This window comes from Etheostoma spectabile, chromosome 8 (genome assembly GCF_008692095.1).
Source record: "Etheostoma spectabile isolate EspeVRDwgs_2016 chromosome 8, UIUC_Espe_1.0, whole genome shotgun sequence".
Taxonomy (NCBI): Eukaryota; Metazoa; Chordata; class Actinopteri; order Perciformes; family Percidae; genus Etheostoma; species Etheostoma spectabile.
In genome coordinates this window covers 11,276,213-11,388,284 of record NC_045740.1, presented here as the reverse complement: position 1 = coordinate 11,388,284, position 112,072 = coordinate 11,276,213, and the positions used below count along the sequence as shown (strand labels likewise).

The window sequence follows — 112,072 nt, the reverse complement described above, 5'->3', positions numbered from 1 at the left end:
TGTGGTGCTGCTGCTAAAAATGGATTGTAATGGCACATTTAAAGTAGCAGAACAGAGTGACCTGTACAGACCTCTATGGAAGGTTGTATAGGTTCCTTTCGCACATTTTTATGTGTGACAGATACGCCTCTCAGAGAAATAACAAATAAAGAAGTTGAATAAACTGTATAAATATTGTGTTACCAAAGACCAGCATTCATGCCATATTCCATCATCAAATTTCCCCATTATTTTTCTCCTTCTCCTCCTTTTCTCCTATGACCCCAATGCACCACAATCATCCAAAGGTTTTGCATTTTAAAAAATTCTCTGACCTTTAAGCCCCATTTTATCCCTGCTTATAACATTTGCACTTAGAGGGTAGTAATGACATCAATTTACCTAAGTGACTCTTGATATAAGCCAAAGCCTCCACAGGAGACGGACAGAGAGGTTCACATTTTTCTCAGCATTTATGACTACGACAGAAAGGTAAATTGCCAGAAATCCAGAGAGAAAGTGTGGTGAGAAAGACATACATACAATCCATATCCTCCATCAGTAATTGGTTTCTACCTCTGCGGGTACCTGGCAAAGGTCAGACTGTCCAGTCAGGCCAGATGAAAAGAGAAGTAAGGCTCTATTTACAGTCAAGAACTGCAAGCAATAGACAACCAGGGACAAGGCATTTCCCAGGAAAATGAATGGAGAACTGTCACCTGAAAACAAAATGAGAAGCTGAAATATTCCATATTGGTGCACTGATGATGCTGACTCTATAAAAGTCAAATGTGTTTTTGATCTTAATGCAGAATAGGCTGGCGTGTTAAAAACAACTTAAACGCACAAGGTTCTAAGAACATAGTGCATATAGTTGTGTTCAAAATAACAGCAGTCCAACATCACTAACCTCACATATCATATTTTTTGGTAGGAGTGATATTTCTACATGGCAAATAATTTACTAGTAAGTGTTGTAGCGTCATAGAAAACCAACAGACATGACATGCATGTTGCTCATTCTGTGTAACTGAATTTGTAATTGAAAGGGGCATGTTAAAAATAATAGCAGTGTTGTGTTCAATTAGTGAAGTGATAGATTCTGTGAAGAAACAGGTTCTGGCCCATATTTAAGGAAGGAAGGAAGCAAATGTTGTCCATCCATCCATCCATCTTCATCCGCTAATCCGGTGTCAGGTCGGGGGGGCAGCAGCTCCAGCAGTGAACCACAAACTTTCCTTTCCCAAGCCACATCAACCAGCTCCAACTAGGGAATCCCATGGCATTCCCAGGCCAGATTGGAGATTGAATCTCTCCACCTAATCCTGGGTCTTCCCCGAGGCCTCTACCCAGCTGAACACAGTCGATTGAGAGCTTTGCCTTCTGGCTCAGGTCTCTTTTTGTCACAACGGTGCGATAAACTGAATATAATACTGTATTCCCCGCTTCCCCCTCCTGAGGTGGCGAACAGTTTTCCAGAAGCACCTTGGTGCCAACCAAAAGTCCTTCTCCATGTCTTCTCCAAACTTCTCCCACACCCGCTGCTTTGCCTCTGTTAAGGGAGAGGCTGCAGCCCTTCGGGCCCATCAGTCCCTTGCATCTGCCTTCGGAGTCCTCTGGGTTAACATATCCCGGAAAGACCCCTTCTTCAGTCGGACGGCTTCCCTGACCACCGGTGTTCACCAGGGTGTTTGTGGGTTACCACACCTTGAGGCACTTAAGACCGTAAGACCACAGCTCCACGTCGCAGCTTCAGAAATGGAAACTTTGAACATTGTCCACTCAGGTTCAATGCCCCCAGCCTCCACAGGGATGCACAAAAAGCTCAGACGGAGGTGTGATTTGAAAGTCCGTGGGACAGGGGCCTCCTCCAGACGTTCCCAATTTACCCGCACTACCCGTTTGGGCTTACCAGGTCTGTCTAGAGTCCTCCCCCATCCCCTGATCCAACTCAACACCAGATGGTGATCAGTTGACAGCTACGCCCCTCTCTTCACCCGAGTGTCCAAAACATACAGCCTCAGATCAGATAAAACAATTAAAAAATTGATCATTGATCTTTGGCCTAGGGTTCTCTGGTACCACGTACACCTATGAGCATCCCTATGTTCGAACATGGTGTTTGTTATGGACAATCCATGACTAGCACATAAGTCCAACAACAGACAACCACTCTGGTTTAGATCAGAGAGGCTGTTCCTCCCAATCACGCCTCTTCAAGTATCTCCCTCATTGCCCACATGTGAGTTGAAGTCCCCGAGCAGAACTATGGAGTCCCCTACTGGAGCCCCATACAGGACTCCATTCAAGGTCTTCAAGAAGGCCGAATACTCCAAACTCTTGTTTGGTGCATATGCACAAACAACAGTCAGAGTTTTCCCCCATCACCCGCAGGCGTAGGGAGGCAACCCTCTTGTCCACCGGGGTAAACTCCAATGCAGCGGCGCTCAGCCGGGGGCTTGTGAGTATAGCTAGCTAGAAGCTCCCGCAAAGTCCCATTCCTGAAAAAAAGACAATAGGTTGAAATTTGCCAAAGGACACATTGACTGACCAAAGGAGAAATGGTGCAACGACCACTATGCACTGAATTCAAGCCACAGTACACTGTGAAGACAGTAAAGCATGGTGGTGCAAAAATCATTTTATGAGAGTGTTTCTCATATTGTGGTGTTGGGCCTATTTATCGCATACCAGGGATCTGGAATCAGTTTCAATACATCAAAATACATGCTGAAGAAGAAATGCCTTTGAAATGGGTCTTTCAACAAGACAATGACCCAAAACACACCAGAAAGCGAGCAAAGTCTTGGTTCCAGATGAACAGGATTGATGTTATGGAGTGGCCAGCCCAATCCGCGGACCTCAATCCCATGGAACACTTGTGGGGGAGGGCATCAAAAATGCTCTTTCTGAGGCAAAACCCAGTAATGCAGAGGAATTGTGGAATGTTGCTCAATCAAGCCAGAAGTTGGTCAACTCCATGCAACACAGATGTGAAGCGGTCCTCAGAAATAATGGTTATGCAACTAAATATTAGTGCAGGTATTTAAAGTAAAGCAGTTTATACAGTAAATGTTTGAGTTTGTAACAAAAATGCAAAAACTAATATTACAGCCTAATATTTCCTCTTTTTCACTTTTTGTAAAGGTACTGAATAACACAAAGTTGATACATTTTGGTCTTGTTTTGATTTGAAATTTAATCTGCAGTGTTTCCAATGCATTGCTATTATGGAATAAAAGCTTTTCTAAGGATTTTGAGCGTCACTTTTTTAATCATACTGCTATTATTCTAAATACAACTGTACATGTTTATGGGTAGATTATTTACATAAATTGAAATTCATTGGAGAGTCTCTCACCTACCTCACCAGTTCTTCCTTACATGACGTTCCATAAAATAATACACTAGAAAACAATCAAGCAACACTCTTGCTTTGATTTTCATCGGCATGCTAATATATGCAGTTACACAGAGGCGACAGAGATAATCCTTAAACGAAGCCTGAGGATTTGAATGTGTTAATGACACTGAGTGGATCCCTCACACGTCCTCTGACACGCCTGAACAAAAGGTGCACGGAGAGCAGGTTTTTAATCAGCTTTTCCACATCATACAGCCAGTAATAGGGCCATACATAGATCTGAGGCCATTTCTATCAGGAGAGACTTTGTTGCAGATATGCAAAGATTTATTGTACATCTGCATATTATAAAATGTACAGAGTCTTCGGAGATTAGACTCCATTATTGTAAATTAATTTTAAAGGGGTGGAGCATAGACACTGATTATGGTGGAAAAGGACCGAACAAAGTAGTGGACTACCGGAAGGGAACCCAGAATAACGTGGTTGATGACGACCAGAGGTGGAAGGGGAGGAAGAGGGTTGCACGATTGCCTGAAAAAAGACAGCTGATGGCAATGAAGAAAAAGTATAAAGAAGGATGTCAAGCTGTGATTGGATCATACATTTTGTGGCCAAAATCTGGTTGGGTTACAGAAAAGTAAACACCTCTAAACAGCTGAATAGTTTTAGGAAGAGAAACGGTGATTCAAGTTAATACAAGGCTTCCTGAAGGAATATAAGTTGCACTGCATTTGTGAAAGAAAAAAATAATTTGGCCCCCACATACAAACCCTCACTGTTGTCAGGGAGTTCAGACCGTATTAAATCAGCATATTAACATATAGGGTCAGCGTCAAGGGAATAGGATGAGGCATCTATTTGTTTACAGTCACTACATCTTTGAATAATGTGGACAAGTTGAAGTGAAATGAAGATGACAATTAATGGACTTACATGAATCCGATCACCATGTTTTTTAGATAAATTTTGTTTTGTTGCAAAATGCATCACTTTGGGCGAGAACATATAGTTAATTATACTGTAACTGCAAACTTGTCACGGCCATAGACATCCAAAAACTGCAGCATATCCAAACTGCAATGCCTTTCAGGTCCTGTTTCCTTCTGTATTCCGTTGCTAATCTTATACAGCTTTTCCTGCACAATTCCCACCCCACTGTGCTTGTTCTAAGACAGGCATGTCTTCTTTACTGTCAACTGCATCAGTTTGTATTTTGGACTGATCAGACCAACATCTGCCATAATGAGTTTCTCATGACCTGTCTCACTAAACTTGTAACCTTGATCTCAAAGTAGATTTAATTTAGTTCCTTTTTAAAGCAATAGTGCGTAGTTTCAGTCTCCCCCAAAGAGAACACTGTTGACGCATCCACAATTCAAGCCTTGTGATCATGCACGCACCCCCACCCCTCCTTCAGTTGCTAGTAGCCAAGAAGAATTAAAAATACATGATGGTCTCTTCTAAAGAGGTAATCATCTTCACTCGAGTTTCAGCGCCAAAGTCGCCAGACGCCACAATCTTCAGAACATAGCCAATCTGTGAAATACAGAGAGAGTTGTGGCAGCCGTTGGCCTAATTAGCTTCGTTGCGACTCATTTTGCAATGGCTTGGGTGTAACTGACATTCATTAATATCTAAAAGTTACGCCATAAAACTTTAATCTTTAAAGTAAAATTAAGAGTTTCCTTTCTGGTGGCATAGCACTGGTGTGGGATCTGACAGAACTCACACAAACTGACTGTTACAACATGCAGAGGTTTCTGGTTAATTTACAATGAGCTGAAAATACTTTCCACTGGACCATCTTTTCAAGGCCTTGGCTAAGCAAACAGTGCAGCTGACAGTGATACAGCACATCTGCCTGGACAAAAGCCAAAATATTTAGCTTAGTTTATCTCGAGGACAGGCAGATAGGTGGAAAAACATTATGCTTTCTGACCGGGTCATTTCAGTCTTAAATTAGAATGTTTCTGCACTGTAACTGTTGAAAGAAACAATTCTTCTTCTCTTTTGCTGTGGGTTAGATGTTGGTGCGGAAATTGGGAAATTTCAGAGGAAAACAGCATTAATTCACAGTATTTGCACTGCCAACTGTCAAGCCGTCCAGCTGAGTCTCAAGTTGTGACGCAAGCAGAGCTGATAGACTAAGGCGGTGACATGGTTACAGGCAGCCGAGCACACACTATGACCACAAGGAACAGATCAGATCACCATGGTTACTCAGTCCATTAAGGTCAGCGTGTGACGTTGGATGTTACCATCTTAGCAAACTAGTGGAAGGTTTCCATCAGCAGTCAGTTGTTGCAAATCTGCGCTTTTGGTTTATTTTGCTGTCCAGAAGAGCACACCCATTCCTTAATTCCTTTTCTTAATCTGACATTCATTAAGTTCATTCTTAATGAATCAATCAATCCAAAATTTTACTGAAGCATGCCGTGGCACATTTACAGAGAGCCTTTTATTTGGAACTGTTTCCCAGCAGACACATTGTTTAATGACCCCCCCAAAAAAAACATGGTGACTAAAAATAGTCCCATTCAGCAGACCGGCTGCATAAGACAAGAAAGCATATCTCGACAATAACAGAACTAAATATATCTTAAAGAAAAAAAATTAAGTTTTCACACTCCATACAAACTAAAAATCCTGGCAGCTGTTATAACAAAGCAACACTTTATTTTCTTACTGAGATAGTACGGGGACATATTTATTGGTTTAATTATTTGCTAAAACTCAAACATGCACATAGAACTGGATCTTCTTTGATTGTAGCACATCAATAAGGAGTTAATAACTGTCATGTCTCAGGTGTAATAGAACTTACATTACTGGATCTTCCTAGGCAAATGACACTTTACTTCCCACATAATGAATATATATCTTTGAAATACTTGTGAAAGCCAATATTAACAGAACAAGAGCAGTAAAAAAAGAAGAAAAAAGTTAAACCCTTTTTCCTGTATCAATGGGTTGGAACTCCTCAGAGCCTCCATGAACATGTTCTTAAACAGGACTGAAGTCAAGGGACTAATATTGGCGTGACAGGTGTATCAGTTTTCCCAGTAGTTCTCAAAGACAAGTCTAACAGGATTCAAAGGTTGTTGAGTGTTCTCCACCTAAATTTAAATTATTTAATTTCCCCTTATAGCACAATTCTGACTGTATACAAAAGGTATGACTCACCCAAATTCTGTTTAAAAGATGTTTTTCTCAAACAGTTACCCCGACAAACTACAGACGTACTTGAAGGCCCCTGATGTACGTGACTTTGACAGCCAGTGATGCCAGAACTGAGCTGCTGTGAAAAAAATCCCATTTTGGATTGTGATACAGCTGACCTGACAGTTTTAGCCTAAATTAAGCTGAAGTCACAAGTTAAAGAGCGTTGTACTCCACACACTTTGATGGCACAGTTGTGAAGTGTTTCTGACAGATAGTCATTAGCCTCTTCAGTCCCTGTAGAACAAAAAATAAAAAACACAAGGCAATTTAGTTGGGAGGTCAACTACATCTCACCCGGTGAATTTGTTTCTCAAATAGCCTAGCAGCATATTTAGCTGTTGGTGATGATGATTAGTGACATATTGATATAAAGTGATGATTTTAAATAACTATTGTATATGACCAGTCAATAACCTCAACTTTGAGCTCCTCTATAAAAGCTCAGCAGTCTGTTTAATTGACATTATTAGAGTATTAAAGTATTTACTGTGTTAGCAAGTTTCAGCATTGGAAGTGTCCCTTATGAACCTCATTCATCCCATTTATGTTACTGTATGTCTATATGAAGAGTCAATGTGCCTCTTTCTGATTTTAGAAATAGAACAGTTCCATGGAAAGCACAAAAATGTTAAGACTAAAAAATAACAGTGAAATTGTACTTAAGTTAGGTCTGCACAATATTGGAAAATCTGACATTGCGATATTTTTCCCCCAGTAATTTTTAAAAGATGACAAAATAGCTCTATTTGGAAATAATAAATCATTCTTGACAACTGCGGTGATTTTGTAGGGGAGTGCGTCTACATAGAATTTTATATAGAAAAATTAAAAAGGATCTTTTCTAATGTGAACCATTCTTTGTTGAACTTTAACACCAAAGCAAGTAAGCGCTGGGACTAACATTACTCTTCTGAAGTGGTTTTGGAGAAGGAAATTAGGTAGAAATACGCTGATTGACTAGCATGACACCATTGTATTCATATAATAATCAATCCAGGCTAACGTGTATGACAGTGACGGCATGTTCCTTCCTCTAAATTTCAGGTTGTGGTCGACTAGGGGGCCAGTTCGTTAGTTTGATAAATTGATCAGACCTGCATGTCACGCGCACTAGCAACTAACTCTGTGTATCCAAGAACAATTAAATCTGTGGAAATGACGTTAGATCAGACACAGACTTCTGTAGTAGATTAGTGTAACTGTAACATGACTGTGTCAGCGGCAGCTGCTGTCTACGGTACTTTTCTACACACGGAGAGCCTCACTTCCCATAACAAACCCCGTCGGACTAACGTCACATACACACGTTGCCTACATGGCTACCTGTCTTAAAGGGGAAGGGTCGGACAGTAATAATCATGTAAAAGGAGAACGGTGAAAGTTTACTGTTCTATCAAGCAGCAAAAAAGGATTAGCGTTAACATCGCAACGTCCTGCGATGTGACTATCGCGCATGCGCACATCGCGATGTTGATGCTAAAACACAATATTGTTTAGCCCTAACTTAAGTAATCAAAGTAACAAGGGGAATAAAAAATATTCTGAATTGTATGGTAATTAAGTCTCAATATGGCATTGCATTTAACCGTTTTTTACCTTAGATCTTGAGGGTCACTGTACTAGAAACAAATCCCAACCTAAGAGAGAGTAGGGGATAACCTCAGGGTCTCACCTGGATGTATTTTCTCTGTGTCTCATCGTTGAGAACATGGGCCACATGCTTGGAGAAGATCTTTTCTCGCCCAGTACGAGCATGGATACCCACCATGGTCACACCGATAGGCCAGGGAGCATTACCAATGGCCATCTGCAGGTAGGCATCATTTGCCTGGACAAAAAGTTGGATAAAGTTGATACATTTGAAAATGAATAACAGGGGCTAACATCAAAAGACTGTTAATCAGTTGATGATATACCTTGACATATTCTCTCTCCAACATGAATTTAATTATGTCCGTGATTGACTCTTTGATGTCAGCTGGTAAACTCTGAAAGAGATAGAGAAATTTCTTTTATAATTATAACTATAACTATTAGAAAAAATATAAATTATACAAAGCTGGTTTTACTCTCTCCAGAAATGTTACCTTCTTCCTGAGCTTCCTGAAGAGCGGTTTAAGGTAAGACTCGGTCTGTGAGTGAGTTGCGCTGGCCAGCTTGCCCTGAACGCTTCGCTTCACGTGGTCCTCTCGGCTGTTCAGATCTTTGGCCCAAACACCAAGAAGAAACTATACAACAGGAAGGAAATGAGGCAATTGACAAATATTAACAAGAATGGAAATGGTGAGAGAAAGATTAGGATTATTTGTTCTTAAATGGTAGCGGTAAAACACATCACAAAAACCTTTACATCATGAAAATAACTTGTAACATCTCTTCATCCATTTAACAAAAATGCAAATCAACACTCTAAATTAATAATAATTAAAATATATATATATATATTGCATAACTTTTTTTATCCAACAGCTCCCTCTAGCTCAAAAGGCAGAGCATGATTTTTTTTTGCCTTACCCTCAAAAACTTGTCAATAAGCTCCTGGTCTCCATCATCATCTCCTGTGCCAAGTGTTTTACCAAGAACCTGAAGGAGAGTTTCAGTATCAGACACAAACTGAATCATGGGCTCAAGTCACTGAAGAAAACATTGGAAAATGTTAAAATATTACATAAAGAAAATATTGCAAATCTCAGCTTGCGACATCAAAATTAGTAAATAGTTATTGATAAATTGCCTATTATTTGATCCAACAGGGTGAAAAAACGTGACACTGTTAACTACGCAATGTTAACTATGTAATATACCTCCAACTCTTCTATAGTGGTGTTTTCTTCGTGCACTTTCAGGTCGTGCTGTGTGTCCACTTCTCCTGGCTCTGTTCCTCCAACAATCTCATTTAGGTACTGCTGGTCAATCTTGTCCATGGCTGCTTTTAGGTCATTCCTCAAGCCCTAGACACAGAGGCAGTGTTAAACTGTGTCAGTCAGGATACTGTGCTTTAAACTTAGGACAATAACACTAATAAAAGAATCACATTAAAAAAAAAAAGTTCACAGAACTTGTCTGGAGCTTAGTTGAGAGCAACACAATCAAATCTGCTTCCAGGGACGGTTTGAAGACAAGTGTATTTTGAATGTCCAGACGTTGAAATAGTTATGCCATGCAATTTTTCAATGTAGAGGTTACGGTGGGATTTGATTTCCTAGATAGGTAGGACTTGAAACAGCATATCTTTACTGCATGATGTGTCTCACTCCAAGACACACTCAGTCCTACCTTGTTTACTTCCGGGGTCAGAATCTCAATCTTCCTTAGTCTCTGGAAGGCATCATAATCGGACTCTCCAAACAGTCGAACTGGTTCCCCTCGTTCCCTAAGCCGGCGAATTACCTATATAAACCCAGCCACGCAAAAGACAAATTAACTAATAATATGGAAAGAAATAATACTTTAAGGGGAGTGTTAATATTTTATATTGACTCACTTCCTGTCGCGACAGTGTCATTGGCAGCTTCTCTTCTGTTAGCTCCAGTTCTAACACTGGATTAGCTGATGTGGATGGCTCATTATCTTCTTTCTTATCCATCTTCCGGACAACATGAGAGGAACAGAAAAAAACTCAGTATTAAAGGGATTATTGAAGGTATAGATTTGATAACATCAAAAGATTGCTCTCTCCGGGCCAATGCAAATGAAACAAATACAACTGGGATTTGTGAAAAGTATTGGATATGTCATGAGATGAGACCTCAGGAATGAAGAGAATGGGTTTTTACTATGAGGCATTGGATTGCCAACACTCACATCCCTATCTTACCTGCAGCTCTTCATTAAAGACAAGTCACTTACCAACAAAAGGAAGCATTTTGAATTAGGGCTGGGCGATATGGAGAAAAATCAAATATCACGATATTTTTGACCAAATACCTCAATACCACAACAATATTGTAGTGTTGACTATTGGTGCTTTCACAAAATATTTACACAATGATATGTTTGATAAATAATAATGTAGATATAATAACTATGTGGGTAAAGGCAAACAACTGAACAGCTAGAACAGTCTGGTACGTTCAGAAAATGACATCACTTTACTGTAATGCAGCCTTTAAAACCAGGACACAACTTATGTCATATCACAATATTACAATATCCAAAATCTAAGACGATATTTAGTCTCATATCACGATATTGATATAATATCGATATATTGCCCAGCTCTAGTTTGAATTTTACATTATTCTCATTTCAGTTTGTGTTATTTGAATGCTAACTGTGCCACCTAAAGCCCAATCAAAGGCAAAAATAAATGTCAGTAATTTTTCTCCAAAAAAGGAAACAGTATGCTACCAGATCATGCTTTAATTGGCACATGCATCCCAGCACTCTTAGATTGTGGTAAAAGGAGCACAATCTAAAAGAACAGAAATTAAAAACAAAAAGCCTTCAAACAAACAATGGCCCTTGCTCAAATAAACACTGTACACTGCAAAAGCATATATGTTTGACATTTTAAGCTTTACACAAAGTAGAACACGAATGCAGTTTTCAACAGAGCAACTGGAAATGCAAAACTTTACATAAATGTATTCATAAAACGTATAGCATCGTTTGTCTATGTATTAAAGATGCTGTCACAGATTATGTGCAAAATAAGAAGTGCAGCTTTGCAACAGAATTATCTTTTATTTCATTTCACTATCCCATGCTGAAATTCACACCATGTCTGTGTCCCACACATTGACTTTGTGGATTCCTTTCCTTGTTCCCTTGCTTTCTGACAAGTTATTATTGCCAAGTTTGTAAATAGTTTGTAACACATAACTGGTCCAGCAAAAAGCCTAGTTGTCATAGTGGTTGCTGCATATGAAATAAATAGTTTAAAGCATAAATATTGACAAAAGGTGGTGTATTGGAAGCGTGAGGTAGTCCAGCAAATTCATATAATGTAGGTGAATTTAAATAAATTTGTATTTTCAAATTAATTTCTGTTATTGGCTATTTGTTCATGAAATTACTTGTTTGTACTATGTAATAAAAGAGAATTATTTTATGTTCACAGATTGATTTGTTTGATGTTGAATCAATTATTTTGCACCAAACCCCCTCATGGGGTTATTTCTAACAACCCGCACTGGAAAATAAATATATCTCCACCATGTTATTTCTGTTTTTATCCTCACTGGCTTTAGCGATTAGACTTTCAGAAAGGGTGTCAAGGAAGCGGAAGCCATTGGGACACAGTGTGATTTATCCTTTCGTCATGCATCCTGTCAGCTACTGTCACTGTGCAAATCCCATACCTGGCTGTCAGGAGTCTCTCTCTGTACCTACAGATGCAGGCAGCAGAGGCGGGTTGGGGAAAAACAGCAAACACAAACACTAATATAGACCATAGCATCAAAGCCTGACCTTATTTAGTTTCCTGGCAAAAACTTCAACTACAGTATTAAGTGTATCATACTAAACATGAGATCAAACCTGAAGAAAAGCAGTGATAAGGTTTTTCTGTGTGTGTATGTGAAAGAGTAATAGAAAGAGAGTGATCTTGACAGCAACCTTGTATCCACATCTTATGAAGTATTCTTCTTGTTCCATGCGTGCAAGATCAGACCTTTTGAAGAATTTTTTGGAGCCCTGAAAGCAGAAAGATAGTTGACTTGTTACAGGTCTAATCCAACTTAATGTACAACACAATGAACATATTATATATGTATTATTCATTATACTTGTGGCAAAGTCTAAAGTAGCATAACAGTAATCGTTGTACAACAAAGATGCCATATACTAACCTTTTCCTTCTCTTTTGCTGTGATACTGCAGTGTGTAAATCTTTAACACAAAATAGCTAAGAAACTATTCTTTTTTCCTCTGTGTTGGAATGAATGTGACAGCATACTCTACAGCATTTTAAATAAAAAAACGTATTATTTTCAACAAAGTAGTTTTTTTAAATTTAAATCTGATTGAATGTGAGAGCAAGAGGTGTCACAGATTAAACAAAACATGCCATGACATTATGTCTTACTGGTAACAGTCAAATTTAAGGAATAACATAAGTAAAAGAGAAAACAAGAGACATTGACATTTCATCTGTATTAAAAAAAGAACAATAAAACACGCTGTCAAATGAGGCAATAAACATTCCTGTTGTACTGACATGCCCTTACCTAGCTAACGTTACCCTAATCCTTCCATCACACGGAATAAATTATAAACTTGTGTGTGGAGTATAAAGTTAGTTTTTGGATTTAATCGCAGTGTTCCTTCATAAGTGGGCAAGCAAGGCTAACGTAAAATGTAGGGTTAACAGTAAAACAGTTAATGATCCATTTTGTCTTTAGTTTAAGCAGAATATTAAAGAATCTCAAGCAGTTAACGTTACGTATTTGTTACGTTAGCTAGCTAGCTATGTGTTTACCTCACCCCAACATAAACCTAGCTAACTGTTACTATCCGTCTCAATGTTTAACATTAACGTGAGCTATATACTGTGCGTTACTGTACGTGGAGTTCACTACTGTATTACTAACGGTACGTCTATCAATAACGTAACTTGTAAAACATCTGTGATTTTGGAAAGGCAGCGTTGACCGAAATGAGTTAGCGTTAACGCTAGTTAACCTTTTAGCAAAAGGGCTAACTAAGCTAACAAAAACAAGCAACTTCATTAGCTAGCTAGCTAACGTTACTCACGTCAACAAGCTGTTTGTCTTCGATGAGTTTTCTTTTCCTTAAGATCTCAGCTTTTAGTGTATCCATTTTCAATCGTGGTCGTTATTCGTTTATTTCTACAAATAACCACACACGACTTTCGCCACAATGCTACGCTAGCAACTAGTGATGGCCAATGAAGCTTTGGTGAAGCACTGAACCACTTTGTTGTTTTGAAAATGGTTCATTACTCGAAGCTTCAGAAACAGCGACCTCGCCTGGTAAAGTGCCAAGGTTGCATCTAGATAGTGGACAGGAGGCTACAGGAGACTAGTGACACACGTATACTAACGATGGGATTTCACTTTTTAAAATAAAGATTGATGAATTTGTGTATTGGTATTGGGGAAAATAAGAAAATAGGGCACAAGTTGGGTGTGCTTGTGTAACTATGGCTAGGGAGTAAGGGGGATAAAGGAACATTTTTATCAAGTAACATTATTGTTTCAACATTTTTTAGACTGAGCCTGTTTCTTTTTTGCTCACAACCTCTCCACTTTTATGTTTAGCCAGTATAAAAAGGTGAGGGTACACATTTTCGTGATTTATCCAGTATCCAGTGGGTCGTCAGATCTTTCCAGCGGTGGAGCCGTTATGTACCTCCACTGTAGCTTTTATATTAAGGAAAATAAATCGATACGAACAAACTAATGACTGTCACTGTAGAGGTTGCTACAAACCAAACGCAACTTTTTTATGCTTTGAGCGCGCAACAATTCAGACTCGAAACGAGGCGGTGCGAGTTGCAGTTTCCCGCCACACGGAGACTGTGGCGCTGCGAACCACTCAGCTGATTCATTCAGAGAATGAAGCAGTTGCTGCTTCGGACGTCAAACGTCACAGGACTTTCTCCGTACCAAAGCAACCTTCGGAGCAGTGGTTCAAATTAAATTGTAGTTAATGGTTTGAAGCACGTATCGAAGCTTCAGTGTCAGACTGCCATCACTACTAGCTACCAACCATTATTAACGGTCTATGCCATCAACACTTGACTCTTCCACTTTCTTCTTTTCTTCTTCTTCCTTTATTTGATATTCTACTTTTGTATTATACCGCCACCAGCTGTACATGAGTATGTAATACCATGAACTTCATAGAGTCTAGGCCTGAATTAAGTCAAAACAAACAAACAAACAAACTAAAAAAAACAATATTATTTTCATTAAAGCAGAACTATTAAGAAAAACAAATCTTCAAGTCTCTCTCTTGGCATGCCCTTGTATTAAAGTATCACATGTATTTCATCCATTTCCTGCTAGTGCATGCTACTGTCAATATATTTCTCACACACAAAAAGTTGTTTGTTGTTTGTTTTACATCTTCTTTGTCTTGGCAATTTATGCATAAGACATTACCATGCCCTACTACTTGCAAGATAACATTTAATCCTGTGTGACCTAATCTAAGTCTGGTATAGACCACTTCTTCCCTTTGGTTTAAACTCAGCGAAGTAACCCTTTTACCGGTCCCATTCTTCTGTATTTTACGGTAGTTTCTAGTATTAGACTCTGCCTCCCAAGTTAACTTAAACCGACCACAACTGGGTTTTGTTGTAAAAGCCCCAAATGAGTGACTTTGTTTTGATGATTATGTTTCAAAATATAAATTTAAAAATTTAATGTAACTTGGGTTCACTGACTATTTAAGTCAGTGTCTTAGTATTTAGTCTTTTTAGAGAGTTCAGTATAGATACCACGATCAAAGCTTATTATTTCAAGACTATATCACTCTGAGCATAGCCTGAAACAACACAATTACTAATGTATGGGTTGTGTTGTTATGTTAGGCTCCAGTAAATAAAATTATTATTTTGGTTCTCAGATATGTTTATAATTCAATATAATGGAGTGATGGCAACTAATAGGCAACTGAAAAACACTTTTTTCTCAGCTGAAGCCTACACACCTCGTGTATGGTTTTTGAAATACAAGTCCATGGTAATAATGATCTTTTTTTAAGTGGTTAAATTATTGAAACACAATTAACGTGTTTTACTAAACAGACATATAGTATGTTTTTATTAGGCTACATATTTTTTTACATTTGAACATGAACATATAAAATAATTTTAAACAAATAGTCTGCATAGTCTTATTGAAATCAATAGACGTTGGCATGCCCTTATTCAGATACGGTTATGCCAACGCAGTGTTTGAATTAGGTTATATTCTCAGAACATGTTTAAGTTTGTCTAAACTGAACTTGTCGCTATATTTTGGTGCATATTCTAAAATATAAAGGAAATCAAATTACAGGGTTCTGATGCTCCACTTCTTTCAATGCAAAAATAGGGTAGCCTATTTGCAAGCTGATACAAAATGGTACAAAACAGGCTGTGTGAGTACGGGGATTGAAAATGAATAGACCTTTTTGAAATCGTTATAGGTTGAAAATAGAGAACTGAGGAAGTGATGGAAAAAGTAACGTCAACTTTACTGGCAATTGCACTTGTCACTATACCTCCTACTTGTGACACGGAATTTATATCGTGGCCTGAAACGAGATCATGACTAGAAGAAGGGAAAATCATACATTGATGCACACTATAAATACCAATCTGAACCCGGGTCTGTCATAAGAGATATCATGTCTAATAAATGTAACATTAATTGAACAACCAACTCCCCAAAGAGTTTCAGTCTGCCGTTCGCTCCAGTCTAACAGAGGTGGTCATAAAATTATGTGCAGGCCTATGCTACTTTTATGTAGAAATGACTCACTAATACATTAATAAAAGACTTATAACAATATGCTATTCAATGTAATCAATAATTTGAGAATGGGGTGAAAGTTTATGTTTGCAGTCTGGTCTCACAGCTGATTTTGTTCAGTCCATTGTACACCACAGTGGCAAATGTGTGCCTCGACCTTTTTAGATGAGAACATACCATCAGGTGGCGCAAAGGGATATGTGACGAATTTTTAATATTAAAGTCATTAATTTATTTACATGACGAAAGGGAAGTAACAGCATCCTTGTTGGGAACGGGAATCAAATCCTATAATAGCATTTACCAGGTCCATTTAAGCTCAACACGGCGAAAATGTCCTGATGACAGGATGTGTAGCGCTGCCTGGGGGAAAATGTAACTGATTAATAAGGCAGACGGAGAGTGATTCCGCTGAGTGTATCTGATTTTGTCTTTTTGAAGAGCGATTCTCGACTGCACGGCTTACTGTAGACTATACTCCTCCTGAAGATGGAGTTTGGGGAAAGGAAGAGGAGAAGGAAGTCACAGAGCTTTAAACTGGTCACGGATGAAGGTAGGCTGCTAAATGAATGTAAAGACCGCGCAAGACGCGCGTCTGTCTGTCTGTCTGTCTGTCTGTCTGGCGCTGTGTGCCAGCACAGACGACTCTGTAAACAAAAGCGATGGCCACGACAATGCCCGTAGTCTAAATGTCTCGGTTATAACAGCTTACTCCAATGATTTAAGTCTTACATGTAAAAACCTTCATGGACACCAGTCTGAACATAGATTCAAGAATAGCCTATAGCCTACAGTTTATAGTAGGCTATACTAGTCCAAAATATGAAAACATGTTGCGCATTCTGAACATATAGCTTAAATTGTTCACTTCCTGCTGAAGCTATACGCTCCAGGCCACCTCTCTTGGCAACACTTCTTCATACCACCTACAGGTGGTGGTTTGTGCATGGGATGGGAGGGGGTGCTGTGCTTTGGTTGACATCACAGTTCCGTATCAGCCTGCACAAGCTAATCATTGCAATGAGAAAGGTCCACATCCTTTTATCACAAAGGACTATTGTAAAAGTAATACATTCATTTTAATTTTATTACAGCAATACGGCAACTATTTCACAACAAAACCTTGCTGTTTCTCGTGTAGATTTTGCGCCTTCATACATGATGAACTCCAACTGCAAAGGTCTCAATGGAGAGCCTGTGGATGCTTCTGTGCCTGAGGGTATGTGACAATGTATGGATTCATTTCTATGATACATCATGGCAGATCACACTAATTAGATGTCTTCTTTCTCTATCTCTATATGTAGTTTGGTTAGGGGATGCAGGCGTGGAGATCAAGAGGCAAATCACAGGAATGATGAGGCTTCTGAGTGATAAGACCAGCAGGGTATATCAACGTGTGGCAACAGAGCAGGACAACTCAACAAAGGAGTCCCAGGAAAGGCAACTGACCTGGGTACATCAACCTGCGCCTTCACGTCTTGTATCAGAGGACCACCAAAGCATCAGCTGGAACTCTGCGGGGGATCCAGGACCTTCACTTTCATCCATATCCAGCCCCATTGTCAACGGTCCAGGCTGTGGACAGTACAGCACCCGCTCCAAAGCCCAGAGGATCCTCAACAATACCAAGGATATGATCAAAGTGAACAAAGCTAACGGTATGGTATCAAAGCAGGTTTGAAGAAGTGAAAACCAACAGACATTTAATTTCCTAAAGAAAAAGGATGCTGATAGAATGCTGAACACCAGACAAGCTTTATAATGTACAGTTATGCACAGGTATTTGTGTGTAAGTACAGCAGACACTTTTATCCGTATAGCCAGTCAATCCCTCATGCACATATACACACTTGCACGTTTGTTTGCATGTTTAAGTAGACAAGCCCTAACCAACATGCTACTGACTTTCCAGCAGATGCAGCCCCTCCTACTGCGCCAGAAGCCCCCTGCTGTATGTGTAACTGTAAGGGCACCTTGTACGCTATTTTGCAGGAACTGCGTGCCATGAGGAGGCTGATGCAAACTCAAAAAGGTCAGTGGATAACACAAATACTCACACACTGTGAGAATGTGAGCTTTTTCAATTAATAAAATGACATGCTACTGTTTTTACTAGCATCTCTGGAAAGACAAGAACAGGCAGCATCACCATGCCAACCTCGTCTTGGTCCAGGCCCCGCTCCTCGCTGTAGGCCACGCAAGAGGAGGCCGATCTATAAAGTACCACCACTGACTGTGTCAAGTACTAGAAGAGCTGCTCATGCCCCTCTAGGGGCATCAACAATAACAGCTGCACCTGCAGAATCGGGACAGAGTGAGGAATGTGAGAAAGAACATGGCTTATCTACACCCCAAAGTCACCCTGTTTGCTCTGAGGTTTCTGTGCTGCCAAGTCAGAAAAATCCAGTAACTGTCAACAACAGACACAATCCTGTTCTGAACCAGCTGAGGGGACCTCATTCGTTAGAGGTAATCTGCACGTTAGTGTACATGAATGTACATAAATGGCCATGTGTGTTTTTCTGTGCTTAATTGGTAGCTCTAAGTTGTGTATTGTATTTACACAGAGAAAAAAAAGTGATATTGTTTTCTATCTTAACCTACCACACATTTGAACAAGTCATAGAATTGGCAGGCGGAAATAGATGTGTTGAATTTATCCAACTACACAATGCTGCCTTCATTTTCATTCAGATTTTTTTTAATATAAAATACAGAATTAAAAAGGTTGTTTGTATTACTCTTTCTTTAGCATCTTTGTCTCCATTTAAGACATTTAAAATGTATTAACTCCATGTGCATGTATTAAAAGCCTTGGTTTTTTGGCTAAGGGGGACCTTTTTGTCAGACCACTTTGGATCTCAAAATCATAATTTTGGGAAGGTTTTTAGGTATGAGATATAGTTTTGCACAATCATCCTAGTGCTTTATTTTACAATGACACCCACAACGTCATGCCAATAACTTCTATTGAAAAAAAATGTGTGTTCTCTCTTTTTCCTTCTTAAAAAACTAAATTTGTCTTGTTGTGCTTTTATTTACCATTTCCCATAATAATTCAAAGTATGGGTTATTTGATTCTTTTTCAGTCTGAGGTGCGTCTTGCAGAGGATCATGACGTGTATATCTCAAAGGCTCAGCTAGACTCCATTCTGGTCAACTATACACGCTCTGGTAGCCTGCTGTTTCGGAAACTGGTGCGCATCAATGTTTTTAAGACCAAGTTGTTTAGCCCTTTGATTGTGGTTAACTTTGCAGTCATGTGGCATCCGTTGTTACTTACATTTCATTAAAAGCAACACACTAATAACTAACATTCATAATAAGCTATACAAATTCAGAATAGGCTCAACAATGTTTCAACATGAAGCTACTGTTTGTTTAGGTTTGTGCGTTCTTTGACGATGCTACGCTGGCTAACTCATTGCCAAATGGTAAAAGGAAGAGAGGGCTCAATGATAACCGTAAAGGCTTGGACCAGAACATTGTGGGTGCCATTAAAGGTAAGCTATAAAAGACTTAATCAGTTTTTTGTACCAGAGTGCAACAATAATGACATTAATGGAACACTAATTTTATTGTGTGTACTGTGTCAAGTGTTTACAGAGAAATACTGCACTGAAAACCGAATAGAGAAGTTGCCCGGGCCACGAGACTGGGTCCAGATCCTTCAAGATCAGATCAAACTTGCCAGAAGGAGGCTGAAAAGAGGTGCTGCTATAGAACATGTTTTCCCCCTATTTATTACTGAAGTGGCGTATACAGTATACTTTTTTTTGTAGTATCCTGTTTTATTATGTGAGCATGGTCAAAGGAAGTTAACTTATCATTAAGGCGTTACCAGTCAAAAGGAGGCCTTTTGTGAATGTGTCAGTAAAACTTGTTCTTTCCTTGACTCCTTAGATGCTGCAGAAGCAGAAGTCTTAAATGGACCTTCCACAAGTATGAAAATTATATTAAAATGTTCACGCATACGGCAACACACACACACACACACACACAAAATAATCCTACACATGTTTTCAGTTCATTGTCTTATATCAGTACTCAATCTCACAACAGCTCTCCATCAGCCCCCCCCCCCCCCCCCCCACCCCCCACCTCTGAGCCAACCATATCTTTACCTCTCACACACCCACAATTTGCTGTGGCTGGCTCACTTATTGGTTCATAAGCCTTTGTCATGCTGTTGCTGTGACATTTGACATTCTCTCACAGCTTCCCAAAATGTCAGCTAATTATCCTCACACCATGCACCTCATCTCCTCTTTCACCTCTCTTATTTCCCTCGCTGCCAAAATAACAATTCAGTGTTTTTTTCCTAATGAAGAATATGAGACCCATACACAATTCTCCAATGCAGTTGTCTTCACACACAAATGCACTGAGGCTGTTATGGTAGTGATATTTTAGATTTTAACACTATTTTCTCACTTCCTTTGCAGGCTGTGACTATAACAGGCCTGTCCAAGTGGAGGGGACGGTGGTGAACATGACTGGTTGATTCAAGGGTTGCCACAATGGCCTTACAGTATATTTGTTGATTGTCTTCTTTACTCTAATTTGATGCATTTTGCCACTTTAGACATTTCTTTTGCTGCTGTAATCTGCTCTGTGTTATGGATGTAAAGAGAAACAAACAATAGAACCAAATGAAGAAGAAGCCTGCTTCACCTACCAGATGCTTCATCTTGTGTGGTTCTTGAGACCTTTTATTGGACTGATACTTGGATTTGCGATTGAATGCCAGTAGTCATTTAACTATACAGTGGTTAAAAAACGTCAGATCATTTTCAGGTTTAGAAGTGACTTACTGTTTACATTTTAAGCTACAGCTTTAACTTGCCTAGTTCTCATTATACTAGAAGGAGTCACAAGTCTAAAATTGGAGGTTTTCCATTGTGGATTGTGCCTTTTAAATGACAGTACTTCAATGAGTGTAATGTGCAGTGCAGCATCAACCTTATTGTAATTACAAACATTACATCTAAATGTAAATATCTTATGTATTTTTCTGCCAACTTTGCAAATTAAAAATGTGTGGATAGGCTTCAACTGGCTGAAAATATAAACTACAATATTCTATGAATAGTTTTTTTCTGTTTATTATTAGAATCTCTTGGCAATGCATTTCTGTGTTATTGTTGTTAATATTGTGGTAGAATTAGTTTCCTTAGTTTTTGCTCACTGTGCAAATGAAATGAATAATTTACAACATTAAATATCGTTTCCTGGCCATTTTGACTGTGTTGTTTTTCATGCTCGATAAGTTAAATTTACAACAAAATAAATTCGAAAAAGACAATGTATTGCTTGAGCTCTTCCATAAACATGAACATGTTGTTCTAATGTAAAAACAAAACAAACAAAAAACGTACTTGTTGCAAAACATTTGTTGCAACATAAACGTAATATGAAAGATATGCACGTTTATAAGCCTCAGCCATTGTTAAGTACCTATACTACTCACAGCCATGCAATGTTATGCTGTAGGTGCAATTGGAGGGAAAACAGTAAATTAAAGGTACACTCCATTGAAGAGATTTTGTTGCCAGACTCTACAGCTCATTAAAGGGGATGTTAAAGCCGCCACCGTACAGGCAGAGGACCCTTTGAGATCTCGTGAGTTTCCTCTTTGTATTGCAAACCATATATTATTTGATGAAGAAAAATTGGGGTCGGATTCCTATATTCATTAAAATACATTGAATTATACGAGATAGCGCATTTTTTTTGTCAACTAGTTCTGAGTTAGAAGACAAATATGTGTCACTTTTCGTCAGGCATTCTCGGAGGACGCTCGATTCTAGCCCCAATGCATTCTGGTGCTGTCCCCGCTCTTCTGTTGGGATTCACCGCTAACGTGAAGCTGGTAAGAATAAACTGGACATAGCAATTAAAGGGGAAATGTTGCAAGAATATAACTCCGCTTTGGTCCTAAAATCGTATTTAGGGCAATTGTAAACACTTATGTTGCACCATATCATTACAAACTTTGCACAAGTAGCATGTTTAGTGCTGTTTTATTGATACGAACTCTGATGTTGCACACATCGCATGGCGAAAGACAGGAAAGGGTTAATTTTTTCCGCCGCCGACATTTTTATTCGGCGCTCTACCGCAACTTTTTGACTTAGATGTGCAACGAGCTGGCGCTATGTTTCCACAACTGTGCATCACATGTGGGCTGTAGCCTGTACATGTGTGTTTTGAAATGTACTGCAGCTGGCCCACTGAGTTCTTTGTTGCACAGAGCGGCTTCACCCCATGCATTGATCAGCGTTTGCAAGCGAGAGCTAGCATGAAAACTGAAACTGCATTTCCAGCAAAACAAACAAACAAACGGGAAAAAGATGTAGATGTCCCTACCCGCTTATGTGTCTTACAGTTGAGCGCCCAGCAGTTTATAATGTGGTGTACATTACAGCGAGTAGTTTACCTCTGGGCAGCACTGATATTGTTAGCCGATACCTCGGGGTTGAATGAACTTCGCAGCATTTTGTCTCTTGAACACTCCCACTCTGAACTAACCGAGGCCCCTTTAGCAGTTTAAACAACAAACCGGTTCAATAAGTAACCAACAACTCGTCTGGCTTCAGACATCAGCTGGCCAAGCGTTTCCCCATTTTCACGTTATCGCGGGTCATTTATGTGTTATTCTGAACATGTGAGAGTCGGTAAAATGATAACGTTACCAGCTCATTGTAAAGTTGTGTGTTGCCATGGGTGTGTGGCACAGAGAGAGGTTATTTATTAGAGTCTTGGATGCCTTTTAATTTGTAACCGTTCGTTATTGTGCACGTCAGACTCTAGTAACCCCCACCAACATTCATTTTCTTATTAAACTGGCAGAATTTAGTACATCTTGTGGCTGGATATGAAATTGCACTTTTTTCTTAATTTGTACATTAACAATATAGTTTTGCCCCAAACATGCATATATGAGGATAATTGAATGCAGTCCAGTACCATAGACCTCCAAAAATACTACACATGAATTGATCATATAATGTTGAGAGAGGTGCTGATTTAATTCTGGTCGTGTTCGTAGCTATAACATCTGGCGTTGGGTTGCTTTGGTTAGGTGTACCTAATATTTCTAAAACAAAACATTGTTACTTACCTATATTAAACGTTGGTTCAGCTCTGTCACTGGGACAAAAGATGACAACAGCTGATACGATTAGTAAATTAATCGATTGTGAGGATTTGCTGCTAGGTTTTGGACTGTTGATCAGACAACTCAAGAAAACATTTAAAGGTGTTCTGGTGGGCTTGGTGTTTTTTTTTATAGCCTGGATACCAACCAAATTTGGCCCCACCTACAACATTTGAGGTCTCGAAGTTCGGTCTGGACTTAATCCGTTGTGGAGCAACTTTGTTCGAACCAGAACTGTTCGGACCAATCAAATTGTCAGAATGAGGTTGAATTTGTTAAAAACCAAGATGGCTGCCGCTGAAGAATTGAGATGTGTAGATTCCGCCATCACGTCTGTTATAGAAGATATCGACAGCTTATTCATTTTAAAAGAGGAACTGAGAACCAAGGCTTTTGTTAATTGGAAAGATTTTTTTTGCCGTTTTTTCTACAGGATTCAGCAAAAGTTCAACATACATCACATACTGCATTGCTCTGATTGGTTGTAGGTCTATCCGAGTGAGTGCAGAGGCATTTTCTTTCCCGGTTTGGTTGAAATGCGCCCCATAATCACAGCCCAATGGAGCAGTATCAGACTCATATTCTGACTAGAATCTCAGTATGATGACGTCAGGCTAGCTATTTGTTCTGAATTTTATAAAGTAAACAATTATTGACTAATCAAGATTTAATTGACAATTTAAATACTTGTTAGTTGCAACCCTAAAGACAACAGAGTTACATCAGCAGCTCTCTGACACCGTCTTAAATAATACTATGATAAAGTACACAAAGGCGGGATTCATTGCAGTATTGTTGCTTCACATTGTATAGAAGCTCATTTGCATTTTGTCATGATTCACTTGAAATGATGCACAAAGGAGCACATTTGTGGATTATCTGAAATGGCATTGCAGTGCTGTGAATGAACTGAGGTTTCTTTTATTATTTAAAGTATATGCAATTAACAACCTTTTCTTCTAGCTCCTTGGGACATCCAAGCAGTTTTTCCAATCACCAATGTTGTTGTTCTGTCCTTGTCATTGATGTGGTCCTAGTGGTGAAGACCCAGAGTTTCTTCAGACATGTCCGTGAGGGAATCCTTTAACCCCGAAAGCTATGAGCTGGACAAGAACTTCAGACTCACACGCTTTGCTGAGCTCAAGGGCACAGGCTGCAAGGTCGGCTCTCCTTATCAAACTCTGCCTTGGATGCATTATTGTTTTTGTATAACTATACAAATTAATACGTATTCTGCCAGATAAGAAATAAGACGTAAAAATGATAATGGTGGTTATTGTCTTTGGTTACAGGTGCCCCAAGATGTGTTACAGAAGCTGCTAGAAACCCTTCAGGAGAACCACTATCAAGAGGATGAACAGTTCTGGGGGCTGTTATGCCCCGATTAGGTATTTATGGTCTTCATATATACAGCACTATAACAACAAATATGTTACAAAGTGCTTAACAATGATATGGCGTAAGCTGATTCACGATCTTGGAGGGAATGACCTTTTTTGTATAATTATTCTCATTTTCATTGAAATATATTAAAATGATTACAGTGTGATTTCTGCGAGAATCTGTACCAATCTGTTTTCTTTAGTCTGTAGGATGGGATTTGTAGGCCAGGACGTCTCCGCAGCGCCACAATACTTAATTCAGTATGGGTCTGAAGATATCTGGAGATCTGCTCTATAGTTAATTCTATAGTAGGCAATATGTTGGCAAACATTCAATAACAATATTTCAGCATATTGTAATTCAAGTGCTCTGAGAGAAAACTATACTTCTGCATCTTCCCTTGACTCTATTTTCAGGCTTTACAAAATCTAGCCCGTGACTGGAGACTTTGTCCAATGACAGGTCATTTCAGAGTTCCTGTTGGCTGTTTTGCGCATGCATACATGCAACATAGAGCTGCAGGAAGAGGTGTCACTCTACTTCACATCGTGGCGTATTTTAGCTTTCTACCCACTGCAGCTTTAAGAATTTGTACAGTACCAGAGCATGAACTTCTTCAAAATATAACAGACAGTGCTCTTTTATTTTGAAGGCATAGGAATGGACACATGTGTGATCCCTCTCAGACACGGAGGCCTTTCTCTGGTCCAGACAACAGATTATATCTACCCCATTGTGGATGACCCCTACATGATGGTATGGATCTCCTCTTTTATGGCTATTACTTTTGTCCCATCGTTGTCCTATTAATTATACATTCAGTACATGTGACAGAGGTTTACTTTACACACCAACCCACACCAATTTTCAGTATTTCTTTTTTCTAGGGAAGAATTGCTTGTGCCAATGTTTTAAGTGACCTGTACGCCATGGGAGTAACAGAGTGTGACAACATGTTGATGCTTCTGGGAGTCAGCAACAAAATGTCAGAGAAGGTAAGAGGCATGTCAGTTGGTGCTTGTGCTTTTGGATCTTGTTTGCAAACAAGACAAATTAAAAACATGTTACTCAACAGTCATTAAAGAGAAAAGTTTTGTAATAATTCATTATTATTTTATTTTTTTTGTTGCTCTCCACACTGCTCTGGGTATTTTTTATTTTATTTTTCAACTTTATGCTTGCTCTGCTATAGTTTTTAATTCTCCTATATTGTATATTGTAGTACATTCACGTGGGTTTTGTATTTAGTATCCTTTCTTTAATTGTCCACATTATTCATGTGGATTTGTTATTTTATCATCCCGTTTATGATGTATGCGTATGTTGTGTGTGATGTCTTTAAGCTAGTGGGATCTTGAATTTTCTCTTGGGGATCAATAAAGTATCTATCCCTCTATCCCTCTATCCATCCATCCATCCATCCATCCCTGGGTCTTCACAGGAGAGGGACAAAGTCATGCCACTAATCATCCAGGGATTCAAGGATGCATCAGAAGAGGCAGGCACATCTGTAACGGGCGGACAGACAGTGCTCAATCCCTGGGTGGTGATGGGAGGAGTTGCTACAACAGTCTGCCAACCCAACGAGTTTATCATGTAAGAATGAGTTCCATACTGCATATTTACGTACTTGTGTTTAATTGTGTTTTTATATTGTGCTATAACTCAAAAAATCATGACGATGCCATGTTTGCCATTTCTCAGGCCAGACAATGCAGTGCCAGGAGACGTGTTGGTGTTGACCAAGCCACTTGGAACACAAGTGGCCGTTGCAGTACACCAGTGGCTAGATATTGTAAGACCACCTGCTCACTCATGTATCATTTTTTTTTTGGACACTTCTGTTTTTAGAATACACACCAATGCCGTTGACTGTAAATGTTTTTTTTATTGCTCAGCCTGAGAAGTGGAACAAGATTAAGCTGGTGGTAACCCAGGAGGATGTAGAGCTGGCCTACCATGAAGCCATGATGAACATGGCTCGGCTCAACAGGACAGGTAAAACCTCTATGAATGTGTGCACATACTTGATTTTCAGTCTTAACAGAATTTTTTCTTCTTTTTTTGTTGTTAATCAGTGTGTTTAGCTGGGCATAACTACATCAGCAGCCTCTGCAGCAGCTTAGCTGTATTGCACCCTCTGTGGCTACGTAGCTTCTGCTTATAATGTAAAACATATGCAAAATAAATTCTGGGAAAACTTTAAAATACTAAAAGATAACGTTCCATGTGAGACATGCATAGTACAGCTTCATGCTTGCATTACACACAAAATATACTTAAAGAATAATGTTTTTTGATGCACACATTTGGCCCAATGAGCGACCGCCTCTGTGAATATTTGCACAAACTGAATAGTAAATATTTGTTCATACCACAGATTAAACAGAGTGCACATCCCTTATCAACGAATCATCCAAATTCCCTTAAGTGTCTCTCTCTCACTCCGTTTGTCTTTGCTTGTAGCGGCTGGTCTCATGCACACCTTCAATGCTCATGCAGCCACCGACATCACAGGGTTCGGCATCCTTGGCCATGCTCAGACGTTGGCACGGCAACAACGAAGTGAGGTGTCATTTGTCATCCACAACCTCCCAGTGCTCGCCAAGATGGCCGCCGTTTCCAAGGCCTGTGGCAACATGTTTGGACTCATGCACGGCACCTGCCCTGAAACATCAGGTGTGTGTGTGTGTGTATACATGGCTCTGTTGTTTTCTTTCTTCCTTAACCATTGTATATTTTGAATGTATAGGTTACAGTATATGGCACATTTGTAGAGTGAGACAAAATGCTTTGCAGGTCAATAAAAACAAATAACAAAATGCCAGACTGATGCATTGTCCTGAGGGACCACAACAACAAAGATTCATTCACCCTAGCTGTAGAGATGCCACAGTGAGAACATTTCCCACCGGTTAATAAACTCGTAACAACACCGGTGTTGCCAATTACCCTGGACATTTCACAAGAAAATATATTTGTCCTCAACGGTCAATATCTGTAACATGCAGTGCAGCTGTCCCTGGCTCTGCAGCGGCCACCCAAGTTTACAATTTACTGATTGCCTCAATAACATGATCAGGTTCCCTAATAGTATTTGTTTTAAATCTGAAATATTGCCAATTTGGGGCTTTTGCTTTTCTCTTTGACACCGTATCCACTGCCATCGTCTTGTTGGTAAACTCTCCTGTCTAAGGGACTCCTGCCACTCTGTGCTGCTTTAAGGAGCAGACACTTTCAGTTTATAACTGTAGCGTTTGGAGCTGAGTTTAGAGTCGGATACATTGAATGTTTTGCATTCACAACCGACCTGTGGTCCAGCTGCACTACGGAGCAGTACATAAATCTCACTGTGCACTATATAGTTATGAATCAATGAATATTGTTACGATGCATTTTCCCGTGACTTTTTTAATTTTACATGTTTAAAAATATCAAAATTAATATTACATCAAAATGTGATATTGCAATATCACCTTTTGTCAATATCGTGCACCCCTAATCCACGCACACACCAACACACAAGTATAAACTTCAGGCCACTTAAGTAGGCTGGGAAGAAACTCTGCATAGAGCCTCCGCAGAACCATACATTATGCATAGGTATTGATAACACACATAGTACTCTTCAACTTAAGAGTTTTTAGTTGGTGAACCTGGGCACTGATATGCAAAAATTAGCTAAATGGGTTTTATTTCTATAAAAACAAAACAACACTGGGGGCGGTGGGCAAGTAATCTAACTGGTGTTACCCGACCACTGTGTAACACCAGAACCACTGACTACAGTGCACTGCAGTTTTTACAGTCATAATTTGTTCAGTCAGAGTTTGTCTAATTGGAACGAGATTTGTTTTTCTCAACATAGAGAGAGGCCATTATAGAAAGCAAAAATGTCACAGTAATGTACTCTAAGAATATGACTTAGAATAGATTAAAGTTTGACTGCAGGTAATTTGTACCTTTTTGAAGCTTTGGTTATCCAATTCTTTAAACCCAATTTGTATAATTGTTTTGGTTTGAAATAAAATGATATGTCCAAGTTGAAACAAGTAAAGGAAAAATAAGCCTGGACTTAGAATTGAGCCCTGAGGGACACAAAGAGGAACTCTAATGGTGTTTTCCCACTACATGGTACCTGCTCGACTGGCCTCAACTCTACTCACCTTTTTTGGTTTTCCATTACAAAAAAAGTACTTTTTTTTTTTTAGTACCACCTCAGTCGAGGTTCCCAAAGGTGATGTGAAAACCTGCAGACTACTGATTGGACGGAGAGAATCGTTACTAATCACTGCATCATCATTGCTAGCAACAGACAGGGGTGTCCCGCCATGTTTATGTAGTTTATTCCGCAGTGTTTTTTTCTTCTTCTTTTGAAACAAAATTTGTCTTTTGGCTACGGCAACAGCTACATGCCGAGAATCACACCTGCGACGTTCCGTGTGTGTGTCGCGTTGGGTCACTGCAGTTTCTTGCTATGACGACCAGCCAAGCTCACCTGAGGCATTAGGCTACCAATCTGCAATGGAAAAAAGGGGGACTGGGCACTGCGGTCGAGCAGAGTCGAGCCGGGTCGAGCATGTACCATGAAATGGAAAAACGCCAAAAAAGACCATCAGTCAGAAAGATAGGAAACCCACTGCACTACAGCACCATTTAATGCCTCCAGGGCCTGTATCTCAGGACAACAATAATGTGATCACCATCAGTAAGCAATTAACAGCATCAATACACATTAAAACATTATTTGAGACCCTTGTGACTGACTTCTTTTACTTTATAGGAGGCCTGCTTATCTGTCTGCCTCGGGAGCAGGCTGCCCGCTTCTGTGCCGAGATCAAATCCCCGAAATACGGCGAGGGCCACCAAGCGTGGATCATCGGGATTGTAGAGAAAGGAAACCGCACTGCTCGCATCATAGACAAACCACGGATCATAGAGGTGGCACCACAAGCAGCCACGCAGAATGTCAACCCAACTCCCGGTGCAACTTCTTAATCCTCCTTTGTTGCATCATAGACCGGAAGCCCAATGCTCTGCTGAGTGTTTTTAGACACATAAACTACAAAACCATCCTAGAGTCTTGAAAAATATACACAACATAGTATGTACACAGAAAAGACTGGGTTGGCGTGTATCTACATGAAAAACAGCCCCACACAGTGGCCCAAGGGGCATGTCATCACCTAGTGGACTCAACCTGCAGTATCCCCATGATAAAAATTGGTAAGAATTAGATCATACATAAAGTCCATTTGCCTTTCATGTCTGTTGTATTCTGTTATGTTAAATGTGTGTGATTGGCAGCCAGCTTCTGATAAGAGAGTGATGATGATGATGATGATTATGATGATGATGAAGACAATAATGTAATAACTGTTGATTCGTTTTGAATCTAAAGAAGTCTGGTGTCTGTTGCCTCTTAGGGTCTTTTAAAATTGCGCTCATCAAGCAAGCTGACGGCGTGATGGTGTTTTTTGTTTGTCCATTCACTTTGTACAGTTATAAAGCCTAGTTTTAGTTCATTGCTGTAACTGATGCCTTGAAAGAAACAGAGTGCAACCAGAATGGTTTGTTTTTTATTACTTTGACTTTTTGTATTTTCCCCACCTCAACTAATAAATATTCAAATAGAAGAAAGTTTGGTTTTGCTCACTCTTTGGGAGCTGCATTCTTGTTAATGGAATGAATCCGATCTGAAATGATCTATTGCATCATAAAACTACAGATTGTTTTTACATTAACAATTCATGTTGCCTCATTTTGCATTAACCTGAAGTCAGAGAAAAACTGTTTTAAAGTCATAAAGACAAAGAAATCGGCATACCCCTCAGGAGATAAACCTTTAACCATCTGCATTCCCTATATGTCGTCATATTTAAGGTAATATGGTATAGCATTTGCGTAAATGTAAAAAGCAGTCTGGGTTAACATCAAGTACTCTAATCAGTGAGTTTGTTGCCTTTGTTCAGGATCTGGTGCATTTGGTTTTGCTCTTAATGTTGCTGCGAGCAGTCTGACTTACTGTTACGAAGCTTCTGGCTGAATAAAGTGCAGATCGTTTCTGTTTATCCTAAGGGATGAATCTGGAAGGCCTATGTAAATATTCAAATGGATATCAGGAACATGATATGACCTCCACCCCACCTCTTAAAATAAACATCTCTTATAATATATGGATTTTTTGTGCCTATTTTAATTCATATTATATTTGTTTATTTTTAATATACGGTTGTTGAAATGTAAAGAATAGAAAAATCGTGTGATTAATTAATTTCTAGTGATTTGTAGGACTACATTTTAAATTTGGCAAAAGTCACAGATGGTAAGCTTTATGTAATTGATGTATAATGACAACTTAAATTGAACAGCAATTCATAAATACTTGCATATAACAAAGATTAGTTTCAAACTACTGAGTTCTTTAAGCAGACATTTCAGATTACATTAGCTTTATTTACAGTATATGGCATACACTGACAAAAAGGAGGAAGAAACAAACATTGAAAGATTGAGTCTTTCCCTCAGCACCAAATCAACAGCTCTGGAAGGTACAATATAAAATAGAAATAAATTAGAGAAGTAACACTTTGCCTTTAGTCTGGCTGGGTGGCCAGCTCATATGATGTGACCCACTGAAAAGGAAAAAGATTCTAAGTGCAACCTGTCACCATAAAATTTTTTCTTTTTATGGTTGAAGCATGACAATGAGACTGGTTTTATGTGAGCCAAATCCAGCATACCACTCATCACAGTGTCTGTCATATGTGCTTTTTCCCATTTTCCAGCTGTACATGCTCAGTGTGCTCTACCGTCTTCTTATCATTTTCAGGCTTGAAAAGTGCTTGAATATCCAACATGGCCCTCCCAATGTGCTGACCAAACCGGAATGAGTCCTGCAGGTCACACAAATAGTTAATGACAGAGAGAGAAATACTGTTGCGTTTTGAAAGATAGCGTAAACGGTATACACATGAAGTTATACATTGCTCTTTGTGCTCTTACTGTGTCAGGACTGGAGAACTTGCTGGAGATGTGGAATGTGATGAGGTTTTCCCCAACAATTATATAAGACACACCATAACCATCATCAGCTACCTAGTTGTAGACAAAATATGCTATTATATTACTGCACAAAACACTTCCAGATCACTGTGTAACTTGTGCTCATTTCTGAAAAATAAAACAATTTAACTCACTGGGCCAAATCCACCACCAGCACCGACATATTTAGGGAACTTGTTGATGTCAACCAAATTAAGCTGCTGCTGCGGAGTTTGGCTGGTAGACAACTTCCAGGGCTCTGAAAGCACCTGGAAGCAAATATATTATGGCAGATAAGTAAGTAGAAGGTTGTGATTGGTAAGTTAAGAGAAAAAAAACATTGAAATGATTGAGAGATGACGAAGGATAATGGTTCTAACCTTTTTAAGGAATGGTGAGTCGACACCAAGGTATTTGGACACAATGTAGAGACAGAAGAGGTGACGGTCGATACCAGAACCAGTCATGGCCAGACGATACATGTTTTGATGCTTATCTGCTGCCTTCCGAAACAGGGCAAGTCTCTGGGCATTCTGATCACAAAAACAACCGGTACAAAAGATTGGCACTCAGGCTCCTACATTAACACATATTAAAATTACCTCATCTTTGTCAATGCAACTTTCAATTCAACCCTGCCAGAACATCAGAGAGTTCCAACTCCAGGGTGCTGATGAACGTGTAGTCAGGCAGCTAGTGTTTTTTCATGTTTTTACTGTTTGTAGTTTGAGTGTGGCGTTTTGCTTTTGCTTGTTGTGTTTTCTTTGCTTGCCTGGCATGGACACTGAGGAATCCTTCAAACACAACTAAGGCGCATCTCCTAATCACGGGAGAGATTAGCATGTGGACGCTCTCCAAACAAACCGGGCAGCATGTCCTAATGAGGAGTAAGTTAGGTGCGAGATTGAAGAACTTGGTGTTTAGCTGGGGAAGAGCAGGCAATGTGAGCTGTGGAAATGACCTGGGATGGTGTGGGGCTAGACGGTGGTGGAGAACTAGGCTTATACAGAAACACGTAAACACAATTTACGTGTTGTTTACGTGTGAGAAATCACGTTTATTTGAACTGTTTGGCTTTCCATACTGAACAATCCGTGTGCCACCAGCCCACTTCCCCGCCTCCGTCAGCATAAAGACTTTAGTCCCTTTTTTAGACTGCATGTCCACTGGTGTACATTTTAAGGGAGGAACTTTGAGTTCAACCTTGGGGTGTAATTATGTATATATATATAAATATATATATATAATTTTTATACAATTGTTTTCCTGGCTCTGAATGAGGCTTTTTGGGGAAACCCATGAAAGTGGGGGTTTGGATATTTTAAGCTTCAAACCCATTTTCTGCATTCTGATCTTTTTTATCTCTTTCTTTATGGATAGCATCAGGTGCAAAAACAACTGTACCAAAACACTCCAGCTGCAGCATAAAACAGAAATCCATATAAAAGACCATTTAAAAAAACTAAAACCATCTGGGTATGTGTATCACACCTGGGGATCTAAAGGAGCTAAATTTCTACTTTGTGACACGGACGTGAGGAGACACATTGCCTCTAGGTCCTGGTGACCAAGTCCTAAGTCAAACAAATGTGACCTCTCACCCTATTAATGTGTGCCCTTTTGTACTTTCAACAGTAAGTGTGCAGATGCACACCATGTCACACATTATGAATTTGTAAGCCTGATAATTTAACACTACATAGTCCAAAGTCAAATTACTCTGCACAAAAAAATTTTTTTTTTATGTCGGGTTTTGTTCTGCTTACTGTTGCACCTGCATCCTCCATGGCTCTGACAAATGCAACAGCCTCAGAAGTGCAGGAGCGTACCGTCTCTGTCCGACCGTCTCTGAACATGCGAGTCATTGATGACTCGTACGTCAGACAAAACACTCCCTGATCCTGAAAAGCAGATGGATTTAAGTAATTTAGTGATGGTGGATGATATATACAAACTTCCAACAGACAACAGTAAGCAATAATGGGTAACATTTTATAATAACCATCAATAATAATGGTATATTGATAGTTAAAGTGACTATGTGTAATTTTTAAATGTTTCTGAAACTGTGTAATGTTCGATCTGATGATCATGAATGACCCGTAACAGCAAACAAGACTAACAGTAAAAAGAATGCCCGGTTAGATTTTTCCCACAAAGTCACAACATGATTTAGGCTACAGCAGGTTGACAACGCTACAGAGCACACATACTGATGGGTCACAGATTTCAGCTAAACACCGGAAAAACCTGTGTTAGTGAGTATGCAGGTAAAAGGTAGCAGGAGATGTCTTTATGTAGGCCTAATTGTATTTTCATTTTTTATTTGTAAGTCTGTTGTAGTTATGGCAGATACTGGGGCAGGGCCATCACAGGAAAGAAGGAAATTAAACAAAGAACAACAAAAAGCTAAGCTAAAAGGGAAGTGAAAGACAACGGGCAAAACCTAGTCAATTTCGGTCGGGCTTTAAACAGATGGAGACAATTACAGGGTTAAAAATGTTTCAAAACCGACACCAAATTAGCCCTCAGATATGTAATAGGACATACCCTGAACTGTGCCAGCTGCAGGGCCAGCTGAATGAAGGCATCAGGACTGGTTCTGCACTTCTTGATCAGTCCTTTCCCAAACTCAGTGAACAGATAGCCATGGAAGTCCACGTCATCAGCTATCTGTTTGGCTGACAGATATGAAGACTCAATGACGTCTTGGCACTAAGAGAGGGGAAAACAGAAGGATATCCTGATTGATTTTTTTATGTACATGTATATACAAAGCTAATACAGCAAATACCTATAAATGCAAATCAAATTTGTCAATGGCAATACATGATTTAAGTCTCTGCTGTACCTCCTTTGAAATCTGCCACTGTAGTCGAGTGGGATGAGGCAGGCCTTTGTTCACATCCCCTTTACAGTGTCCCTCCTCTGTGTAGCCGAGCTGGAAACAGTCTGTTGCAAGGACATACTACACAAACAGAAAATGCTGGCTGAAGATATTCACAAACTTTGAATCATTGTTTTAAAAAATACAATATTTGCACACATTTAATACCTCCCACATATGTCCTACAATTGGTGCATCAGCCCAAGAATGTTCAACATTTACACCCATTTTTCCATTTGTATAAGAAATCAAGTTGAAAGACTTGTCAAACCACCTGTGAAATAAAGAACACTGTCAACAAATTCTTATCAGGGAAATAGATCACTTAAAATCCAAGCAGTGCTGCAGCCTATAGCTACAACCGCACGTTAGGGCCACCTTGAGGGAAAAAAAAGGAAATTACAAGAATAAGGTTGTAATGTTACGAGAAAAAGTCATATGGGAACATGATGAGATTAAATTTAAAATTGTACAATAATAAAGTCAAAGTATTTTGAGAATAAAGTCACATGTGTTAAAATGAGAGATGTGGAGCACTTTGTGAAGTTGTACTTTTGTATAGGTTTCTCTAATAGGCTTACGGACATATCTAATCTTGTGGCGCATCAGGCCATGCACATTATCATAAGTAGCCTATATGAACCTAAAAAAGAATATGCAAGAAACTGCATCTGTTCAGAAGAAAGAACCCCACGGACTTGGAGGAAATTGTCTTATTTGTGGAGAAGGAAATGGACGGTAGGGGTTGGCTGCAAGGCGTTGTTTACATCAGCGGGCTATTTTACTCAAGCCTGAAGCATGTCCTTGAAAAAAAAAAACACCATTTTAATTTTAATGAAATATATGGCTTTTATAAAAAAAATCTGATTTTTTTTATTTTTTTATTCTTGTAATATTACTTTGTTCATGTAAAGTTCTGACTTTAATCTCGTAATGTTATTATATGACTTTATTCTCTTTTATTTTTTGCCTCCGGTGGCCCTGATACTCTGTCGTAGACTTCTCTGCCTACCTGTCGTAACACTTTCCATGAAGCAGGGACTTGGCATAACTGTCAAGTGATTTGGGGTTGGCAGGGTCATAACCCTGCGGCTCGTCATCTAGTGTCAGGAAGAAGGCAGCTGACTCAATGGCATCCAGGGACACTTTGTTTCTTCCCTGGCTGAAATATTTAACCCGAGCTCGAGCCCATGGAACTCTAGAAGGGGATGTCAGAGTAAGGCAATTTTCCATCTTGTTTTGTGTGTTAGTGTATATGTGTCCTGTGCATGTGTGTGATTGTAGACCTGTTTCCTGCAGTCAAGGCAGCTAATTTTAGTTCAGCTAGTTGGGGTTCTGATGTATCATTGAGGATTCTTTGAAACTGTGTCTCAAGTTCACTGGGTAAGAGGTGGCGCCCTCCAGTGTACAGCCACACTTGGAAGAAACGGCCCTTGTGGTAGACAACCAGGTGCTTACGGTCAGTCAGGTGCTGAACAGTATCTGCAGGCAAGGGCCAACAAGAAAAGGAAGTGTGGACAGAGGACAAAATAAGAGGCCTAACACTTTAGTACAAACAGATTGACAAATGCTCCCTTTATCCCACATTCCTAATCCTGAGCACCCGCAGTACTACTGTTGGAGCGTAGATCAACACTGAAACATTAAAGCCAGTTGCACTTCTGTTCATACCTCAATCAGTGATGTCAAAGCAGGTATTCCACTTTCAACAGCTCGTGGAAATTACATCATGTTTTCACCCCCCAGCTCTTCGTTATGCATTTGGTTGTTGATTTTCTGTACAGACCTGAGCAGCTTTTTACCTGTTTCAATCCCGGGAATGCGGGTGGTGTTAAATATTCTTTCCATCTGAGTGGAACACATAGGAACGGTTCCCAAAGCCCTCAGCTGAGAAGAAAAGAGAAGATGAAATCACTGAGAATGCATGATTGTTAGGGTTGTGCATTTGTTTCAGTTTCCAGTTTAATTGTGTAGTCTGTTTTTCTCCCTTGTCTTGTCTTGTTTTACTTCCTGCCTTGTTTTTTTCCCCGCTGTTGTAATTGTCTGCCCCACCCTGATGTGTTTTACCTGTTCCTGAGCCCTTGTGTCACCTGTCCCTTGTTCACCTTGTTACCTCTTCTATTTAGTCTCTGTTGTCTTTGTCTAGTGTCAGATCAAGTTGTTTGATTTGTTGTGTGTGTGTGTTTGTGTGGTGTGTGTGTGTGTGTGTGTGTGTGTGTGTGTGTGTCTGTGTGTCTGTGTGTCTGTGTGTGTGTGTGTGTGTGGTCTACCATTTTGTCTCTGTGTTCCTGTTACCTGTGATGTCTGTTTTTGACTTCCACTACATTGTGGACTACTTTGCCTGCTGTATTTAGGACTCCTTTTGTTTTCCTTGGTTTGTATGGATTTTAGGGTATTAAATCCTAAAAGCTCATCGCTGCCTGCTGTGTCTGCATTTGGGTCTCTGGTCTCTTTCTCTGATTCCTCTAACAATAATTTTAAATAGGTTAGAGAAGAGTGGTAGTAAAGTTGTGGCAAGTCTTATACCGGTGCAAGTTCACCACGTTCCAGTTTGCGCCTGTACCGCAGCATGGCATGAACCACGTTCCCTGCCCGTGCAGCCTGTCGGTGTGTTGGGGTCAAGTACAAGAGGTCCTAACACATTCACCACAAAGACGAAGCAGACACATCCAGTCAACACATACAGACACAGGCAGAAAGAAGAGAACAAATGCAAATCACAAAAAGTGACGTTTATTCCAAACATTATTTAATAATAATAATAGTTATTATTAATTATTTTAGTTACTGGCATTTTGCTAGGTGAAGTTTCAAGAATAAAATGTAGTTTTTAGTTTTTCTCATAAAATAATTATATACATCATTCTTAGATTTCTTACATTTTACTGTATAATTTCTGTATTTATATAATACAAAAATAAACTCCACTGGTAAACCCTAGTGACCGAGTGACAGTCTATCTTACCATTATATAGAAGTTACTGTTCACCATGATAGGACTCCTGCCCCTGAGGTAGATGTACTCCTCCCACCAGTCACTTACCTAGAGAAGATAACACATTACTATCGTATAACATTAGGATTCAATTGAATTTGAGTTCCAATGTTGTATCACTGGTAAACTCTACTCACATAGTTTGTCCCCCACCAGGATTTTAAGATTAGATATCTCTGCAGCTGAGCTGCTTTGGAATTTTTAAAGTCAATTGCCAAATTCTCCATTTGGTTGTACTGTTCACTGTCCAGCAGAGGACGGACTGACTCCAGGTACTGCGGGGAAAACATGGTGTGTGTTGTCAAGACAAAGGATCAGTGTTATGTAGAAAACACAGCTGAAATAGAGAAGCTGGTAAACGCACACAAAAAACCTGGAAGACATCCACCACATGTGCAGCTAAGGGGACATGACAGAGTTGTATCTACTACTGCAGCTTTTACAAGGTGCAGGAAGGGAGCTAGAACAGTAGATGGTGGCACGACCGAACTACATTCATCAAATGGTTGGAAAAGGCTTCTTGTCTAGGTTTAGATAATGCGTTTGATAGGTTTAAATATAGTTGTAAAAGGTAGTTAGTTGTTAAATTTATTCAGAGATAAAATGACAAATGGTGATGTTTAGACATCATATAATAACATGCTTGCATTTAGTGTGTTTCTGTGTTATTCATCGCAAAAACCAGCATTCACAAGGACAGCACACACCCTGGCCTCTTCCTGTTTAAACCACTGCCCTCTGGCAGAAGGTTTAGGAAAATCAAGACAAGAACTAATAGAATGTAGAAAGGTTTTAATCCCAGAGCTGAGGCGTCTATCATTCCAAGTCCACAGTTTTTGTGAAATCATCAAATAATATGCATTGTATGCAGTTTAATTTTTCTGCTCTTGTCTTGTCCTGTCTTTTATCATTACAGATTATTTCTTCTATATTTCCCACCCTGTGAATTGTATCATCCACACTGGGCACAGGGAGCCTGGGTAAGGAGGCCTGGAAACTGTAGAGCAGCGGTCTGCGCCCAGAGAAGATCTTCACCAGACTCTGGTTAAAAAAAAAAAAAATACACCCAGAACATCAAACACTATATTATAGTATGCTAGATGATTCTTAATAACAAACGAGAATTGACCATACCTTCTGAATTGAGTGAGTGATGCAAAGATTTAATAGAGCGTGTAGCCAGACTGTATAATGGCACACATATGATTAAAGATTCAGACAGAGTGAGAGAACGATCGGAGGACAAACGTACCAGCCACACTTTGGTAGATGTGCTCATTTTTCCATGGGATTCAAAAATCCATCCATGGTAGGAGAGTAGAGCTTTGAGAGTGTATCTCAAGAGGTAGATGAGGAATAGCCACAGCCCAGTGGCAAACAGGATGGCACTCAGCACCGCTTGGGTCTGCACTGATATATAGTCTCTGCTCAGAAAAGGAACAACACCTTTGTCAGTATTAGGATATGAAATCAAACTGAAATGCAGAATAACTTTTTTTTTCAAATATCTGACTTCACAGTAGTACACCTAAAGGTCCAGTAGAATACGTTAAAACTAAACCACAACAAGGGAAGGCATAATACTGCTGCAGGAGATTTCTGACCTGTGTGGTAGGTTGTCTTTGATTGTGTCAATCATTCCTAGAGAGGGGTCTACGTGGATATACAAGGAACTCATCATGGCGATCACAACAATCAGCCAGCTGGACGGACTGGCAGGATAGACTCCGGTCAATATACCATTCTGCGAATTAAAAAAAACCAGCAGATTTGATATCAACACAAGATAAATGTTGTGCAATGAATAATGAGTTAATGGATATGCACAGGTGTTGGAAACTCCTTTATAGTTCTAAAATGCTACAGTTGAAAGCGTTTTTTATAACTTATTGAGCGATTCCACATTTTTAATGCTTAAACCTAAAGCTAGATCTGCTGTTGTACCTTGAATTGAATGGCTCGCTTCTCCCATGCTGTCACTCCAGAGAGGTAAATGTTTTTGATGACCTCTTGACTCAGTTTAACGTCCACACCATCTGGGCGCACAGTGAACTGGAAGCCCACCGCCTGATGCGCCTCCGCCATGTCTGGATAGTACTTACATGGAAATCAAAAGGAAGTTTTTTTTAAGTCATCAGCTTTCTGACTGGAAATAGTGACTATGACAACAATATTGAAAATGAATAAAATGTGAAAGATGTGAAAAAGTGGAAGATGTGGGTCCTGATAGAAATAGTACTCTTTTATTGTAAAGTTTGTATCATCAATACATATTTTAAAAATTCTGATTCTTAATTTTAAAATAAAGGAGTCTTTTTTTAAAGGTCCAGCAACTCTTAAGCTAATTTTCAGGTTTTCTATGCTTAATGTCATGTAAGTTCTGGATGATCAGCTCTGGATGCTAGCTCCCAATGCCTGCAGAAAATTCTGGTTCAGGCAACCATCGAGCCATGCATCAGTTTTAGAATCCTTCGGTATTTCATTCTCTGTTAACGTACCAATATGTAAGAGTGACCTGAGGTCTTTTTCTTTTTTTTCTTTTTACCAATTATAACCATGTTGAGTAACAAAAAACTGACATTCACAGACAGGACTCTCAGTGGAAGTTGGAAGGAAAGTTGTACAATCTGTAGTGTTTGCTCATAATGTGAGAGGTAAGGCCACTGATATAGGATTCACAGCTATGAGCACACACATGTATATTGTAAAGTTCGAAGGGTTCATTTGTTGTGTTTTAAATGCAATGCCCTTGTTGAATTCTGAACTGAAATATTGGAGTTCATTAACCGCTTCATGTTATGGCCAGGATGACGGGTCTAGGATTTCTTTTTCCATGGCATATGACTGAGCAGTCGGCAAGTGGGACAAAGTTCAATGGCCAGATATAGCAGTACACCAGATGGGCATGACAATATAAACACAGAGTGCAACCAACAGATACATGCAAAACATGTAGGCATTAACACTGAGAATCTATTTGACAATGTGAAGGTCAGTATTTATGAACTATGAGTGAAAATCTATTGTTTACACCTTAACTGTGTCATTAAACTTGCTCATCAGGATTTCCCCATGACTTTGTTTGACATGCAAGGCTTATTAACGCAACAAAAAACAAACCCTGAAAAATGTTTTTACCTGTTATACTCTTATGTAATTAAAACATGGAGTTTACACTACACGTTTCAAGCAGACAAACCTCTTCAGCTATCACAACTACATGCAGAAATGAATAAGACTTCCAAATAAAAACACACAAAATGTACCTGTCAGAACAGAATCAGTATAATCCACCCAGGCAGAGGAAAGCCGTGACTTTGGTTTGTCAGTGAGGCAGTGAAATTCTTCTGTTCTCAGGCTGTGTGCTCTGTGTGACTCCAGTGCCCTTGGTGTGGCTTTCCACAGGTAGTGAAATCAGAGCAGTCCTCCCCTGTGCTTTCCACCCCTCCCTCTCTCCCCCACTCCCCAACACCATTTTCTCTCTCCCTGTGACATGCTTCTTTTTTTGTAACAAGACACCAAAAACACGCAGAACCTAACCTCATGTGCCTTAAGGTCTCTGCTGTGTAACCGAATCTGCTGCAGTGCTATGTTAGGATATAAATGAGAGCAATGTGACGTTGTCTTTTCAGTGAAGGAGAGTTCAAGAAGTATTTCACTGTGATAATAAAATATAACAATGTGATAAGAATAATGGCAATTTAAAAAAATTAACTCTGATTTTTATTCAGATTATTATTAGCAAGCGTTGTCACTATGCCTAATTAGGGGTTACAAACTGACCTTACCCAACGAGTTTAGGACATACATTGGAGGAGTTGCCTAGTAACAGGAACGCTGGCGAGATTGACCCCGCTCCGTCTGGCTAGTTTATTTTCAGTAATTTTACTTTTCTCACGAAAACGTCGATAATTTTAGTTGATGTTCATACTTAGTTCACGTTCAATAGTTGTATATAGAGACGCATTTTATCATCTCTCCACCGTATTGATGCACGATGACTGGAAGATGCCATGGTGACCGGAGGAATCGGATGCAAGTTAAGTTTACCGCGGTAGCCTAAGCCCACAGCCCAGGCCTGTAGGACTGCTTACCCACAATGACTTGGGAGGATGAGGAACAACTTAATAAGTTCTTCTCCTCCTTCTTCTCCTTCTGCGGAGCTTCTGTGTCCCCAGGTAACAATTTTTGGTTTCCAGAACGTTCTGGGAACGCTTGTTTTTGGTTGCGGGAACGTTCCGCGAAGGTTCGGTTTGGTTGTCTGTTGGTTAATCGGAAAGTTTTTGGTTACAGAGAACATCTCGACGCGACATTCTCCGACGCCCATAGTAGCCTATGCCCAAAAAAAATCTACATGGCTGGCAAGGATGGCAAAATATTCCCCCATCTCTGGACTGACCAAACTGTAGGCTACTGCTTGCCTGTCTGCCCAAATCGGATATGCACGGTCAGTGAAACCGACTGAAAGCTGGATTGGTCAACATAAGATCTTCTCTCGTCGGCGACTTCGCTGTGGACCATGGACTGGGCTTTCTGTGTCTCGCTTAGGTGTGACAGCGGAACGATGATTTTTTTTCCACCTGAACCAAGCAGTCCCGCATGTTGGATTCGTTTCCATCTGTGAACAACACTGACCTAGGAGGAGAGGGGGTCTCGCACTGCTCTATCGTGAGAACTGGAGGTCATAGTGTGAACCTCAGCACCTTTATGAGATGACTATAACTTTAATGTCCTTTTTTTGTTTGTGAAGTGACCTTGGGTGTCATGAAAGGCGCTAAAATGTATTATTATTATTATTATTATTATTGTCACTATTTCCAAATCGAACAAGATTTTGGATCTCCCATATGAGGGAGAATGCAGAGACTATTAAGACACATAATATACAGAACATACAGGTACACACACATTACCAAATACAAAATAAATTGCATTACATGTCAATTTATACACAGGTGGAACAACATGTCAAAAATCAACAGTAAATTCTATTTATATAGAAGCATTTTGCAGCCTGCACATACAACGGATTTGAATTATCAATTATAAATATTAATATAAATATTGCCTCACTCGAATAAACCAGACAATTAAACAAAAATGACGGCATTTAAAAATACAAAAAATTAAAGTACAAGCACACAAAATAGGACTTTGTTACAATAACAAGAGTAAATTTATTTTGTTATTTCCACCCCTGACATTCAGGTACAAAGTTATCACAAAATATAGCAGTATAGCAAAACTATATTATTAAAAGTAAAGATAAAAGACTGATTCATATTGGGTGGAGATGGGAAGAGGAGGAAGAACTCTGAGGGAAAGAGTTTGGAGATCCATCCTTGCAACAGTGTTGTGATCTGTACTTGGCATCAGGATCTGGTCACCTACAACCACCCCTTGTCCTGCTAAGGCCACTTTCTCAGCGGTGTGCACCTAAAAAGAAAAGGATAAAACCCACTTTTGTAACAAATACGTGTAGATTTCTTTGTGCTTCAGATACAAATCAGCTATATTTAAATGTGAGGAAGTAGTGATACTTGTTTTGTTTGATTAACACAATCTCGGTGTCTATCAAACCTGTCCCCATCTCTGTGATTGCACACAGAATGATGTCACCACATTCCCTGAGTTGTTCCCACCAATCACAACCAGTCTGTCAGTGGCACCCAGGAAGTAAAGAGTAGGGAGGTCTGCATCTGCTCTGGTGAGGGTGGGAAGTAGTTCAGACCAGGAGTCTAAGTGACAAAGAGAATACAGAAGTGTCATTTGTTTTTATAACTCCAGATTAGTGTTAGAAAATGATCTAAACTGTGTATAGCTTTCTGGCCTTTACAACAACAATATATTCTTCATGCCAAACAGAGTTATTCTGGTCTGTCTTACCATGCCTTGTGTTGTACTGCAGCAGCAGTTTCTCTCCAGTTCTCTGGATGTTCCCCAACACATAGAGACAGTGTCCAAGGCTAGTGGCAAGGGGCACGTCATGTGACAAGGACACGGTGAACTGGAAGTCAGTGAGCGGCAGTGAGGAGACAAACCTGAGGAAAAGGTTATATTCAGTCACTTCTACACCAACTAATAACTGAAGGATGCCTTTCTAGAGGGGAAAGATATTAATGAGAAGTAGGAGAGGTATTTCAGTGTCATCCCAAAAAAACAGCTGAACTTCACTATTAAAAAAGACACAAACCTCCATGTGTCCCCCCACGGATCATAGCGTTCTACAGCTGTATAAAGAGCTGTGCTGGAGTCTGGGGTCACCAGTGAGTCCAAGTACCAGCCTCCCACAGCGTAAATACAGCCTTCACAGGCCACTGCACTGAAATGCCGTCTGTGCTGTGGATACAACAGATGGGGACCGTTTTCTTTGGAAGTTTCATTTTGACAGACTGGTCATCAGCTTGATTTACAAGCCAGAATAATGTCTCACCTTAATCAGAGGAGCTGTGGTAGCCCATGCGTGAGTAAAGGGATTATACCTTAAGGAAGCCAACTTGAACTCCCAGCCTCTCTTCACACGCTGCCGGTAGCCTCCTATTATGTACAGGTAGTTATTCAGGACCACTGTAGTGAAACACCACTTGTCAGCCCTGAAAGGAAGCTCTGTAACGGGATACCAATTTCCGTTGTCCTCTGACCCTTTCAGGGTGAAGATATGTCGGGAACGTTCTGTTTCTGGGTCGTTCCAAGAAGTCAGGTTTTCCTTCCTAAGGCTGCAGAGATGTCTGTCTCCTTGTATCCTCAGGTGGACTACTTCGTCCTTCTCTGCATCATTCAGACGCCTGAATCAGTTTTTAAAGACAAGAAAGAAACATAGTCAACCACACGTGGCTGGGTTAGCTTAGTTGGTAGAACAGGTGCACATATATAGAAGTTTACTCCTCAACGCAGCAGCAGCGGGTTCAGAAGAGTTTCTAGTATGTGTCATTTCTGAGTTTGTAGTATGAGGAGGAGGGGGGGGGGGGGGGGGGGGGGGGGGTGGGTGGAGTGACGGCACGTTGGTGTTGGGAAAGCATGGGGAAAGGGGAAGGTAACACTGCCCTTGGACCTCATAAGGAGGCAGATTGCAGATCCTGGTGCCATCTGAGCTTTCATTTTCTCAAAGGCAGAGTAGGTTATCTAGGGCTCAGTTTACACCTATCGCCATTTCTAGCAACTGGGGGACCATAGGCAGGCTGGGGAAACGCATATGAATGTTAAAAAACCTCATGAAGTGAAATGTTCATGCCATGGGACCTTTAACACCCATTCCCCATCAGACACAGATAACTGCTTTAACACACCAAAAATAGCCCTATTGATTTTAATCAATGAATTTATTATCAAACACAATCTTGACTTTATACTTTTAACTGAAACCTGGTTAAACCAGAATAACAGTGGTGCTGTTCTTATCAAGTCAGCTCCCCCCAACTTCAGTTTTATGAGCGAGAATAGAGTGAATAAGAAAGAAGGTGGAATCACCATTTTGTTCAAAGGCTCATTCTAATGTACAGAATTATCCTATGGAAATTTTGCCTCTTTTGAATATGTGGCTCTTCAGCCAAGGTCCTCCCCTTGAGCTACATTTCTAAATATCTAAAGGCGACCTAGATACTGTGCAGCTTTATTTGATGACTTCACTGAACTGCTGTCTATGATCTGTATTGACTTTGACTGTGTAATTATGGCTGGGGATTTCAACATTCATGTTGACAACCCCGCGGATAGAGGACCAAGGAACTCTGTTGTGTTTTTGATAACTATGGACTGACTCAGCATGTGAAGAGCCCACACACAATAAGTGAAACATCTGGACTTGATTATATTTAAAGGTCTGAATATTTCCAAAGTTGCGGTGACAGATGTTGCTCTCTCTGATCATCTCTGTATATCTGTTCACAAAAGTGTTCAACAAAGGTAATCAGAAATGATATATCACTGAAAACACCAGTGAATCATTCATTCAGCTTTTGTCCTTATACAACCACCGTTTCTGGGGCCTCAGTCACTGAGCTTGTAGATAATTTTAATTGTAAAATTACAAATGGTATCGATTCCATTGCTCCCACTAGGCTTAAAGTTGTCTCTAGTAAAAAAAAAAGAAATGTCACACTTGTAAGATCCAATCTCCAGGTCCATTATGACGCATGGGCACCGGCGACCCTCCAATTCCCAACCCAACTCCCTACAGACTGAGCTACTCCCCACCCTTTCTGGCATGCTACTAAAGTGGTTGGAATCCTATTTAAAAAACAGGAACTACTATGTGTCCATAGGTAATTATGCATCTGAGCACACAAATATGACATGTGGTGTTCCTAAGGCTCAGTCCTGGGACCTCTTGTCTTTAATATCCACATGCTTCCACTGGCTCAGATTATGGAAAACAACATCATAAATTATTATAGTTATACGGATGACACACCAATTTACATAACATTGTTGCCTGGACAAAAACTGGTTGGGTGCATCAAACAAACTAACAACTGGATGTGCCAGAACTTTCTTAAATTAAATGAAGCAATATACTTCTGCTGGTTTATAAATAACTAAATGGATTAGGGCCCAAATAGATATCTGTTCTGCTTGTAAACTAGGAACCATCCAGGCCTCTTAGATAATTTGGGACAGGTCTGCTTTCCTTCCCAGAATCAGAACCAAAAAGGGGAAAGCAGCGTTCAGTTCAGTTTTTATGATCCACATATCTGGAACCAACTTCTAGAAAACTGTAGGACCGCATCAACTCTCAGCTCTTTTATATCAAGGCTGAAGGCCCAATGTATCTTTTTGACATTGCCTTTTTAATTTTGTATAAATTTCTAACTGCTTTTTAATGTTTTATGTAACGCACTTTGAATTGCACTGTTGCGGAGATGTGCTATATAAATAAAATTGCCTTGCCTTTGCTGCATGTCATGCCCCCTTCTTGTCTTCATCTGTCCTATGAAATTAAAGGCCTAAAATGCCCCCAAAAAATCTTTTAAACAAAAGGGCCAATCATGTAATGCAATTATACATAGCATACTTGATGAGGTGAGGCAGCTCCAGAAGGTTTCTACTCAGGTAGGTGAACACTGTCAGCTTTAGCTCCACACAGCAGATCTCCTGAGCCAGCCTCAGGTAAGACAAACAGTTGCCTGGGTTGAGGTCATTTGCGAGTACTGACAGGCACTTTGAGAGGAAGGCCTCAGCCAGGAGATAGCTGCTGACCTTCAGTGTCAGAAAGGGAGAAAACAAGAGATAGTAGGTTGGTTTTGGGTTGAAGAACAGCACTGAAGAAAACACAAGATGTCCATTAGCAATAAGTAGGCATGGAGATATTAAGTACCTGTATGTGTGTGCCTAACTCCTCCTGTGGCACTTTAAACTTATTATGGAAGGAAAACTCAAGGAGATTGTGGAATACAGAGGAGGACACATGGTCCAGGTGGATGAGGCTCTCTGAGGTCTCTCTCATTCTGGACCTGGACAAGGCTCGGAAGTATTCGCTGCACTCAGAAAGTCTCCCAAGGTCCACCTTCAACATTAATGATTGAATCAAAATGTATGCGGCCTAAAGGTTAGTTTGAGAATTGCGTTTTAGATTTTTTTACTTACATGGAATGCACACGAGCTAGTTTGGACTGTAACCATTGTTTCATCTCCATCTCCAGGGTGATAAGTGCAAAGTGCCACATTGGTTTTCCACTCCTCTGAGTTTGCTTTGCCTGATCCTGTAGCTGTAATAACTTTGGATACCATCTGACTTTTGACTGCTGGAAAAGCTCCCCAAAGTCTTGTAAAAACACATTTTAGCCATAAGCTTATCCACTCTAATAGTGTCACAACATGTTGCCTGAGAGGATTCATCTCACTCACATAGCGTTGTTTGGATTAAAGTTTAGCCCATTACAACAATTTTAAAACTGCCTGTGCCATATGTCATTTGGTAAAACTCCAAAGTCTAAAAATACAATGCACTTCTCACAGAGTGACATTGTTAATGCTCCAAAAAACGGGAAGCCGAGCCCCCTGAAGAATTCCAAGCAGCCACTGCAATGGAGAAGTAGAGGACAGAACAGTTTAGTCCATGTAACACCGGCTCGTCTCCTTTTCCCTGCTGCAGCTCTCACGGTCACATGCTCTTTGACAGCATGAATAGCAAAAAAAACAACAGATTTAAGATCACATGCAAACAGAAACAGCTTGTTAAAGATAATAGTGCAGTGCACTGGAAGGCTACGTCCTCTGGAATACCAGTTGGTTTTGCAGCCGTTTCGGCCGATTCAGGAGTGTTCCTCAATGAGCAGTGGAGTTTTTTCTGACAAGTCTATTCTTGGCACATGGAGGTGGGACAGTCAACCCTCTGGGAAAAAAACTCTGCTCTCGACACGATCATATGGCAATCAAGTTACTTAGTAGTAACTTAGTAACTTGTGCTTTACTAAATGCATCAATACATTTGATACATTTCTTTAAGGAGTGATACATATTAACATACAAGAAAAACAGGTGTTCTGACACAGGTTCTAAGCACAAATGTTTATTTTTAAATTAGATTTTCAGTAGTGCAAAGAGGACCAACATAATAGTGAGCACTTTTAACAGAATGAAACTGTACAGGAAATATGTTGCTTTTACAAAAAAGCAGTTATTGACAGACTGGTAAGCTTCTAGTTTCTTTTCATGAGTAAACAAGAGTATTATGGCGGCAGTACATTCTATCAAATACAGGTGACAGTGAAATGAATAAGAGACACAAAAAAGCTTCCACAAAATGCCAAAACCCCCCTGACATCCAAAGAAGCCAAAGGGATGTGACTCTATATAATAGTTTGTAATTATTGTTAAATCTAATTTAAGCAAGTCAGGTTGCTGTGGTTGCATACATGTGAACAAATGGACATTTTAGTTACCTAATACAATAGGTAAAAATGACAAATGTTTACATTTTCCAAGTCATGATTCTTTACTTTTACTATTCTAACTGTTAAATTAAAATTATTGTTGACAACAGTGATGCTGTGTTAAATAGCCCTTGTGGAAAAACGTTAAACCTTATTGGACCTTGAAAGAATATTGCTAACGCAGAATGAACATTGGAAGAAATTAGTGAGGTAGAATGACTACAAACACTCAAGCAATGAGATATACAGTTAAAAAACAACAACAAAAACTTGCTGTACTAAAAACTACTTGTTTAGTTCACCAAAATGATTACAGTAAGATTTAATGTCCAAAATGAATTCCCTGGCAGCCAGCAGTGTCCGTTGTAATAACCAACCATCAGATTGACCTTGGCCTTTAAATGATTAACAATAAAAACATTACCAACATTCAAAGCTGTAGAGCTGTACCTGCTCTAGCAGAATGTCACACTATAGGGAAAGTCCTTTAATAAAAAGGATTGCCTGCATTGTGTTCCAATGTAAACGTTTATCTTACAACCTGCACTGCTTGTCATGAGCAGAGCTGCATAGGATTGAAGTTTCAAGAACACATAGTGGAAAAAAAAGAGACATTACATTCTGATTAAAACGGTCAAAATCAGGAGAAGAGCTTTTTTTGCTTGAAGTAGGCATCAAACCGACTCTGGGCATAGTCCTGCAAAACAGTAGGTTTTACTATTAGGCAAGGTTTACTCAACTATAACATTAAATATGTAAGAGACAAACACTATTGTGTGTTTTCATGCTGTAAAATAAATTAAATTCTTCTCACCATGTATCCAAACTCAATCTTGGATATCTTTGCTTGAATGATGGACCACAACCCCCAGAGGAAATGGGATGCTAATGCATACCTACAATTATCAAAAACAATGATGTCATAACAACACCAGGGCTTAGGTGATTGTGCTATGACCTTTAGTCATAGATAGCGCTGCTGTAAATCGTTAAAAACACCATGTGTTACCTGTTAGCTTCAATAATCATGTCCTCTTCCATCTGTGTCTGGTCCAAGGTTATGCCAGAGTGTCTTCTCTGTTCTGCCAAATAACGTCTGATAAAATGAAGCTGAAATAAAAAGCAAAGTGATTTGTGACACGGTGATTAATGTAGTAAGGTTATTTATGTGTTACTGGTTTATTACATATATGTTTACACCATTTGCTTTCCCCTACACAGTAGTTAATATTGAAAAATAACTCCCAAAATTAGTTTTAGTTTCTGTTCTAGGACATATAATATTTTCGTGATTTTTATGTTGGGTTATCTTTAGTAGGTATTGATTTTATTTTTAGCAATAGGTTAAAAAAAAAAATACTCTAGTGTTCCAGTGTCTAATGTTCAAATCAATTACTTTAGTGCAAGAGGATTTATTACGTAAACAATGGACCCAGCAAGCAGACAATGAATGTTTTGTGTGATAGTGTGTAGTAAAAGATCTGCAGACAAGGTCCTCCAAAAAGGGAAAAACTACATTAACATTTTGATTAATTGGATTTTCAACATGTGCTATGTGCTACAGTGTTTGATATAACCTTCTTTTTAACACAATATTGCATTAACAAGTGTTACCACTAGATGACACTGTGTGAACAGAGCACTTGTCTATTCTCTCAGGAGGTTACTTAAACATCAGTACTGTAGTGTCTGACCATCACAGGGAAAAGTGATACGAAAATCATAATGCTACATCCAATCAGTAATTATCAGAGTGATACTAAGATTGGGAATATTTGTATGCCGTTTTAAATCGTTAAAACGGTTGATACTGCATGAACGTAAATTTTGAGGAAAACCCCCAACACCCCCAATCTCATGCATTTGAATGCCTTTAATTAATTATAATATAATAATATATAATCAAAATACTAACCTACACTTACACCATTTTACATGTTTTCTAATCTTTCTCATACACTAAGAATGAACTAAATTAGGTTTTACTTTAATGCTAAATTTGTACTTTTCAAATATTTCCATGTATGTATTTCATTTGAGGTTTGTATTTTAACTTTGACACGGACTATGTTTTACCATTAAAGTGCAGTGGGGCAAGACTATTCCAAGCACGAGTAAATAATAGGTTATTTAAGCCATTCTGTTTAAATTTGTCCCCGGTGAGCCTCTATTAAGAGCAAGAATGTGGCCAAAGAAAGGTAGATAGTCTTTTTGTTTTAACTTAAAAGGGGCTTAGACTGACCTGTTGCTCTCTGGTGGGATAGTTCTCGGGTGTGGCTTTGTAGAAGGGCCACTGGTTATAGGTGTAGTCATATACCCACTCACAGAAATGGTTCCCAAAGTCAAAACCTCTACACAAAAGAAAATATAAAATGTATATTAATACACAATTGGAGCCCACCAACACTCATTCCTAAACAAAAAGGTACAAATACTGTTGATGTACTGTATAATTTCATTTGATTTGCTAAAAAACTAATAAGAGTTTACACTTCACCTGTAATTGTAACTGCTGTACTCAAAGTCAATCAGCATGAGTCTATCTGTTAGGTTGTGGTCCTTGTCTTCCAGCATCAAAATGTTACCTGCAGCAGCCAAACAAGGGGGGAGAAAAATCATCATACACACTCTCTAATTACGTTAGCTAATCTCAGATTCAGACTAGAAAATAGTTTAGATTACCTAAACAAACAAAAAAAAGCATTCTGTTGTAATGACATGTAAACTATTCAGACTGGTCACTAGTTTGGTGTGTGTGTGTGTGTGTGTGTGTGTGTGTTGTGTTTTATGTGGACAACAGTTGTGCCATTTCATTCTGACAATAATTTCCATTGAATATTAAAGTTCATAAATAAGTTGGCATGGCTGGCCAAGTGGCACTGTATCCATGTTATTGAAAGGGGGTTTCTTTCTTGCATGTTTTGTTTGGTTGTGCCTGATCAAAAAACATCCCCCCCCTCTGCGTCCCCCCCCCCCCCCCCCCCCCCCCCAAACAGCACCCTGGGTATAATGTTCAGGTGTCCACATACTTCCTAGTATGCAAGTTCAGCTGAGGCGCTCATCTGTTCTGTGACATTCCCCCTCATTAGAAACCCAAATCTCTGCCTGCCACCTCATCTACTTCAAGGCTTATTTTTAATCACAGAATGGTGCATATGCACGTGAGCCATTCTCATTAGAATCTACACCCAGGCCTTCCTTTGACTTGTGTAATATACTGCTCTCTGAGGCAATGGGACAGTGAAGCCAGAGGGTTAATTAATCAGCCTATATTAGATGTGTGAAGATACGGGAGCAATGAGAGGACAGAATGCATTTTACCTTCCTGGACGTCATTGTGGCAAAACACCACTGGTGATGGAGTTGCTGCCAGCAACGCACTGCGGTGAAGAGAAGACCCAGATCAGAACAGCATAGGTATGACAAAAAAAGGGAGAGGAGAAAAAGAGTGTGTCAGTATTGCATATATTAGGTGATTTATGTTCAATTAAGCCCAAAGAAAATATATTTTATTGAGTATTAAATACAAACATGAAGACGTCCAAGACCATAGTAACAACACTGAAGCAATGACAACTCACATTATTTTACTGGCTGCAATACATCATAGTCATTCCAATTTAATTTTTACTGGTGGACAACATACATGAGATAAAACCCCTACACGCAACTCTATATTCATATTTCAGCAATTTAAATATTTGTACTGGATAGAAGGTATATATGGAGGCATATATGGCGGCGGTGGCTCAGTGGTGGAGCGGTTGCCTGCCAATCGGAAGGTTGGTGGTTCGATCCCTGCCCCTGCAGTCCCATGTCGAAGTGTGATTGGGCAAGACACTGAACCCCGAGTAGCCCCAGATGCTGCGCACCGGTGTGTGAATGTGTGCGAGTGTGTATCTGATGAGCAGGTGGCACCTTGTACGGCAGCCTCGGCCACAGTGTATGAATGTGTGTGAATGGTGAAGGTTTCCTGTATGATGTAAAAGCGCTTTAAGTAGTCGTTAAGACTAGAAAAGCGCTATATAAATACAGTACATTTACATTACAGGCAATATATACTGAGCAATTCAAAGCATCTGCGTACTGTATGTACTACTATTTCTTATCTTTCTCACTGCTAACTATGTTCTATGGTGTTTATATATATATATATATATATATATATATATATATATATAGTATTAAAACCCCTTCACTGTTAATTGCACATCATATTTTATTATTCTTTATTTTATTCTGTAAAATCTATACATTAATCTACTGCTTTTTTGCACTTCTGGCTTAATGGTAAAATAGACTTAAAAAGCCCTAGAACTGCTTTTTCAACAAGTGGCAAAAGTGGTGTTCCACTCTCTAAAAGCTTGGGAGTATATAACTGAAATCTTTATTATAGTGGCGGAATAATTCCAGAAGTCAATCAAAAAAAAAAAAAATCAATGTAGTAGAAGTTGGTTTATCTACAAGATAAGATTAGTGTGTGCTCATAAATATACACTGACAATGAACACTGGGCTGCTTTTCTATTGGCTGCCAAGGTCAACTCCCTAGAGGACTCAGCAGTGAAGTCGTGGAGGCACTGGGACAAAGGTCAGCCATTAGACTGAAGACAAAAATACAGCTTGTCTGTACCCAAAATTAAATTCTTTTGTGACACAAATCTCAAACAAGAACCCTTAAAGCTTTATTTGTGTTTCATGATATTTTCATATCAATATACATCATGTTTAAATCTGTTGTATGTAGTCAATTGACTTTTTTTACTGCAGCAAAAGCAAGACTAAAACTGGACTTTACTGGGATTTTTTAACATGTTGGATAAATATGAATGGATATAGCTGAGCATATGCTAGATGACAGGACACGCTATTTGCTGTCCCATGTCGGTTTTCAGAATCAACACATTTGTAGGGTTATTTAGTAGCCTCATTGGCAGAAAAAGTCACATCCATTTAACCGTTCAATTGCCCTCCCATGCTCCTTTGATCAGCAGAGTCAGAATTTGTTTGGCTAAAGTAACTGTGTTGACCGGGCATCAGGAAGTGACAAAGAAAAGCATAGCAGGATAACGGCAACTTCTACATCTTTCCATATTATTTTCAGACACTTCTGAGGACAATCTGAGCCTGTGAGAGGCAAAAACAAGTACATTGACGATGCCCTTTTTTTCCCCTACATGGTAACCTTGAAACCCAGTTTGCGGCTGCCGGATACAGCGTTCTCGCTTAATACTGGACCAACTATGAAGAGTTTTGTTTACATTAGTCACTTAAGACACTAATGCATAGGAAAAAAATGCCCTGGCTTAAAAATACCGAAATTACCTTTCAACCCTACCTGCAACAACTTGAAGGCTTTATGTGTATACCATACGCATTAAGGCACGTCATGAAATATACAGTATTTAATGCTCCAACTCACCGGAGGCTCTCCAACTCAGCAGGCAAGTCCAACTTCATCAACTTCTTGTACTTCTTCACATGTGCTTCACGTACAAAATTAAGATTCATCACTTGATCCATGTATCTAAAGCAGAAAACAGACATTTTATATATTAAAAAACAACAACAAACAGTTCTAGTAAAAGAAAGAAAGTGATACCAAGGTGTACTTACTTGTCAATGGTCCCAAACAGCCACTTAGGCTCTTTGTTAAAGGGCATGCTCATTTCATGAAAATGTGCTAACTTAACAGCAATCTCAGCTGATATGGCCGAATCTGAAAGCTGATCTGTGCGCATGCGGGTATTCTGAAAAAAACAGAGAATGCAGATGATACAAATGCGTCCTCTATATTGGGAACACAAATAAGCAAATACTAGGACATTTAAATCTTGTTACATGGTGGCTACTAAAAGCTAATGCTCAGTGTGAATGCATTTCTAAATTTCTGAATGTTGAAAGCTTTACACAAAGATAAAAAGTCAAGGCTAGTGTGTGTGTGTGTGTGTGTGTGTGTGTGTGTGTGTGTGTGTGTGTGGTGTGTGTGTTGTGTGTGTGTGTGTAATACCGGAAGGTACTGTTCCAAGCGTCCAGCAGGAAAGATGCCGTAAAGTTTTGGTCCCAGAGCTCGTTCTGCCAGGATGGCAAACATCACGCTCTCCAACACCAGGGAGTCCACTCCCTTCATCACAGAAAGTCAGACACAGTTTGATGACGTTTTTAGTTTCAGTTATACTTGCATGTGAAGGAAAATGACACTGCTGCAGTGCTGCTACTACTACAATAGTGTACAATGTTCCCATGGTAATTAAAATATGTTCAGCCAGTCACATTCATGGACACTCTACTAGAAAAACCAACCTGTAAGATGGCGCCGTAGACTCTAAGGAGCACCTGGCGAGGTTCCTCTCCCACAGAGGGCACACGGTCAGGCAAACTACACAGGTACAGCAGATTACTCAGCCCACCACTACAAGACAAAAAAACTTCACTGTTATCACATTGGAGGAAATGTAACTTGACACTACAGGATCTAGTCATAATAAATACTAGTCAGGCAACACCAGTACATTTTTCATTGAATGCTTTGATGTTAATTTATTGTTGCGGGTCATGACATCAAATCACTCAATATTGGCAAAGTCAACGTCAAACTGTATAAAAGAGGTTTAGTGTCACAGACAAAACTATTTTGCCATCCAGCCTAATATATATCTGTTTTAAAGTGATTGATCATTTGCACCAAGATTGTAATACTGGAATGTCTCACACACAGGCCAGAGTTCAGTTAGCTCGTTCATAAGCAAAAGCACAACGGAAGAAGCATTATAACCATAGACTACACAGTAACAGTGGCCCGTGTTTCGGCCGGAACTCAAAGAGACAGAACTTCCTCAACCCGCGGACTCTCTCGCCCAGGGGGTCCGCCCCCTCTCGCCAGGCTGACAACCCTTAGCTTGGCCGGGGTTATAGGTAGCTACATGACTAGCAGCCGGTTGCTACAATAGCAGTTGTAGTCCTCTAATTTAACCCTGTGACATAGACCATAGGCACCCACTAGTGGTCCCTGTTAATGTTTAAAAATAAACCCCTTTATGGTTAACGTATGATGAGGCCATTCTAAGAATATTTATCCTTAATACAGCTTTAGTTTGCATTAATTTACCTGACGATGCTGATTTGAAAATCACCCTCTAGGATGTTCTTCCACGAGCCTGACAGAAAGTCTCGGCACCAAGCAAACGCCCTTCCCCTGGTGTCCCGGTCGACCTCCTCGGTTCTCCCATCCCGAAAAGACTCTGCCTCTGAGTCGTCATCATAGTTGGCCCCAAACAGGGGACTCGGGGTCCTCAAGTTTCTCTCGTTAACGACAAGCGTTCTGCCTACTCGTTTCTTCTCCGCCGGAGGGTCCTCACCTTTTGTTGTGACGGTCGAGATGTTGCTAAAAAGTTCCGGCCCTGGCTTCTCTGCCCTGCTCAGAACCTCCTTTCCGGAACTGCTGGTCGCATTTCGACTCGAGTGCATCGTTAGTTTCCGTGCGAAGAGCAAAGGAAGACCGGTGGGAAATATGGGTCTCAAACGGCAAGAGGGACTCGCTGACAAACGCAGTTTCACCGGCAAATCTACTTAACCGGAAGAGCCAAACATAGCGGAATAACCCGAATCGCATCGTACATTCAGATTACTGTTATTTTACTCATCGCCCGCGCAGTGACCGGGGATTTGTTGAACAGTGAATCAAACTGGCGTATTTAATGACCAATCACATTTCAACTCCCCAAATTTATGCTAATGGTGCGTTCAAGACACCTGGGAATATCAGGGATCACATTCGTGATTATGTTGTGTTCAGATTGCCACATTCACATGTACATTTCATAACCTATGGTCCCGACACACCCCGTTTATGTTTTCAATGTAGCTACATGTGTATCTGTACCATAGACTGTTATATTATTAATGGACAGAGCTATAATCTGTTCTTGAATAATACAAATTTTTGAAGACAAGAAAAGGATGCGTGGTCTTCTTCTGTGACATTAGGCTCGTTTGAGATGAGCCAGGTCTGAACAGATTTGATCACCGGTGATCGGCACCCATTGCTTGCCGGTTAGATTTGTGTCCGACTTGATCGCGACTTGCTCTGACGTCATGCCCACGTATTTTAATTGCTTTTTGTTAAATTATACTCTGTACAGAACACATGTTGTGTGGCTGATAGATTTAGAAGTCAGTTCAGATCACCTACAGTCTGCTGTTAGCTAAAATCGGAAACAGATCACATGTAGAACATTTTGAGAGCTGCTCTGTCATAATTAGAACAACTAGAGACTGTGTAGATGTGGGTCTGATTACATTCTAATAAATCGGAATCGCACCACAGTGTATCTGGCACTTCCTGTTCACCCTGAAGGCGGCTGAAAACGGCCGAAAACTGTCCAACTTTACCGCAGCTTTTTGTCCCCGCCCCCGGCTGCTGCCGCCTGCTCTCGCCCACTTTACAGGAGAGACGCAGTTCATCTCGAACGAGCCTATTGGCTGCCACCACGACGTGTTACAGCTAGGAAAAGCCCCGGGCTGGGTGGCACGTGGTTCATTAAGCCTTTGTAGTTCCAAACCATAGACTGTATATTTTTTAACGGTCTATGTTTCAAACACATGTGGCGCTGTCATGGTCTTCTATGGGACTGTATTTCTCTATCACTCTGGTAGAGGGGACAGTCCTTGTTAAAAGTTTAAGAGTATTAGCACATGAGTTTGACAGTGTATTTTAATTGTAGTAGTAGTTGATAGCATGTGTTTGACAATGTTCAATGTACTTTAAATGACAGAGTGTAAGTAGTCTTTGAGTTTTGTACTAAATGCACTATTTCTAATCTTAAAGAATTTATATTTAATTAACAATGGATTCCCATATATATACATAAATATGTATTCGTTCGTTCATGTTTCTTGTCCCCATGGGGAAATTATGTTGCAGTAAAATCACATCACATGGTATTTAAAACAACATTATGTCAGACAAGACAAGGAAGAAGAGAAACCATAACACATATACATCGCCACTCATAACATAATAAACCAAATCGACCTATTATCGTACAGAACCTTCGTTATTAAGGAGTTTGATGGCCTGTGGAACAAAGGAGAGCTTGCATCTGTTATATACATATATATTTATTTATATATTAATTTATTTATTAATAATCGGTAACCGGTAATCGGTATTATATATATATATATATATATATATATATATATATATATATATATATATATATATATATATGCATGCATGATTTTCATGAATTAACATTAATAAAACATTAATAAAACAAACCGATTATTTTCAGAACAAAACGTAGAGCAAACACAGGTGATACTTTTCGGCCAATGGGTGCAGCACACATTAAACTTTTGACCTTACTTCCCCAGCAAGCCCAGAGAAGGGGTGCAATATTTGGAGCCGTTAGCGCAGTGAGTGTAATGTAATGGTTCGTTGTTTTAGGCTACTACCTAAAAGTCAACGTGTGGAAACTTTATCAAAACATCTTTAAACGAGACTGAGAGATATGGTGAACCTGTCAACAACCAGGACGAAGAAAAGCGGCCGGAGGAAGATGACCTGACCGCGGCAGGTGGAGCTGCTGAGGGTGCCTAACGTCCCACTGCTGGGAGGGCCGTTAGACCAGGGGATCGCACGGCGAGGCCACAGTGGGTGAGGATTCAGCCGATATAGGGTCTATGCAAGAACTTCACTCTTATCTCCGTCTCGTGGCAGAACATTACAGTGGACATGTGTTATACAGTGATAAATTGATCACCGAATCCAAAGTTATACAGCACATGGGACATTGGTTTATTTATAGCCCCCAAAACGTGTTTGGAACAGTTTCAGGGGTTTATTTAGATATATATTAAGTCATCACAGAATGAACACTGTGCGAGGATGTGAATACTAGATGAGGACATGTGTGTAGTTGGCTGCTGTGACTATTTGACCTGCTGCATTATGGGGCGCCGTTTGTAAAGCGGCTCGTGCTGAAAATAACAGCAACATTTTGTCACATTTAGCTTTAAATAATGTTAATAACTGGTATGAAATTTTGAGGGTCACTTTCTTGCACATTACAACAATATTTGTCAACTTGGAAATATTTTAAATAGTTAAATCCAAATATTAAATGTTACACCTAAATGTTAAATGTTAAATCTATATGCTAAATCTAAATCTAAATGTTAAATCTAAATCTAAATGTTAAATCTAAATCTAAATGTTAAATCTAAATCTAAATCTAAATGTTAAATCTAAATATTAAATCTAAATCTAAATGTTAAATCTAAATCTAAATCTAAATGTTAAATCTAAATATTAAATCTAAATCTAAATGTAAATCTAAATCTAAATTAAATGTTTAAATCTAAATATTAAATCTAAATCTAAATGTTAAATCTAAATCTAAATGTAAATCTAAATCTAAATCTAATGTTAAATCTAAATATTAAATCTAAATCTAAAAGTTAAATCTAAATCTAAATGTTAAATCTAAATCTAAATCTAAATGTTAAATCTAAATGTTTCGGGTGAAACTAAATATTTAGCTATATGCAATATGTCGGTAACGGAACCCAAAAAAAAAATTTTTTTTTTTTTAAAATTAAAAAAAAAAAAAAAAAAAAAAAAAAAAAAAAAAAAAAAAAAAAAAAAAAAAAAAAAAAAAAAAAAAAAAAAAAAAAAAAAAAAAAAAAAAAAAAAAAAAAAAAAAAAAAAAAAAAAAAAAAAAAAAAAAAAAAAAAAAAAAAAAAAAAAAAAAAAAAAAAAAAAAAAAAAAAAAAAAAAAAAAAAAAAAAAAAAAAAAAAAAAAAAAAAAAAAAAAAAAAAAAAAAAAAAAAAAAAAAAAAAAAAAAAAAAAAAAAAAAAAAAAAAAAAAAAAAAAAAAAAAAAAAAAAAAAAAAAAAAAAAAAAAAAAAAAAAAAAAAAAAAAAAAAAAAAAAAAAAATTAAAATAAACATAAAAGGGGTGTTTCATAAATTCTTAATCCTTTAAAAAAACCTTTTTAGAAAAAAAACCAAAACCTTAAAACTTTTTGGGCCCAATGGGGGAAAAATTTTTTTTTTTTGACCTTATTCCCCAGCAACCCCGAGGGGTTTTTTGGACCTTTTGGGGAGTGGTTTTTTGTCTTGTTTTTTTTGGCTATAACTAAAAGTTCACGTTTGGGAAAATTTTTAAAAACTTTAGAGAAATGAAATTTGTTAATTAAAACCCCAAGAAGAAGCCCGGGAAGATTAACCCCAGGTGAGTAAAGGGGTAAACCCCCCCCCTTTGGGGTGCCAGCCCCGGGGTGAGGGGAAACAGGGGGGTTTTAAGGGGTTCCCCTAAGGGGGTTTGAAAAAATTATTTATTGTTTAACATTTGGACATTGTTTATAAAGTTTAAATTGATGAATAAAGTTTTTTCCCCCAAAGGAAAAATTTTTTGGTTTTTTTACCCCCCAAACGGTTTTGGAAAGTTTTCCCTTTATTTTTTTATTTAAATCAAGAAACATGTGCAAATTTTAAAATTAGATTAAAAGTGGGTAGGGGCGCTTACCAAAGCCCTTCATTACTTTTCTGCAACTAAACTAGGCTACTGATGGAAGCTGCAGGAATGATGGGGGAAAACCCACTTTTTGGCTTTTATTGAATTTTTTCGGGGTTGGCTAAACAAGTTTCATGATGCTTTATGCTAAAAAAACCACCCCTTTTCCCCCCCTCCTTCCCTCCCTTTTCCCCCCCTCTCCTTTTCTCTTTTTCCCCATTCGCCCCTAAATAAACCGCTGCGGGGGGGGACGTATTGGGCAGTGTGCAAGGGGAAACTCTAAAATTTCCGAAAATCCGTACTGAAACGGAAACAGGGCAAACGTTTAATTAAAATTAAAATATTTTTATTTGCTTGAACAGTGAGAAAAAAAGATGTTGTTTATTTTTTTCAAAATTTAAACTTGTTATTCGGAAAATTCCACATCCAAAAAGAAATGGGGGGCCCCCAAAAACCCTGCTTTTTAACATTCTTTTAAGAAAGCAACCCTGCAACAACACCATAAAAAGGGATTAAAAACAAAAGGTTAAAACTGTTTGTGTTTGATAAAATTTTCCAATTTTTCGTGATTTAATTTTTCACCACATTTTCTTTTTTTTTTAAATCTTATTTATTTTGATTTATTATATTTTTCTCTTATGAAATCCTTTGGGGGGACCTTTTAATTATAAAACTGGCATTTTAAAAATTCTTTGTTATATAAAAAAAAAAAAAAAATCCGTACTGAAACTTGAGCAACCCCCTACACCAGCAAAAATATTCCCGACCCCGTCCCTGGGGCTTTTGTGTCCTGGTGTTTTCCCCTTTTTTGTCTTTTGGGCGTGTAAATCAAAAAAGTCACATTTTATAATGCTGATTTTGGGGTTTAATTGGCTTTGCTTTATTTAAGAGTTAATTTTTTAAAATAAACATACTAGGCCTACCATAACAATTTTCCTGACTGTCCTTCAAATATTGTTGTTATTATAGCAAAAAATGGTGTTAATGGGCAAATGCACATAACACATTTCACTAAGCTGATTAAAATACATAGATACATAATCTTCTGTTTGTTTGCATTATCATGATCCTACTGTGCCTCTGTATATATATGCAGAATGTATTGATAAATGACATAACTTAAAAGCCTTTTGTTAAGGGTATAAGGGAACACCAATGACAAAAAGATGACACATTAAGCTCTCATTTATGTGGCTTCATAATACCAAAAGGTTAACCAATACTGTCACATAAGTTTAAATGTGGGGAAATCAAATACAGTTTAAGTGAAACTGTATAACTGTAGAATGACTCATTTATTTTCTGCGGTATTAATATTAACTTTTATTTCTGTGAGTTCACTGTGTAAACCATATATCTAATTCACATTGTATAAGATCAGATAACATGGTATATCAACATGGAGATTTATTTAAAACCTTCAATCATCACTTTTCATTAAGCATAAGAAAACAGGTCTGCATGTTGTTACTAAATGGTCTGGCTTGAGTCAATGATGATAAGCTCCTGACTGCTCACCACAGTGGTTTCAGGTCTGGAGTTCGTCTGGACAGATGCTGCAATGTCTCTTCCTGTGTACAACACATGGCAATGGTCAGTTGCTGTAATACTTGAGGTTAAGACATTACATGATGTCAGAGATCATTTACTTTGTCCAATTCCCATGCCACAAATTATGCTGTTCCTGTGAAACCCTTGAAAATTATGATCTATTTAGCTTCCTGTATTTATTCTAGTCAAAAACAAGGGAACAGGCTTAGACTAACACCATACTGGTTGTGTATCTATCATCAAAGCGAATACGCTAGTCTACTACTTTTAGTAGTAGACTAGCGTATTCGCTAGCGTACTCTTTAGCGTACACTTACTCTTTCTCAAGCAGTGAGGTTCACATGTATTTGCAAGAGAGGGATGGCACACAGCTGTGTTGCAGTGGATATACACCTGGTCAAACACAAATGTATTGTTAGGAAATATGTAGATACGTTGATATTAACAATAGTATAAAAACTAAACTAAAACCTTTTTTCTTAAATTGACTTGTTGGATCATATACCTTTACTTTGAGAGGAATCATAGGCGCTGGATCTGCAGGTTTTCCCTTAACAACGTCCTTGGTGGGATTGGCACCTCCATGACCCACAAATGTGAACATCTTAAACACAAAACGTCTGTAGTGGGTTGGGAACTGGACGCCTGATGAGGAACCAACAGGGATCAAGGTGGTTGTGTAATGGTCATCACGGTATGGGCAGCTATGGCAAGAAGACAAAGTGTAAAATTGGGACTTATTGTAAATCTATATATAAAAAAAATATTATAAATGCATATTTCCAAGTAAAACCAGCAATATAAATACCCTTCAATCAGTAAGTCCCACTGAGGAAGACTATAAGGGGAGGGGTCAGCAGTTGCCCAGCATCTTCCAAGAGTCAAAACCAGGTTGGGGTCAGTCCTCTCCTTAATTCGGATCTCAACGTACACAGGATCCCTGAGCACCTTTTGAACCGGGTAGTTGGCAGCCTGGTAAAATGAGTTGTAGGCCACCAGCTCTGCTCAAACAGAAAACATTGTTGGGGGACACAGTCACTGCCAAATGAGACTAACTGCACAGAATATCTCCTTGACACTAACCTTCCACACAACCCTTGGTAGTACACACTCCATTGGCCAGCCTGAGCTCCACGTTCAGTGGTCCAGGAGCAGCAACTGGGGGTGGTGGAGGGACCAGGCCAACCTCGATGATCAGAGCCTCAACTGAGGTGCCAATATATCTACACTGGCAAACGAGCCTGAGACAGGAAATAAGGTCTTTGTCAGTCAATCAGTCAGAAAAGAATTTGAGTATAGTTTGGTTTGTAAAATATCCCAATGAACTAACGCTAACCAATTCCAGAGAATTCATTCACTGTATTGTTTTGATACCACTGAATTGTCTGAATTGTCTGATGCCTTAGCCAAGTACTGGTCATAGTAGTAGTAATCCTTTATGTTGTGACAAAGTGTAAAGAAAGAAAAACACATACTGAAAGCTGCTGTCTCTGGTAATGGCTCCATTTGGTCCAACAGAGACTTCATAAGAGGAGGACATCTGGTTCTGATAGATTATTACCCCAGGCTCCTCCTGCAGTAAATTAGCAGTTATTTGGTCTTTCTTACTACCCAAAATAAACTTACATTTTTAATTTGAAATTGAATACAAATCAAATTGAACAGTCAAATGAGTCCTAACACTTACCGTCATGACAGTGCCACAGGCAGTGACAGGAAACTGGTAGATGGCAAAAGCTGAAGTTGTGCCAACAGGACTGCAGGCTGGATCCCTTCCAAGCAAAGTAACTGACTCCAAGTCGAGGCTTGGTTTGGTGGCGTCTCTCGCCACTACCACGATGAACTGGCCGTCCTTAGTGCACTGAAGAGTAACTGAGAAAAACTATGCATAAAGCAAATACCCCCTTTCAAGTACCTGAGTAGGATATCCATCTAGTTCTGTGAGGAATAAAAAACATACTTACCAGATTTTCCATAATAGCACATTTGTCCATCAAAGCAGCAGTTTATAGCATTACATTGAGAAGGGGTGATGTCTGTTCCTCCGCACCGTATCTTGTGCTGTTCAGCCACTTCACAAGAGTGAAATGGCTCTGGCGGCTTCGGAATTGAGGGCTCCTGGGGCTCCTGTGGCCACTGAGGCTTGGTTGGCTGCTGGGGCTCCTGTGGCCACTGAGGCTTGGTTGGCTGCTGTGGCTGCTGTGGCCACTGAGGCTTGGTTGGTATCTGGGGCTTGGTTGGCTGCTGTGGCTGCTGTGGCCACTGAGGCTTGGTTGGTATCTGGGGCTTGGTTGGCTGCTGTGGCTGCTGTGGCCACTGAGGCTTGGTTGGCTGCTGTGGCTGCTGTGGCCACTGAGGCTTGGTTGGCTGCTGTGGCTGCTGTGGCCACTGAGGCTTGGTTGGCTGCTGTGGCTGCTGTGGCCACTGAGGCTTGGTTGTGCTGCTGTGGCTTGCTGGTGGCTGCTGTGTGCCACTGAGGCTTGGTTGGCTGCTGTGGCTGCTGTGGCTGCTGTGGCTGCTGTGGCCACTGAGGCTTGGTTGGCTGCTGTGGCTGCTGTGGCTGCTGTGGCTGCTGTGGCCACTGAGGCTTGGTTGGCTGCTGTGGCTGCTGTGGCCACTGAGGCTTGGTTGGCTGCTGTGGCTGCTGTGGCCACTGAGGCTTGGTTGGCCACTGAGGCGGCACGGCATTAACATCACCAGCGACGCAACCAAGTAGGGTTGCTGCCAGAAGACAACCGCAAATCAACTTCAATGCCATGGCTTCACAGCATAGAGCGATTCACAAAGAACACCAGATGCTGTTAAAAATATGTTGTAAAGATGCTAGCTTTTATATGGTATTGGCAATGTTGACTTGCTGAGGACTCGTATCCTATTTGCTGTCCACACCTGCCAATCAAATGTTCCAGTAACTGGTTGGTCTGTGGTGTGCACTAAAGAGCTTAGATGTCATGCCAATAAAGTAAACTTATTAGAGAACTCAGGAATTTCACACATATTGCATCAGGAGATACTAACAGTGTGCATGATAAAAAATTACTATGATGTAAGAATCTATCCCAGCTTGCTACAGACAGCCCATTGATTGTTATTGGTTTTGAAAGGAAGAAATCACAGCTTGTTTGTACAATGTCCACAAAAACCTTCATAGGGTCTGCTTGACCGACAATGTGCAGGTCACATTGTATTTAGGCAGCAGGGCTTCATGTAGATAAAACAAATACCTGTTCTCATTTTTTAACTATTTTGACTTTTCTAAAAATGTAGACCATGATTAAGACCTTAATGGCTGATTTTGTAATGACTTTACAACCAAGAATTAAAGGCTTTAAACTTTACTGCTACTATTAATTAAAAGCAGTTTCAAAAAAGTGAGTTTGAACATGTGATTTGAACATGGACAGATTGGTGCAGTCTCAGATTTATCATTATATTCATGTCCAAACAGTTGACTTCCAAATAACTCCATTGTTATATAACTCAAACTGAGTTTTTTTATAGAAAAAATCTTTAATTTCTTTGAAAAAATCTTAAAGCTATAGTAGTAGCTCTGTCGCCTCCATGAGGAATTCCAAATAATGATAATGAACACCACTGTTGCTGCATCCACATGATACAGCCTTCCGTAATCGTGCAAGAGGAGGATTAAATAACATGATGGACTCTTCAGAAAATGTAATTATCTTCGCTTGTGTTTACTTAGAGTGTTTTGTGAAGCTGATAGTCTTAATTAGCTTTGTAGCTATTCATTTGGCAATGGCTTGAATGTAAAAAAAGTTACAAACTAAAGCTTTAAAGGTGCAACATCTAATACTGACAGCTAGCATTTAAAATAGTCCAAATTCAAACTACTGGAGAGTCGTCTCCCCTGGCCCCTCCTCCCCAAACTCGAAGTTCACATGCTGTCATGAAAGCCGTTCTCACGCGGAGCTCTGTACCTGACTGACAGCCACCCTATATTGGCTTAAAATTACTCCAACAACGGCTAAAACATCATGAACTAGCTGTCCTCTCTATTTGACTGATAGACACACTTTTATGCTAAACAGGCTACACAGTTGTTTTGCCAAAGTTAAATTGCATGTTTCCATCATGGGGTTTGTGTCATAGGTTTGTCACGGTTGTTGGCTGTGGCCCGCTTGCCTGGTCCTCCGATTACATTAGCAGTTATTGTGCGCTAGCATGGTGGCGTTAGCCAGGACCAGTCGGGATCACTTCCCTGGCTGTCTCTATTGTGTTTGCGAGTAACCAACTCAAGTAGTCTCTATATAATTCAATGTGAGTACCCAAATGTTGAAATGACAAAAAAAATGCCCGTCCCTAGTAGCCATGATAAATGAATAATTGAAACTAATGCTTACCTGTTCAGGAGGAAATTAGCCAACTCTGCATCCTTTTGGGCTTCATGGTGTCTCCAACTTTCAAATACGTTTTCCAATATTTACTTGGGTTTTATTATGTCTCTGATCGGGTAGAATCTATCTCTGATTATTTGCTGCTTCCATGGTTGTACTACAGCTGTAGTGTGCTGGGTTTACGTTTTTAAAGGTACATCTGGCAACCCGGCCTGGCTGTTAAAATGGTCAGTTGATACCAACACACAGGCCAAAACATAAACAGACATTCTGTCACGGAACGAACATTTCAAAGGAGAAAATACTTAGCATGTGTCTTTAATATCTGATGACATATTGTGGTAATTGGATTTAAAACAGTACATGTAATACATATTGCACATTTCGTTATCCTTTTTTAGTCAAAATTAAATTGTAGATCTCTTGAACTGGAGCGGCACCTCGCCACAGTACAATGTAAAAATATTTGTGGCTGCATGCATAAAGTAACTTACCAAAATTAACATTTTATCAGTAGTGGCCCATAGGGGGGGCGGCCTTTCTGGCATTTGGCCAAATTCCAAATGGCAAATCTGTCACTGAATGGTACTGCCAAAAAAGTTATACAAATTATATTTTGAAAAAATATAACCATCTTTGGTATATTTGGTATATATGTTTGGCTACTAGTAGGATTGCTGGAGCCATTTTGCAAGTGAAAGTCTATTGGTTGCTTCCAGCATGTCATTGGTGAGCTCATGGATGTATTATGTACTAAGACCTTAGCTACACATTTTATTTTCTTTAAATATAATTTTTCTCAAATTCTTACAAACATGTGACGTACGAGTATAGAACAATTCGGCATCCTTAAATAATTTAAGAAAGTCCTTTTTCACTTTCAATGAAGCATTACAGTCTTATATTATGATAACACAAAACAAGCATACTCAAGACAAAAGAGTAATTTAATTAACATTTAATTAAACACACAGACTTAAGTCACTTTTGCCAAACCCCAAGGAACAAAAGTAATACTATTAAAAGCCTTTTGGGTTCATCTTTTCACTGTTCCAACAATCAGATTAGTGGTCAGAGTAGAGGAAGAGAAGGCTTTGGTCTCTCTGTAGAGGATTTTAGACAGCCAGGGTTGTGACAAACAGTATGTTCTGATCGTATTTTGCTGAGTTAATCACAATTACAATCTTTTTTTTTTTTTTTTTACCTTTTTCTTTTTTTCATTAGCGTATTTGTAGTTTCTAGGTCATTGTCTGTCAATATGTCCTACTACAGTATACTGTTTGGTAATGTAACTTGTGTTTAAAGGGATTTACTTTGTTTTATTGTAGTTGTGTGTTGTGTGTGTGTTAACATTCACTCTATTGTCTGTTTGGTTTGTTTTTTTACAAATCCCAACATCTACATAATGGATATGAACCTATGTATTTTGCTAGGTCTGGTAGATGAAGTAGGGAACTCGGTGTTGCTGCTATGGCACGGATTGTCCTTTCTGAAATACAACAGAGAACAATCATTATTTGAAGTGCATCACAAGTCTGGATTAGTTTTTACATCACCAACAATAAATAAAAAAATACTGGGTAACATCTTATTTTAAGGGGTTTGCATAAGACTAACATGACACCTGTCATGAACACGAAGGAGTCCCTTTGACTGTTCATGACTGTTATGAACTTTTATTCAGTAATTATGACACTTTTAATTCAAAGTTATTGTCCGAGATGTCTTTGACATGACAACTTGACATTAACAAAGCCAACAATCTCTGTGTTATGACAACTTGACATGAAACAAGACAATACAACCTGTTGATTTCTTTGTCATGACAACTTGACATTAACCTTGACACATAACCTGTCATACATATGTCATGACAAGACAAAAGACAATTATCAAACTTTAATAAACTATTTAGCTTTATGTGTTAACATTACATTTACCATTAAGAGGTGGGTTTTTACATTGTCATTAGAGCATTATAATTGTGTCATGAATATTTTTCTTGACCGCAAGTAAAGTGAAATAATTTGGACCTGTCATGAAGTTTGCTTTCATCATAAAATGCTTAAATGACAGTGTCTTGAATAATATCCTTGACCTTTTCGGAAAAAATAAAAAAATAAAAATGTGATCACAAAAAAAAAATCCTTGACCTGTCATGTCATAATTATGACACAGTCATGTTAGTCTTTTGCACACCCTTTCAAATAAAGTGTTTTCAGAAGTAAATTATGTACTGTAGCATTTCAGGACAATATTAGAGATTTTACTAAATACGTTTTAGTTTGTATAGTCAGGCAAATTGGGACTTTGTCTGACTTTCTGCAGACAGATGTTTGAAAATGACTCTAGACCATAACTCCAAGGTCACTGGCAAGCATAAATAAATTTGATGGAAAAATTAATCATTGCTATTTTCTAAAGTATCTAGTCTAAAATGACAAAAGTTCATGTTTCCTCGAAGATATGATCTTTATTTCCTTAGTTCTACTCTAAGATACATTGCACACTTAACATTTTACATTGTATTGTTTTTATTATAGTTCATGTGCCAATTTTTAAAACATTTCATAAAACATGTATTAGCTACATTATTTCATGTTATCTATACAACATTAGACAAAAATAGAAAAAAAAAACCAGATCTCCCAAGATGCATTGCCCGTGTAGGATTTTAAACAGTTCATGTGCCAATTTTTATAGAAAACACTTGGGAACATTTTGACCAGTGACCAGGCAAAGCCTCACTCTTGCACGTCTGACACATAATGGATGTCTGCCTTTCACTGACAGGATAAGAAAGTGGTCAATCCTGTCATACCTCATATCATCCACTGGCCTGGACTTTTGGCTGTTTGATCACTTTTTCTGGCGCGTTATCTTTATACGCCAGATATAATGCTGACAGAAATTCTCTGAAAACATGTAAATGTGGTGAAGTCATCAGTAATACACATTTGAGAGTAAAATAAAACAGTAATTAATGTTGCACACCTTTGTCATATTCAATATCTGTAGAGAATAGGCCTCAAAACATAAGTATATCTGTGAAAGATCAATATGGACATGCTTCATACACATGGAGAAATTTTACATTTGCGCTTGCATGAACTGGGGTTGAAAAAATAAAAAAATCTAGCTTTGATAAACACTGTTGGAATACTAAGTTTTTGAATAATATTAAATATTATTAATTTCTAAATTTCTACCCACGTACAGGCTGACAACATGTCTAAAGCATAAGATTACTTCATGTTGAACTTACTCAAATCCACTCAGATCCATTTGCTTTTTGCTTGGGTAATCTGCCCATTGCTCAGTGGTTGTAGTCCACACAGTATTCCAGGATGGGAGAAAAACGTACTGTGGTTAACTGGCATTTCTCTAAAACAATCATAATCTTTAAGAGTGGCGCTGAGCACTTGGCAGAGCCACAGCGCCTCTGCAAAATAGCCTCGGGAAGGAACTGATTTTAATGGAACATGGATTCGCCACTTAGCCTATACGATTCCTGTTGCACAAAAGCATGTGTCCTCCTCACACATGGGCACACAAACAGAGCGTACTGTATTAGTGAACACTTAGGTAGCAATTAGCCAGTAGATAGCAGTAAGTTAGCTGTAAATGCTAACTTACATAGCAAAACTTAGCTTTACTTCCCACAACAAAATCTAGTAAAGCACAGACAACATATGGATACTTGCACTTTAAATCTTTTAGGAATCCAGTACAGCTGCTAAATGGAGTGTTTGGTTTCCTGAAACCATAGCCTCAACCCCAAATTTACTCTTCTCCCTGAAATGAATAGCTGTCCTCCTTAATTTTACAAAATTAATGCTACTAGCAATTGCGTGGAGGATGGGTTGGGGTGGTGTGCGATCACCCAAGGCTTGTTGTTTGCGTTGTTGTCGTTGACGTCTGGATAAATCGGTAAATAAAGCCTTTTGGACCATGCCTTAGGCTAACCAGCTACGATGTGACTCCTAAACATGCAACATATCATTTTGAGTGAAAAAACAAACAGAAAATCCAAGAAAAGTCAAAGGTACAAGACTGTGTATGTATTTTCATTTCCGAGAGAAGGAACTATTCATCCCATAAACCAACGTGCACCAATCGTGAAAGAGCCTCTTGAACAACTTCCAATCTGACAACAGACTTGCACACTTTTTCCTCCATAAATACTGTTTTTTATATAGTGAATGTACAGTAAATAGCAGTTCTTTCAGTAGTAATTGTGTAAATAATAGTTTTGATGTATTGGTATTATGCATTGAATTGTATAGCAAAGACTCTAATGGACTTTCCACCAGTCAGAGGCAGCACAGTGGTTCAGTGGTTAGCACTTCTGCTCACAGCAAGAAGGTTCTGGATTTGAATCTGGGCCTTTCTGTGTGGAGTTTGCATGTTCTCCCTGTGTTTGAGTGGGTTTCCTCTGGGTGCTCTGGTTTCTTCCCACCATAAAGACATGCATACTAGGTAACTAACTAGGACTACAGTTGGCAAACACTGGCGCATTTACAATTTAATCATTGTGGGATTGTTCAGGATTGTGGGTATATCTAAGATATCGCGAATAAAAGACATATATATCAAAACAAGGTTGGTGCCCCATAAACCTTTGGCGTCTATATGAGCATATACAATTGCTTAGTCATGTCGTAGCTGGTTTTAAGTCTATCGTCGACGGCTTATACTCCAATTGTCAATGGAGAATTTGTATTGTATTTTTACTTCTGGAACCGGGTGTGTGCGGGACTGTTAAGGTCTATTACTTAGAATTCCTCTTGTGGGCAACAGAAACCATGCACTATAGCTTTAAAATTGTGCACAATTCTACAAATATTAGTTGTCACTCAAGATTTTTTTGGGTTGGAATTTTATTGACATAAATTGAGATAATTGTTTGAGATAATAAAGATAATAGTTTGATTAGTACAACTCAACCTCTTTAACTGCAAGTAACAAAATCATGCCAGTTGGTGGACCACTAAAACAATATACCAAACTAAATAAAAAACACAAAAATAACATTTTCCCCCTATACAGTCTTTCTTTGCTTAACACGTCCTAAATAACGCTTCCTGTTGTAACCAATTAAAGTTTTTCTGGAGTTACTGCATTTGAAACACTTGGCTTCTGTACTATTTTTCCGTTTCATGGTTAATCTCAGTTGATACTGGCTGGAGACAGTGGTGTAACGTAACTAAGTACATTTCCTCAAGTACTGTACTCATGTATAAATTTAAGGTACTTGTAGTAAATTTTTTTCATGCCACTTTCTATTTCTAATCTATTACATTTCGGAGAAATATATTGTACTTTTTACTCCACTACAATAATAATAATATAATATAATAATAATAATAACAGCTTCAGTTACTAGTTACTTTACAAATTATGAATTCTGCACACATGTAGTTTTTTGTTTTATTTATTTATTTATTTGACAGAGACAAGGCACAACTCCTTAGCAAAACCAGATTTAACGATAAGCTCATTTCCATCTGAAGTCCCTTGGCAGGAAACAAAGAATTACATATCTGTCAGAAGGAAAACCTAAAACTGGAGTATAACAACTTAATAATTTAAAATAATTTATAAACTACAATGTTTTATTATAAATTAAACTACTCAACAACAGCTGAAATGATCAGCAATGTAAACAATTAGTTGATTGACAGAACTGTTTTGATAGGTTTCAGTTTCTAAACTGTGAGGATTTGTCTGCATTGAGTACTTTTACTTTGAATACCTTAAGTGATTCTTTCTGATGCTCCTTACATTACTAAAGTAAAAATTTCAATGCAGGACTTTTACTTTACAGAGTATTTTTACAGTGTGGTATTAGTACTTTTACTTATACTCATTCCACCACTGGCTGGAAGTTGGAGCCATATTGATTTGCAGCCCTTCACAAAATGTACTTTGGCGAAATATTGAAGTTTGACATGTTGAGGGCAGGTAGACCTAACCCAGAGTCAGCATAACTTTGTGTGACCACACTTTTTAAGTGCATGTTTGCCAACTAGTTAAATATTTTTTTATCACTTGCTTGAAGAAAAATCATTGGCAACTTTTTTAATGAACCTGATGATGCTATTATAATTTTCATTTCATTTGGGACTTTAACCTCACATTGATTCGTTTCAGCACATGGACGGTTAATTCTGGACACAGTAACATTTTATGCACTAAAAGACAGTATAATCTAAAGCCATCCGAAGATGCCTCGTCAGAGCTGTAGGCATCTCTTTTGGTTTGCAGATGCAATGATTTCATTGGCTGAAGTTTATGTTTGTCAGTTCTGATGGGTAATGGGCAACAGAAGGGGCGGGGATGTAATGGCAGTAAACATGCTCAATGTACTATAAAAGCAGGTGCACATGCCTACCTTCCCTACAACACCTAGTGTACTTGTGTAGGTAATTTGTTGTTGTGAAGCCATCGTGATGAAGTGTACTGCAGTGTGCCTTGTGGTACTGGCCTTGCACGTCAGCTTAGGTGATGCTCAATGGGTCCCTGGTGTTGTAGCGCCAACAATACCTAAATGGAATGAGCCTAGCAAAAATCCTCAAGTTCCTCAAACTCCACAGCAGTCAAAGCAGACATTTGACAAACCACTCACCTGGAAATACCCTGTGGTACCCCCGCCTGAAGTCATACCAGTGGTGCCTTTCGAGCAGAGACATCCTGTTCCTGCTGCAACTGTTGCCGTTCAATGCAGAGAGAAGATTGCTCATGTGGAAGTCAAGAGGGACCTGTTTGGAATTGGCCAGCTTATCAATCCTGCCGACATTTTCCTGGGAAACTGTGCTCCTGTTGCACAGGACCCTGTTACTAAAGTGTTGATTTTTGAAGTGGCACTGCAAAATTGTCAAAGTACATTAACGGTAAGATGAAGATGCCAAAATAATACACCGCAAAGAATATTAATTCAAACTATGTTAAAAAAAAACTCCATGTATGATGCTAATTTATTGTCATATTTATATAGTGTGTATTTTTTACTGATTATACAGTGTGTATTGTATACATAATAATATATAATATTTATATCTCAACTAGATGAAAGGCAATTCCCTCATCTACAGCTTCACTCTGAACTACATTCCCAATCCTCTGGGCAATGCTCCTGTGGTGAGGACTACCCAAGCTGCTGTAATCGTGGAGTGCCACTACCCAAGGTATGTATATATAGGTATGACTATATATGTGAAGTATATCCAGTATAGATCACCAAATATGATTATCTTATTTGAAAAGCAAATGGACATTGATGTAAAAATTACTTCAGTCTGCATAGTAATGCACATTTAATCATTCAGGAACCATAATGTGAGCAGCCTTGCTCTCGACCCCCTGTGGATCCCGTTCTCTGCGGTTAAGGTGGCAGATGAATTCTTATACTTCACACTGAAACTCATGATGGGTGAGTTAAAAAACAATTTAACTGCAATTCTAACATCTTTGTCAACAATGCTAAAATGTCATTATTTCCTTCCACAGATGACTGGCAACATGAGAGGCCAAGCTATCAGTATTTCCTGGGAGACACTATAAATATTCAGGCTAGCGTTAGGCAGTTCTTCCATGTGCCACTCAGAGTTTATGTGGATACCTGCGTAGCTACTCTGTCAGCTGACGCGACCTCTACCCCTAGTTATGCCTTTATTGAAAACTTTGGGTGAGTTAATTGAAGTGTTTCTGTACAGTTTTGAATACATTTTCACAAATCTTTTTGAGTCCATCACTAATGTTAATGTTTCTCCGAATACGCAGGTGTTTGGTTGATGCTAGGATCACAGGCTCTGTCTCTAAGTACATGCCTCGCATTGCAGACAACAAGCTTCAGTTCCAGTTAGAAGCCTTTAGATTCCAGGGTGCTGCCAGTGGAATGGTGAACATCTTTAAGAATGATTTAATATTTTCTGCTATAGCCTACATCCAATGCTGCGTGAAAACATCTAATAACCCAAACCTTCTATTATTCCAACAGCTCTACATTACCTGCCACTTGAAAGCAACATCTGCTAAAGCCGGCATTGATACTAGACACAGAGCTTGTTCCTACATAAAGGGGTAAGTCTGCATGTGTCAAAAAAGTATGATTATGTGTGGTACGGTATTCACTGCTCGCATCTCTCTTTCTTTCTAGTTGGAAGGAGGCCAGCGGAGTTGATTCAGTTTGTGGCTCCTGTGAATCTGGTTCCTTTGGACCTGGCAATGTACCTAGTTTAGTTTTACCAGCTACCCCTCCAATTGATGTCAGTGGCGGCTCAACTGGAGCTGGCGGCAGTGGCGGCTCAACTGGAGCTGGCGGCAGTGGCGGCTCAACTGGAGCTGGCGGCAGTGGCGGCTCAACTGGTGCTGGCGGCACTAAGAATTTTCCTAAGAGATGGAGACGGGATGTTTCCCAAAGCGAAGGTTTGTTTTAAAAAAATCATTGTTTAAACGTAATATTATATGAGGGAAATTGAACAGTCAACACATTATATTACCTACACTACTATTTTTATCAGAGTTGGTATTATGTTGCCACTATCACAAGTTGGTACTGTATGTGTGCCTGTGTTTTAAGACAACCACAATGGTGCATACTGTGACACATGTCTCCTGTCTTTCTTCCTTAGTTTTCGAATGGGAAGGTGATGTCACCCTGGGTCCAATCCCCATTGGAGAAAAGGTGGTCACTTAACTTAAGTCCCTGCCACAAAGTCCATACCATTGGAATGAACAGTCTCCTTAGTTCATACCTGTCTGTATGTTATTCAATTGCTTCTTGATAATATTTCAGTTTAAACAAAGTAACCCTATTTACTAATGATCAACATTTGACATAGGCTATCAAAACATAATTAAGTGTAAGTGTAAGAAACAGAAAAACATGAAAGCATAACTTGCTTTACATTGCTCTCTGTGCTATGCTAAACGTTACATATGGATCGCATCTGCCCAGTTCATTGACCACATCTTCCATTTTATGGAAATAAAAATGCAATTGTGTGATAACCTTGTGTCATTCATTGGATAGAACCATTACAGGGTGGCAAACGTTTTCCTTTTTTTCTTTTAGGCTGTACACTGAACAAACAGTGATTGACTAGTGGACTAGTAGGGCTCCTTACACCACATAAAGTAACAAAATCAATTGAATAAATAAGAAAATAATTTGTTTGTTGTTTAGTTGTAATGGGCGTTACCCTCCATTTCATCACTGTTCATTGTTTGAATAACTTGAATTCTGTTAAGTGTAAGAGCAATACCATTGCACTTGTTCAGTCAGCTTTTCAACAGGGGAGTAGCCTGGATGCAATCCGAATTTAGCCCCGCCCACAACATTTGAGGTCGACTAGAATCTGAGTGTGACGACGTTGGGCTAGCGAGGGAGTGGACTTTACTGCCCCCGTGTGGCACAGGTGGTAAACTACAGCTTAGCCATGTACTTCAGCACCACAGGCAGTAAACAGCTCCACACTGCCCCTGGTCAATACCACATGTTACCTCCTAAAGTCTGAGGTGTCATTAACTGATTGGTTGTCAGTCTACAATCAGTGATAAATACAAATGGAGGAAAACTGCAACCTTCAGCCTCTGATCCTCTTAAAGCAACGCCAGTCTTATTTCTCTAAAATACACAGTGTTTTCTGGGGGTGAAAGTAATAAGATGGTTGTATGGCTTATTATAGTGATTCTACTTACACAAGTTATACATTTGAAATAGCCTACATGTCAGGTTAAATACGTGCTTCATGTAAAAAGATGGATTGTATGTGATCAGACCTTCCATAATACCCTACATGGAATTGTATTAGACCATGTGTATTAGTATTGTTGTAAAAAATCAAATAGATACACACACTGGACAGTGGCCTGTAATGTTTAAATAGCCTATACATAGGCTACCGTTTGTGCACACTAAAACAGTCCCCAACATGTTTTTCTTACCTATGCGGTTTTTTTGGCACTTTGTAGTCTTTTTTGCCCTGAGTATTTTCCAGTTCTTCATTTAAATGTTTGCCTTTGCGTATTTCATGCTTTTCTGCCTTTGCTCATGGGCTAATCGTTTGTTGGTTAATTGTAGCACGGTGCTCTCCTGCTGGCAGTACTTTCTCTTTTCTGTCTCAAGTTGACTGCCACAAGCGGGATGGAGGACAAAACAACTAAAACTAAACAATAAAGCATAATCCAACAATAGGCTACCAACAGGGGCTTGAATAATAGGCTATTGAAACGCAAGTCTTTTCCGGGGAAGCCCTGGTCCCCCCCCCCCACAAGGACCTCTCTAGTGGTCCCCGGACCTAATTTTGGAAAACACGTTTGCTCCGTCTGCTTATTTCCTTGTCAGTGTAATGTCAGTGTAAACACTTTACGAAAGTGGGTTTTCTACGCCACTGTTTTCTGCTTATCGAGGCTGCATGCTCAAGCTGAGCCTGCATCCACTCAGGGCAGCCTACTTATACGGTATCGGCACTGACGTTATATCGTCTCTGCTCCGCACCCCCCTCCTCCTCTGTCTCTGCCTGTCTCCGCACTGCTGGCCCTATCCGTTGTGTGTCATAGGCAGCATCACAGCAGCAGACATTTGGCGAGGAAAAACACGGACTGCGGTCACATACATGCGCGCTTATGCTTTGCGTGGACGCATCGGGGGGGAACAGGATTGTATATTAATTTTCGCGGCGTTGTGTGTCTCCGAAGAGCATTTCTTCCTTTGACACCCCCTCCAATCTGCTGTGGATGGTTGACTGCAGATTTGATGGTGCTGAGCAGGCTCGTCTGATTGAAGGCTTGCGACCAGGGGGGCATCTGTGGGGCCGCAGAGAGAGAAACCTCTGTCCTCTGTCCTGTGATTGTGAATGGACTGCGCTCCCCTCCGTGATTTTCTGCAGTCGCTCTGAGTCATTTGTGGAAGAAGATGGCGGACAGGGCTGAGATGTTTTCCCTATCCACTTTCCATTCCTTGTCTCCTCCTGGTTGCAGGTAAGAGCTACATGTAGAGCGACAGTGTGCGGGATGATGGGAGACGATGCTCACGGTTGATGAGTGGAGGAAATGACACTCAAGGTGATGAAACATATACCCGTTTTGTTTTGATGGCTGCAATAAAACACATTCCTTACCATGGGTGGTAGATATTTTGAATAATCTGCCAGCCTGCTGCTGCCTCCCTGCGATAGGTGCTGCAGCTAAACAGGGCCGGTTGTTTGTGTTTTGGAGCTGATACTTTCACTAAAGACAACTATTTTAAGACAACTTCTATTATTCTCCGAGTGTGAAGATGAGCAAATGGTAAATTAGATGACAAATGATTGATCTTAAGCTGTCGCGACATGGGCACCCGCCTTGCGCATTCTGTGTGAGGCCCACGCCCTGTTGAGTCCAACCTAGGCAAGGGCATGTTGCTGAACAATGATTTACGGAAGTCCACTGATACTGACATCGTTTCAAACGTCTCTAATAGGACCTCTGCGACGCACAATACGAAAAATCTCCTTACGTTTTCTCCTTGACTAAACACAATTGTGAGTGGGATTCTACTGGCTGGTAGAGATCAGTAACTTGTGCAGAATTAGTGACATAGTATTCTCTCCAAGGGTGTCCATTTTAGGTTAAACGACATGGCATGGGGTTTCTTTAATTGTTTTTTGGGATGTGAATTAGGCCTGGTAAGATGTGGAGTAATGAAACACTTTGGTGTGATTTGGATGAAATAGTGTGGAGGGCTGCTGAAATATTCACATCTGCTTAAGCCTTGAGGCAGATTGGAACATGTTCCAGAAACATGTTAGATTTCATTGTATTTCTAATTTCATTACCATATACAATAATGTCACGCCTGCTCTATTGCTGACATAAGCCTTCCTCTCTGTTACCAAAGAAATCCTATTAACAACAAAAACAATTATTTGTAAAAGGTTGTAAATTCTTGTTATACTATTGTTACAGTTTTGATTGTAAAAGTATGCATTTGGAACTGCTTAGAGCACCTCTTTGCACATATGCATATAGTGCCACAACATTTGCCAATGTCCTTACAGAATGCAATCACATTAGCAAGCCAGGTCCTAGGGGATTTTATATCCACAACATGCACTCATGTGGGATATAGTTACATACTGTAGCTTCATCTCATGGCTGGATCATATCAGATCAATAGGCCTGTTTTTTTTTTTTTTGCAAGACTCGAATGACCTTAGTTCAGAGCATTGAACCAAGCGTTGGCCATTGGCCATAATTTAATAGAGGAATAGTAGGGATAACTCTTTTCTTTATGCAGTCTTTTTGCTTGCTTGCGTTACTGACTTTTTTAGTTCACTTCTCAGTGTTCAGAAATAAAGCCTGGTGGTAAAATGGTTGCCCCACAGCCACAAGGTTGACGGATCAATCCCGGGTTTTCCGGCCACATGTCAAAGTGTCCCTGAGCAAGACTCTAAACCCAAAGTTGCACACCGAATGCTGTATGTGCAGCTGTCCACTACTGCCAACTGATGGGTTAAGTACAGTAATAGAATTTCACTACATCTACTGATGATTAGTTTGGTCCTTTAAAGAGCAGATGCTTGCATCACTATATTAAGGGTTGAGACTGTTCTCTTGCACTTGATTGTTTTGAATAATGTGTACATTCAATAGTACACACATTGTGCCTATTTTAGCAATGAATTCTGATTTCTGACTGTGAATACTAATAATTCACTTTGATGAAATATTAGTATTTGGAGGATAACAAGATGAAATGTCCAGATATGTACATTTGTTTTCTGAAAGTAAATTGTTCATTTAATGGGTAATGGGTCCATCTGTGTGCTGTGTTTGTGTGTGTGTGTGTGTGTGTGTTTGTGTGTTTTCCTTCCAGTATGTTTGTGTTGTATCTATGTGTGTGTCTAACTGATTTATTGGCGAAACCACCAGTGGTGTGATGGTGTGGTACAGTAATCTGCCTTACATAACCGTAACGCTGTTTCCAATGGGCAACATAATCCGTAAGTGAGCCTATCTTTCTCTCCTGAGTTCTAGAAATGTATGACAGACTATAATTTCTCCTGCGCTCTCAATCTTTCCACTGAAAACACAGGAGCACTTTTCAATTGATGTAACCTTAATTTGTGTTGTTAAGATATGTGAGTGTACTCATTTACAACATAAACTGAGAGACAGGGTTTTATATGGTGAAGTTACGTAAACAATACTTAATTTTTCCATAAAGGCTTTATCTTACAGATACACTATATTAATATAGAAAAGCACTCCCTTCCAGGTATGTCATGATTCAAGTAAAAAAACCCTTACTGTGGTTTGCAGAAACCTAAAACTAATGTGCTGGTATGTCTAAATGTGAGACTTATAGCGTACCAATGACCCATACTTTAGAATTCATTGATTAGATTTTGTGAAAGGATTGTTGTTGTATATCTGCTGAGGCAGCAGTCTTAATGCGAACTGGTGGGAGGTCATTTTTTGGGGGGGTGTTAGGCTGGATGTGGGAGGGTTGGGTTTGGAAAGCCGGTTCCATTTTAGATATGGTTCCAAGCAATTTTTTGAAGCAAAATGGCAAACATTTATTGGTAACAGCATCTCAAATGTGAGTATTTTCTGGTTTTCATAGTCTTTCTTTCTTTCTTTTATTTTGAATTTGACCTGTTGATCAGACAGAACAAGACATTTGAAGACATTGCCTTGAGCTCTGAGAAACTGGTATGGACGTGTTTCACTTCTTTCTAAGGAAATGAAGACTCAAGAAAATAATCTGCAGATTAATCAATAATGACACTCATCTTTAGTTGCAGCTCTAGACTGAGCAAATGATCTGAAAGGGTTTTTGATTTGATAAGACCATTTAATTCCAGATTCAGATTTGTTATAATTCTGTCTATAATTCTGTCAAACCTCAGTTGTATTCCATCATAGTACATCTATATTTTAAAACTAGACTACTACAAAATATTTGATTAATTATACCCCCCCCATCTTCCTGCGAATCTCATATGTTTAGCAGTCGATGTTCCACTTTTGCCTTTCGACTCTTTGAAGGCTTTTTGAGAGGGCGGGGGGGGGGGGAGTGAGTGGTGGGTATGGTTAACATTGATGTAAGAGGCTTAACTCAAACACAGATTCATTTTAGCTTTGGCGTTCCATCCCTGCCTCCCCCATTCTGTCTTTCATATCTCATCTCTCTCTCTGCCTCTCTCTCTCTCTCTCTCTCTCTCTTTCACACTCTGTGTCCAACCAACACTTGGCATGTTTTTACATGTCAATCTTTGCAGTGTTTTTCCAGTCATTATATATAAGCGGTCAATATCACTTGTTTCCCATCAGTGTGGCACCGCTGAATGTTTCCCATCTATCAGCAGCATTTGCTTTACATCAGATGACTTCATCAGTCCAAAATACAGACAAATCAACATTAAATCATCTGCTCTGAGATGCATCATGTCCGCCTTTGGTTCAAAGATGGTGTTAGCATCAGGTTTGGATCTGACACAGACAACAGAGAGGGCCTCATTAGGTTAAATGTATGACTCATGTGTGTTTACGTGTGGGTGTGTCTCTACATTACTGAAGACTGATGGTGGGTGGAAAGCCTGGGAAATTGATTGCATTATTGAGTCAGAAGCAGCCCCATCAAATGTCCTTGCCTTTTCAAGATGATGATGTCACCGCGGAGCAGGTGCTGATGGATGAAAGGCAGCTTAATTACAGATGACACACACAACTCCCCCCCTTTGTATCTGTATCTATTTTAGTATTTTTATCAGTTTTCTTCTCAGATTCTTATTTTTGTCTCATTTAATTTCTCGACTGTGGACATCCATTCTACGGTACTATTTTTACATATATACAACTTTATTGCTTGAACTTAAAGGATTAATCAATTATTATTAAAAATAGTGTGTAGGTGCTCTTATTAAAATATAACATACATGCTATGTTATACTGCTATGAATTTTTGAGGGTCTCTATTTTGCACAATACAACAATATTTGTCAAATTTTGAATTAAATATTTTAAATAGTTGAATCCAAATATCAAGTGTTACACCTAAATGTTAAATGTTAAATCTAAATGCTAAATCTGAATCTAAATGTTACATTTAATCTAAATCTAATTATTAAATCTAAATCTCAATCTAAATATTAAATTTAAATGTAAATGTTAAAACTAAATCTAAATTTTAAATCTAATTTAAATGATCAATTTAAATCTCAATCTAAATGTTAAATTTAAATGTTGAATGTAAATGTAAATGTTAAATCTAAATGTTTAATCTAAATGTAAATGTTGATCTAAATGTTTCGTGTGAAAATCAATATTTAACTAATATGAAAATTCCAAATGCTAAAGTACCAAATTAAAAGCTTGAGGGGGTCAGGGTGTTTTTATAGTGTCAAATAACAAAAAAAGCCATCATATCCAGGGAAATGGATTCTTGGATATGGATTATAGTAATAATAACTACCTAAAAAAACACGTTTGAAGAAACTGTATTTGAAGAGTACTTTGAGTTTTTAGTGTCACCTTTTTAGCCTATCTCCGCCCGCCCTTGACCAGGTACAGTACTGTTGGCCATGGTCGCTCTGCGAAACGTCCAACGAATCGGCGTCCCCCGAGAACATCGGCAGAGCCGTCCTGGTGGCTATACAATATTTTTCAACAGCAACAGGGGCGGGGACTTGCTCTTGCTGGCCTTTATGCAATTGAACATGACAGATCAGTCAAAGTGAGTCCCTATAGTAGCTACAGGTCATAAGTCCCGCACGCTTCATAAAAGTGACACTAAAAACTCAAAGTACTCTTCAAATACAGTTTCTCCAAACGTGTTTATTATGTTAGGTAGTCATTATCACTATAATCCATGTCTAAGAGTCCATTTCCCTGGATGATATGGTTTTAATTCGTTATTTGACACTACAAACACATACTGATGCTTTTATTTTGGTACTTTGGCATTTTGAATTTGCATAGTAGTTAAATATTTAGTTTCACCCGAAAGATTTAGATTTTGGTTTAGATTTAATATATGAATTTAGATTTAGATTTAACATTTAGATTCAGATTTAACACTTACATTTAACATTTAAATTTAACATTTAATATTTGGATTTAGCTATTTAAAATATCTCTAATTTGACAAATATTGTTGTAAATGTATAAAAAAGGGACTCTCAGAAATTCATAGCAGTTTTTTAAACATTGTTTGAAGCTAAATGGGACAAAATGTTGCTTTTATTTTCAGTGTGAGCCGCTTCACAAACGGCACCTCATATAAACTCAATGAGACAGTTGAGATTTTATTTTCGGACAAAAAAAGGACACCCTGCATGCATGAACATGCAGTCAGTGTGTATACAGAATTAGACAAGCAAAGATGACATTGTGCTGGTTTGACAGTTTCTGGTCCGGACTTGACAGGATCAGAGGTGGAAGAGAATAGCTGTTAGTACAAATGTGGGCTGGAGAGATTGTTTGAGAAGGGCAGGGAGAAAACGAAAAGAAGAAGCTGCAGACACACAGAGTGCCAGTGAATCTGGGTGTGCCATTGCAGCAACCCGACTGGTATCAGTGAATGAGCATTTTGTGCTGACTTGTTTTCTTGGATTCTCATTTTGCTCAGCATATCACAATTCAGAACAGGTTTGAGACTGATGTGATGTAGGTGTTATTTTTCTGCACAAGTACTGTATGAAGAGTGGTATAGTTTTAATTCCCCTTCACCTTCAAACCATAATCATTTAGAGTCATCACAAGCAGGGGTGTACTGAAGGCAAGGGGCATCACAGTGCACTGTTGGACAAGCAGCGAGTGGTACACAACATGGTGTGACAGGTAACTGCATGCTGAATTGGATGCTGTCTAAACACCAAAGCAGGAACATGGACATGTAATGTCCACACTGCAATGGTGGCTGCATCTCACTATGTGCAGTGTTGGGAAGGATACTTTCAAAACGTATTCCGTTACAGAATACAGAATTCATGCACAAAAATGTAATTTGTAACGTATTCCAAGGCAAGGTGACCATTAAATTTACAGCAGACGACTACCCTTGGCAAATTTAAAAAAGAAAACTTACTTTAAGATGCTTCCGGTTGGAGGTGGAGTTTGGACGCTGAAAGGAGGTTGTGATATGGATTCTGAAATTAAAATAATGCAGAATACTTTTTTAGCAAGTGACATAAGACATACTAGGTGACAGAAGATGAAAAAACAGTTACAGAGGTGTACCTGTATGTCTTTGTGTCTGTGTGCGGCTGGGGTCTGTCTCTGTTTACACTCTTCAAGTAGAGGTCTTTGCTCTGGGTCTTCTGTAGTTTATGGATAATATAGGGCCAAACTCTGTAAAGACCAGTTCATCAAAATATTCATCCAACAATGTTAGTGGTGTAGCCACGCAGATATCTTAGGCTTTATTGATCCAGGTTCAGGGGAATCTGTCTGATATTTCTGCCTCCACCATAATACAGAGAAAAGTATGGAATTTTGTTAGTAGACCCCACAACATTGAATTTCATTTTATTTTTTAAATCAACAACTTTTTTTTCCCTGAAATGGTGCCTCTGTTACTCTGGATAATCCACACATTTTACCATGAGGAGTTTTAATTGAAAATATAGTAATTTACATAATTCTTTCTGCAGTTATGAAACAGTTGACCGTGTTCTGCTAATTACCCAGAGTAACGAACAATATTTGAGGTTTTCGTTGCAGTTGCAGTTGCGGTTGAATTTTGTAATTGTACATTTTCAATGCTATAAGCATTAAGGAAGCAAAGAGACAGAGCAAACCTGGGCAAATCAAACTATCAGTATGGCTGGACCATTTAAATGTGCAATACAGTAGAGGTAAATTGATCATTATCACTTCCATTTTGGGACATTAATGCACTTAGTTTGAAAACAAGAGCATCACAAACAGCATTTGAAGCCTCCACAGCCGGTGCTTTGCATTTCACCTGGAGTTGCAGTTGGTCAGATTTCATTGGAAATCGGTTGCATTGTTTGTTGTCTCCATGAAAATTTGCTTTGTGCCATGATGCAAACAAAGATTTGGATTTGTCTATAGCAGGTATACCTTTTGAATTCAACATTTTGACTTGTCTAGCTACAGGCGTCTTATTGCCCTCCCTTCCAACCCTTCATCCAGGAACCGAACAGGGGTGTTCCACCTACAATGTGGTGGGGACAGCTGGCTTGAACACAACTGCACTGATGTGGTGTTTTTTTTTCCACACACACACCACACACACACAAACACTACACCCACAGAACAACCTCAACCCCAATCACGAACCACACCACCCACAGAAACCACACCAATGCAGCTCCAGACTTTGATATAATTCAAACCAAACACCCCTGTGTTCTACCCCAAATATTTTCCACATTTTAGATGATGAATGGTAATAAGTAACATGTTGTCTTACAATGTCTGGCACCGGGAATAATGCAATAATGCAATGGCACCAGCGTCATAAGGCAAGTTACTTGTAAGTCCACTATTCTACGGTATATAATCCATTTTACTAAAATAACAACAAACTGTCTCGTCTGTCTCATAAATAACATTTATCTTGATTTAATCACATTTAATGTGGAGCAAACACAAGTGCACAAAAGCAAAGAACATGCACATGTGCATTTGCTGGACACACAGACACACACAAACTCAAGGTTAATTATTAAGGGGGAAAACCGGCATTATTTCTCTCACCCTCATTTAGAAAAATGAAATAGTGAAACACTTGAAGTGAGCATTTTAAATTTATTCTGCAATTGTATGGACACATTTTTTCAGTTTTGAATATTCAAATCCAATTAAATCTACCAATTTGAGGATGTACAATAATGTAGACAGACTTTTTCCTTATTATCTGGTCAGTTTTATGGTCAGGTTAGGTTACACTGACGACAGTTAGACAGCTGATGCAAAGCCAACACGGTTGTTGGCGCGGTCATAGACGGAGTAGTACTCTCTGAGGAACACGTCTCCAAAGATCCACAGGGGCTGGCCATTCTGAGAAGGCAGGTAGGTGGGGGTAATGCCCACTGAGCAGAACTGGTATCCATTCTGGTTTTGCTGGATGTGGAAACGGGAGAGTTGAAATGTTTTTACAACATTGCACACACACACACACACAAATCATTCAGTGTGGCATGCACATAAAGGGACACATACACAAATTACACTCTGCATGCATGTAAAAAACGTACCACTTCGATGTAAGCAGAAGGAGGCAGAGGGAAGGCAGTGCCGCTGATAACAAAGCTGAGAGTTGGCAGGTTGTTGATTTGGCTGCAGTCCACCATGTACTGGAGACAACAAAGAGACACTGTTTAAGAATGATGGAAACACAGACCAAAACAAACTGGCCCAATTTGTTGATTTCATTCCTGCTTATAACACTTTTGTATGGTATGTATGTATGGTAAGGTATGTGTTGTGACCTTCACCTCAACTGCTCATAATGATTTTTAAATGAGTGCAGCCTGCGAACAGAGATGGATCTTTATGGGCAATAATAATGGTGGCTTACTTTCATATGTCTGTCTGTCTCTCTATTTGTCTTACCATTCCATATTGGCTCTGTTGAGCACCAATGGCCTGCATGATGTTAGCCATAAACTGGCTTGGGGCTGTCAACTGGGAGGTTCCAGTGTCCACAATGGACTGGCAGCCCTGAGAGCACCAGCCGGTCTCTTGGCCATTGATCTGGAATCTGCAAGGCACAACACATGCCAAAGATTTTCATGCAGTCATATTAAGACACAAAATGAATCGCTCATCTAGGAAGCTATACTGTACAGAAGAGCAATTGCTTTTCACGTTGATGAAATATTGAAACGCACTGACCCTTGAACGCCAATCTGCCAGTAGGTCTCAGAGGTGACAGGGGTCCAGTAGATCTGGCCCTGGTACATGCTGTTGTCCACTCCTCCAAAAGAGAGCTCACTGCCCTGCTGCCCTCCCCTAAACCAGAAAACAATCCAGAACTTAGCTGTAAGCTCTCCGTGTGGATATACAGTCATATTTCAGGCAGTACAGTATGTCCTATATGTGATGATGCATGTTTTACACTACTCAGTAGATCTCTTGTGTCACCTGGACAGGTAGAAAGCAAATATGTCGGCATTCAACAGGTTTTGAGAAATCATGTTGTCCATGACAGGAGTCTGTCCTCCAGCTGAGATGCCTGGATAGGCCAGACCGAGGATGCCGTCAAACTTGGCAGACAAAAAGGGCTGACTAGGCTCTTGTGTGCTCAGACCAATCTCCTGATTAGTGACCACAATGCCGCCTACCTATGGGTCCAAAACCAACCAATACAATTAGTAAGATGCCAATTCAAAGACTGTATTCATACATGTTCAAGTTTCAGCCTATATGACTGTAGACAGCAACGTCAAGAAACGAATGGGGTAAACCTTTGTTGACTCTATAAATCATTTCAATGATTCTGCTAGTTCTACATTGTTTTAGTTTTGAAAGTATTTTGTGAATAAAAAGTGCATTCCTTTACTTTTCACTAATGCAACACTGTACATAAATCAAACAGAAAACGGCTGCACTGATCTTTGAAAATGCCTGCTTTCTGGTAGTACTCAGTCCAGGCTAGGGTTTTATTTAACTGATGTACTTTGTTTGAATGATTTGTTTTGACTCACATTGACAGTGTCGTATCCCAACTCTCCATAGAGGCTTCCAGCTCCGTAGGGTAGGTAGACGCTCTGTCCATTGGCAGAAAAGGTAGATGACTGCTGGGGGTCAAACTTTGTGTGTGCGTCTGCAAAGGGCATAGATTGGGATTTTCTCTGAAGCCATTTCCACAAACATGCCTTGCAAAGCCTTTTGACATACTGATAATTCACTAGTATAGAAATCATGAACTGAATATAAACTAGTACAGTGTCCAACGCTCCCCAAAGACCAAATATGCTTAGTGACATGCCTGTGATTACACTAGAACTCTAAATCCCATGTATGTACGATATGTAATCACTTGACTAGCTCTGCACGCTTGGCCTATATCAGCTTTAAGTCCTCTGGAGAAGTTCTTCACATGCAAACATGTTCTGTGACAGTGTGACAGATGAGTTATTTTTTAGCAAAAAGCCTGTTGGTTTGTACTCACTGCAGGCCTGAGTGTTACAGTAGGTGGAGTCCACCCACAGGTTGGAAGAGCCAGTGTCAAACAGCACTTGGAGGGACTGGGGGGGTGTTCCAATACTGATGGCGCCAAAGTACGTAGTCTGTGCAAAACGTTGGTTGAAGGTAAAGAACGGGAGGAACAGAATTAAAGATAGTACAAACCCATCAGTCAGTCAGTGATTTCATCAAAATGCAGTGCAACAGTATGTAAAAGTGCTGTTAGGATTTCTTACATCAGCGTAGTTATTAATGTACATGCTGGCAGAGCCAGCAAACTCATCAGGTTGGTACTTGAGAGCCGGATCCTGGTAAGGCAGCTTAATCCCTTTCTCTCTTAGGGCCTCCCGCATGGACTTGTGCTTCTGCAGAGGGATCCTGAGGAAGTAGGAAGCAAAAACTATGACTTTCACTTTAAGTCACTTTAGTTGTAAGCCTTCAAAAATATGATTTTGCTCTCTGGGAATTTTTTTTTTTTTTTTTTATCACCAAAGAGGCACAGAATTGAGAAATACAAGGAGAAAGTTTCCTTACTTGACAAGTCCCTCTGCGAGCACCACACAGACCAAAACAGCAACAAGACACTTCATGATCCCTCCTGTACACACAGCACTCCTGGATGGATACAACTCTGCTTGAATCGGAACAGGCTTTATATACACATGTTTAGGATCATATCATCCAGACTGTTATCAAAACTTCACTCATATCAGCTCAGACAAGGTGACCCTTAGAGCCTTTATCTTAAAAAGCTACAAACTTAATTTACACACCAAACCTCTTGCGTTAGCCACACTCCACAAACAAACCAAAACCTCTAAATCACACATATAATAAAACACGGACAAAATTAGATGTTATTCATTTGGGCACATCCAATAAAATAATATAGCGGCACCATTAAATAACTCATGTGTATTTAAATTTGGCACTTTAAGTTCAGTTCTACTGTCCCATGATCCTAAATGTTCAGTATGGCATGAATAAATGTTGATTGTTTTACACAAAAAACAATACAAATTGTAGGAATCAGTGTTTAGTCTATGATCAATGTGTCTTTTCTTCTTGTCTTTTAAGAAGTTGGTGCTGAGTACTGAGCTATGACTTTGAGTTTGGATTACTAATTAATTTCTTGCCTTTAGTAATAAGAGCTTTCTGTTGTTTTCCCTGAGATTTTCTGCATGCTGTTTGAAATCCTCAAGTTGTAGCATTAGTACAATTGTATCCAATTAAAAACACATATCAACAGTAAGGTCAAGCCTAATTGTTTGTGTGGAACTGTAACTTTCCGCAAATGAAAAACGAATGTGTTATATCAAGGCTTCAGTATCAGTTGCACCCTAACCACACAATTTTATCGAAACCTTTTGTGCCATTCAGCTTATCATAACTTTTAATATTGTTTACATTTGATAGTTGTTTTATATGATATGCTTAAGGGCATGCAGTAAATTTATTTTTGCTTTTTGTGCTTTGACTGAACTAGTAGTAATGAACCAAAGGCTTACAACAGGCAACATTCATTTCATGTAAGTTTAATTGCATTCTTAATAGCCTCAAAACCCCTTTTTTTTACACTTTAATACATCCGCCATGCTTAGCTTTGCATTTTTCCTGTATGTTCTGTCAGTAGCACTTGCTATACATTAAATCAGACCATTAGCACTGGGACACTGATGGCTTTTTACAGTGGCTTTTTCATGACCCTCTTTTTAATACTTTTAGATGCATCAGCATGTCCTCGTTTTCTCCAGGGAACCAATACTTGGGAGACTATATGACTGTGTGATGTAAACTCACCTCCATACGTAATTTGTGGAATGCCCTTTCCTTAGTAGGGAAGCTGCAATGCAGCATTTCCTTCAACACAAAGCAAACTAACTGCTGTGGAACTTTGAGCCTGCTGAAATTAATGGGGCAAAGAGGAGATAGAGCCTAATCAAGAAAACATGCAATGCCACAGCTCATCACAAACACATCACTTCCCTGTGGTGGTGTACTGTTGCTGTACATACTCTTTTTTTAACATCCACAGCTCATATGACATAACCCAGCCAAATTAATTTGAAATGTAATTGCAGTACTGTATGTGTTTCTGTTGTCATTCCACACTAATAAAATGTGTCACTTTGTTAGTGTGGATTGTTAAGGAAAAGCAGGTAGAGGACGTGGGTGTGTGCTGTCCAGTTTATGTGACTGAGACCCAGCTAGACAGTGACAGGCCATGAGTTAGAACAGGTTTTCCCTAGAGCAGATCTCAGTGTGTGGGCATAAATCAATGAGAAATTCCCCTCATATACTGTCTCTCATGTGTTTCCAGGCCAGCCCACGACATCAGCCTGGAGGAGTTTGATGATGAAGATCTCTCTGAAATCACGGATGACTGTGGGATTGGACTCAACTATGACTCTGATCCTTATGAGAAGGTGGGGCCTCTTTTGTTGTTGTGTGGTTTCTTTTACTGAAATTTTTCTTTCCTTGCATCTCTTGCGCTTTGTGTCTCAAATATGTGAAGGTTTTGTTCGCTTCGTAAACCTTTTGGAATGGAACCTATTTTTCTGTTTTCTTCCAAATTTTGGCAATATTGGTCTTGCTGCTCTGCAGTGACAGGAGAGAAAAATCAAGCAAGCTATAGTATAATGAGCTGACAAGTGTTATGCACTTAAGGTGACACAAAGAAAGATAGAGACTGGCTTGGTTTGCATAGGTATGTAGTGTTGAGAACTGCTTATTTGCACATAGCTATCTTATTTAAGCCCTGGATTTTTATTTAAGTGACCAGCATTTTAATTGTCACAGTCATGGTCATAAGCCTCTGATATCCATATTATAATACCAACGGCAAAATGAGAATCATGCGTGGCTTTGGTAAACATTGTGACACTTCCTTTATGTATTCTGATAATCATACAAATACACACTGGATCTGAGCAAACAGCACACATTCACTAAACACCTTGGCATATAATAGAAATTCTAAGTAGCACTTCCACTAAGCACCCTGGTCTAATGACTGTGTTGGGAACTATATGCAAATTATTGAATCATTAGCTACATCATCCCACATGTCCGACTAGCATAGACCTTAATTACACAATTTCTGAGAACTATTTTCTCATATCCTCTCTCTCTTTCTGTCTTTCTCACTCTCTCCATTCTGTGGGATGTAAATGTTTTATGCTGGTGGCGTGGAACCATGGCTGCAGCACAGGGTGGGTGACCCAGTGCAGTTTGCTGCTATGCAGAGACAACCTCCCTCCCTCTCTCCCTCCTTCCCTCCCATGTGTCTTCCCTTCCCTCCCTGCTATGCAGAGTATTGCTCGGAGACAGAGCTCAGATTCCCTCCCCCTTGCTCTTCACCACTTCTCCACTCCCTTTCCCCCTTAAAGCAATGATTTCTTCACTTCTCTCTCACCTCTCTCTCTCTCTCTCTCTCTCACTCTCTTACTGCCGAGGTGACTGGAAACAGGGATTTAGCTCAGGAATGGTTGCTTCTGTGGGTTAAGCTCTCGGTATAAATCTCTGCTAGATATTTTGCTTCCTCCACTGTAATCCACCAAAAAAACACATTATGGATCGCTAGCAGCCCTTCTGTAGCAAAGCTGTGTTCGCATATATGTGAGGAAACCTCCCTAGTAAGAGAGAATTTAAAAGGGTAGATTTCTTTTCTTTTTGTGCCAGAGAGGCAATGCAGACCATGCATCAGTGTCCTTTTCCTCCTCTCTCCCTTCCACATGTCTTCACACACACACACACACACACCACACACACACACACACACACACACACACACACACACACACACACACACACACACACACACATCAGATACACATCAGCAAAGGCTGTGACTGTTCACCTTACAATCAAAAAAGCGCACAGCAGTGATAGTGTTGGTCCTTGTTACGTTGCATCATTGCCCACAGGAAGTAATCTTGCTGACATGGGATGGATAGGACAGACACCCAGATGCCCTCTGAGTGTGTGCGTGTACATTTAAATTACAGAAAATGAAAGGTGAGATAGAGAATTTTGTGCAAAGGGTATTACGCATGGTATTTGATTTTGCCTGCATCAGTCGGATGGGTGACACTCTGTCAGCTCATCAGCAACAGCAGTCCCTCCCTCGTGCATTCTACTCTGCTGATTAAGAGAATGGCATTTGTTTTGTTGTCAGTATGCTTTAGCCATATTGGGCACTATGTCTTTGATGTGTAGAAAGAACAGCCAAATTAAACAGTGAGATTATCCTCCGGCCCCAATCCCCAGCTCTGATTAATTCTAATTCGTTACGGGGTTCAGGTCTTGATCTGCATAAGCCTTTAGATTGGTACTTAGCTTTTAGAAAAAAACAAATAGACACAAACTTAAAAAATACCTTATTATGTAATCCAGAGCTGAAGACAGGCAATTAAAGATCGTTCACATGCGTTTATTATCAATGTCTGGTTTGGTGCGGGCCAAATGCCAATATGCTATAGCCTTCCCCAGTCAGGCTTTCCTTTCCTACTATCCATTATGTCAGAGGGGATTAGGTTTGAAAATGTATTTTCAACTGTGTGATTTGTTTTTTCTCCTTGACCTTTAACTATTTTTTCCAGAATATCAACTAGCACAGAGACTACAATGGAGGGAGCCCCTCCCTTTTTTGTCTGAATCTTTACTCTGAGGCCCCACACACACATACACACACGCACACACCCTGCTGCTTTCTGCCATGACCAGCCCATGATTCTTCACTTCCTGTCTCTCTAGCATCCATCTCAGTCTTTCTAAAACCCAAATTGAACACCATGAGCACATGCATCATTTAGTGTGTGACAGAGCAATGGCGTATCCATGTCTCTACGTAGTGCTAGTTAAAAATATGGAAATTGAGAAATACACTGATAGATGGATGCCATCACACACTAGCTGGTCTCTTTAATGGTAGGCTAATTGACATCTGTCATACACTCCGTCATAAAATTCACCCAGAGGTTAATGGGTTTTAAAAAAGCAGACATGCATCCACACACAGACACAAATCATACTGTCATTGTACAAACAAAGTAAATGTAAGAGATACATTTGGGACGATAATGATTGTTAAGTCATACCTTTATTTATGATCATATTGTGAGCTAGATGTGAAAAGAGCATAAATGTAGTAAATAGTAAATCATTTCCCTTTTTTCAATTATTGTAACAGTACCGCCTGAGTGATCCAGGACTAATGGTTTTGCAGGTGTGTATGGGGTCAATCATGCACCAGTGAATATGTAGCCAGTAATTTATGCACTGAAACGGATCCAAAATACAACACCTAATTGAATACCTGACTGCAATACTGACACAGCCAACATTTAACTCTTCCACATCTGCAGGAATTGGGCAGAATTGTATTCATGGTCAATCAGTTGTATTTGCTCTCTGCTAGGAGTTTTTGTGACTCTACCAGACCCTCCCTGTTTTCTGTGGACCCCACTGCCTGTTAGGTGTTAAAGTAAAAAAACACTTCTTTCTCAGCCTCCACTTCTTTTCTGTGAGATCTACAAGTGTGATCACTTGAGGGTCATGTCCTCAGTTTCTCTCATTTGTCCAGCGCTTTGCTCTGTCAGCTAGTACACTCAGTGAGCAAGATGGCCCTGCAGTTCAACCTGAAGCCCACTGCTGAGGACAGTGCCGCATAGTGGACCTGCCATGTCACTTTCTTCTGATGTGCAGTAGCAGACGCAGTAGGTTGTATAGAATTACCCTTGCTGGACAAGCCTGTGGTCTCCTAATTCATGCTCCAAAAGCTGCTCTGTGTTAATCCTTTTATGCCTTCATGCTGGAGACAGTCATGGCCGGAGGCATCGTGTTTTTAGGTTGTCCGTCTGTAGGTCTGGAGGGAATCTTACCCTAACCCTATTTGGCACAAACACCCACCCAACTTATTAAATTTCAGAGGTCAAAGTTTAAGATCACTGTGACCTCACAAAATGCGTTTTTGGCCATAACTCAAAAATTTGTATGCCAGTTATGACGTTTCACACAAATGTCTTATAGGATGAAAGTTCAAGTTTTTGTCACAGCGTCTGATCAGCATCCCGAGACACTGCCCTAATGAGCTGCTGATTAGCAGAAATGACTGAATAAATGTTAGTCTTTAGCAGAGCTGGTAAGAGTTCACAAGTGTGTGTATGAATGTGGAGCAGTACAGCTTTTACGCATTTTGGCAGTTTGCATGATACAAAGAATAAAGTTTTAACTTTAGACTAATATTTAGTTCCCATTGACTGCAGTTGTGATGTCCAATGGTTCTGTGTGTGTGTAAACACGCTAAACTCATTCACAACACCTCCTGTGCTAGCATAAGTCTGCTTGGTGACAGAGGAGTGACAGTCACTGGGCCTGATGGGATGTCCTTGGGACCTGGAGACTTTGGAGATCGATTCTTGTCAATACACAGCTGTTATTTATAGTTCTCTCTTTTTCTTTGAGTCTATCAGGTGGCCCCCGCTAAAGGATGTCTTTTACTCTGCCATAGAGTTATAGGTCACACATACCCAGTGATGGATTATGATGGGTTAGTGTAAGGCAACAACATTATGAATCTTGGCAGTAGATCATGAAGTGAGAATGCCTATAATGATTGATTTAAAGGTTTCTTAACACATGCCAATACAAAGTTCCTTTCAAAACAGAAAAAAATATATATATGTTAATTAAAAATAAGTCTACATATTCATGTGTACTCTCTGGGTAATAGATTGAGAGTTGATTTCTGTTGCTGTGGCATAAAGTGGATGCACCAGGCGTCAGCAGAATTGTGTTAGATGGGCAAGAGGGTGAGCTGCGGTTCCTCCATTAAAGAGTCTGCACTGAGAGGCAAAGAAGCTGCTGCGTTGCTCAAACTGTAAACCAGATAAATCAATAATTGTGTTTCTTTGTCAACTTTAAAGTAGGGAAGAGATAATCAGAAGAAAAATAAGCCACAAATGTTTGTGGTAATGTCTGTTTACTCTTTCCAGGATGTATCAGCTTTTATTACAGTAATATTAACATGAGAAACGCCTTACTACTCAAGGTTTTTAGGTTGATCAGGGGAGATTTTGTTGGTGTGATCTCACCTTTGTAAGGTTGAATGAAGGTGAGAGATTAAACAATTCCACACTGCAGCAATGTGATAATTTTTTTCCTGTCACAGACATATTTAGCAGACATTGTGAGATGTGTCATAAAGCTATTTCACATGAAGGTGTGGTCTATTAAACCTCAAAATCATTTAGTGCACTGCTTTCCGGTAAACCACTGAAACCTGAGAGACATCTGATTGATCCACTCCTATTTCATTGCCTCTCCTGTGTTTTTGTTTCGTCTTTGTCTTACACACCCATTATCAAGTCCTCCTTTCTCTTCCAAACAGTCCATCCTCAAGACTAGGTTTTTTCCAAGTTTACTATGTATTTACTTAGGCTTAATTGTTTCAGCCTTTTCACCTTTATCTTTTCATAGGAGGTGGAAACACTGCTGATGCTGAAGGCTGCACTTAGCTTATCTGTCTTGTGTACACACACACCCACACACCCACACACCCACACACCACACACACACACACACATATAAATGTATTCATGGGTGTATACTGCACACAGAGGACCCGAGTTTATAGAAAGAACACATCAGCAAAATGTACTGTGGCTGTTTATATGAACTCTGTTGCAAAGTTGCCCACTACAGTGCTTTTATGTGTGTTTTAAAAATGCCCTCTGTGTAATCAAAGAACATTGTGTGTTGTCCATCTGTGTTCTTCTTGTTCTAATCATCTCTCAGACAGGCTTGTTCTTGGCAAAGCTTTTAGATTATAACATACATAATATGCAGTGGATAGAAGGTAGCAGCTTTTTTCTTTGTGTTGGCTCACAACAAAACATTTACCCTCTGCTGCTTTGGTTAGTTTATCCAAAACATGCTGAAGGTGTGAAAACATCCTTTATTTTACTGTCTGTACCACATTACAACTCTCTCTCTCTCTCTTTTGTCTTTCTATCTCTGTCCTTGGCCTTAGGACTCCCTCATTCTGGAGAAGAGTGACATGCACCACCCAGTCTGCTCCTTCCAGGATGACTTTCAGGAGTTTGAGATGATTGATGATGAGGATGAGGATGATGAGGAGGAAGAGGAAGAAGATGAAGAGGTTGACCCTGATGGACCCCCGTCCCCCTCTGCCTCTCCCCCTCTCTCTCCTACTCTCGGCACTCTGAAGAGCAGACCCACCACATTGAACCTCACCACTGCTGTGTCACAGGTAGGCAGCCTGAAGCTGTGGTCCTAAACACACACTGAACACAGATTATGTATATCTCTGTACAACTTTGTGAAAAAAATCTCCTTCGCTCTCCTCTCATTAGGATTCACTGAACAACAACAGCAGTCTCTCCCCAAAGAAAGGAAGCTGGCAAGACTCTTTACGCAAGACCTCACAGGGTGAATACATGACTGTGGACTATATATATATTTTCATTGTATTCATTTGTTGGTCTACCACACCTGCTTATTTTGATTGACAATATTTTGGTAAATCTTTGGAGAAGAAATTAATTTCCATGCATTTTTCATACATATGTTAGATTCAGTTTCTTACCCAACAGTAATTGATTAGCTGAATCACCTAGGGATGTTCTAATGACTGATAACAGATACGGTATATAGTCTGCGTATGGTCACAGTATATACTGTAGTTCCGCAAATGATTTTCTATATTATAATGAAATATCATATGTAATAAAATATCTTTAAATTCAACCTAATGAAATGTAAGTTGTGTATTTTGTGAAAATGACATGGATTGGCTCAAGTCAGGTAATTAGAAGGAAAAATTCAAACATTAAAAACATTTAAAAGAAAACTTGCCACAACAATCAATGCACATCATATTAGATTTGAAAGTATTTTAAGTTTCTTAATTATCTTTTTTTTCTTAAAGTTTTACATTTGTGAAATAATTGTCCCAGATGGGCGGATTTATTGTTTCCTTTGAAAGAAATTTGAGAGAAGCCCAGCTATTGCTAAATGATTCTTTACAAACTGCGGGCATTACACCGTTAAAAAAATAAATAAATGTCTTCTCTACCTCAAGGTCGTCTGTCTCCAACCCACTCATGTCTGGATGATGGTAGCCATGTGACAGGCCAGTGCCCAGCCTCTCCAGTTTCCCAGGCACCAGGGTCACAGAGCAAAGGTACTCCACCAAAACAAGCAGGGGAGGGCGGGAACCCCCAATCCCCTCACAGGCCCCTCCTCTGCGACATCGAGGGCAACAGACGAGAGAGGCCCGAATACGGTAACAAAAAGGCCAGCCCAGCAAGCTTAGAGCTCATTTCATTATCATCAGTGTCGTGTAGTCCTGTGATGTGAAATGATACGATGTGATGTGGATTTGGCTTATATGACTATATGTGTTTAACAAAACACATCATGTTAATTGCACTAGTCTACTTTGGGAAATCATATTTGTGTGTTTCTAATGAAAAAACATTTGCTGAACTTGCTCATCCCACATCCTTTAAAATAAAGTGATTATGAACTCAACAGAAATTAATGATTTTTTTAAAATATTCTCTCTTTATTTGTCCAAATTGTTCTGCATCTCTTCTGACCTGTCTCCTTTCTCTTCATGCATTCTCTACATCATCTTCTTCATATTTCATCCTGTTCTGTCATTCTTCTATTGTCTTTCTTGTTTCACCCCACCTTTTTATCTTCACAGGCTCATTTGGTCAACACAAGTCCTACCCTTTCTCTGGTGATGTCACTGAATCAAAAGTAGACCCTTCAGTCCAGACAGCTAGAGTACCTTCTGTAGATGAGCACTCACAGTGTTCGGACACCGAGGTGGACCACGACCTCAACAGCGACCACAACTACAAACACTCAAACCGGCGTGCCACCGACACTTACACGATCACCAGTGAGTCCGGTGTGGAGCCGGAGAACGAGCTAGACCCAGATGGAACCAGTCACTGCTTGTCATCAACTGCACCCATGGGAGCCAACGATGGTGCCGATACACCCTTCTCTGATGAGGAGCTGGAGAAGGACTTTGAGGTGGAGTTCATGTGTAAGGAGACTTATGATATGGTGTGTAAGGAGAATCAGTCAACTTACGTGGAATTCCCCTCCATTGAACCCACCGCCTTCTCCAGCTTTATGGCCAAAAGCCGCTCAGACGTCATTGACCGGTCCAACAATTCCGATGCAGCAGTTTCTGCCATGGAGGGAGCCGCTAACGACTCCACCTCTCCATCCTCAGACCCAGGGATAGCAGACATGAACCAGCAGGGTTACATGACTTCGGACCAGGACAAGGACCTCAGCTCTCCAGGTTCTGACTCTGATGTTGAAGGGGAGCTGGAGGCAGCGTTTGCCTGTGGAGGTCCTGTGGTCTCCAACATGATCTCCTCTATCTCAGAGACAGAGCTTGACCTGACAAGTGATGACAGCAGCAGTGGACGCTCGTCTCACCTTACCAATTCTATTGAGGAGGCCAGCTCGCCTACATCAGACCAGGAACTGGACCTGGACACAGAGTTGGAGCAGGACAGTGGCATTGTGGGACTGAAAGTGTCTTTACTTCTGGGACAGCCTGACCCAATCAAAGAAGGGTCTCCTCTTCCCTCTCCTTCCCCTCTACCCTCACCCACTATTGCTACGCCATCCCCTGTTGACTCGCCCATCTTACCCCCGGAGTCCTATGATGATGGTCAAGCTCTGATAGGGCTGCAAAATGTGGACGATGAGATGTCCTTTGAACACCAGGCTGACCCAGATGAAACTTTGCCTCCAGCCCAACAATGTGAAGACAGCATGTCAAGACAGATGGTACTGCAGATAGAGCCAGACCACAGTCTAGAAAGCTTCAAACGCTCCTTCTACCTGCCAGTGGGACCCAGGCTATTGCCCAATGCAGATGAATATGATGGAACCAGTGAGGGAGACTCTGAATCAGAAAGTGAAGACGACCTGAGCGAGAACTCAGACTCACCATGGCTACTCAGCAACCTGGTTAACAGGATGATCTCAGAGGGCTCGTACCCAATCAGTTGTCCTGAGGACTGCTTCAAGAGGAAGGTGTCCGTGTCAGACACCATCTCACCATCCTCAGACATTGGAGATGGAGATGGTTTCAATGACGAGGACCAAGAAAAGAAAGCAGAGATTGAGGGATCAGAGGAAGAAGAGAATGAAGGAGAGAGGAGGAAGTGTGTGGAGTCTTCAAACGAAGGAGCAGTGATCAATCCCTGTCTGTATATGAACAACTCTACTGGTGACACCATAAACCCTGTGATCTTGGAGCGCTGTGCAAACAATGGGAGGGGGACCACAGATTTCAACTCCTTAGATACCACTAAAGATTTTGAGAAGATTTTCACAGACAAACCATCCAAGAACACCAGGAAACAGGAAGAAGATGAAGAGCCCAACAATGACTTGATGATGCTAGAGGGAAGGAAGGATCTGGACTCACCAAGCCTTAGTGAGAGTGTGGTCAGCGACAAGGACGAAGGACGAGAGACTGAGCCCAGGCCAACGAGTCGTTCCTCAGCTTCTCTTGAGCGTATCACCGAAGTTAAACAAAGCCTGACACTGGACATACCCACTGCCCAGACTAACCGTTGCTTCAGCCTCACCTACTCCACGGACAATGAAGAAGAGGAGGACGAAGGAGACTCTTACCCATTCCTGGGTGGCTTGCGGAAGGTGTCCTACAGGGGAAGTGACTTAGAGCTTGATAGTTCACCACCCCTTGATTCCAGTGTGCAAGACCATCTCATATCTGACCATGATCTACCACTTTGTGAGAAAAATCTGGCTTTGAGGCAGCCAAATGAAGATGATGGACTAGCATATGACTCCATGAAGTACACGCTGGTGGTGGATGAGAACACTACGCTGGAACTCGTCAGTCTCAGAAGGTATGCTCTGACAATCAGTGTGTGAAATGTGCGAAAATTGAGAATTTATGTCTGTGTTAAAATTACTTTCTGTAGGGTATGCCATTGAGGGGTAAATCAAGTAATCTTACAATACCAACTAACCCTGTCCTCTCAGATGCACCTCCGTCTTGAGTGATGACAGTGAGCTCTCCACGCTATGTGACGAGGAGCCTTTGGGGACGAGAGGGGTGGACTATGGTCGCGATGATGACGAAGTGAGGACAGAACTTCTCAGTTCTTCTGAGGACTCATCCCCTGAGGCTGACCTCCCATTCTCTAAGAAGTTCCTCAATGTGTTTGTCAACAGCACCTCCCGCTCCTCCAGTAAGTCGCCCACAATGCTGTTCAGACCCTGCACCCTTCTGGAAAACTCTCAGATATGTATTTGCAATCAAAGATATAATTTAACAAATTAGAGGAATCATTTGAGATTTTGGGAAATACACATATTTTCTTTCTTTAGAGAGTTAGATAAGAAACACTCTTATATCTTTAAAATAAATATGAAATTTGTCAGGATATGTTAGCTTAGCTTAGCATAAAAACTAAAAGCATGGGGGAAACATCCATGCTGCTTCTAAAGCTTACTCATTACCACTCCTCATCTACAGTAACTCTCGACAAGAAAGTCAATATGTGCATTCTTCAAAATGTGGAATTACTCCTTTAACCTAAGCCAATGTAAATATACTGTACCTGTTATCTTTAAAATATACTCAGGCTCCGTAGAATGAATATACTACATTAGGGTTTAACTCATCACTGTCAGCATGATACATCAACATGTGATCTAAATTTGACAGGGAACCCGCACAAGAATTATGGGAGGGCTCTGCCTCCCAGTACATCCATCATCAATCAGTGATCTCGCTTCAAGATTCATTTCCCTAATAAAGGGTGATTTGCATAATCAAAGGGACATTACAAAGGCTTTCTTCGCCGTTTATTTTTGACAAATCTAATGAGCTCCCATTTAGACTACCTCCAACAAAATTTACTTGAGAATGTTCCTCCAACACAAAATTACAATAGATTATTCAGTGTATGTTGTTTTTGACATTTAGCTTTCAATTTTTATTTGAAAAAGGTAGTTTTCAGGAAGGTCTAACAGGCGTATGTTTGCCACTTAGGCACAGAGTCCTTTGGACTTTTCTCCTGTACCATCAATGGAGAGGAGAGGGACCAGACACACAGAGCAGTCTACAGGTAAGACAATCTACAGTACATTCATTTTTGATAATGGGACATCAGTGGGAGCAATGTGAATTACAGCAAAAACCACATACATAATAAAATATAGCAAGAAATGTGCCCAATTGTTTTCAGCGATTGTAGAAACAGTTGGTGGAAAACAATGTGAACGCCATTAGCTGCAAATTACCAGTTTGTGTCTGGGAGAAAAGGCCCTTGGGGAGATAAACAAAGCAACTTTTCCTAATTATGTAAGAGAGGAGAACAGATGTCTACGCTACAGTTGGGTTCAAGAGCTGCAGGGTGACCAGTAATAATCACATGAGACATCCCGTGTCTGTCCTTGGGTGTGTGCAAAAGCGAGAGGGAACACTACATGCACTTCCCTTGTATACATGTACATGATGTGCATTTATAATTATGTATTTGCTTTGCCACAGTACTTTTTCAGTAAGTACATCAAGTACACAACATTTAGAGCTCTGTCTCCCTACATCCAACCCACCGTCTTTCTATGTCAGCTGTTTCATTTCTCTTTTCTCTCTGCTCCCCAATGGGAGTCACCTGAAACCCAAACAGATGCTTCCTGATTGAATGAACTCCCAGCTATTGGATACCCAGCAGCAGGGATACCATGTAAGGACACAACATTCAACAGAGTTCTTTTTTGTCCTCTCCCTCTCTGCTGCTCTCTGCAGATTCATCCCCAGACATGCAGATGAGCTGGAGCTGGATGTGGATGATCCTTTGTATGTGGAGGAAGAAGAAGATGACTACTGGTACCGAGGCTATAACATGCGGACAGGGGAGAGGGGCATCTTTCCTGCTTTCTATGCCCATGAGGTCATAGGCCAGTCTAAGGAGCTGTTGGGTGAGTTGATAGCTTCATCAACTGTTGTTTCCTTTGTCTCACTGCGATGGAAAGAACAATCACATGTTCCGCATGTGTCTACGTTGCACTCTGTAGGCATGAAAAGAAATCCAGCATGGATTGAAACTTTCAGCGTTCAGTTTTTGGGGTCTGTTGAGGTACCTTATCACCAAGGCAACGGCATTACTCTGCGCCGCCATGCAGAAGGTGAGCTAAGTGGAAAACAGCAAAACAATGGCACAAAACAGACACAAGCATGTATGCTACACTGTATGCACCATTAAAGGAAGTTGTTTTGACATGTAAACATCATATTTGTTTTAGATTGCAATATCAAGGAAAAGGACCGTACATGTGCGACCTCCTTCTCTGTGTGAGCTGGAGATTAGCTTGCAAGGAGTGAAACTGATCATGAGTCTGGAGGATGAATATGACACCCTCGATGAGGTACGGACAAATGAAAAAATGAATCAATCAATTATTCAGACAATTAATTCAAAGTCAATTGTCCCTCTGCTATGGAATAACAAGTTACATTAATGCTTTAATGATTTCTTCTTGTCTTTGTCGCTGCATCTCGCCCCATCTTTAGTATGACAGATGTAGTCACTTCTTCCAGATGAAGAACATCTCGTTCTGTGGATGCCATCCGAGGAACAACTGGTAAACAAACACATTGATTTTTGGCCTTCATGTCACCAGTGTTCAGTGTAACATCCGACTGATTTCATCATGTTGTTTTCTTCTCTCTGCAGCTACTTTGGCTTTATCACCAAGCACCCCATGTTGAACAGATTTGCTTGCCACGTGTTTGTATCCCAGGAGTCCATGCGGCCTGTAGCAGAGTGTGTTGGGTGAGTCCAAATTACATTATTATATCAATTACTCTACATCAAAGGTATACTAAGGCACAGTAGTGACTTTACTTCGTTACTACGTTTGTGTTTGTTTGATTTAACATATATATATATATATATATATATATATATATATATATATATATATATATATATATATATATATACACACTGTATAGCACTTTGATGATTTGCCTTTGTAGTTTGATCTCATATTCCTGGATTAAAGTGTATATTTATTTCCAATCACTCTTCTCTGTAGCGGATAAGTGAGCAGTTCTCCAGGTTTATTGTGCACTGCAGTATTTAATGTATGTGCATGTGTGTAAGCTTAGTCGTGTCAGATTCAGACATATGGGATTTGAATAATTAAAGATACAGATAGTTCACTGTCTCTAGATGGAGCGACAGCGGGCAGCAGAGCATGGGCAAAACTGTTTCATCTATCAGCTTCTCATCCGGCTCTGTCTGTGGAACAGACCCAGTAACAAAGACACAAATAATAAGAAAAACAATTATCCTCCTTTGATTCAAGAAGAGTGATTCTGTATATGCCCTGGAATTATTTTTAATTAAGTCTTTTTCATGCACCAAAAGACATTTGTTAGTAAATAGTGAGAGCATCACTATAAAATAAAATGTGGGACTACAAGAAGGATTACTATGGAAGGCTGCCTTTATTAGGCTGATCTTTAGTCATGCTCTCTTATGTCTGTATTTTCCACAGACGAGCCTTCCAGGAGTACTACCAGGAACATCTGGAGTACGCCTGCCCCACGGAGGACATCTACCTGGAGTAAGAAGTGTTGCCATGACGACCACCTTCTTTCTCTGCAGCTTGTGTATGTTCATTGGGTTTGCCACCAGAGGGCGCTGTCAGTGAGGTCTTCTCTCCATTGTAAAATACTCCTTTGTGTCCCTCTAACACTGGGATCTTAATTTCTACAGTATGCTAGGCATTTGAATGATTTCATTCATCCCTCTCTCTGTTTATTTCCATCATCTCGATGGATTGATTGCCTGTTTCTTTTAACTTTTTCTATGATATAAAACGCTGAGCACCTGTTTATTTAAGGGTTCCTCTTTTGAAATGAAAACAATATACCTACTACTGCTGTTTCACTTTTCAATGCATGGCTAGTAGGGTTACTGCACACAGACACACCAAGAAACACACATATCCAAGTGAATGGCAAGCAGCTCAACAATCAGTACAGAAATGGTGTACAACCAAGAGGTTGACGTTGAATTAACTGTAAATATGTATTTGTTCAAAATATTCTAACTGCTAATTTGATTTCTACTGATAGTGACATTGGAGCAAAGTAGAGAGAGCGCAGTGAACTGTCCTTGGTCTGAGCTTACCCCTGTGTCGAGTACAAGACGTAGTGTGTGTTGTAAATATATGTATAGAACGTAGACATACAGGCGCCTCATCCAGACTAATTAAGAAACACTCACAGCTGAGACAGATGGAGGGATTTTGCTTTATTGTGGGTAGTAATGACACTCTGACAGGAGTAACTGCAGGTGTAAGATATCTTAGAGTAATGACTTGTGATGAAATTGGAATGTTATTAGCCCCACAGATATTTCAGCTTGGATTAGTTGCAGTTAGAGTCAGCACATTTGGATGATATGACAGAACCATTTTACACTTGTCCAGTCCTCAAAGTTGCACTGCTTGCTGACCTTCGTCGTGGGAAGCTTTCATATGAAATCATTCAACTGTTAAAATTGCAAATCATTGATCACTGAATGCTTTGCAATGATTAATGTGACTTTAGGTCAAAGAAAGCAAAAGCCCTCTGAAAAGCCATATTCTCATACCTCCGACTGTGTGAATCTGGTTGTCAGGTGCATCCTAGTCTCCGTTTTCTTTTGACTTGGCAATTTCAATGAGGGAAAAGGAATGACTAGACTGACTGGTATCCGTGTGTCAGTAATGCTGTGTTGCAGTGTGCCTACTATACAGTGAAAGCGTCCTGCTAAAACTTGGTCCTGGTATCACAATGTAATCAAACCTTTAATAATGCAATGAAAGGGAGGTTTTATAGTTATGTAAAGGGTTAGACTTTGATCTTGTTTTTTAAGTATGATGGATAAAAGGGATGGCCACATGTTCCTATATTCATTTATTGCTGTTAGTCTGGTTCAAAGGTTGAAACATCATTCTTACATTACACAACAGCGTACTCTGGGGTTGTTGTAGCATTCTATAGCTTACAGGCTAGCACCTTATTTAGGGGAGGGGGCAGATTTGATAAATGATGCACTCGGTACAGTCATCTGAAGTTTCAGGATTTACTAACCTCGACCATCCCCATTGTTCTTTCAGACACTGTTTAGCATCTTGTTCCGCTGCTTTCAGTCACAGTACAAACATCTCCGTTCACTGTTGATGGTAAGAGGGAGGCAGAGTGTTATCCACATACGTATCGCTGTCAGTTACATCATGTATATACAATAGCGAATCTAAGATAGTGCTGTGTCCTTTATGTTGAGTATGTTATAAAATGAATATGTACATTAATTAAAAAGAAAAAGAGATCACAACCAGACAAAAACCCCTGAAAAAAAGAAAAACACAAAAATGTGTGTGATCTGCAATAATTTTATTTCAGTGTCTTGTGTTTCTTCACAAGATGTTAACTAAGTATCTGTCACACAGGTGGCATTTGAGTTTCTGCCAACGCCATACCTCTGGACAGGCTTCAGCAGCACCTTTAGAGCACATTTGTGAGATGTGACATCATTAGCGTGCGTGACACATACGCCCTCCAGACTACTGACCAATCTGCTGTTAGAGCTGAATAGTGACTGAGTCTGCTACCACTGGTGGAAAACTATTATTGCGTCTTGCCGATTATAGTTGTTGCCTTTTAGCTCCAACAGTGTGACCCATCTCTGATCTGTATCTACTGTATTTGCTTTGGATTATGTTTTTCTATCTTGTCACAGCCTAAAACCCTTCTTTTCACACAGCTATACAAAAACAACCTCTGAGGATGATCTAGTCCTATATATGCGCTAAGAAATACATTAACAGTTAAACCAAACTTTTGACTTTATTACATTAACAAGATTCTTCACTGTATACCTAGAGCAAAACAGTATGTGACAAAACAAACATATCCTATCTTGTATCTTTAAAAACAAAGGACTTGTAAAATGAATTAAAATTCCAGGGAAAAACAAAGGAAAAAAAAACTGACAAAAAAAATCACTCCGACTTGTCATGGGTTTGGTCTTATGAATAAAATATATGCTTAATGTCCGAAACCTTTATTGTTGTCTTTATTGTTGAGATTTATTCTTGATTGTTTGTGTGATTGAAATATGTTGCAAAGCGTTTTCACATGAAGTCCAAACATGTATTCAAAATTTTATGCTTATAAAGAATGTTAAGTTGAAAATAAAACCATAAATCAATGAATAAAACATGTATTCAAATAGGCAGGAAAAATATAGTGATACATTAGTTCTAAAAGTAGTCAATATCAATATTGAGAAAATCCTCTCCTCACTGAGAAGTGTTTACAATGTTACTTTTCAGTAACACAAGCAAGTGGGAATGCATTATCAGGGAATTACAAAATCAGCATCACACCTTGTGCTTGTAAAAAGCAATCTTGAGGGAAAAATCAGTGCAGTAGGTCCAGGCTTTGCCAGAATTGTCATCAGTGGGTGTGGGAGTTTGTCCCATCAACACTTGCAGCATCCGGGCTTGGGGCTACACTGAGGATTGCAGCAAGGCTCCAGGTCGGGGTCTGTTCCTTTTGATATCTGGCTCTCTCCAAACACCATGGAGGCTTCAAACTGCTCCTTGACTTTCTTGATCCTCTCCAGCAGGGCTTGGAGGTCGGGTTTTCCCGTCAGGGGGAGAGGGTAGTGCTCCGAGGGGTCAGCCTCCAGGTCGAAAATAAGAGGGGGGTCGTGAGCCTTGAGGACTGCAAATACTGGGCAGTCTTGGTCCGGTGTAGTACCGCTGTGGGTAGCACCTGATGAACAAACATGGACAAGCAGGAGTTAAAAACAAACAAGTTCTGACTGTGTGATAATGCTTCTTGACGTTTCAACTAATGATGTACTGTACCTCGCGTATAGAAGTGGGCCTTGTACTTCCCTAGCCTGAGAGCAAACAGGCCATACTTCTCAGAAGGATCTGTGGGATAGAACACCATTGTCTCCCTTTTACTCTGCAAAAAAAGTTAAAAAAATAAAAATAAATACAATAAATCAGCTTGGTATTTACATATTTCAATCTCTACAGTGTAAGTAATGTATTACGCCACTACCTTTCCTTGGTTGACAAGGATTTCTGTCATATCGACCCCATCTAGCATCACCTGGGGTAGTTTGGCTCCTGCCAGACTTGCGATGGTGGGGAGAATATCTAGAGTGCTGGCCATTTCATGGGTCACACCTAAAGAGATGCAAATAGAAAAGTAGCAATCATTAAAAGATCATGTGTAAATGGTTTTCATCATTTTTCCATGCCATTTTTTTTCATACTGGAATCATAGACCAGTTGATGCCTGGAATGTATGAAATCACTGTGAAGACACGAGATATGCCTCTGAAAATGGTCACCATTAAAGCTTAGATTTAAATAACCAAAACCACCAGTGTGGTCTTCGAAATGAAAATATACAACAAGTGCTTTGTGTAGAAAACTCTGGTTTCCAAATCAAAATCCAATCAAAATGTATTTAAAAAAGCAACAAAAGTTGACCAAAGTTCTGGTATGGTGCAACAGAAAAGAAATGTCTTTGGAAGCATCACTCAGTCTACACTTTTGGTGCAGATGATTAAGGAATCCAGACCTGGCCTGATGGTCCCTGGCCAAAAGGCAATGGCTGGTTCTCTCATGCCCCCCTCATATGTGGTGCCTTTTCCACATTTCAGAAGGCCAGCGTTACCTCCACGAGACAAACGCATCAGTTCAGGCCTACGCACAGCGACAGGAATAACACACCATTAGATAAAAAACTATAAATGCAATATTATAAGAAGACAATAAATCAAAAAAATAAACGAGGGGCCAAGATATCATGCACCCTTTGAACAGAGATAAACACACTGCTGTTCCACAGCTATTGTGGAGGGTGATTAAAATGCCTGCATAAGAAAATATGAAAGTAACTATAAGTACAACAGAGGCCACATATTCATATAAAAACAAACCAGGGGCAAAAACAAACCCATTGTCAGAAGTGAAAAGACCAGTGTGTTGTTGGTCACTCCTGTCCTCTCGAGGGTTGTTAGTAGGTTTCCTATTGTTTTGTCAAACTCAAACAGAGCATCTCCAAATGGTCCCCTTAAGGTGCGCCCGGCTGCCCCTTGGCCTGCATACTGGGGGTAGTGGGTGTGCTGTAGGAAGAAGTAGAAAAAGGGGTTTACTGTCTTGCTGCCCTGTGTTAGCATCATCTATCTACATGGGGTTAAAAACATTGTAGACTTTCTTTCTTTGAAAAACCAACATGGGTGTGGACATGGACTTGTTCTACGCATTCAAGAGTTTAGCTGACCAGGGGGGGAGCTCTGATTCCGCAATGATTGTAAGTGTTGTTTTGTCCACTCTTGTAATAAAATACATTTTTGTTGCTTACATGGGAAGGATAGTAGAGGAAGAAAGGTTGTTTTTTCTTGACTGATGTGGTTATGAAATTGGTTGCAAAATCACTGTAAGCCCTTTCCAGATCGAGGAAGTGGACTGGCTGCTGCTTGATGACCTCATTGTGCATTAGTGGAACAGTAACAGTGCCAACATCACACAATCCAAAACACTTAACATCTGGAGGGAAACAAGTCAGGTTCGAACAGGGGCCCTGGGAAGAACAGGGAGACAAAGGAACAAAAATAAAGTAATTTGCGAAAAGAAAGACATTTTTAACAATCCCCTTATGTCATTTATTTTGCGTTTTTACCCAAAACGTTTACAATTTTTCCATATATCGAGGTTGCTGTTTGGATCATCTAGGTTTTAAGTGTCATGCCAGGGACACATTTTTTTGAGTATTGCGGGGGAAATTTTAAACCCCGATTCTCCCACCCCAAAGGTGTGTACACCCACTGCGGCATCACCACCAATCCCAAAACAGATTTTTTCAAAACTTTTGTATTTGGGTTTGGTTCAAAATTCAATTGCACTGACCATGTCGGTAGTAGGGGACCCCCGGGGATGGTAAACCCCCTCCGGGTTTGGGAAGAAACACCCATTCCCCCAACCAAAGTGCCATTTCCCTATGGCAGCAAGCTTAGCCAACGGGCCCAAACATTTCCCGAAATAGTGGTTCTTTCAAAAAAGCCCCCTTTAAGCCTGGGGTCAACACCCCCGGGTAGACCTACGGGTTGATACCCCCCGAAACAAGGGGCCCTGGAAACCACCAAATCAACAAAGGGCTTTAAAAAAAAAACTGGAAAGTTTGTAAGACAGGCAAAAAAGAATCCTCCATTCCTGTGTTTAACACAAAAAGATTATTTTCCAAAATTTTTCAATTGAGATGTTTCACTGTAAAACCCCTTTTGGAATGGCCTAACAAATGCTTTTAGTTTGCAAATAATTCCCGCTAAACAAACAGATCTGTTTTCAGTTAGTCCTTCGTCGTACTGCATAAAGTTGACTAATGCTAATCAGCAGTGATTTTATATTAAACACTTTATCTTCATCTCCTATTGGATTATATTGTTCATGACAATCACACTTTTGGTGACATATTTTCATCCTTCAAACAACTACTGAAGTGTTAATGATAATGAGATATATAATAAAAGTAGGCCTATGCGTAAGTAATCCCAGCACTCCACAGTCTGCTCTTACACAAATGGTTATGAGTTTTAACCATTTTTTTCAACATTTTCATTTAAAGTGAGAGAGGGTGGCATACAATCACGGGCCATAGATTTAAACATGGTTTGTTAGTCCAGGACCAGTAGTGTCTCTCTCTCTCACTCACTCTCTCACTAACACACACACACACACACACACACACACACACACACACACACACACACACACACACACACACACACACACACACACACACACACACACACACACACACACACACACAACATAGGTAGCTCAGCGTGGGTCCTAACGTTACCCTACCTGGACGGGGAGCAGACGGGGCTGGTGCAGTAGAAATCTGTAAACCGGAGCCCTCCCGCTGCCAGGCGGTCCAGGTTGGGAGTGAGTGAGCTGGGGTGTCCATAACAACCTAAGTCCCCGAAACCTAAATCATCTGCGAAGAGGAGGACGAAATTCGGCGGTGAAGCGAGTGAGCAGGTGCAAAAAAGAAGAGTGTTCAAAAAGAAGAAGGCGATGTTGTCCATCATGCGCCGTCCTGCATGTGAAGATAGCCGTCAGGTCCTTAGAGAGGAGACAGGAACCAAAACAAAACGTCACGTGTCCACTTACGGAAACTGTCGCGCACAGTTGACGTCACGCATGGCTAGGAAATGTAGTCTCTTATTATTTTGGTCTAGATTACATCATGCAGGTGAACTAATTTGTTCTTTAAAATTAGAAAAAGTGTGACTTATTTAGGCTTATTTGGACTCTGTTTCTCCTTCTCCATAAGGTAGGTATAAACAATGTTAAGCATTTGACTGGTCACGGCTGCTCAGCTGGCTTTAATAGCAAAAGCTTCTACACATAGGCCTACGTAGGCCTATGTGTAGAAGCTTTTGCTATTGCGTTTGTGACTGACGTAAAGACGCGGTTGTCTCGTGACTGTGTCTACCATGGCACGACAGAGACTTGTCTGTCTTCAGCACATCTCAGGTCTGCTACTCGACTGAAGTTGTTAGTCAGAGGGCCTTCCACTGAGTTTTTGTCCTCTGTGACAACCATTGTTCCTGCCACTGATTCGCCCTGACACATGTGGTCAATCAAGCAAACAGTAGTTGAAATAAATCACTGGTGCAGTGCTGCAGGAGCCACCAGTATGAGGAGAAATAGACGTCACAGCTGTACAGACTATAGCCCAGTACTGGGCCTGTGTATTTATTTATTTATTTATTTATTTATTTATTTATTTATGTATTTATTTATTCTGCAGAGCCATGCTTCAGTAAGGTGGGTTGGAAAAGAAAAAAGGGCACTACCTGCATTCAAATAAGCTTGGAGAGAGGGACATGAAATGAGATGAATGAATGAGAATACTGTACATAGAAATCACTATTACACGTGTCATTTGTGTGTGTGTGTGTGTGTGTGGTGTGTGTGTGCAATCAGTAAGCATGCATGCTATGCAGCAACTATAGCCTCAGGCATTGGTTGCTATGGCATCCGCTGATAGTTTTGATTTACTATCACTCTCACATCTCTCTACAGAACTGACCTACATTCAGTTGCAGGGAGAGTGAGAGAGAGAATGAAAATAAAAGATATAAAGTGACAGATGCTCCAAAACTATTGCTGCAATTGTGCCAGCTGTTTTCTCATTCTCTGTTGTGTGGCTTCTCTTACTTGTACATTTTTTTTCATGCTTTGGAAATATCAAACCCACCCAGCCATCCATGCATGCTTGGAATCTACATTAGTTCTGTACATGTCATGTAATGTGTGTAATGTATCGAGTCATTGTGCGTATAGCCAGTAGCGTTACCTTGGAGGAAAGGGAAGAAACAGGCTTATTGCTTAAAGTAACTTCTTTTTCTGAAATACAATTGACCTACTGAACCAAAGAGAGCACACACAAACACACTCTTGTAATCCAATATATATACACTACAGGTCAAAAGTTTGGGGTCAATTACAAATTTCCATACCACTCCATTATAGACATAATACCAGCTGATCTGAGTGGGTGGCTGATCTTTAATGCAATATCTAAATTGCCCATTATCAGCAACCATTCATCCAATGGTCCAAAGGCCCATTCTATTTACTAATCTGATATAATAAAAAAAAAAGAACATTGATAAAACATTGGAGAACCCTTTGGCAATTATGTTTGCACATAATGTAATCTAAAAACTGCTGCCCTGGTTTAAAAAAACAATGCAACTAATCTCAGCTGGTATTCTGTCTACAGTGGAGTGCAATGGAAATGTCAGGAGCTCTTTTTATCTAATTGTCTGAAACCCTGAGAAACATCTCTGCAGGGAACATGATGATTCAAGCCTGGAGGGGGGCCACTGACATTTCTCCTTTTCCATGGCAGCTGTTTATTTTAAATTGAAAGCTTTAGGGCGTAAGCTTTTTTATAATAGTGGACGTCCGTTACATTCAAGCCATTGCCAAATTAGTTGATACAAAGCTAATTGAGACTGTGAGCTCCGCACAACTCTTTTTGTATTTCTTAGGATGGCTATGTTTAGAAACTGGTGTCGTCCGGCAACTTTTGCACACTGAAGCTTGAGTGAAGATAATTGGGGCGGTAGTGACTGTTTGTAAATGTGCTATATAAATAAACTTTGACCTTGACCTTGATAATTACCTCTTCAGAAGAGTCCATCATGTCTTTTAATCCTCCGTGTCCTTGGTTACAAGAAACTATATGGCGGAGGGGTGGAGGTGGTGCGTTATCACGGAAGGCTTGCGTCATGTGGATGCAACAACAGTGTTGTCATTATTTACATTTCCTTGGTGCGGCCTCCAGCTCACCCAGCAAGAGAGTTTTCCCCATGTTGGCTGAGTCCTGCAGCAGCCCGGGTTTGAATCCGTCCTGTGGCCCTTTGCTGCGTGTCATCCTCCATCTCTCTTCCCCTTTGATGTCTATCCACTGTCACTAAAAATAAAGGAAAAAGCCCCCCCCCCCCCAAAAAAAAAAATCCTCATGGGGAAGACAGAAACTACGCAATATAGCTTTAAGACCACATTTGATCTGAATGATTGATGCTCAATTCAGGTTAACAGATGAAGCCGTCATTAGTCCACTAGCTTGTTACGGAGTACCCAGAAGCAGTATCATTGGGTGCAAATAGTTTAGTAGGTCTTGCCACCACTAATGACTTGTGAGGGCGTTGGCCAGACAGGCCATCTAATGGACAAGCATGTCTCATGGAAAGGAATGAGGAGAGCCACTGTGGATAAATTCTCTGCCTGCACTGTGATTTACGAAAAGATGACTGATCTGACCTTTTACTGTGAGTAAATGAAAACTGTTGTCAGTGACAAACACAGTGCCGAACAAGTAGCTTGAAGCAGCTGAGGCTACATAAAGGTCCTCACCCCTGCCTCTGTGTGTGTGTGTGTGTGTGTGTTGTGTGTGTGTGTGTATGGGGATTTCATTTAATTTGTGGATGGTGGAATCCCACCATCCACACTCATCCCTCA

The 112,072-nt window shown here is 39.8% G+C and overlaps 11 protein-coding genes across 18 annotated transcripts; 4 read left to right on the top strand and 7 right to left on the bottom strand.

Annotated features, from left to right (window-relative positions):
• Positions 1-5,784: 5,784 nt before the first annotated feature.
• On the bottom strand, positions 5,785-13,509 carry prpf18 (PRP18 pre-mRNA processing factor 18 homolog (yeast)). Of its 2 annotated transcripts, XM_032524561.1 has the most exons (11): positions 13,265-13,509; positions 12,128-12,205; positions 11,872-11,898; positions 10,053-10,154; positions 9,845-9,958; positions 9,373-9,519; positions 9,083-9,151; positions 8,656-8,796; positions 8,485-8,556; positions 8,241-8,396; positions 5,785-6,802 (listed from the first exon to the last, which is right to left on the bottom strand). In XM_032524561.1, exons 1-11 carry the CDS (start codon positions 13,328-13,330, stop codon positions 6,722-6,724), a joined length of 1,053 nt encoding a protein of 350 aa, XP_032380452.1. In that variant the 5' UTR covers positions 13,331-13,509; the 3' UTR covers positions 5,785-6,721. The 2 variants fall into 2 exon arrangements, with proteins under 2 accessions (XP_032380452.1, XP_032380453.1); XM_032524562.1 differs by lacking the exon at positions 11,872-11,898.
• A 2,645-nt stretch (positions 13,510-16,154) lies between these two features.
• On the top strand, positions 16,155-21,209 carry bend7 (BEN domain containing 7). 2 transcript variants are annotated; one of them, XM_032524541.1, is made up of 10 exons: positions 16,155-16,546; positions 17,135-17,212; positions 17,301-17,654; positions 17,909-18,028; positions 18,113-18,465; positions 19,086-19,193; positions 19,382-19,499; positions 19,594-19,707; positions 19,900-19,938; positions 20,442-21,209. In XM_032524541.1, the coding sequence occupies exons 1-10, from the start codon at positions 16,483-16,485 to the stop codon at positions 20,498-20,500; spliced, it is 1,407 nt and encodes a 468-aa protein (XP_032380432.1). In that variant the 5' UTR covers positions 16,155-16,482; the 3' UTR covers positions 20,501-21,209. The 2 variants fall into 2 exon arrangements, with proteins under 2 accessions (XP_032380432.1, XP_032380433.1); XM_032524542.1 differs by having other exon boundaries at positions 16,156-16,546; positions 17,912-18,028.
• Positions 21,210-21,760: 551 nt separating this feature from the next.
• Positions 21,761-30,712, top strand: sephs1 (selenophosphate synthetase 1). The gene is given in 11 exon segments (XM_032524551.1): positions 21,761-21,868; positions 24,193-24,315; positions 24,448-24,517; positions 24,520-24,543; positions 25,191-25,294; positions 25,426-25,533; positions 25,980-26,134; positions 26,243-26,333; positions 26,437-26,536; positions 27,005-27,217; positions 29,322-30,712. Coding segments are annotated over 10 exon segments (1,176 nt in total). The 5' UTR covers positions 21,761-21,868; positions 24,193-24,219; the 3' UTR covers positions 29,537-30,712.
• A 227-nt stretch (positions 30,713-30,939) lies between these two features.
• On the bottom strand, positions 30,940-41,679 carry cpt1b (carnitine palmitoyltransferase 1B (muscle)). 2 transcript variants are annotated; one of them, XM_032524524.1, is made up of 19 exons: positions 41,559-41,679; positions 39,409-39,561; positions 39,069-39,208; positions 38,717-38,888; positions 38,404-38,505; positions 37,602-37,739; positions 37,435-37,512; positions 36,996-37,103; positions 36,272-36,356; positions 35,756-35,951; positions 35,482-35,667; positions 34,638-34,743; positions 34,434-34,550; positions 34,133-34,297; positions 33,349-33,483; positions 31,963-32,115; positions 31,738-31,851; positions 31,544-31,636; positions 30,940-31,434 (listed from the first exon to the last, which is right to left on the bottom strand). In XM_032524524.1, the coding sequence occupies exons 2-19, from the start codon at positions 39,547-39,549 to the stop codon at positions 31,300-31,302; spliced, it is 2,364 nt and encodes a 787-aa protein (XP_032380415.1). In that variant the 5' UTR covers positions 39,550-39,561; positions 41,559-41,679; the 3' UTR covers positions 30,940-31,299. The 2 variants fall into 2 exon arrangements, with proteins under 2 accessions (XP_032380415.1, XP_032380414.1); XM_032524523.1 differs by lacking the exon at positions 41,559-41,679 and adding an exon at positions 40,731-40,915.
• Positions 41,680-42,677: 998 nt separating this feature from the next.
• On the bottom strand, positions 42,678-47,752 carry LOC116694696 (kelch-like protein 42). Of its 4 annotated transcripts, none has more exons than XM_032524538.1 (9): positions 47,686-47,738; positions 47,047-47,572; positions 46,778-46,966; positions 46,475-46,659; positions 43,898-44,249; positions 43,658-43,803; positions 43,351-43,505; positions 43,045-43,202; positions 42,678-42,900 (listed from the first exon to the last, which is right to left on the bottom strand). In XM_032524538.1, the coding sequence occupies exons 2-9, from the start codon at positions 47,296-47,298 to the stop codon at positions 42,718-42,720; spliced, it is 1,620 nt and encodes a 539-aa protein (XP_032380429.1). In that variant the 5' UTR covers positions 47,299-47,572; positions 47,686-47,738; the 3' UTR covers positions 42,678-42,717. The 4 variants fall into 4 exon arrangements, with proteins under 4 accessions (XP_032380429.1, XP_032380430.1, XP_032380427.1 ...); XM_032524539.1 differs by having other exon boundaries at positions 47,047-47,481; positions 47,686-47,737; XM_032524536.1 differs by having other exon boundaries at positions 47,047-47,751.
• A 206-nt stretch (positions 47,753-47,958) lies between these two features.
• chkb (choline kinase beta) lies at positions 47,959-56,015 on the bottom strand. Its single transcript, XM_032524546.1, has 11 exons — positions 55,443-56,015; positions 54,638-54,746; positions 54,345-54,458; positions 53,951-54,084; positions 53,757-53,861; positions 51,657-51,715; positions 50,833-50,920; positions 50,578-50,686; positions 49,345-49,445; positions 49,150-49,231; positions 47,959-49,032 (listed from the first exon to the last, which is right to left on the bottom strand). Exons 1-11 carry the CDS (start codon positions 55,799-55,801, stop codon positions 48,976-48,978), a joined length of 1,317 nt encoding a protein of 438 aa, XP_032380437.1. The 5' UTR covers positions 55,802-56,015; the 3' UTR covers positions 47,959-48,975.
• Positions 56,016-60,802: 4,787 nt separating this feature from the next.
• LOC116694693 (zona pellucida sperm-binding protein 4-like) lies at positions 60,803-64,224 on the bottom strand. Its single transcript, XM_032524532.1, is given in 9 exon segments — positions 60,803-61,426; positions 61,724-61,799; positions 61,912-62,110; positions 62,215-62,407; positions 62,490-62,647; positions 62,882-62,979; positions 63,094-63,278; positions 63,371-63,851; positions 63,853-64,224. Coding segments are annotated over 9 exon segments (1,803 nt in total). The 5' UTR covers positions 64,165-64,224; the 3' UTR covers positions 60,803-61,325.
• A 7,923-nt stretch (positions 64,225-72,147) lies between these two features.
• Positions 72,148-74,767, top strand: LOC116694698 (zona pellucida sperm-binding protein 3). 2 transcript variants are annotated; one of them, XM_032524544.1, is made up of 9 exons: positions 72,148-72,654; positions 72,830-72,948; positions 73,090-73,193; positions 73,271-73,448; positions 73,544-73,661; positions 73,761-73,843; positions 73,920-74,188; positions 74,395-74,447; positions 74,615-74,767. In XM_032524544.1, the coding sequence occupies exons 1-9, from the start codon at positions 72,214-72,216 to the stop codon at positions 74,621-74,623; spliced, it is 1,374 nt and encodes a 457-aa protein (XP_032380435.1). In that variant the 5' UTR covers positions 72,148-72,213; the 3' UTR covers positions 74,624-74,767. The 2 variants fall into 2 exon arrangements, with proteins under 2 accessions (XP_032380435.1, XP_032380434.1); XM_032524543.1 differs by lacking the exon at positions 74,615-74,767 and having other exon boundaries at positions 74,395-74,609.
• Positions 74,768-76,211: 1,444 nt separating this feature from the next.
• mapk8ip2 (mitogen-activated protein kinase 8 interacting protein 2) lies at positions 76,212-104,330 on the top strand. The gene is given in 15 exon segments (XM_032524489.1): positions 76,212-76,744; positions 89,226-89,331; positions 94,938-95,177; positions 95,281-95,356; positions 96,009-96,212; positions 96,639-98,844; positions 98,981-99,189; positions 99,996-100,071; positions 100,755-100,927; positions 101,024-101,112; positions 101,114-101,134; positions 101,252-101,374; positions 101,520-101,590; positions 101,683-101,781; positions 102,512-104,330. Coding segments are annotated over 15 exon segments (3,831 nt in total). The 5' UTR covers positions 76,212-76,679; the 3' UTR covers positions 102,585-104,330.
• LOC116694704 (gastricsin) lies at positions 84,509-87,544 on the bottom strand. The gene is made up of 9 exons (XM_032524552.1): positions 87,440-87,544; positions 87,142-87,283; positions 86,892-87,009; positions 86,425-86,543; positions 85,862-86,061; positions 85,613-85,729; positions 85,331-85,478; positions 84,976-85,071; positions 84,509-84,841 (listed from the first exon to the last, which is right to left on the bottom strand). Exons 1-9 carry the CDS (start codon positions 87,493-87,495, stop codon positions 84,674-84,676), a joined length of 1,164 nt encoding a protein of 387 aa, XP_032380443.1. The 5' UTR covers positions 87,496-87,544; the 3' UTR covers positions 84,509-84,673.
• Positions 104,331-104,833: 503 nt separating the features above from the next.
• On the bottom strand, positions 104,834-109,199 carry arsa (arylsulfatase A). The gene is given in 10 exon segments (XM_032524663.1): positions 104,834-105,785; positions 105,881-105,983; positions 106,083-106,210; positions 106,611-106,735; positions 106,989-107,007; positions 107,010-107,157; positions 107,397-107,615; positions 107,942-108,043; positions 108,136-108,163; positions 108,899-109,199. Coding segments are annotated over 10 exon segments (1,395 nt in total). The 5' UTR covers positions 109,126-109,199; the 3' UTR covers positions 104,834-105,489.
• Between the last annotated feature and the right edge of the window lie 2,873 nt (positions 109,200-112,072).

Coding starts and splice junctions, on each gene's coding strand:
- cpt1b (XM_032524524.1), bottom strand. CDS start 39,549: ATGGCGGAGGCGCATCAGGCGGTGGGCTTCCAGTTCACTGTGCGCCCA. Junction 35,952..36,271: donor CATTCCCGGGATTGAAACAG/GTAAAAAGCTGC, acceptor CCTTGCCTGCAG/ATACTGTTCAGCACCTGACT. Junction 34,298..34,433: donor AGTGGCAGATTTCAAAGGAG/GTACAGCAGAGA, acceptor CCCCTCTCTTAG/TGCCAAGACGTCATTGAGTC.
- LOC116694704 (XM_032524552.1), bottom strand. CDS start 87,495: ATGAAGTGTCTTGTTGCTGTTTTGGTCTGTGTGGTGCTCGCAGAGGGA. Junction 86,544..86,891: donor CTGTAACACTCAGGCCTGCA/GTGAGTACAAAC, acceptor TGCCCTTTGCAG/ACGCACACACAAAGTTTGAC. Junction 85,479..85,612: donor TGGCAGATTGGCGTTCAAGG/GTCAGTGCGTTT, acceptor TGTGCCTTGCAG/ATTCCAGATCAATGGCCAAG.
- bend7 (XM_032524541.1), top strand. CDS start 16,483: ATGGAGTTTGGGGAAAGGAAGAGGAGAAGGAAGTCACAGAGCTTTAAA. Junction 16,547..17,134: donor TAAACTGGTCACGGATGAAG/GTAGGCTGCTAA, acceptor TTTCTCGTGTAG/ATTTTGCGCCTTCATACATG. Junction 19,194..19,381: donor GCCTGCTGTTTCGGAAACTG/GTGCGCATCAAT, acceptor CTGTTTGTTTAG/GTTTGTGCGTTCTTTGACGA.
- LOC116694696 (XM_032524536.1), bottom strand. CDS start 47,298: ATGAATCCTCTCAGGCAACATGTTGTGACACTATTAGAGTGGATAAGC. Junction 44,250..46,474: donor GAGCTGCCTCACCTCATCAA/GTATGCTATGTA, acceptor AAACTGATTCAG/GCGTCTGAATGATGCAGAGA. Junction 42,901..43,044: donor AATCACAGAGATGGGGACAG/GTTTGATAGACA, acceptor TTTTCTTTTTAG/GTGCACACCGCTGAGAAAGT.
- prpf18 (XM_032524561.1), bottom strand. CDS start 13,330: ATGGATACACTAAAAGCTGAGATCTTAAGGAAAAGAAAACTCATCGAA. Junction 8,557..8,655: donor TCAGGAAGCTCAGGAAGAAG/GTAACATTTCTG, acceptor TATCTCTTTCAG/AGTTTACCAGCTGACATCAA. Junction 6,803..8,240: donor CACAGAGAAAATACATCCAG/GTGAGACCCTGA, acceptor TTTGTTCTACAG/GGACTGAAGAGGCTAATGAC.
- LOC116694698 (XM_032524543.1), top strand. CDS start 72,214: ATGAAGTGTACTGCAGTGTGCCTTGTGGTACTGGCCTTGCACGTCAGC. Junction 72,655..72,829: donor ATTGTCAAAGTACATTAACG/GTAAGATGAAGA, acceptor TATCTCAACTAG/ATGAAAGGCAATTCCCTCAT. Junction 73,449..73,543: donor GCCTTTATTGAAAACTTTGG/GTGAGTTAATTG, acceptor CCGAATACGCAG/GTGTTTGGTTGATGCTAGGA.
- chkb (XM_032524546.1), bottom strand. CDS start 55,801: ATGCACTCGAGTCGAAATGCGACCAGCAGTTCCGGAAAGGAGGTTCTG. Junction 54,747..55,442: donor TTTCAAATCAGCATCGTCAG/GTAAATTAATGC, acceptor TTTGTCTTGTAG/TGGTGGGCTGAGTAATCTGC. Junction 50,687..50,832: donor TACAGCAGTTACAATTACAG/GTGAAGTGTAAA, acceptor TCTTTTGTGTAG/AGGTTTTGACTTTGGGAACC.